This window comes from Triticum aestivum, chromosome 6B (genome assembly GCF_018294505.1).
Source record: "Triticum aestivum cultivar Chinese Spring chromosome 6B, IWGSC CS RefSeq v2.1, whole genome shotgun sequence".
Taxonomy (NCBI): domain Eukaryota; kingdom Viridiplantae; phylum Streptophyta; class Magnoliopsida; order Poales; family Poaceae; genus Triticum; species Triticum aestivum.
Window position 1 is genome coordinate 659,995,837 of NC_057810.1, and position 144,179 is coordinate 660,140,015.

A 144,179-nucleotide genomic window follows, 5' to 3' on the forward strand; every position below is an offset into this window, starting at 1 on the left:
CCGTGGGAAATGGAGTCCCATAGACACTGATGCTTCACAACCCGCTTCCGCCATCAACCACTAGAAACCATTTGTTGTACTCACAGGCCAGAATGGTCTTGTACTGCATATTTTGTATGTTGCTTGGAATTTCTGTATCAAGTTGGAGCCTCATCAGCTAACAGTAATCCTGGGGCTGATGAGCACGACGGTCTTTTCTGGAAATTTATTTCCCGGAAAAGCCGGTCGGGGCAGCCAGCCGAACACTGGGGGACAGAAAAAATTCCCACCAGAAGTCAAATCAGTGAATATGATTTACGCAACTCACATTCCAAAGAGAACGTGCAAACGCGCACTCCGAGACATATACGCTGTGGAGCCCGTCACCATCAAATTCAATTGCTGGTCGGCCTACCCGATCACCTTCGATCGCAGGGACCATCCGACTAGTATCCGGCATGGAGGCTCGGCTGCCTTGGTGCTCGACCAAATAATTGATGGATACCATCTCACTCGAGTCCTTATGGACGGCGGCAGTAGTTTAAACCTGATATATTAAGACACTGTCCGCAAAATGGGGCTAGACCCGTCAAGAATCAGCCTAAGCAACACTACCTTTAAAGGAGTGATACCAAGCATCGAGGCCTGCTATACAGGCTCTCTAGTACTAGAGGTTGTATTCGATTCTCCTGACAACTTCAGAAGTGAAGAACTAACCTTTGACATCGCTCCATTCTGAAGAGGCTATCACGCACTACTCGGAAGAACGGACTTTGCTCGTTTTAACGCAGTACCGCACTATGCCTACCTTAAACATAAGATGCCTGGTCCACGTGGTGTCATCGCAGTTAGCGGAAATACCGAGGGTTCCTTACGTGCAGAAGAATACGTGGCTGCTCTAGCAGCCGAGCACTGAACGGCCCCTCCTACAAGAATAAACGGTCGTCAAGACCACGAACACGGTTAGACGAGTCCGGCGCCCCACCAAATGTAACAGCCCAAACTGGGATATCCCCATAAATGGTGCTAGGGGCTGCTCGCAAAAAAAGAGAGGCCCATAGTTTGGCCCGACCTTATCAATACAATAACATATTGCATTTTCATGGTTCATTCAGATTAACGAACTCCTCGCACGAAGTCTTTCACCTTGGTTTTTCCTTTTTACAGATGATCATCGTGCTACCCCCTTCTAGGATACGGCACAACAGAGATAAAGGCGTAGACGTGCAGCAGGGCCCCGCTCAAAGGTTTCTTTTTAGATTAAGACCCTGCGTAAACCTTTTTAATGTCTCTTGTTGCTTCTTCCCCTCCGGTAACTTGATATAACTGGGAGGAATACTGGCATTTTCGGCATTTTTGTCACACCAGACTAATGTACGTACCTGGAAACTCAGGGCTTATTATTGAGGGCATTACTTAGCCCAGTATATGTTGTAAAGTCCAAATACCTTAGGGAGTGTTCAGCATCGCGAGTTTGGCCTTATATGCATCAGCTCCGAATCATGTCTTTGGTCAAATGTTGGGTTTGCCCGGCTCCCGTGTTTTGGTACCTTATGTTCCGCTCTATCGGCTAAGGCGGCACCGGGAAAACTACTGCGATTGTGCCCTGGTTCATCTGGGAGAGCACCTCAGTAGAGAAAGCCGAAAATTGACTGTCATGATACAGCGCGAGACTGGTCAACCACTCGATGACTCAGCGGAATCTTCACGATTCCTCCGCATTAACGAAGGACCGGTTTCCCGGTCATTTACGTACGTGCACCATCTTCGGATGAAAGCGGAAGTACTAGGGGCTATATAGTAGCCCCACCATCGAACTCCTATGGCTAAGTGAAAGTGTTAAAGCTATATAGTCCGATTGCCTGGTTCGCCGCGCTACCACCTCCTTAATGGACCAAGACATTGGATCAAGTGTGACTACACGTTTTCCCGAACACCCCCGCATTATATGCGTGGGGGTTGAAGCCGACGACTGCTAACTTTCTGGTTATATACATACATAAACGGCCGCATAGGAGGCACTACAATACTTTCGGGCAAAAGTATAAACACAGCCTTTATAATCAAAATAGCATTATCTTTACAATTGAGATGCATGTCACTCGAACATGGCACTCTTCGAGCACTGAGCCTCTATTAAATGGGAACCTTCTAAGACTTCTTCAAAATAGTGCTCGGCCAGGTCCTGGCCTTCCACCGCACCCCGGGTTGGAACAGCGGTGGTCTCCATTCCAGCCCAGTATGTTTTAACACGGGCAAGAGCCATCCACGCACCCTCTATGCACTCCGACCTCTTCACAGTGTCGATATGCGACACAGCATCAAGGAATTGTTGCACCAATCCAAAATAGTTGTCTGGCCTTGGTCCACGTGGCCAAAGATGATCCACGACAGACCTCATAGCAAGCCCGGACAACCTGTGGAGTTCGGCCCATGGAGCCATCCTTTCATTCAACGACAGCGGACGCGTCGGGGCACTGAACTGCGACTAGAATAACCTCTCTACCTGATGGTATTTTTGATCTTTGAAAAACTCAGTCGCATCAGCAGCACTCTTTGCCAGGTCCACATACGCGTCTACAGCACTCCACAACCGATCCAGAGGGGCATACTTCGGATCTCCAAACTTCATCCGCAACAAATAGGGCCTCCCAGCCATGATATCTCCGGCTTCCCGAAGCTCCTCCATTATCCCTCTCATTTCAGAGCGGGTTTCCTTGGCTGCATCCAGGGCCTTCTTCAGTTCGGCCACTCTCCCTTGGATGTCCCTTTCAAGGAGCTCATAGCGGTGGGCGGCATCTTTCAGCTCAACAGCCATCTCGGCTATCCTTTCCTTGCTCTGGCGATGAGCAGCCTGTTCGGCTCTCAACTCTTCGACCGCCTTCAGGGCGACCGCATCACCTATTCGAGCTTGTTCCTTGGCTCGGGCAAGCTCCGCCTGAAGGATCTCTACGGTAGCAGCTCCATCTGCAGTCATAATATATTATAAGATACTAGCATAATGCTCCTCTTACAATGTACGGACAAGCCGAACATACATACCCCTGGGCATCATCAAGCCGCTTGTTAACAAGTGCGATGTCGGCATCCGCCACGTACAGCTGCCGCTTCAGTTCGGCAAAATCAGCAGTCTAGTCAGCCGCCAGACAATCAGCCGCCTGCACATGCGTAGCAGCGCGATTATTACCTTGGATTACGATCCTCTGTTTGCCACCTCCGGGTGGCAACCAGAGTCTTAGGGGCTACTATCTATATAGAGCACATATTATTTTGCGTACCTCAAAGCCGCTCAGCAGACTTGTAAAGGCTTCATTCAATCCGCTTTTGGCGGATGAAATCCTCTCAATTACCGTACCCATTAAAGTACGATGTGTCTCTAAGATGGCCACTCGCCCTAGCAGACCCATCAGTGTGTCCGGCTGTATGACGAACATCCCCAGACTCTTTCTATTGTTCTCCTTGGGAGCCGAATAGTCCAAACTTCGGGCAGCCGAAGTGTCAACTTCTGGCCTCGGCGGATCGGGAGAAATCCTCCGTGACGACACCTCGGAGTCGTCCTCCCCATGTGACGGGGAGGCAGGGGGAGGCATTTCGCTCTCCATCATCTCCGGAGGAAGATCCCTCAAAGACGAACTCTATGGAGAAGGGCTACGAGTCGAACTGCAACAAATATGTTTCGGTTATTATCCTCAGAGACAAAATGGGATATATTTACCAAAGCACTTTTTACTTACGGCTCAGTGGAGGGCTGGCCCCCTTGCGGGCGTTGTGCGGCAAGAACGCCCTTTGGGGCAGAGCCCCTTGGCGAGGGTTTCTTCCCTCGTTTGGAAGCCTCCGTTTCCAAGTCTTTAGAGGCGGCCCTTTTCTTACCTTGAGGAGAGGGGATTTTAGGTTCCCCTCCCCGATTATCCTCCTTCGTGGAGGCACTTACTCCCCCAATTTGGATGTGTAAAATATGAGGCCCACCTGTGGCTTCTCTATTCCTCCCCTCGTCTTCTCCTGATGGCACTTCATACGGCACGCACTCAAGCATCCTGGTCAATAAAGCATCTGACGAGCCTTCGGGAAGAGGGGCCGAAGACCTAATCCTCTCCGCCTTCCTTAGCCAGTCCTGGCAGAGTTTTAGAATGATGTTATAATAAACATAAAGGATGGTGTGTTTGGTAGCGGAATTACTTACTTGGGTATCCGGACGGTTGCAGTTGAGACCCACGTCCTCGGTGGTGTCCGGACACTTTATTCGTGATCCGAAGAATAACCCATACATCTCTTTGAGCGTCATGACGAAGAATTGTTGAATGGTTCGCGGTCCTTCCGGGTTGAAATCCCACACACGGAGAGGACGATGTTGGCAGGGCAGAACTCGATGAACCAGCATTACCTGCATTATCTTGACAAGACTGACGTCCCTCTTAAGGAGGTATCTGATGCGGCTTTGCAATGTCGGCACATCGTTAATCGGCCCCCAATCCAGCCCCATGTTGACCCATGACGCCAATTGCGGCGGAGGGCCCGGGCGGAATGCTGGAGCGGCCGCCTGCTTTGTACCTCAGGGAGCTATGATGTAAAACCACTCCCATTGCCACAAGTCAGAAGTGTCTGTGAAGGAACCCTTTGGCCATGGGGCGTCGGCGCCTTTGCTTATTATAGCGCCTCCGCACTATGCGTGACGCCCGTCAATCACCTTCGGCCTCACCTTGAAGGTCTTGAGCCACAGGCCGAAGTGGGGAGTAACGCGGAGAAAGGCTTCACACACGATGATAAACGACGAGATGTGAAGGATGGAATCTGGAGCTAGATCATGGAAATCTAGCCCGTAATAGAACATGAGCCCCCTCACGAAGGGATCAAGACTCAAACCCAGCCCTTGGAGGAAGTGGGAAACAAATACGACACGCTCGTTGGGTTCGGGAGTGGGGATGATCTGCCCTGGAGTAGGCAGCCTGTGTGGGATTTGGGCGGTAAGATACCTTGCCTCCCTAAGCTTCTTGATGTGCTCCTCTGTGACAGAGGAGGCCATACACCGGCCTTGAAGGTTGGATCCGGACATGGTCGACGGTCCGAAGTGCTTAAGCTTGAGCCTTGGGTGTTGGAACTCGAGGTGTGGGAGGGGAAGATCGAGTGTGGGAAGAAAAGGACATGCCTTGGCCCCCCTTTTAAAGAGGACGAATATCAAGCGTCCCCCGCGTGACCGTTTGGGACTTGCCTAAAATTGAGGAGTCATTTTAAGCAGACACGGTTGGGTTACCCACGCCTATATTGATGAGAATCCCGTGATAAGGGGGACATGATCTCTGCTTCAACAAGACGTGCCAATAAAAGCGCCTCACAGCGCATGTAGTGGCTGGTTGTGAAAAACGGTTCAAATAATGACCGGACTGTGGCGTGATGTCATGCTATAAAAAGCTGACAGCAGATTAGATTTGTGGAATTTATTTTACAGAGCTGGACATGATTCTTGTGTTCAAAATCTTCTATGGAGTATTCGGAGAAGGAACCCGCCTTGCAATGCCGAAGACAATCTGCGCGTCGGACTCATTGTCATTGAAGCTTGGTTCAGGGGCTACTGAGAGAATCCTGGATTAAGGGGTCCTCGGACAGCCGGACTATATACTTTGGCCGGACTGTTGGACTATGAAGATACAAGATTGAAGACTTCGTCCCGTGTCCGGATGGGACTCTCCTTTGCATGGAAGGCAAGCTTGGCAATTCGGATATGTAGATCTCCTTCTCTGTAACCGACTCTGTGTAACCCTAGCCCCCTCTGGTGTCTATATAAACTGGAGGGTTTAGTCTGTAGGACAAGAACAATCATAATAATAGGCTAGCTTCTAGGGTTTAGCCTCTATGATCTCGTGGTAGATCAACTCTCGTAATACTCATATCATCAAGATCAATCAAGCAGGAAGTAGGGTATTACCTCCATCGAGAGGGCCCGAACCTGGGTAAAACATCGTGTCCCATGCCTCCTGTTACCATTAGCCTTAGACACACAGTTCGGGACCCCCTACCCGAGATCCGCCGGTTTTGACACCGTCAGTGGGTAACCCAACCGCGCCATCAATCGTGGCGCTTGGGGAATAAGCGAATTTACCGGGCAAGTGGGGAGGCGCACAGTTTCTACCGCCTTTATAAAGAGATAGGGATTCCCCGTTTTCACCCACGCCTTCTTCTTTCCTCGCTTCCATTCTCGTACGCTCGAGCTCCAGCACCCAAGTTCTCACCTTCTCTGTAGAGCCATTCCAACCATGTCCGGAGCGGGAGGCAAGTGGATGGTCTCCTCCGTTATGGAGGAGGACATCACGAAGCTCTAGGAGGCCCGATACCCAGCCGCAGACATTGCGCACTGGCTCCCGGATGCAGGGCAGATTGTTCCTACTATGGAACCCCACGAGAGGGTCGTATTCCTTGCCCACTTCGTCCGCGGACTGGGATTCCCTCTCCACCCATTTGTCCGCGGGCTCATGTTTTATTATGGGCTAGATTTCCATGATTTGGCCCCCAATTTCATCCTCAATATCTCGGCGTTCATCATCGTGTGCGAGGCTTTCCTCCGCATCAAGCCCTACTTTGGCCTGTGCGTAAAGACCTTCAACGTGAAGCTGACGATAGTGGTCGGCCCGCAAGCGGAGTGCGGAGGCGTCATGGTGGGCAAGATGCCCAACATCATATGGCTCGAAGGCTCCTATGTGGAGACCGTGAAGGGGTGGCAATTAGGGTGGTTCTACATCACGGAGCCGCGCGACGCCAACTGGGCGGCGGCCCCTGAATTTTGATCTGGCATCCCCATGTGGATCACCTCCTGGAAAAAGAAGGGCTTAGCCTGGGGTGCGCCGGTGGAGCTGACCGGACTCCAGAACTACGTCAAAATATGATAAGCAAGAAGATCAAGCTTGTCAATGTGGTCCAGGTCATGCTCTTCCGCCGGATCCTCCCGTGTCAAAGACAGGCATTCAATATGTGGGAGTTCGATTCGGCCAAGCACCAGACGCTGCGAGAGCTCTTTGACACGACGCACAAAGACATCTGGAAGGTGTTGTTCAAGGCCGCCGAATTGCCTCCTCCCACTATCGAGGATCGCAGACTCAGTGCAAAGCGCCCCACCAATCCGGTAAGCTCTCTATATTTCACAAGATGTGCCTTTCCCCCTGTATATTCGTGGGAGGAATCTATGCCTCCACGCCCATTTTAATAGGACTGGGTAGCGACAGCGGAGCGGATCAATTGTCTAGCTCCACTACCCAAAGATCCAGCAACGGCTCTCCTGACGGAGATGCTGTTTTCGGCGCCTTACGAGGTGCCGGAGAAGAAGGCCAAGAAGAAGGCCATGGGGACCAGGATAGGACTCCGACGCAAGGTTGTGTCGGACTCATCATTTGAAGACACCAAGGCGCACTCCTCCAAGGAAAACAAGGAGGAGGAAGAGGAAAACCCTCCCCCCCAAACCGAGGGGGAGAAGAAAAGGAAGGCCGCCCCGTCTGGGGAGGCCGAAGGGTCCAAGAAGGGAAGAACCCTCCCCCCTGACCACTCCACAACAGCTGCCTACAGCGACGAGGAGTGGTTGCCCAGGGACAAGCCCCGGGCGAAGTCGTAAGTATCCGGACACTATAATACTTCCGGTATGTTCTGCTTTATTGCTTCTTATCCCGTCAAATGTGATTGTGCAGTCCATCCAAAGCCCACATCAACATATCCTCCTCGGATGGGTGTTTGAGTCAGTCGGTGATGAACACCGATTCACTCCTGACGGCCTCCACCCCCCGGCCCGTGGACGACACCAAGGTGTTGTCTCAGAGGATACCGGACCAGGGGGTGGTGGTTCTGGAGACGCCCCAAGGCGAAATCCCAGACGTCGGGCTTATGGGGGGAAAGACCCCCATGGATTCTGATGACGGAGGCCGCAACAAGTCTGGCCCCCAACCAGATACTGCACCGGAACCTCCAATGGTTCTGGATTCAAGTAGGCAGCCCCTCGCTAAGGAGGGCGAGCCGCCTGTGCCGATGACCTCTGCCCATCTAGAGGTATCAGACAACTTGCTGGAAGCGCTTCGCGGCGATTCCATTGGCGAAGAGCACCGCACTATCATGTGTGCGGTGATCGAGAAGGTTCGGTCTGCCAAAAGCGGATTGACCGAAGCCTACGCCAGCCTCCTAACAAGCTTTGAGGTAAGTAATCAAATTGTCACAGTATAGACAGTAGCCCCTGACACTCTATTTGGTCTTCGGAAAGAAAGGCCGAATAGAGGATCAAATAACAACCATAGGAGTCTGACAGAATGTGTCTATGTGAATAAGCAGACATCGCTGCTGGCCGGTACTGCTCGTACTGCGGAGATCTCCGGACTGAAGCGGGATCTGGAGCGGAGCGAAGGAGAGCTCGACCTCATGAAGAGGCAGCTCGAGGAGAACAAAGGTACATAATACCCCGTCTGTATATTGATAAAGAAGGAATGGTTTTAGCTCATAGAAGCGTTATGAATTTTAATAGGGGCCACGACCGAAGTGGCGTCCCTGAAGAAGGCGCTGTCCGAGGCCGAAGACAAAGTGGCCAAGGAGCACATCAAGCGTGAAAAGCAAGAGGCCCGAGTCGACGAGGTCCAGCAAGAGCTCCAAGATTTCGTCAAAAAATACGAGTCCTTGGAGCGTGACTCAAAGACACAAGAGTCCGAGCTTGCGAAGGCCCTCCAGAGCGCACAAGATGCCAAGGCCGAAGCCCAAAAGGCCCTTCAGGAGATCCAGGCGGCCAAGAAGATAGCGGCGGGTAAGGCATTCATTATGCAAAGCAAGCATGTGAAGGAGACTTTCCTTTTACTTACCTGAATTCGGAGCTCTCCAGGAGCATTCGAAGATCTTCCGCACAGCATACCGGATGCCACAGAGTTCTACCAGGCCGAAGAAGGGAGCTCCACGGAGAAGTTGTTCTGGTCCCAGTATATTGGGGCTGAACACCCGATGCCCTTGAGCGACCAGCTGAAGCAACTGGTCGAGCTTCACAAGGCGGACGAACTGGCCATGAAGGATATGATAGTCCGGATGTGGCCTGGCGAGCTCCTACCCAGTAGCTACTTCGGCCTGGTAAAGCGGCTTTTGAATGATGGTCCGTGGCTTCAAGACATCAAGCGGTCAGTCTCTATTGAAGGTGCACCTAGGGCCTTCACCGGCGCAAAAGTGCACTGGTCCAAGATGGATGCCGAGATGCTGGTGACAGAGGGGCCACCAAAGGGCAAGGAGCACCGCCACCCCGAAAAGTACTATGACAGTGTCATGAAGGGTGCCCGCCTTGTGGTGGAAGAGTGTGCTAAGGATGTGATATTTGAATGAATGTACTCATGTCATCCTGTAATATGAAAATGAGTTCATGTGCGCTATATAATGCTTATTGATTTAAAATATTACCTTATGTGCGGCCATTTATAAGATCTGAGAGTTGGCTAGTCGTCGGCTTCTTCCCCCATGTAACTAGTACTGGGGTGTTTGGAATAAATCTAAACACTCTTTATCCAAATTTTTGGTCCTTTAAGGAGGTGTTTAGCGCAGCGAATGAGGCAATCGGACTATACAGCTTTATCACTCTCACTTAGCCATAGAAGTCTACAATTTTAAATTTTGGCGAAGCCCCTAGTATTCGGAAGGCCAAACTTGGGGCGCTATACATGCCTAAATCATACAAGGCCGATTCCTCGCCCGAAGCAGAAAAAATCTTAAAGGATTTGAGACCTCTCGAACAGCGACTAGCTCTCGCCGCATCATGACAGTCAGTTTTCGGCTTTCTCTATTGAGGTGCTCGTCCGGAAGAACCGGGAGACAATCGCAGTAGTTCACCCTATGCTACCTTAGCTGATATAGTGGAACATAAGGTACCAAAACATGGGAGCCGGGCAAACCCAACTATTGACCCAAGAAATGATTTGAAGCTGATGCATATAATGCTAGAAGTTCAGGGTGCCGCACTGTCGAAAGTGTTCGGACTTTTCTTGCTGTGTTATGGGGTACATTGAAGACCCTGGCGAACTGGACGTACCAAAGTGTACGGGTGCAATTTGTAATAAATAAGCAGTCAAGGGAAAAAAGATAAAGGAATGTAATAATAAGCTGATGTTGTATATTTTTCCATTGTTATTTAAATAATATGTCAAAGCATATGTATACAAGTAGTGCGATAAGCAAAGTAGGACTATTTGACATATCCTAGCCAAGGGTAAGCTGTGTGTGGGTATGTAAAACAGGTATAATGATCATTATTAGAGACCACCTGGGAATTCCCTTATACGTCAAAGCTTTTTGCCTCGTTGGTGTTTCCTTCCCATGATGGGTCCTATAATCAGGCTATCTGAAAGAGCTCTCCGAGAATAGGTTCCTGAAAGAAAGAAAATTATGAAGGTGTACGGGTCCTGAGGCGGTTGAGACGCATTGTGGACCGCGTCGTAGCCGTGCCTCCGCCTATGCCCATGGTATTTTAAGTGCGTAATTATGTACGCACGACACAAATTTCGCCACTTGACTGGGACTAGGTCGGAGGCCGAATTGCTAGTCGAGCTCTAGACGTGCCGGACGATCCTGTTGCAAGGTACTCCAGACTCGCTTGATGGTGTTCGGGGGCTTTATCACCGAGTTGGGGTCTGCCTAAGAAGGTTGTTTTGTACTTCTGCTGCGAGGGCTGTGGTGTGCTCCACCGTATGGAGTGAGCGTTCTGTGTTTCCATTGGTTGTTATAACCCCTCGAGGTCCTAGCATCTTGAGCTTGAGCTATGCATAATGCGGTACCGCATTGAATCTGGCAAATGCGGATCATCCGAGCAGTGCATGGTAGCCACTACGGAAAGGGACGATATCGAAGATTAATTCCTCGCTTCTGAAGTTGTCCGGAGATCCGAAGACTACTTCTAGTGTGATTGAGCCCGTGCAACAGGCCTCTACACCTGGTATGACACCTTTGAAGGTGGTTTTTGTGGGTTTGATCCTTGAGGGGTCGATGCCCATTTTGCACACTGTATCCTGATAAAGCAGGTTCAGGCTGCTGCCACCGTCCATAAGGACTCTGTGAGGTGGAATCCATCAATGATGGGGTCGAGGACCAATGCGGCCGAACAACCATGACGGATACTGGTAGGATGGTCCCTGCGATCGAAAGTGATCGGACAAGAAGACCATGGGTTGAATTTTGGGGCGACTGGCTCCATCGCATAGACGTCCCTTAGTCCACGCTTCCGTTCTCGCTTTGGAATGTGGGTTGCGTATATCATGTTCACTGTTTTCACCTGGGGAGGAAATTTCTTCTGCCCTCCTGTGTTCGGCGGCCAGGGCTCCTCGTCATCATTGCTATGCATCCCCTTTTCCTTCTTTTTGACATTCACCTTGCCGGCCTGTTTGAACACCCATCATTCTCTGTTGGTGTGGTTGGCTGGTTTATCGGGGGTGCCGTGTATTTGACACGAGCGATCGAGTATGCGGTCTAGACTGGACAGGCCCAGATTGTTTCTTTTGCATGGTTTTTTCCGCTGTCCGGACTTAGGGCCACTGAATCTGGCATTAATTGCCGTGTCTTCGGCGTTTTCGCCATTGTTGCTACGCTTGTGTCTGTTGCGTCGTGGCTTGCCATTGCTATCTCTGGTATCTGAAGTGCCCGAATTTCTTGATGTGCTGTTGCTATGAGCCAGCCAGCTGTCTTCGCCCGCACAAAAGAGGGTCATGAGTGTCGTGAGGGCTGCCATGTGAAAGTGCAACTATCCCTAGGTGGTTTTGGTAATTCCTAACAACATATAGCTCATTGAGCTAATGCTATTTCAAGATGAATATTTCAGGAAAGCTCAATGATTGGCATGGCATGGATGATAAAAGGGGATCCCTCAAAATGCTAAGGACAAAAGGATTGGCTCAAGCTAAAAGCTCAAGACTCTACATTTTATATTTTCGTGATCCAAGATCACATTGAGTCTATAGGAAAAGCCAATACTATCAAGGAGGGATGAGGTGTTGCTTAATGGCTTACTTGCTCAAAATGCCGAGTGATATGCTCCAAAGCCCTCAAATACTTTCTCACATCCACATATGACCTAAACCAAAAGTCAAACTCGGCCCCACCGATTCGTTCTATCCGGCGCCACCGAGTTCAGATGTCATAGCCACTGCCACAAACCCTAGGCAAATCGGTCTCACCGATAGGGATCTTGGTCTCACCGAGATGGGATTGTAATCTCTTTGTTTCCCTTCGTAACGTTTCGGTACCACCGAGATGAGCGGTCGGTCCCACGGAGATTGCAATGTAAACTCTCTATTTCCTTTTCGTCACATTTTGGTCTCACCGAAATGAGCGAACCGGTCCCACTGAGTTTACCTGACCAACTCTCTGGTTAGCTTATTACCAAAATTGGTCCCATCGAGTTTTTGTAATTGGTCTCACCGAGATTACGTTATGCCCAAAGCCTAACCATATCGGTCCTACCGAGTTGCATGTCGGTCCTATCAAAAATCCTAACGGTCACTAGATTTGCTGAATCGGTCCGACCGAGTTTCTCAATTCGGTCCCATCGAGATTGGCAAGTTGTGTGTAACGGTTAGATTTTGTGTGGAGGCTATATATACCCCTCCACCCACTCTTCATTCGTGGATAGAGACATCAGAACTAACCTACACTTCCAACTTACATTTTTTGAGAGAGAACCACCTACACTTGTGTTGAGGCCAAGATATTCCATTCCTACCATATGAATCTTGATCTCTAGCCTTCCCCAAGTTGCTTTCCACTCAAATCTTCTTTCCACCAAATCCAAATCCTGTGAGAGAGAGTTGAGTGTTGGGGACACTATCATTTGAAGCACAAGAGCAAGGTGTTCATCATCAACACACCATTTGTTACTTCTTGGAGAGTGGTGTCTCCTAGATTGGCTAGGTGTCACTTGGGAGCCTCCGACAAGATTGTGGAGTTGAACCAAGGAGTTTGTAAGGGCAAGGAGATCACCTACTTCGTGAAGATCTACTGCTAGTGAGGCAAGTTCTTCGTGGGCGACGGCCATGGTGGGATAGACAAGGTTGCTTCTTCGTGGACCCTTCTTGGGTGGAGCCCTCCGTGGACTCGCGCAGCTGTTACCCTTCGTGGGTTGAAGTCTCCATCAACGTGGATGTACAATAGCACCACCTATCGGAACCACAACAAAAACATCCGTGTCTCCAATTGCGTTTGAATTCTCCAAACCCTTCCCTTTACATTCTTGCAAGTTGCATGCTTTACTTTCCGCTGGTCATATACTCTTTGCATGCTTGCTTGGATTGTGTTGAGATTGCTTGACTTGTGCTAAGTTAGCTAAAATCTGTCAAAGACTAAAACTGGGAAAATGATAAGTTTTATTTGGTCAAGTAACTACAAAAAAAAGACACATCCGTGACATTTTGGGCCGAACGAAAAATTTTTTGTCATACATATGACACTTCTATGACGATAATTGTGACAAAACCCAGTATCATCATAGATGTGGTGGTCTCCTACTTCTATGACAAAAAATCATGACAGAAAATGGGATTTTCGTCCTGGGCGGGCCAGAGACGCAGCTGCATGACATTCTTTGGGCCGTCCATGAAGGAAAAAACCATGGTAGAAGCGAGGGGGAGGAAAATTTGGGGGAGTTGCCGGTTACGGTGGGAGGTCGGGGGCCAAGCGATGCATGTTTCTCTCATACACATACATGCGCGTGTGCGAGGCGTTGGCTCTAACTGAACACGAGCGAGGCATTGGGCTCTAACTGAACCCGAGCGATTGCACTGCAGGCTACGCGTTATTGAACCCGAGCGATCGATCGATGGCTGTTAACTGAACCCGATCGAGCGATTCCTTCGCTACTGCTGCTAACTGAAGCCGATCGATGCTGCCTCTAGGATGAACAGTGAGTGTTGCTGTGGGGGGGGGGTGGTGGATGAACAGTGAGCGGTGGCATTGCCTCTGGATGAACAGGACCCCGTGGTGTGGTGGAGGGCTGGATGAACAGTAGACGGTGGAGGGGTGCCCGTGGAGGGGTGGTTGAATAGGACCCCATGGTGTGGAGGGCTGGATGAACAGTAGACGGTGGAGGGGTGGTCGAATAGTAGACGATGGAGTAGCGCGCGGTGGAGGCTGGATGAACAGGAGCCCGGGGAGGCTGGAGGAGGTCGACGGTAGCTCGTGGAGGCTGGAGGAGGTCGACGGTGGAGGTGAATAGTATCCCGTCGAGTCCCGTTTTGCGGTACGCCACACCCCACATGATGAACAGGACCCTCGTTTCGACCGTAGGAGGTCCGTTTCGTTCGCTTTGCGGTACGCCACAACGCTCCCGATCAACAGGACCCCCATTTCGACCGTAGGAGGTCCGTTTCATCCATTTTGTGGTACGCCACACCCCTCCCGATCAACAGGACCCCCGTTTTGACCGTAGGAGGTCCGTTTCCTCCGTTCTGCGGTACGCCAGGCCTCGTTTCCATCGCATATTCCATGCAAGCCCTCCCGATGAACACGACGACACATTCCATTCCGACCCAGCCGGTTGGCTCCCATGCGTTCCGTTGCCTCCCGATGAACACGACGCATTCCGTTGCCTCCCGATGAACACGACGCATTCCGTTGCCTCCCCAAGAACACAACGCATTCCGTTGCCTTCCCATGAACACGACGCATTCCGTTGCCTCCCCATGAACATGACGACGACGCTATTTCTCCATTCTGTCCCAGCCATGTACGTATGCACGAGTAGGTGTTTGAGACCATGCCTGTATGTATGTACGTGGCCGTATTTTCTTTCTTGCACCTTGGCTGTTGTACGTACGTGTACATGCTACGTGCACGCCTCTACTACGACACGTGCGCGCCTCTACATCCACCAGTATATATGTACGTACACGTTCGTAACCAGAATGACAATGCTACATACACTTCGACCAGGTGGGTCCCGACTGTCAAGCACTTCCTTGCCTGCGAAGATGTAGCTGGTGGGTCCCAGCAGTCAGGGGGGCGAATCATTTTTTTTTGCCCGGACTCACTTCCTTGCGTGCGAAGATGTAGCTGGTGGGTCCCAGCAGTCAGGGGGAAACGTTTTTTTCGTGAAATACGGTGGCCCGTCAGGTGGGTCCCCGCTGTCAGCTGGAGGAATAATTATTTTCCGCGTAATAAGGAGGCACTACCTTGCTGCGGCCGTGGACCCAGCTGTCAGTCTCTCCACGTACAGTCCACGTCCGATGGAAGTCGTTCCTTGACAACGTTGACCATGCCGCGCCGAGAACACCCGGGCGGTGGACGAGGGCGAGGCCTAGGAAGGGGACGACGTGGAGCTAGGGAAGACGTGACAGTGGAAGCCCATGCGGAGAGGAGTACGAGGGTTCACTAGTTCGGCTGCGGTGTGACGTTGCCGTTGCCGCAGGGCCTAGCCAGCGGTGGGAATAGTAGGGGGCGGTGAGGCCTCCACGGTAGAACATCCGGCCACGGGAGGCAGGAGCATGCAGCACGACCGGCGCTGCTTTGGGCGGCTGGAGCAACAAGACCAGAGGTTGAAGAAGCACTACGGCCGTTGGATGGACATCGTACGGCCCTGGAGCTAGAATCGTTTATATTGACTAAGTTGACAAAGCCCTCCGTCCCCGTCAACTTAGTAGGCCCACAATTCAGCCTGCCACTATACTGGGTCCCAGCTAACAGGGGGAGTATTCACTTTTTTTGTGCGTAATAAGGAGGCACTTCCTTGCGTGCGAAGATATAGCTGGTGGGTCCGAGCTGTCAGCGGCGGTAACATTTTTTTCACGAAATACAGAGGCCCTTTCGGTGGGTCCCTGATGTCAGGTGGACGAATCATTATTTTGCGCGTAATAAGGAGGCATTTCCTTGCGTGCGGCCGTGGACCCAGCTGTCGGCCTCTACACGTACAGTCCACCTCAGATGCATGTCGGTCGTTGACCATGTTGACCAGGCCGCGCCGAGAGCACCAGGGCTGTGGACGATGGAGAGGCCTAGGAAGGGAACGACACGGAGGCAGGGAAGACTCGGCAGCTGTTTCCCACGCGGAGGGGAGTATGACTGTACGAGGGTTTACTGGTTCGTCTACCATCGCCGGAGAATTACAGCAGGTGTGGGTGAGTAGTGGGTTGGCTAGGCCAGTGATGGGAGTACGGTGGGGCGGTGAGGCCTGCGCGGCAGCATAGCCGGCCGCGGGGAGGAGGGAGCAGGCAGTCCCACAGGCGCTTGTTTGAGCGGCTGGAGCAGGAAGAGCAGAGAATGAAGAAGCACGACGGCCGTTGGATGGCCATCCAACATTAACTGCTTGTGCGTCAACCTTTTTTTTAGGAAAGGCTCAAATCTGTCGAAAACAACATACAACCCATATGCCATTATTTCTAATAATTTACAGCCCATTTGCTAATTCTTAAGGTTTTTTTGGAGCCCATATTCTTTTTGTTAGCATTACAACCCATATTGTGGCCACGGTTAAAAAATTATAGGAAATTTTGCATATTTCGGTGCGGTCCGAACAGTTTTTAATCCCGAAATTTCAACTCAGATTCAAACTAATTTTAAAAATAAATGTATATCAATATAAAATCCAACAAATTCTCCATGCATAAAGATTAATGTAATTTAAAATCTCGAAATGAAAAAAAAGATATTTGAAACTAATTGCCGGTTTGATGTGTTTTAAAAATGTACAACCCATTTCTCATTACTGATGGGCCATTTTCTCGGCCAGCCGAATGAAATCTCTCCTCGTCTTGAAAGATTTGCAGCCCAACAGGCCTGACAAAGTGACTTACTTGGGAAATCACAAAAAAACTAGGCTATGGTCGTGGACCCAGTTGTCAGCCTGTCCACGTACAGTACTCTTCCGATGGAATGTCGTTGACCACATTGACCACGCTGCGCCGAGAGCACCAAGGCGGTGGATGACGGCGAGGCCTAGGAAGGGGACGACGCGGAGCCAGGGAAGACGTGGCAGTGGATGCCCATGCGGAGAGGAGTACGAGGGTTCACTGGTTCGGTTGCAGTGTGAGGCTGCCATCGCCGCAGGGCCTGGCTAGCGGTGAGAGTTGTAGGGGGCGATGAGGCCTCAACGGCACCACAGCCGGCCACTGGAGGCAGGAGCGGGCGGTCTCCCCGGCACTGGTTTGGGCGGCTGGTGCAAGAAGAGCAGTGATTGAAGAAGCAGCAGGACCGTTTGATTCAAATCCAACAGTTACTGCTGCTAGAATCGTTTGTTGACTAAGTTGACAAGCCCTGCATACGCATCAACTTAGTAGGCCCACAGGTTAGCCTCCCAACCGGTGCGCCCCAGATGTCAGTGGGAGGAATCATTTTTTTCGCGTAATAAGGAGGCAGTTGATTGCGTGAGGACAGGCCAGCGGAGGGAGTAGGGTGGGCCGAGGAAGCCTTCGCGGCATCACAGCGGGTCACAAGAGGAGGGAGCAGGCAGTCCCGCCGGCGCTAGTTTAGGCGGATGGAGCAGGAAGATCAGAGATTGAAGAAGCACGTCGGCCGTTGGATGGACATCCAATAGTCACTGCTGCTAAAATCGTGTGTTCACTGACAAAGCCTTGCGTAAACAAGTCAGCCTCGAAATCTATGGCGTGTACAACCCATTTGCTATTATTTTTATAATTTTTACTCATTTTCTAATTCATATGGAATTTATTGCAGCCTGTTTTCCGTTTTTAGAATTGTTGGCCATTTTCTGGTCAGTACCAGTATCAAAAAATTAACTAAATATGTGGGAAATTTTGAAAATTCGCAATTTTTTGCTGGGGAACGAAATATTCTTAATCCAAAAATTAATAGCCATACTAAAACAAATTTAAAAATAAATTAGTACTATGTCATGTTAAATCCAATGAAATACGTATAAGATATCAGTGAAGAACAAAAACAAAAAAGAAACTAATATCCCATTTGCTATAATTTTTTTGGAATTTTCAACCCCTTTTTATATTACTTTTAACAGACATTGACCATACTCTTTGGCCAGGAAAGAATGCATCCCTCCTCGTCTTGAAAGATTTGCAGCCCATCAATTCGGAGAAAACAAATAGACCTAGCTTGGGTATTCTTCAAAAAGAAATACCGGGCTACCTATTTTCCCAAAGAACTGGTGCATGAGCATTTAGCTTTATTTATTTATTTACTTATTTATGTTTAGGGGACCATGAGCATGTACCTGGGCCGGATTCATGTAAGAGCCTCCCTTCCAGTTAATTATGAACTTCTCTATAGGGCCTTCATTAGTGGGCTGCATGTTATCAACAAGTGGAAAATGTGTTCCGTATGAAAAATAGTATGAGCTACGTACGGTACGGGGCACTAAAGGATCGAACCGTGCAACGACTTCCAAAACATTGTGTTTATCATTCTAACAACACATTTATTCAACCAACATACGAAATATACTACTGACTGTACATTGAAAATAGCAGCAGCAGCAACTAGGGCTGGGGGTGCAACAGAAGCGGTAAGCAGGCCAGAAGAGTGAAGACACAACTCTCTCTTCCAAACCAAACATCAGCCATCATTACAAAAGGGCTACCAAAAAAGAACAAGTGTATGCATCAAACTAAATAAAGATCCTACTGCACCAAGTATACGCATCTAACTAACTGGCTCAATTAGACGTTACTATTTATTAAGCTGTGGAGATTGGCTGACAGCTTGAACTAGATGGGTGCCTGACGGGGGAAACTCCAGCCAGCAGGTCAAAGTCTAATACTTGCGACCCTCTCTCCTACTTTGGGCTGCAGAGCATGGCGGCACATATCAGGGTATGGTGCATGCAGAGACGCATGGTACGCTATGTACACACAGTTTTGCCTGATGAACGAAATCGCGCTGCCATCATGATCCTTGTCGTCGGTTATCTCCTGGTTAATCGGATAATTCAGTCCGACAAACAGAGAGCGTGTACCAAGGCTACTTACCAGCCTCCAGTCAAAAATTCCTGAAGGCCTAGAGAAGTTGGGATCCTGCTCAAAGACCTTGCAGTGACTGTGATTATATTCCTCGAAACAACACGTCTAGTATGTGCGAACGATCATCAATCTTTCGCCGTCGTCTGATCGAGCCAGGAACCACCTGCAACTGCCATGCCACTTTTCTTTGAAAGGTTCTGGGATTAGGAAGGGTAGGGACACCAGGCGGCCTACAACATCATATCAATTTGGAGTCAGATAAAAAGGGCTCTTGATTTAGTCAATCTTAAGAACAACATCTTATGAGCATGGATATTTTTTCAGTAAATGTTGACAGTAATATAAGCAAGCCATCATGATATCATAGTAAAGTAACATACTGTTGTAACAGCCGTTTGTAGCGATGACTGGAGTAGGCCAGCAATATGTCCAGCCATAGAAGGAGTCGACAACATAAATGAAGCCCTTATGTTCAATGGCATCAGAGAACCATGGAGGATGTATGATCCTGCGATGGACGTGCAGATTTATCCACTTACCGCAGTGACCTGTCAGATAGGCGAGACCGCGGTTGAAGAACACAATTAGCCTGAAGTCTTTATAATTCGCAGATCTTGTGGGCACTTGGCAGATTACAACCTTGAGCAAATCAAACTTGGTATCATGTTGGCTACTGTAAGATTCTGAGTATTCTGGGCCGCGGTGCCAAAGCAGTGCAATATTAATCGAAGGAAGGGGGATCAATCGCCGAGTGTAGACCTCCATGAGCATCCAGCTACCGTGACCATCGACAAGGACCATCCAATATGTGTTCATGTCAACCCAGTACATACCGTTAATGTAGTTGAGGCAGACGGGTATCGGATCGCAGTCAAGGGGGTTGATGTTCACCACCCTACGATCATTATGCCGCGTGACACGCCGTTTCTGAAGATCAGGCGGCATGAGCAAGCAAGGAGCTGGCTTAAAAAGCTCCTGCCTGAGGGCTTTCAGTAAACGGTACAGCCCCGACGAGCACGCGGCGAGCGGCATGGTACTGAGATTGTCCACACGCGAAACAATTAGCTTGATTACCTCTATGGGGACCGAATTCCAGCCACTCTTTCGGTGGATGCTGCTCGGTTCTACCATTGTTAGTGATTGGGTTTCGGACGAGGGGGGGAGGCGCCTTAGCGGGGCTGAAGATTGGACGAGAATATGTGTGGACAAAGATGGAGAAGCGAATATGTGCCGCGGGAAGTGGACAGGTGATGATGACTATAGCACGCCGCTTGACTTACGAGACACATACCAGCAGCGTAGGGTGATGTAGATGCTAGACAACTTTCTTGAGTGATCACAGTACTGGTACTCCCTACAGTGCTATGCCCTAACTTGCTTGAGTAGAGTAGTAGAGTAGGACTCTGCTCTACTACTAGCACCGGAGGAGTAGTATATTATAATCTAAAATAGTTACAAACTTCAATGCCCGAGCATGGAACGACTATGAATCGTGCTCAAAGACTGTGTCTACGTGGTGTTTGAACTTATATGCAAAAAAATAGCAAGATACCCGTGCATTGCACGACACACCATCATCACCAACTCGTTTTTTCTCTACTCCTACTCCTATAAAAGACTCAGTTGGTGATGATGGAGGCGAGGAGGCGTGTTCAGCCGGGCGTGCAGCAGACGGTGCATCACTATTCGATTTGTTATAAAAACCAAAGAAGAGTAGTAGAGATAGAGACATAGGGAGGAGCACGAGGTTGTGGGAGATAAGGATGAACGAGGCAAGGCCTTATCTGTAAATGTGGAGAGAGGTGCGGGTATCTTTTGTAAAATTGTCATAGTTGGCTTTCTATCCGTCAGATATAGATCGGACGGTCTATATTACAAGATGGCAGGCATACCATCATCACCAGCTCGGTTTTCTATAAGAGTAGATATAGATAGATAGAGACTAGGGAGTACTAGTAAGGACACCATCTACTGCTTCGTGTACTACTCCTGCGCTCCATTCGGCGGCCGCAACGTCCCCTACAGCCACTCCCTCCTGTGCTACATTCGGCGGGCGCTGTTGAAATTTGGGGAGGGCACTCTTGCGACTGCTGGCAGCCACGACTTCACCGACGAAGACTTCTTCCCCGACCTCGGCAACCTCTTCCTCAACGACATGGGCGACAACCTCAACGCCAACGGTGCTTCTCCCGTTGCACCATATGTGTTTCTGTCCTTCCTGTTTGAAATCGTGGTAGAATTCATGTTTCTACTCTGTATCCTACTACTATGCTAGTCCGCATGATTAGTTTCATCTCTGTTGTAGCCGTCATGATTTATTTTGTGCTTATTTGGATTAAATCTCGTAGTAACTTGCTCATATATTCAACTGGTGCAACGTCCCCTACAGCCACTCCCGTTTCATGGGCGGCCTGGTCGATGCCTCCAAGGAGCCCTTCGTCCACTGCTATGAGTGACCGATGCCGTTTTGTGGCTCGCCGGCGTACATGGTGCATCACCTCACGGATGCGTGCAGCGGTCACTGCTGGCCCTTGGCAGAGAACATCAAGTACGAGACATGCTACCCGTTCACCATGTCGGAGTCGCTGGAGGATCACCGTCACCTGCTAGTCTTGGAGGAGGATGGCAGCGTCTTCCTCTTGATCGTGGGCACCGGCAAGGCCCGCGCAGGCCACCACCCCATCTCTGTAATGTGCGTCAGGGGCGACACCGCTGATGCTGACACTGACACGAGGCTGATATACGGGTGCGTGGTCAGTGTTACTACCCCTCCGTGTCGCGTGGGCGGTGACACCAGCCTCATCGGACGGACTTGGACTCTGGGGAGCCGGGACTATCCCGCCAATGTGGACTTGGAAAACCCATGTCAATCTTTACCCACCGACCGGTGCACGGGGACTCCAAGGAGGTTCACCTGGACATATGCATTATCAAGTTAAATATTGATCATTAGTCTTCGCTCAATGTAATCCACTGTCTAAGCATGTGGAGACTTCCATGCAGGATCTTGCTCTATTGGAGTATCGCACATGAATAAAAGTGTATCCGTTTATGGTTTAGTCTAGAATCTTCCATGTATGAATTTTTACTACAGTACTGGTGAAAGACTTACGATGAACCATTTCTTACATCTCCTATGCCCCCTTGCAAGTCATCCTGATTTAATCCCTCCGTCTAGGTGTATAAGGGCATGGTTAATATTACTTAATAGTATAGCCAACTGTTGACTATAAAAAAGTGCCATGTCATCTGTAGCCAACATGTATAATAATCGATACTCAAAAACTAATTCTTAAAGATCATTTCTTGCAAAGCACAGTAAGTGTTATTTCTTCACAAGTTTTGGATGTAGGTTGAACAGTTGAACGCTTTTGTTTGCAAAAGATACCTTTTTATCTATTTCACCCGGATGTTTGTGAGCTCTAGAGATGAAATAATATCCGAAGAAACCTATCGATACCCGTTACACATGAGATTACCCCCACATCCTTTGTCAAAATAAACAACTCCCCGATCAATGCATTTCACTCTTCGGTGCAACGCATGGGCACCTTACTACTATAGATTAGTACGACCAAAAATTAAACTAACATTATATAGAGTACGATAAATGTTGATGCATGTCACCTAAAATTATATCATTCAAAACTATGTTCAAATACGAATCCAACGATATAGTTTTTGTTGACATGCACTAACATTTTGTCAGTTAAATATTCAGTCAAATTCAATGGGGGACTAATAAACCACGACTGATGTAGTACAAGTGTAGTGGGCGGCGCCGCACGGGAGTCTTACCTCTAACCCCGCTCGTGGCGCGGCAGTAAAGCCGTCATATCACAAAACCCAACCACTCCCAGTAACAAGCGGCCTGGTAAAATAAACGGACAAGCAAACATCACATCCCTCTTTCTTTTTTGCATTTCATCTCTCTGCATTTACTTTCTCCGGTTCATCTCGCACACTCGATCTCTAGCTACTACTCCTAGGGCCAGTTCTTTTGGTGGCTTCCCCAACTTTTCCCACAAGACTAGTCACAGTGGAGAGTAACAATAAGGCGCCTCACTCATTTATTTGGGCTTCTAAACTACTACTCTGTCCTGGTTTATTCCTTGCCATTGTAATTTGTGCTAAATTTTGACCAAAGATTTAACAATCAAATGAGCATTTTTGCATTTGTTTTGCATTGAATCGTTTCACAAGCTTGACTAGTGCTGTTTTTCTACTTTTAAAAAAACCGCATCGTAATGTTAAAACGTGCATTTGCACGTACATAAGCAATAGTAGTACTCCCTCCGTCTAGGTGTACAAGTCTTCCCTCCTTCTTGGTCATCGTGCACAACCAAAGATGACTTATTGACCTGGACGGAGGGAGTAGCATAGTCTGCAAGCATATATCGAGAGAGACGTGTAGTCTGATAGTATATAGTAAAGTTTGTGCTCTATGCACGTACTTGAAAAATGCGTAATAATACACAACATTTCCAAACTATCCCTTTTACATACTTAATTAAGGACGGCAAAAATTCCTGAACGTTTGGGATTTATCATTTGCTTCCCAAAACTAATGAGATCGCCTTACGAAACAAAAATTATACTCCTCCTAAAAGCCACGACGCTTGCAGGAGCGCTTGCGGTGCGCCACGAGTGCCCTGGTGCACGGCCGTTTCCCAGTGCGCCAACACAACGCCTCTTCCTCAGCCTCGCAAGCGATCTCACCGGTGTGGTGATCCGGCGCCAACAAGTACTCCTTCTGGCTGGAAGCGTGCACCCGGTCCATGTACCGCCAAGCGTAGATGAGGCGCTTGGGCCCGACTGCACCGAAGGCATCGGCACGGGCGTCCTCCGCCACCCTCATGACCCTTGCATGAATCTTCTGCCAAAGAGCCAATTGCCTGACTCTCTCGGATGCGACATAGGCCTCCCAGGCAGCTTGTTGCGCGGTGCGCTTCTCTTCCTCGGCCTTATTCTCCGCCTCTATTTTGGCGCGCTCTGCTGGAGGCAAAGCCTCCCACAAGGCGACATCCATTTCTTTCCAAAGCTCCTCAAGACTGGGGGGGCTCGGCGGGCGGCGCAGCATTCTCCTTGTGCTGGCGAGATTGGGAATGCTGACGCGTCCACCTCGACGCATCGCGGCAAGGAGCGGAATACCGACGCATCCTCCTCGACTAGTGACGGCAAGGAACGGAACGGCGATGCATCGCATCGCGGCGAGGAGCGAAACACCGACGCATCCTCCTCGACTAGTGGCGGCGAGGAATGGAACGGTGACGCGTCGCGTAGCGGAGAGGAGCGGAACACCGACGCGTCCTTCTCGACTAGTGGCGGTGAGGAACGGAACAGCGACGCGTGACCATCCACGCGGTGCAGTGAGGGGCTCCTAGGGCTTGGGAGGGGCGATGCCATGGTGGTCGATGTGAGAGGGAGGGGGAGGAGATAGCGATGAACGTGAACGTGAGGGGGAGGAGATAGCGATGCCATGGGAGGCGCGGTATTTATAGCGAGCAATGACACACCTACATAAGGTATGGACTAAGCTGCACTGACTTAACTGCAGGTCCAGTTACGTCACTGACATGTGGGCCAGTCCCCTGTTGGGCCCATATGTCAGTGACCCAATGCACCTGAAGTTAAGTAAAAGCTACGTGGGTTGGAGTAAATTATGGGGGAGCGAAGGGGTGGAAATATTGCTGGTCACAACGGATTGGACGAGCGTGGGGGGAGGAGAGTCATGCATGCAGATTTTTTCACACGGGGTGGAGTGGTGGGACCGCTGGAGGCAGAAGGAGAGTTTGGCAGGCATATTGTTTCCACACATGGAGAGGAAAAGCTTTGGAGACGAACGGGCTTCCTGCAGGTATGGGGAACGGTGCATAATAAAGTCACCTTGCATGCCGGGCTAGGTATAGTCTCAAGTCATTAAAAACATACACGCCCCACACATGTTCATATTTCAAGGTGCACTAAATTATTGCATGTGATGATTAAGGCTGGCCATAATGGTGGTATCTTAGCTGGTATCATGCACACAGGAATAGCAAACATGCTCATGTGGCAAAGAATTAAAGAAGAGAGGGGGTTAATTAGAGTAACTAGTGTTCACACATGCATTGGTAAACACATTTTTTTTGAAGAACGACATCATTAGTTGAGTACTTTTGCAGACTTCAAAAACTATTCCACCGCCTCTACTATCTTGCTAAGAGTAGGTGAAATTTTTGAATCGAGCCCTTTAAACTAGAAGGGAGGTAGTGGTACTCTAATAGCTAGGTGTGTAAGTCATCTTACGAAAACCAAATAATCCCAAAACACGTAGGCGCGGTGCATTAACTTCTACCTCGTTTCTTGTTTCTTGACATATCAACCAATAAGAGATGAGGGTGTGCATGCTTTTAATGACCTGAGACTATCAAACAGGACATGCAGTGGTTAGTTCATTGCATGCAATACTATTTAATTAGCAAATAAACATTAATGTCTCTCGTTTCCCCCTCCTCCTTGCTCACGGTGCACAGCCTAAGAGCAAGTACAATTAATAGAGGTGAGTCAGCTGGCTATAAGAAATAAACTAGTACATTCTTGCTTAGTTGGAGGAAAGAGAAGAGGAGAGAGAAGATAAGCGGGCTCTTGGTGAAGAACCAGCTCTAGCATGTGCTCCTAGGCACTTTGTGAGAGTGAAAGGTGGGCCATATAATAAAAAAGTAATACACTCTTCTAATCAACTATTGTACATATTGGCTATAAGATGGGCTATAGATGACAAGGCAAAGGCTTATAGCCAGCAGTTGGCTATACTATTAACCATGCTCTAAGATGACTTACTCACCTAAACAGAGGGGGTATCAACATTCACGATGTCAAATCAATATTTTTACACTCATTATAGAACATAGTTCTTATACTCATTATAATCAATATTGTAGATATTGATATTTTTAGTATAAATTTGGTCGTGGGATTTCATTGATGCCTATCAAAGTGTGGAGGAAGCGGAGATTAGGGCTTGCATTGCCAGTCTCTACATAGGTATTTCTCTTCATAATCCTGTAATTTTAGAGACTGATTGCGCTTTTGTGGTAGCGTCTCTTGCATTGGGGGCTATGACAGGTCTGCTATGCGTGACCTGAAGATGAAAGCGTTGAGCATCTTGAAGTTGATCAACAATCTTCAATTGTCAAAGATTAGCCGTTCGGCCAATAAGGTGGCACACTTAATCGCTAAGTATAGCTTTGACAATACATTAGATGGTATTCTTGTAAATAACGTACCGCCCTGTGTGGTGAATATTGTATCGAATGAGTGTAGTGGTGTGGCTGGTTAATTGATATAAGGTGGTGTTCAAAAAAAAGTATAAATTTGGTCAAACACTTTGCAAATGGTTGACGGGAGTAAAAAGGACCCGAGGGAGTATCATGCATGCGGAGTAGGCAAAAAAATTGCTCATTTATAGCCGGTCGAAGTCTCAAAGGGCGCGACCGCGTGAGGGTGGCAAAGGTCGTGGGAGGCGCGACGGTTGACGGAATTAAGTGAAGTTACATCCATGTGCCGGCATGGCGTGCGAACAGGCAGAAGCTATACCGTTAGGCCTACGATATGGGTCTAGTAGACATGACATCTAGTGGGTCCCACATAGTTCTCGAGAACTCTTTGAGGGCTTGCAGCCGTTTATCCACCGGGCAAGCCAGCAACCCCACGTCATTCGCACGCCCTACTCGTCCCCGTCTTCTACCTCACAACAGTATGCTCCCGGTCGTCCCGTCCTTTCACATTAGTTCGCTCCCAGTTTTTCCTGGGTACAACAGTTCAACTTCTCCTAACCCTCCTCCAAAATCCATGGCCTCCCAAATCTCCATGGTCGCCATTGAGTACCAGGATAGAGCCATCACCGGCGATCAGTTCATCGTCATCTACACACGTGGATCCGGGACGGTGAAAGCATGGCTTGCTCACTTCCTAGGCATGTTCAACAGTTCAACGGATGAGTGGGTCGTTGGGCTAGATGTTGAGTACACCACAGTCCTGGGATGAGAGAAGGATCTAAAGGACAAAGAGAGGAAGAAGCCCGCCATGATCCAGGTTTGCGTACATAACGTTTGCTTGGTCTACCACATATGCCATGCCGACGTTGAGTGCCAGGATTTTAAGAACTTCCTCAAGGACAAAAGAGTGAAATTTGTTACTGTAGGCTTTAAGAACGACAGGGATTTCCTGCGTCGGATAGGTCTCGTTGTAGGCCAGCCCTTCGATCTCCAGAAGGCAAGCCTGGTGTCCTCCTCTCAACCTTCAATGCTGACCCTGGCAGCAGCCATGATTGATCCTTCGTATGCTAAACTGAAGAAACCTCATCACGAGTTTCATCATGCATGGGAGTCGAAGACATTAGATGAAGATCACATCCTGTACGGAGCAATGGATGCCTACCTTTGTTTGAATATATACAAGGGTTGGATGAAGAAGTAGAGCCCAGTGTCCGGTTCAAGCAAAGAAGCATCATCGAAGAGGAAGAGGAAGAGGGACGAGGACAAAGTCGAGGATGTGGACTCGGACTCCGAGTAGGTGGCAGTGCCGTCGATCATGCTGGTTCTACTGCAGTGTCAAGCGGACTAGTTGCTTAGTTTATTTTCAAGGGTGTGTTGTGCTGAGGCCCCAGCAGAACTATGTTTATGTTCTTTCTCGTTATTTGACTGTTTAGTACATCCAGTAGTACTAGTACTATGTCTTACTACTGTTCTTCTTGCAGTTGGTACTACTGCTCGTATCTTCGTGTTCCTTCTAGCCATCCATGTTGCATCAAACGGCTCACATGAGTCGACTGACCCAATTTGCTCCTCAAGATTGCAGGATCCACGTGGCATTCAAGGTATCGAAGGTAGATTCCTCTTCCGCACCCGGTTTGCGGGCTCGACGCACGCGCGACCGGCTTCCGCCGCGATAGCCACCATGCGCGCCTCCTCCACGCAGGCGGAGATGACAATGACACGCTAGTTCATCCTCGCCGGCGTCCTGGAGCACGCACTCGTCCTCCTCTTTGTACGCTGCATGCATAGACGCAACTCCACCAGCAGCTCGCGTGCTTGGCAGTGTGGTGGCATGGCGAGGAGGGAGTGCAGACGACGTGAGCGAGCCTTCGGCTTCATGGCATAGGGATGGTGGCGACATGGTGGTGATGGGCGAGAAATTGTTGGCGGGAGCAGGCGGGCGACGGCATGAGCAACGGCGGCGGCGGCATATTGATGAGTGCGCGTGTGGGAGCTTACTTTAGTTTTATATAAGGTTGGTCAAACTTAAAAGAAAACTGTACTAGTACACGTAAACATTAGACTTAGGCAGCGCTTTTATTAGTTTTTTTAAGTTAGTACCATAGCCACGATACAGAATCTTGTGCAAGCGCGTGAACCGCGGCCGCGCGGTCGATCGAACGGTGCGTCACCGTGTCGTGCTCGAAGGACATCCACCAAACCTTTTTGTGTGTGTGAAAACAATCCTCGAATATTACTCAACTTTTTTTCCTGGGAAAGTTCTTGACGCTGCAATATTTCCATATATTTGAATTTAGCTCCAGTTTGTGTTTATTTGGATTTGGACGTTTTAGGTGTGCCCTAGTTTTTTTAATACTTATTTTGTGTGTGTGACTGAGAGAGAACGTGTGTATGTGTCCATATGTGTGTTGTGGCGGAAGGGCAATGTGGAGTTGGTGTGCGTGTGATACAGACATAGAGAGGTGTGAATGTGCAAATGATCATGCATGAGTGAGACATAGACAGATGCCGATACGTTGTGTATACATGAGAGAACGGTCTTCTAGTTTACTTGTGTGTGTGTGAGAGAGAGAGAGAGACACAGAGAGAGACAGAGAGAGAGAGAGAGGAGCATCTGTAACACAACAACCATCTCTCTCGATTTGTCCGTCCCTCGCACGATCGCATGCAACACATGCATCAATGCACACATTTTGACACCCTCACTCGGCCCCTGCCCACCTCAAGGCCCGCACAATCTCTTCGTGAATACCCATTTCTCTCCTTAGGTTTGTTTTCGCTCAATATCTGACACACACACACACACACACACAAGCAGCACAACACACAGACACACACTCCCACGAGCACACAATTCATCCCCATCCAAGGTTATACGGCGACCACTCTCGCTTGTGCTTCTTTGCACCCCAACATGCACAACACCTCAATCTTCAAAGAGGGCATCAAGCAGATAGAAGACGGCGACCACACCGCGCTAGAGAATGCGGGGTCATTTGGAAGCAGGGTGATGTGACGACGGTAACTAACTCCTCCCCCCACCCTCTCTCTCTCTTGCACAAAATTACCAATCCCTCTCTCTCCCGCACAAAATTGTCAATCCCTCAACCCATGAGATCTTTCCCCTCTCGTCCATGTTTTTCCATCTCTCTCATCAAACATGTTGTCTCTTCTCCTTCCACGTATACAGAATCCGGATGCACACGCATCTCACGTACATTACATGTCTCCATCTTTCTCACAGACCTAACTTCTTCCTCTCTCTTCCTCTCTCTATCTCTCTCTCTCTCTGTGCGTGTGTGTCTTGTTAGGTTTGTCTCCTACTCTCTCATCCACATACATACAATCTTTCCCGCCCTATCTGCTCCATCTTCAAAAGCTCTCTCTGCATGTTTCATTCACACATTGGGATATGTCAAAATGTTGCTTCTCTAATGGCTGATGTAGAGTTTTGGTTGTTATTATTGCATCCTACAAAGTAATAACTATGAAATGCATTTAGATTGTCATTTGACTGGGATTATGTGAGTTTGAGCATGTTGTGAAGTACTATAGACCTTGTATACATCTTGGGCTTCGACAATGATTGTAACTATTGAATTGTATAGACCATTACATTCGAAGTCAATAGCCTAATATATTTATTTCACAATTTTAACAAATGATTAGTTCACTACAAACTAAGAAAACAAATGTGTACTCCCTTCATTTTTATTTAAGTCTGCGTATTAGCATTGGTCAAAGTCAAGTTTTGTAAACTCTCAGAAAGCTTATAACAAAAAATATTAACATATACAATAACAAATAAATACCATTAGATTCATTATTGAATGTACTCTCACATCATACAAATTTGTTATGGTAAATGTTTATATTTTTATATAAACTTGGTCAAACTTTAGGAAGTTTGACTTCGGTCAAACCTAATATGTAGAGTTTACTACTACTACTCGCTAGTTGCTTAGCCGAATCACTCAACACGCCACATGGGGAGTCCAGTGTCACAAAATTTTGAAGTCGGCGGGAAAATCTCCCGCGACCCTGATTCGAGCAGTGGGAAGTTACCATCATAGCCTTCGAAACAGGCCTACGGATGACGCTTGGTAGGGGGCTCTTTTCGTAACTTCAGGTTCACCCTACCCAGCCAACCCCACCCCGACACCCAGAGTAGTACACCTAAATACTCCCCATTTTCTATCCCCACCGCAAAATAGACTTCTCCATGGCACCGTAGCCTTCGTGCTCCTCCCCTTTACATCGGCGCACTCGTCCACCGCAGCGCATCTGCCTCGTCGACGACCTCGTACGCCGCACTGGAGCCGGTCCACCGTCGTCGTCGTACACGGAACCTCTTCCCCGGCATCGTCTTCCATGGTCTCGGAGCTGCTTCCCGGAAGTCGACGCCAAGCGCAGAAGTACCACCGTCATGGGCAATGAACAGACTCCCGTTGCTGACCATGACTCACAGAGGCTGCCGCGACCATTGTTCTCCTCCTCGATTGGTAATGTATGTATTGAATCACTTAGCAGTACATGTGTAGTTCCAATTTTGTTCATACCTACTGTTGGTGTCAAAACCGGTGGATCTCGGGTAGGGGGTCGCGAACTGTGCGTCTAGGCGGATGGTAACAGGAGACAAGGGACACGATGTTTTACCCAGGTTTGGGCCCTCTTGATGGAGGTAAAACCCTACGTCCTGCTTGATTGATATTGATATTGTGGATGTTTACAAGAGTGGATCTACCACGAGATCAAGGAGGCTAAACCCTAGAAGCTAGCCTATGGTATGATTGTAAGGTTGTTGTTGTCCTACGGACTAGAGCCATCCGGTTTATATAGACACCAGAGAGGGCTAGGGTTACATAGAGTCGGTTACAATGGTAGGAGATCTACATATCCGTATCGCCAAGCTTGCCTTCCACGCCAAGGAAAGTCCCATCCGGACACGGGACGAAGTCTTCAATCTTGTATCTTCATAGTCTTGGAGTCCGGTCGATGATGATAGTCCGGCCGATGATAGTTCGGCCGATGATGGTAGTCCGGCTATCCGGACACCCCCTAATTCGGGACTCCCTCAGTAGCCCCCGAACCAGGCTTCAATGACGATAAGTCCAGCATGTGTGTAGTCTTCGGCGTTGCAAGGCGGGTTCTCCTTCAAGTTCCACGTACCTGCCGAACAGTGTCCGGCTTCCTCATCAATGTTGCGCGTCTTGGCTTCCACGCCCAATAATGGCCTTCTTCCACGCGTCGCGCGAATGTGAAAAGCCAGGGTGTCTTTTATGTTTTACCCCCTAGTTGTGCGAATAATCTGCCTATAAGGGAGGCAAGAATCCAGATCCAAATCACCATCTTCCTCCCGCAAATACTCATCGGAGCGCTTTCGACCAAGAATCCATTCCATCATGGACCGTCAACGCGGCTCCTCTTCTCGCGCTCCCAGCCCTTTGCCAGGAGATTGGAGGAGATGCTCTGTTCCGCACAACGAGCTGGTGAAGCTCCAAGCGGGGGGATATCTCCCTCCGGCCTTCATGGTTCCGGTTCGAGCCGGGCTGGCCACCTACAAAGGTGGGAAGCAAGCGGAGGTTACCCCAAATCCCAACAAAGGGGAGCGGGTATGCTTCGTCCCCTATCTGATAAGGGGGCTCGGATTTCCTGTACATCCATTCCTCCGCGGGCTCCTGGAGTTCTACGGACTCCAGCTTCATCACCTCACGCCCGCCTCAATCCTGCATATTGCGGGTTACGTAGCTCTTTGCGAGCTATTCCTGGGCGTCGAGCCCCATTTCGCGCTGTGGAAGAGGTTGTTCTGCCTTGTACCCCGCTCTCACGAGGGGTCCATATATCAAGTGGGCGGCGCCGAAATATGGCGCATTGCCGGGACCGGATATCCATCCGGAACCCCTAAGAAGGCGTCCGAAGACTGGCCTTCGGAATGGTTTTATATAGAAGACGCTCCGCTGCCGGACCCTGTTCGGATCGGCCTCCCGGAGTTCAGCAATGCTCCTCTGAAGAAACGCCTTAGTTGGCGTCCGCGGAGCCCCCAACTGGAGGAAGACAAGAGCGTCCATTATTTGATGGGCCGAATAAGGTTACTGGCCCATGCCGGGTTGACCATGATTGGAGTCATGGCAACATGCATTATGCGGGGGGTGCAGCCACTACAATACAGGGGCCACCCCATGTGGGATTTCAACGGGGAGGACGATGCCACCCGTCATGGCCGCAAAGGGCCGGATTCGGTCGAAGATCTGGTGACGATCCTGTCCGGCCTGTATAAGGGGGAGAAGGAGGATTTCCTTCGGACGAACCCGTTAAATGGGTTCTCCATGAATAATCCCCGGCCTTGGGTAAGCGAACACTCTGCGTGCCCGACCCATGCTTTTTGAAACTTAAGTTTCTTATATTGTGTTCTTCTTTCGACGCAGGAGCTGCGCCGGATCGTGGAGGACATGCTAAGTCCAGCTCCGCAACCCGAGGATCCAGAGAGATCCCGGGATCCGGCCTCCGAAGAGGATCCGGACATAATGGTGGAGCTAATCGACGGGGTGTTCCACCAGCTCAGCATGGACAATGCTTTAGTCGCCATCACGGCCGACTATCCCGGACTATATCCGGCTTCCCAGGTGATTGCGACCGAAGTCCTGACACCGTCATTCCTTCCTTGCTTATTTCTGACCACCGTATACGATGGCGCTGTGCAGGAGGCGCCCCTAGGGCGAGAAGCCGAGCCCGCGGTGGCTGGCCAACAAAGGCCAGTCCGGACCAGTAGGCGGAAGAGGAGCGCGGCGCGGACTGAAACGTCGCCGCAAAGGTGTAGCTCACAATTCATTATTTAGAGCAACGTTCCTAGGAAGCGTTTGAGTGCTCATGACTTTTGTAGGGAAAAAAGCGTCCGCCGGACTGCGGGCATGGAGGTTGCCAATCCAACCTCTACCAGCCAGGCTCCAGCACCTGGTCTGGAGGGGGAGGCGAGCGCAAGGCGCGAGCCGGACGTTCCTCCGACGGAGGATGCCGACAGACTGTCCGCCACCAAGTCTGAGGTGGAGAGTGCCCTGAATCACAGGCGCCGCCGGACAGTATTTCGTGACGCGTGCTTCTCCCCCGAGGCGTTGAATGCCTTTAACGCGGGGGACGCGCACCTTCGTGCTGCTCAAGATGGTTTTACCAGAGCCACGGAGCAGTATGTAAAAGACATACGGGTAAGAGAATTTAATAGTTGTATATGCCAGTAGCCCCCGAGACTTAAAGTAGTTATATTAACTGATTTAAGGATCATATGAAACGTAGGATCTTACCGAGAAGAATACCCAACTGTCTCAGGAGCTGCAAGAGTGCAAGGCCCAACTTGAGGCCGCACTCTCTGGCGCAGGAGGAAACACAGGGACCTCTCCTGGTAACGCATTATTTTAGAAAGATAAGTAGCGTTTGGCCTTTGCGCAAGTCTAAAAAATGACGTTGCAGGTGCTGCCGGACAAGATCCGGACAGGCAAGAACTTCTGCGCCAACTAAAGGCCGGCGAGAGGGTGCTGCATAAGGTGCAGCATGAAAGGAACAAGCTCCAGGATGCCCATGCCCAGCTTGGAGAAGAGCTGAAAGGCGTTCGGGCCGAGCTGTCGGGCTCCGTTAAGGAGAATCAGCGGCTTCGTCGCGGCATCTATAGTAAGTGCTTGAGCGAACTCCTTTGAAAAGAAGAGTTCGGCGAGGAAGTCAATTTGACAGAATATGTCTGCAGGTATGCTCACAGGTCGCCCTGCGGAGGAGATGCCCGTATCAACGGGTGATCAACTTCCCGAATTGTTGCAACTGATCGAACGAGTTCGGCAGGCAATGAGCGGCGTCATCCAGGCTTTATGGCCAGCCTTCTCCTTACCCGAGGGTCTTGGGGAGCTTGCGGAGAAGCTTCAGGGAGTGCGGCAGCGCTTCCATTTATGGAAGATTTCGGCCTGCCGCCAAGGTGCCAGGGAGGCCTGGGCCATGGTAAAGACGCGGTACAAGAAGGCGGATCCCAACCACATGGCCGAAGTCGGACCTGTGGGGCCCGATGGGAAGGAGATCCCTGTGAGTTTAGTATACGGCCAAGTAGAGTTGGCCGCTAAATTTTCCCAACAGGACTGTAAATTAGACAACCTGTTAGACGGGATTGAGGAAGAATACAATCAGTCGATTTGACAATGTATTATAAAATGACATGTAAAATGCCTTCTAGCCGGATTGTAGATCGTTTGTCTTTGCCGACCTTTTCGCTTCGACCTCGGGACCCTAGAGTCCGGAGTGTGTCCGAATACCTTCTCGGTTATGAAACAACCGGGGTATGCATGGAGACCAGGCGTAGGGGTCATTAGTGCTTTATCAGACAAGTGCCCAACTAGTTATGTTATATTACATGGGTAGTAAGAAACATCTTCCAGGGAGAATAGTTCCGTTAAGGGTTCCTTTCCTCTGGGGTGGCATGCCTAAATAAGTGGGTAAAAATCGTCTTTTAAGTCACCGACCGAATATTCCCTTAAGAACGCTAGCTTTCGGCTTCACCCAGTCTGAGGTACACATCCGGCTGACCCGGCAGTAACAATCGCAGAGGTGCTCCCTTTACCTCCTAGCCGAACAATCGGGAACATAGGGGTAAGCACAGGAGCCAGGCAACCCAGCTTGGCCAAAACTTAAGTCATATCGATGCATATAATGGTGAATAAAAGGTACATGTGGAGGCTTGACACATGTGCTGGGCATGAAGCCCTTATAATTAAGCTTTTGGTAAAGAAGCCCCTAGGTATAATGAGTGCGGATAGCACATCAATTGCACGCGAACGATGCACAAGTAGGCCTTTTAAGGCTTTGATGAATAGGGCTGAGAAGAAAAAGATAAACAAAAGGCAGCTGAAGTAAAAAAAAATTGACGAGGGGAAAGGGACGAACTCTTAGTCCGGCGCTAGGCATAGAATCTTCGGAGGCGGGCTGCGTTCCATGGGTTCGGCTCGAGTCGGTTATCCGATGCATTTCGTAGACGGTACGCTCCGCCGGTCAGGACTTGATCGATGATGAAGGGGCCTTCCCATTTGGGCTTGAGCTTGTCCTTTTTCTTGTCCGGCAGGCGTAGAACCAGTTCGCCAACGTTGTAAGTCTTGGCCCGTACTTCTCTGCTTTGGTATCTTCGAGCCTGCTGCTGATAGAATGCGGAACGAGCCTTGGCGACGTCGCGTTCTTCCTCCAATGCGTCCAAGCTGTCCTGCCGATCCAACTCGGCTTCTCTTTCTTCGTACATGCGCACTCGAGGTGAGTCATGAATTATGTCGCAGGGCAAAACTGCTTCTGCGCCGTATACCATAAAAAATGGTGTGAATCCGGTAGTACGGTTAGGCGTTGTCCGCAGCCCCCAGAGTACGGAGTCGAGCTCCTCTACCCAGTGCGTGTCAGATTTCGTAAGGGACCGCACTAGTCTGGGTTTGATGCCGCTCATTATTAGACCATTTGCTCGTTCCACTTGACCGTTGGTTTGAGGATGATAGACTGAAGCGTAATCGAGCTTGATGCCCATATTTTTGCACCATGATTTAACCTCATCGGCCGTGAAGTTCGTGCCGTTATCGGTGATGATGCTGTGGGGGACACCATAACGGTGTACTACCCCGGATATAAAGTCTATCACTGGTCCGGACTCTGCCGTTTTAACTGGCTTGGCCTCTATCCATTTGGTGAATTTATCCACCATGACCAATAGGTACCTTTGCTTGTGGGTTCCCCCTTTAAGTGGTCCAACCATGTCAAGCCCCCAGACCGCGAACGGCCAGGTAATGGGTATAGTTTTGAGGGCGGTGGGTGGCATGTGGCTCTGATTAGCAAAGAGCTGACAACCGACGCATCTTTGGACTAAGTCCTGAGCATCTGCCCGGGCCGTCGGCCAATAAAATCTTGTACAGAATGCCTTTCCTACAAGGGCCCGGGCTGCAGCGTGGTGTCCGCCTAGTCCGGCGTGAATTTCAGCCAGAAGGTCTCACCCTTCCTCTTCGGAGATACACCTTTGAAGGACTCCGGTTGTGCTTTTCTTATAGAGTTCTCCCTCATGGACCTTGTAGGCTTTAGATCGCCGGACTACGCAGCGGGCCTCATTATGGTCTTCGGGGAGTTCCTGCCTAAGCAAGTAGGCTAGGAACGGCTCTATCCATGGGGCGATTACTGCCATTATGTCGTGAGCTGAGGGTGTTGTTTCGTCGGCTGGATCGCCGGTTATGTCAGATTGCTCTGCGGCTGCCTCCGGTTTGTTATTTCCGGACTCCTCTTCCCATAGTATGGATGGCTTGAACAGCCGTTCCAGGAAGACATTTGGAGGGACAGCTTCACGTTTTGCGTCGATGCGTCCCAATACGTCAGCCGCTTGGTTATTATCTCTGGCTACGTGGTGGAATTCAAGTCCTTCGAACCGAGCTGACATTTTAAGGACGGCGTTGCGATAGGCTGCCATTTTTGGATCCTTGGCGTCAAAGTCTCCATTTACTTGGGATATTGCGAGGTTTGAGTCCACGCGCACCTCTAGGCGTTGGATGCACATGGAGATTGCCATCCGGAGGCCATGTAAGAGGGCATCGTATTCGGCTGCATTGTTGGAGTCCGTGTACATTATCTGAAGTACGTATTGGACTCTGTCCCCGGTTGGGGACGTTAGTACGATGCCAGCCCCCAATCCGGCCAACATTTTGGAGCCGTCGAAATGCATAATCCAATTGGAGTATGCGCCATACTCTTTAGGGAGTTCGGCTTCAGTCCACTTTGCGACAAAGTCAGCCAAAACTTGCGACTTTATAGCTCGCCGGGGTTTGTAAGTTATGTCGAATGGTAAGAGCTCAATGGCCCATTTTGCAATCCTGCCCGTTGCGTCGCGGTTATTTATAATGTCATTTAGGGGTACTTCGGAGGCCACTGTTATCGAACACTCTTGAAAGTAGTGTCGGAGCTTCCGGGATGCCATGAACACCGCATACGCTATCTTTCGATAGTGCGGGTAACGGGACTTGCAGCGGGTTAAAACGGTGGATACATAGTACACTGGTTTTTGAAGAGGGAATTTATGCCCTTCTGTCTCTCGTTCTACAACGAGCACCGCGCTTACTACTTGATGTGTTGCCGCGATGTATAACAACATATGTTCGCCCAGGTTGGGCGCAGCCAGGACCGGATTCGTTGCCAATATGGCCTTTATTTCTTCGAGTCCGGCAGTGGCAGCATCCATCCACTCGAAGTGTTCGGTGTGCCTGAGGAGGCGATAGAGGGGCAATGCCTTTTCTCCTAGGCGGGAGATAAAGCGGCTGAGAGCCACCACACAACCAGTCAATTTCTGGATGTGTTTGAGGTTTTTTGGAATATCCAACTGTGATAGGGCTCGGATTTTGGCCGGATTTGCTTCAATTCCTCTACTGGATACAATGAAGCCCAAGAGCTTTCCGGCTGGTACGCCGAAAACGCATTTTTCCGGATTCAGCTTGATGTCATATGCTCTGAGGTTGTCGAATGTGAGCCTCAAGTCGTCTACTAGAGTTTCGACGTGTTTAGTTTTGACGACTACGTCGTCTACGTATGCCTCTACTGTTTTGCCGATCTGGGTAGCTAGACATGTCTGAATCATGCGCTGATATGTTGCACCGGCATTTTTAAGTCCGAAGGGCATCTTGTTGAAGCAGAATGGTCCACATGGAGTAATGAATGCCGTTGCGGCTTGATCCGCTTCTGCCATCTTGATTTGATGATAGCCGGAGTATGCGTCCAGGAAGCACAATGAATCGTGCCCTGCAGTGGCATCGATGATTTGGTCGATGCGGGGGAGGGGAAGGGATCCTTTGGGCAGGCTTTATTTAGGTCTTTGAAATCGACACATAGGCGCCAGGATTTGTCCTTCTTTGGTACCATTACCAGGTTTGCTAGCCAATCCGGATGTTTGATGTCTCTGATGAATCCGGCTTCCAATAGTTTGGCTAGTTCTTCTCCCATTGCCTGTCTTTTGGGTTCGGAAAATCGTCGAAGAGCCTGTTTGACTGGCTTGAACCCTTTTAGGATGTTTAGGCTATGCTCTGCCAGCCTGCGAGGGATTCCTGGCATATCTGAAGGATGCCAGGCGAAAATGCCCCAATTTTCCCGAAGGAATTCTTGCAGCGCGGCGTCTACATCAGGGTTCAACTGTGCCCCGATGGAGGCCGTCTTTGTCGGGTCCATTGGGTGGACCTGGAATTTTATAATTTTGTCCGCTGGTTTAAAGGAGGTGGACTTGGATCTATTATCGAGTATCACGTCTTCTCTATGCACCGTAGCGCGCAGCGCGGTGAGTTCCTCTGCCGCTAGGGCTTCGGATAGTGCCTCCAGTGCTAATGCGGCAGTTTTGTTTTCGGCGCGGCGTGCTATGTCCGGATCACTAACGAGAGTTATTATCCCGCCGGGCCCAGGCATTTTGAGCTTCATGTACCCGTAATGGGGTACGGCTTGGAAAATTGTGAACGCCTAGTCGTCCTAATATAGCATGGTATCCGCTGCTGAGCGGGGCCACTTGGAACGTAATTTCTTCGGACCTGTAATTGTCCGGCGAGCCGAACACCACATCGAGTGTGATTTTTCTGGTGCAGCGTGCTTCCCGTCTAGGGATTATTCCTCTGAAGGTTGTGCTGCTTCGCTCAATGCGGCTCCAGTCTATTTCCATTTTTTGAAGAGTTTCCTCGTAAATGAGGTTCAATCCGCTGCCGCCATCCATGAGTACCTTGGTAAGTCGAAAGCCGTCCACTATTGGACTGAGGACCAATGCGGCTGGTGCTCGGGCTGTTCGGAATTTAGGTTCGTCGCTAGCATTGAAGGTGATGGCCGCGTCGCTCCAAGGATTTGTTGTTGCTACTTGGTAGACTTCGGCAAGGCTGTGGATCGTTCGTTTCCGCATATTGTTTGATGCGAAAGTCTCGAAGACTGTTGATACCGTACCGATGTTGTTGGAGTGGTTTTCCGGGGCTAGAAGCTCCTCTCCACTTTTGGCCACCTACCATAATATCCAACATGCTCGAAGGCTATGTGTTGGGACGGAGCCTTCTGTACTATGAATTTTACAGGGTCCGCTGAGCCATCCCTCTAGTGCGGTTCCGTGCCCTTTATGGGGTTTTTGCTTTGTGGTTTTTGTATCTGGTGCCTGAGTGTAATGCACCCTTTTGTTGCGGACTAGGGTTGTATTCGGAGCCGGATTGTCCCAAAACTTATTTTCGGTTGTCTGGAAACTCTCCAACGCACAGTACTTTCATACTATGGACGCCAGGTCAGCGAAGCGTGTAATTTCACGACGGCTGACAGCGTTGAAGATTCCCTCGTCCGTGCAATTATTGCAAAAAATTGAGATTGCGTTTTCCTCTCGGCAGTCCTTTATCCTGTCCATAACCAGGAGGAATCTGGCCCAGTAGTGATGTACTGTCTGAGCGGGCTCTTGCCGGATTAGAGAGAGATTGCATATGTCTGGGCGGGTGGGTGGAATTAAGTCCGGAACCCCACCCATCTCAAGGCTCGAGGGCCGAGAAGTTTCCAAATTTGGAAGCTTGGATTGCTGGACGTTGTCCAACGAGTCTGGTGTGATGCCTAACTTTAAGTTCAGTGCTTGATCGAAGTCCGTCCCTCCACGGGAATCCGGCATGGGGGGTTCGGGAGCCCGGACATGACTAGTTTTCAATACAGGAGAAGAGTCGCCGCATTGTTCCTCTACCACTGCAATGTGGTGGGTGACCTGGGGAGAGTTAATCTCTCTCAGATCGGTTTTAAGCCCAATCTGATTGTAGTCTGTAGCGACTCCCAGGGCGGCGATGCGATCAAAGAGCTCGTTTACGGACGAGAGCTCTATTGGATCCAGCCGCTCGGCGAATTCCGAGTTGACGCGAAGATTGCCTTTGACGACTTGAGAGGTCATTGTCGAAGCCGTGGCCAGACAGGCGGTCATAAGAAAACCACCTAGCCGGATAGTTTGGCCGGCGGCCAAGGCTCCTTTGGCGAAAATACTGTCCTTGAAGACGGGAGGAGGCATCCTTCCTATCGGTGACGGCACAGAGGAACTCTCAATGAAAGCACCAATGTCGGTGTCAAAACCGGCGGATCTCGAGTAGGGGGTCCCGAACTGTGCGTCTAGGCGGATGGTAACAGGAGACAAGGGACACGATGTTTTACCTAGGTTCGGGCCCTCTTGATGGAGGTAAAACCCTACGTCCTGCTTGATTGATATTGATATTGTGGATGTTTACAAGAGTGGATCTACCACGAGATCAAGGAGGCTAAACCCTAGAAGCTAGCCTATGGTATGATTGTTATTGTTATGTCCTACGGACTAGAGCCATCTGGTTTATATAGACACCAGAGAGGGCTAGGGTTACATAGAGTCGGTTACAATGGTAGGAGATCTACATATCCGTATCGCCAAGCTTGCCTTCCATGCCAAGGAAAGTCCCATCCGGACACGGGACGAAGTCTTCAATCTTGTATCTTCATAGTCTTGGAGTCCGGTCGATGATGATAGTCCGGCCGATGATAGTTCGGCCGATGATGGTAGTCCGGCTATCTGGACACCCCCTAATCCGGGACTCCCTCACCTACCCTTCAAATTTCCTGGGTGCTATTGTTCCCATAATAGTAATTGGTTATAGCCTCCATTGTCCAATAGAATATCAGCTTATAATTATGCGTCGCTCCTGTATCACGCTGTGCTTGGGTAGGTTTTTCATCTGCAACCAGTAGTGTGGCAAATGATGGAAAGGTTTTTAGCACTAGCAAGATGCCCATGCGTTGCATGAATCAAGATGCATTTGTATGAGTAGTTTATCTTGGGGGAGAAAAGGATGAACAAGGGAAGGCCTTATTTGCAAATCTGGAGAGCGGTATGGGTATCTTTTTACAAAATTCCCATTTGTTTCCTTCCTATCTGTCAGATATAAATTGGACGACCTATATTGCAAGAAAAAAAAGTATAGAGAAAAAAAAGTAGACAGTAAAGGAAGTAGAGATAATTATTAAATATTAAATATTAAATAAATATAGCCATAGAGAAGAGAGTAGAGATAGCAGAGACGTCGGGAAAGGATCGCGCGCGCGGGAAAAAGCGACCGGGCTTGCGCTAGTTTTGGCGCACGGCGTCCGGCGCGCTTTATAAAATCCAACGCCCTCCCACCGCTCTGTGCCTTGCCACCGCTCTGTGCCTCGCCACCGCTCTCTCCCCGCTCTTTTTCGCCACGCCGCCGCGTCACCGGGAAACTTGGGGATACCGCGGCGTCCGTGCGTGCCCCTCTAGCGACTTCTCCGCCGAGATCCGGTTCCACGGGATGCGCCTCGGCCTCGGCAATTTTGACACCGCCAACGAGGCTGCCCGCGCGTACGACGCGGCGGCGTGGCGCCTCCGGTGGCCTCATAGAACCTTGAACTTCATCAACATGCCGACGCGGGAGTGGGCGCAGGAGCTCGCGCCTATGCCGCGGCTTAGCACCGACGAGGATCGTCGCGACAACCAGAGGCGGGAGAACCGTCTCGGCATCATCGAGATGGACGAGGAAGCCATGGCGCTGTGGCGCCAACACTTCCCGGAGGACATCATCAATGAGCGCGAGTTCTACGCGCAAAGGAGGGTGGAGAGGGATAAGAGGATGGCGGAGCGAGCCGCCTATCACGAGGACAAGCGTAGGTGAAAAGCAGACGCTCAATTTAACATGAGGCTAGGAGCAGCGTCGCCCTAGGAATCCGATGACGATCGGTATCTTCATGCCTACAGTGAGACGTCGGAGGAGGACATCACCGAGGAGGAGTCGGACAATGAGGAGTAGTTGAATTATCTATTTTTTATCTATCTATGCTGAGAACTATCCTCTACTCTCTAGTATCTACTTATCAATCTCAGCACTGTAAACGCTTTTTTAAAGCGCCGCGCATTGCGATTCTGTTGGAGATGCTCTAACATAGCAGACAAGTGCTTTAATGTTGCCCACAAGATGCGCGAGTATTACTAGTAGTATTTTTCTTGCCATGTTGAGATTTTAAAACCATGAGTGTGAACATGCAGAGGAGCAATGAAGACCAAACACAGGATATTCAGGACATCTTCAAGGAGCGTGGCAAGTTAAAGAGGAGCTGCACCGAACCTGTAAAACAAGCTTTAGTAAGTAAAACCCTTTCAATTACTTTCGTTTAGCCTCGTGTTCTTCGATGTGTATATGTTGTAGTTTCTGTTTCTCTTAAGCATGGTGTTCTTCGATGTGTAATAAGAAGAGTCTTAATCGTCCTAATGCTTCTGTTTTTAGCTTGATGTAGGAAGTGGCTGTTCTCACTTGTAGTTTGTTTTTATATTTCTTTTCCTTTTAAATTCACTTCTCCGAGTTCTGTTTATCTGGCTTCTACAAAATGGATCTAGGTTTCTCTGAGTATTGATCTAAAAAAGAAGTAACTTCATGTCAGGATCCAGTTCCTGCAAGGAGGGAAGTATGGTCAACCTCGAGATCATGTTTCCAAAATGAGGCTGGATTACACACAAGGTGTCAGTTCCCTAATGATGATGGATTAGATACAAGGTGCAAATTCCCAGAGGATGCTGGATTACACACAAGCCAGGTGGAGTCGTCAGCTGTTCGTGTCCTCGTGGCATTAGTAAAGGCTGAAAGAAAGCGTGCACCAGCCCTTGAGAATGTAACTGAGTTCCTAAAGAAGTGAAAAGAGCAATCAGATGCTCTCTTCACCCAAGCCAAAGAAGAGATGGAAGAAGCCAGAAATAAGCTAGCAGAGGCAGAGCAGGCTAGGCGTCTCCTACTCTCTAAAACTGTTGTCAATACAAAATTTCCTTCATAATAGCTAGGTTCAAATGTTTATCCAGTCATCATGCATGTTGTGATGTTTGTGCATCTACTGATGTGGCACAAAATGTTTTTTCGGGTCATGTAATAACAACAATTACTTTCCAAACAATAACAGATGAAGCATTGGACATGGTATAGTTCACGCGCAAGCCCGACATTCCAAGTTCAACTTCCACATCAAACTCATGTTCACAGATATCTGCACATTCATACATACTGTCCACAACCATGATTCGCTTCAAAGCCAAAAAAATGTGAGGAGAGTTATAAATAAAGAAAAAACCTCTACTAGTTCCTGCTACCAGTGCGAGCACAACAAGTCAAGACCATGCGTAAATTAATTATATTTTAGTCATTTTTTGTGTTCTAAAATGCCTGCCGGCTTGCGGAAGGACGTGTTGCTGGCACACGCATGGATTCAATGAAGGCAGGCGGGGCAGTCTTAAGTTGGTTGCACGCGGCGAGGAGGCGTGCTCAGCCGGGCCTGCAGCGAGTGCGGCCCTCTTGGCCGGCGCGCAGGTTCAATGCATGCGCTATGAGAGGTCACGTCTGTGTCAGAGCAATCACTCCCTCCAGTCCTTCTCTGTTTGGGTATAACAAAATCTCTTTTTCCATTCACATTTTACAAGTAAAATTCATGGACAAACTTTGACCCAAAGTACGATGGGGACTTGTAAACCAGAATGGAGGTAGTAGTTTTTTAATCAAAGAAGGGTTTCCCCGTCCAATTACTGAAAACCAACATCTAAATCTAAACCATAGTATTTGCCCTAGAACTACCAGGTTCAACATCTCGCAACATAAACCCATACAACCATATGCCAAGGAGGTACGTAGTACTATGAATTCCATTTTCGCTCCATACCAATTGTTCTAAAAACTACTTACTAGTTATAGCGTGCCATTGAAAATCGGAACTCTTAACCCCGCTAAAAAATGATATTTTAAAGGTGGCTACTCGGTCTGTGGCAATTGGCGAGACACCGCGCTCCAAGTCGTTCACCTGTGGTCCCGACCATCAACTCCTATGGATCAAATTATCACGCGACCTGACTATTCCTACAAAGGTGCTCCACCACGTACCCGGTACCCGCGAATGCAGCAATCGTGCACCTAGGGTTTTAGGGTTTATTTGTTAACGTCGCCTTTACATAACACTCATGTGTGTGAGACAGCGAGAGGCCGACTGCGTGCGTGCGGCTCTTCTCTTCGTATATGTACTCCACCGTTTGTCTGGTGTCCAAAAAATTATAATAACTACTAGCAATGTGCCAATGCGTTGCCACATGATCAAACTAGATTAATACATATTCACCGATTTGATAGAAAAAAGTCTAGTTTTGAAATACGTATATCACTAAAAATATGTTATGTGTCACTCAAAATATATTCCTTTGGCGGTTTTGATGAGATAAGGGAGGAATGTTGTTGGTTTCAATATTTGAGAAGTGGTATATGTCTAATTTCTACTCTTACTAGCAAGATGCCCGTGCATTGCACGGAACATCAAGATCTTGTGGGAGAAAAGGATGAACGAGGGAAGGCCTTATCTGCAAATGTGGTGAAGAGTGCGGGTAAATTGCCATATTTTCCTTCCTATCCGTCAGATATAAATCGGACGACCTACATTGCAGGATAGCAGGCCCACCATCATCACCAACTCTATTTTTTATCCCTACTATTATGAAAAGCATTGTCGGTGATGATCGTGTGCCTGCCATCCTGCAATATAGGTCGTCCGATATATATCTGACGGATAGGAAGGAAACTATGGCAATTTTGCAAAAAGATACCCACACCCCTCTCGACATTTGCAAATAAGGCCTTCCCTCGTTCATCCTTTTCCCCTACAAGATAAACTACTCATACAAATGCATCTTGATGTTCCGTGCAACGCATGGGCATCTTGCTAGTTGTTGCAAAAAGCCCATTGTGTGTGAGAGAGAGGGAGAGTGGAGGAGGACGGAGTGCATGTGTGACAAAGACACAAGGAGTGTGTGTGCAATAGGTATCAGCTTAAAATGAGGTGGTAGTGTGTGTGCATGATTGAGATGGAGTGTCTCAAGAAGGGAAGAAAAAGCTACATAGATACAAGGAGCGTGAGAGAGACATGTATGCGATGGTGGAAGCACGAGTGTGCAGGTGTATAAACCTATCTAGAGGCTGGCTAGTCGATAAATGTTTGTGAGAGAAATATGAGTCGTGGTGCGAAAGCAAGAGTTTTGTGTGTGTGTGAGAGAGAGAAGTAGTTTTGTGTGTCTGTGTGAGAGAGAGAGGAGACGGTAGTTGGGGTTGTCTGATCGGTAAACAAATGAATAATGTCAGTCAGGGATGGAGACGAAAAGGAGACCGCAACAAATGTTGTGTCTACAGGAGAGAGGGAGAGAGTAATTTTAGTGGTATGAGTCATATGTAGAGACATATAGGGTGTGTGAGAGAATCCCATAGAGAAAAAGACAAAGTGAAAGACGAGTGGAGACTGTGTGTGTGGCGGTGAAAAAGAAAGCTTAGGTACCGAGTGATACCAGAGAACAGTAGAGACGTGAGAGATAATGAAAACCGTGTAATGTATAATGATTGGGAGAGTGTGACACTTCTCAAGGGAGACATCGAGAGACCATGTTTGTGAGGATAGGAGAAAGTTGAAGTGAGCATGCGGGTGAGCTGGAGAAAAGAGAGTGATAGCTACCTGAAGGAGCATGCATGCGAGAGAGATGGGCGTGAAAGGAGTGAACAAAAAAGGGATTCAAATATTTGAATTCGAGATGATGATACATGTAATGCATACTCGAACCAAAATTGATCTATCAAACATGCATACTCATATGAATTCACGCACATCTATGTTATTTAATATGTAGATATTACTGATCCATACATTTTAGTAGAACATAATTTGGTTAAAAAAATTTGAATTCAACCTTAAGATTTTAAGATCATTGTATTTCTAAATCATATTATACATATAAAGGAGCAGAATTCTTTGTTGTGCTTTTGAAAGTATATATAAAAAAATGATGTATATAGAATGTAATTCCAATTGAAAATGGATCCTGCCCGAAAAAGTTAGAATACAAATGGGATTTGAATTGAGTTGGAATGGAAAATGTGCACTCTGCAAAATTTGAACGAAGCGGGGAAAGTCGCAGTAACCGCCCGAAACCAAAATCTACGAGATGGAAATCACTACTGCCTATCCCTGCCACGCAAAGCCTATCTGCTAGATTTCTATAGGTTTCGATAGGGGTAGGTTTGTAATTTCACCCAAACATGACGTAACCGCCTCTCACCCGGATTCATACACGATGGGCGCCAAAACACAGTGTGTCCTCGGCAGAAATCGACTCCCTCCCCGATTCATATTCATACACGGTGGGTGCCAAAAAAAACTCTCGTCGGCAAATATTTGGTGTATGCAAGATTACCATCCTATCCCCAACCGACTAATGTTGCTGTGATGAAGTAGAAATTTGAAATAGGGGCTAAGTTTGTAAATTTCCTCACATTTGAGACAAGCGCGCCCTGAATACATGGTCCCCCCCTTCCTCTCTACCTCCCTTTCCCCATTCGTACTCCGTGGGTGCCAAAACACCCTCTCCAACCCACCCTCCTCCGTCCGCCGCCATCCGCCAACCCATCCACTGTCCTCCTCCTCCACCATGTCGGAGCTGATACCCCGACGCCACCGTCCATTACAAGAGATCGACCTCTCTCATCCACCCCTTCGGACCGGGATCCTTGCATCCTGTCCTCTCGCTTCATCCCCGCCGTCATTCGCCTTGCCGGCGCCGCTCCTACGACCATCTCATCCACCGCGCCCCGCCGCCACCATCTACCCTCCTAGATCTGCTTCCACACAGCCGACAGCCATCGCTACCGCAGCACCGTCAAATTCTCAGCAGATGCGTACACGGCGCCGCACGAGAGGCGGTACTCTTTCGTATCTGCTCAACTTATTTATCGCAGCAAGAAAATAGATCGCCACTGCTTTACTCTGATTTCTTGTCTTGGTTGCGAAGTTGCCTTTGTCTTGGTTGCGAAGTTGCCTTCAGATCCGCCATGGCACACTCAACACTATAATCCCAATGCTTATGGTTTTCCCCTTTTATATTCCACACTAGTTAAATCACAGTAGACTAAATTTCAAAATTGGGTCAGTCGATTTTTCAAAGCTCGCCGGAGTTCACCGGTGTGATCGAAGGGGCTCGGGTGGTTGTGGGGCCTCGCCGAACAAAGAGAACTCAACACGGGTGGGGGTTGGGGCGGGGGTGGGGGAGGGGTGGGGGTGGCAGAGGAACACAGGCGGTGGGGCCCGGTGGTCCGGCTGGCGGCCCGTGCGGGGTTCTGTATGGGAAGAATCAGAGACGAGGAAGAAGAAGGGTTAGGAGACATAGGATCTTCATCCAACCGCCTGAAATGATCGAGAGACAGCTGGGAGTTGCATTCTTAATGCACTCCGGTTCATCATGTGTGGGCACTGTGCAACCAACATTTTATTATCCAAAATCTGCTTGCTCTTCTTTACCATGTTCCTCTTCCGTTCTTCTTTAATATGTACTCTCTTCGTTCCTAAATACAAGTCTTTGTATAGATTCCACCATGGACTACATATGTAGCAAAATGAGTGAATCTACACTCTAAAATGTATCTGGATACATCTGTATGTGATCCATAGTGGAAATCTCTACCAAGACTTATATTTTGGAACAGAGGGAGTATGATAGTAGTACAATATGTTCCTTGTACTGAAGATGAGCAGGGACATTTGCAGTGTAGAGGTCTATACGGTCGGTTGTGATGGACACTTTGAGCCTCTTTGATTCGTAGGATCTTGTAAACATAGGAATAGGATTTGTAGTGGCCTGCCCACTTGAATCCTATAAGAATAGCAAGGAAATGCAGGGAGCTGTGTCGCCTTTGAGAGTTATACTGATATTAACAGTACCGCACCTTCACTTGAAGAGAGCTGGTATCCGAAGTCTTTCTAGCCTTACCGGCAATACTAGCACATATATTCCAGCAAGTTCCACTTTGCTGATTTTACTCTGATGCTTAAGGTTTTCCCGTTATACCTACACTATGATCTGTGTAGCTGCTTTGTGTCGCACTAGCAGCAGTCCACTCTTGAAGCTAAACACTGCAATGACTTACAAAATTGGCACCAAGGCATTGAGTGCCATTCTGGATGCAATGAAACTCATACGCTCCCCACCTGTTGACTCTTGTTCAGAATATGATCCTAATGACTATTCTAACCTCGAGGAGTCAAAAGGTAGATGGCTTGTCCTGTTCACCCATCAAGGTGCATGTTCTAATTTGTCAATGTTTTATTGATTGCAAGTATCTTGCATATGTTGTCTTGCATTTCTTCTACTTTGTTGCACCGCCATCTTCTTAGTTTACTCACCATATATGTCGAGATGCCATGCCCATCCATTATCAATACATATTCCATCTGTCATCATACCATGTTTTTTCACTCAAATGCTATTCTTGTGCATCAGACATCAAAAAGGAAGAGGGTGATTTCCGAACTGAAGGAGCACCAGCAAAGTCCTTGAAAAACGTGGTGGTGCCGGAGAAATCAGACAGCACCGCACTTATATTGGTTGTACAACCAGTGACACAAAACGTAGGACCGACTCCAGCAGACTGTACCCATACTTCACTGGCCACACCACTAGCCCCAGCATAGAGGACCTGCACTCCAGCAAAAGGTATACCGATTTCATTTGCCATAGCACCAGCTGTACCACAGAAAAATCCCACTCCAGCAAAAAGTACAGCAAGTCCATCAGCCGAAGACCTATCCCAATTGCAGAGACGGCCAATTCCCGCATATTGGAACCCCATTCCATTTATTCCTAGTTTAAAAGACAATGCTTTCAATGTTGTTATGGACTACGTGCATATATTCCCATCATGGGAAGATTATTGTGAAGAACAAACACCATTTTCACATCTTCCTGTCCAACTTACGTGTAAGTGCTATTATTCATGGTCATTATTTTCCTATTTTGTGCTGATTGAACACATCAATGATTTACATTACATTGTTGTGACTAGGCGAGGGTCAATCTGGATAGTCATGATGAGCAAAGCTTGCTTGTGCTTTTCAAGGAAGCATTGCAGCAGTATTGGTGTTACCTGAGGAAATCACACTTTGATGGCAAGTCTATAAACGAATTTCCGGTGAAGTATCCCGTGCTAAATTTAGAAGACATTGAATGGAAAAACCTTGTTATGCACTGGTCTCGTTCCCAGGATGAGGTATTGTCTATGAAATCACATGACAATTTGAACTTCTACTTTTCCGCATGTGCCATATGGATCTTTTTTGCAGGAAATCTGCTCAAAGAAGAATACGGTTTGAAAAGAACGACATGATATCGCAAATATGCTGCCGGCTGCTTTGCTCTTGTTAGTCCATGTTGTCCTGTATCATTGTACTTGCATACATACCTGGTTCATTATGTGACAGCAGTATGCATGATAGCCTGCTTATCAATTGTTCGCTCCAAATTATCTGATCTGTATGAATGGTTACCTTAGTGTAGAATATATCCAATGCCAATGTTTTTTTAGCTCTGCATTATTCTTGTAAGTACATGCTGTCCTTTATCAGTGTACTTATAATGAGAGGTAGTTGTTCATGCACCACCACTCTGCAGCTTATTTTCCTTTGCCCTCCATTTTCTACACATCAGATCTATATTTACTCTTACCATAAGGTTGGTACTGAAGAAGTTTAGTTGTGCATTGCTAGTGGCTGTACCTTTTTCCTGTATCGCTGCACTTACATTTATAGCTACTTGGTTATGTAGCATCACTCTTCATCTTATCTTAAATATTCTCTATTTTTTGTATATTATCACATCTATATTTACTCTTAACAAAATGTAGAATAAAGGCAATGCTTATGAAGAAGATTCTGTGGTAAATTTCTTGAATTGCCCCCCCCCCCATCGGCATGGACAAGGCCTTTATAGATCATGTCTTCACCAATAATGTAAGTTTGTCCATCTCAAGCCTTCAAACTTTGTTGTATATATTTGATTAGGCATGACTGCAACAGTTGTTTATTTTTGGTGTTTGCATCAAATTGCATGTTTAAAGTTTATTATGTAATTCATAAACAAAAGTTTGTCCTTTCTCAATTTAAGTTTTCAGTTGTACAACAAAGTTCCTTCTTCATACCATGTAAATTAAACTATACAGAGCAAGTGATCTTCTTTTGCACTGCATGTATGCTTCTGTTCTTCATCCGTAATCCAGTGGTGTGGTGAACCTACCCACTACAGCACAATGTCATATTCTGCAATGTCTTAACTATGAACAATGTCATATCATTCTACTACTCCCTCCGTCCGAAAATACTTGTCATTGAAATGGATGTATCTAGATGTATTTTAGTTCTAGACACATCCATTTTGATGACAAGTAATTCCGTACGGAGGGAGTATTATTTAAACCGTCTCTTTATTTTCCAATCTGAAATGGGATAAATTGACAGCACACTAACCATTGATACTTATGAGTTCTTGATCTGTAATCCAGTGGTGTCGTGAAGCTGCCAACTCCTTCACAATGTCATTTACTGCCATGTCTTGACCTGAACAATACCATATTGTGTTAATGCAATTTTAAACTGTGTGACTTTATTTGTCAGTAAGAAAAGTGATGAATTGTCAGCACTGATACTTTTATGTGCAAAACCTGTCATCTGTCTGCTTGTTTATCTTTCGGAGTGAGGAAGATATAAGTGTTGAACAAGCGCAGTCTCATCATCTTGCTCAGCTGCTTGCGCTGCAGCTCCCCAGCATGGCTAACCTTTCTTGAACTCTATTGAAGTGCTATCGGTTTTGTATATTATTTTGTCGGCGTGTTTATTTGCACTGGTGGCGATCTTTGATGCCCAGTGTATGTAATCTGCTGTCTGCTTGTGCTTTATTATCATAGTGGCGAACTTTGATGCCCAGTGGATGTAATATGCTGTAATTTCTTTATTGTATAGTCTAGGTATTTTCTTATTCACAATGCTACAGTTATTTTACTGTATATATATATATCATGTCTTCGCAGTAAACCGGCCAAACCGTAAAATTACGGTACATAATCGGGCCGTCATGCAACCACGATGTAGGTTGGGCCTGAAACGTGCCGAACAGCTAACGGGCCGGCAGCAGCCTGAAATGAACCCCGGCCCATGATTGTGCGAATCAAATCACGGGCTTTTAACAGGCCAAAATTTTCTCGGTCCTTGTTTGGCCCAATCAGATATCGGCTGCGAGCAGGCCCGATGCAAACCGGGCCGTAGTTAGGCCCAACTATATGACGGGCTTTTAACAGGACGGAATTAATATATGGCCGAAAAGTTAATCGGGCCCTTAACAGGCCAAAACTAATATCAGGCAGAATTACTAAGTGGGCCTTTAGCAAGTGGGACCAAAATCATAGTGTCTAGTTGATGGGCCGAATCTGATATGGGCCATAATTGAGCCCAAAGCCTCTTAAAGGGCTGGACCTGCTCTGGGCCGTAATTTGGCCCAGAACATGGTAGGGTTTTAACGGGTCGGATCTCATATGGGCCACTATTAGGCCCGGAACATGGCAGGCCATTAATGGACCAGATCAAATATGGGCAGGCATTTGGCCCAAAACATGGCAGCCAGTTAATGGGCCGGCCTACTAGGGTCCTCAAAATCTTGTTGGCCTACAGCTGGGTCGGTCCATTAATGTCGGCGAAATCTCGTGGGCCTTTAGCCGGGCCGGCCCATTATGATCCGCAAGAGTCTTGTGGGCCTTTACCTGGGCTGGCCCATTATGGCACACAAAAATCTTGTGGGCCTTTACCTGGGCCGGCCCATTATGGCCCGCAAAATCTTGTGGGCCTTTAGTTGGGCCAGCCCATTATGGTCCGCAAAATCACGTGGGCCTTTAGCTGGGCCGGCCCATTATGGTCCACAAAATCTTGTGGGCCTTTAGTTGGGCCGGCCCATTTAAACTTGATGGGTCGGTCCACGTGTCAACATATCATAGGCGCATCTCGCCCATTGGATGAGTGATACCTGTGCCAGTGTGGACCTAACACGTGTCTCCTCCAGCCAATGATGATTTTACATGTGCCAGTGTGGATTTAACGGGTTATCGGATCCAAAACCCGACCCGATAGCTTAACGGCATTCCGTTATGGTGGATGCCATGTGTCGGTCACCCTTGACGAAAGCACTTCTGTGACGCGCGATTTATTGTCATGGAAGTGGACACTTCCGTGATGATAATTTTGGTAATGTCATGGAACACTTCTACGACAGCACAGGTATGACTATCTTGATTTTGTCATAAATTTGTCATGGATGTACATGCATGACAAAAAACGCGACCTACTGTGACAAACACGTATCACCACGGAAGTGTATTTTTTTGTAGTGAGTAGTCTAATCACCCCCCCCCCCTCTAGACATACTTTCGATCCTACAACTGGTATCAAAGCTTTGGTCTCCATTTTCTTGGATTTCCATAGCTTTTGGTAGTCGTAGCCTTGGTTTCACAACCTAGGAGAGTATGGCGTCTAGCGAGGGAAACTATCACCGTAGAGATCCTTACTTTGATGGTACTAATTTTGCTAGTTGGAAGCATAAGATGAAAATGCATATTCTTGGACATAACCCAGCCGTTTGGGCTATTGTGTGTATTGGCTTGCAAGGTGAATTATTTGATGAGAGAGAACGAACCGTGAAGCTAGCGCGGATGAGTTGAAGATGCTGCAATACAATGCTCAAGCTTGTGATATCCTCTTCAACGGATTGTGCCCCGAAGAATTCAACAAAATCAGCCGTCTTGAGAATGCAAAGGAAATTTGGGATACTTCGATTGATATGCACGAAGGTACCGACTCCATCAAGGAATCCAAGTTGGATGTGCTTCAAAGTCAACTTGACAAGTTCAAGATGAAGGATGGTGAAGGCGTCACTGAAATGTACTCTAGGCTTGCTCTTATCACAAATGAGATTGCCGGCTTAGGAAGTGAAGAGATGACCGACAAATTCATCATCAAGAAGATCCTAAGAGCTTTGGATGGGAAAATATGATACCGTGTGCACATTGATCCAAATGATGCCCAATTACAAGAATCTCAAGCCAACAGAAGTCATTGGAAGAATTGTTGCTCATGCGATGTCACTCAAGGATAAGGAGGATCTCCACAGCAAGTCAAGTGGTGCTTACAAAGCCTCATGTGAAGCTCCCACATCATCAAGTGAGAAACAAACCTTCAATGAAGAATTGAGCCTAATGGTGAAGAACTTCAACAAGTTCTACAAGAGTAGAAGCAAGGAAGAAGCTCCAAGTCAAGGTCCTACAATGACAAAAGATCTTCTAGTCGAGAGCGTAATTGCTATATTTGTGGAAGACCCGGACACTATTCCAATGAGTGTACGACTCCCTACAAGAGAAGAGAAGAATCACCTAAGAGAAGAAGTAGAAGAGAAGAATCACCACCAAGAGAGAGAAGGAGTAGAGATGATCGTTATGAACGAAGAACATCCCGGAGAAGTAAGGATTCGGAAAGGAAGGACAAGTCATCAAGGAGCTACACAAAATGAAGACATCAAGCTCATGTTGGTGAATGGGTATCCGGCTCCGACTCCGACAATCACTCTGAGAGAAGCTATCACTCCGACTCTGAACATACTCAAGATGAAGGTGTTGCCGGTCTAGCACTTGTGTCAACCAACTCCTACGACATATTTGATTCACCAAATGAAGGACTTGGAAGATGCTTCATGGCTAAAGGCCCAAAGGTAACACACCCCGAGTATGTTGATTTCAATAGTGATGAAGATGACTTGTTAGGTGATGATGATTTACTTATTGACAACTCTAGTGATGAATACTATGATGAAACGTCAATTAATCATGCTAATCAAGATAAAAAGAATGACAATGATAAAGAGAAGACTGAGCTTTTAACTAAAGAACTAAACACTCTTAAGTTAGCTCATGAAACTATCTTAGGAGATCATCGAGAACTTTTAAGGACTCATGAGAAGTTACGCTTTGAAAAGCTCAACCTTGAGCAAGAGCATGAGTTCTTAAAGGCAATCAATGATGATCTTCGCAAGAAAAGTTCTTCTTACATTGCCAAGCGTTTACTCTTATCTACTTACATGCCTCAAGTCAAGTCTAGTAACAAGAACAAGAAGGATTCTTCCTCTAGTAGTAACAATAATCATGCTAAATCCAATGTTGTTGCTTCTAGTAGTTCTCTTGATTCCACTAATGATTCTCTTAGCCAAGTTACACTTGAGCAAGAAAATAGCTTATTGAAGGGAATTATAGAGAAAGGTGTTTACAAGAGCCTTGCCGGGAGTAAGCAATTCGAGGAAATTGTACGCAAGCAAGGAAGGCACCGGAAGAACCAAGGTGTTGGTTTTGAACGAAAGTTCAATGCCAATGGAGTTGAGTGGGAAGAAGATCAATACCCCAAGACGAAGTTTGTTCCTCAACAAGAGAAGTATGATCCTACTTCCTTCAAAGGGACACAAGCTCAAGATGATCTTCCACCACAAGACCACAAGCAAAAAGGCAAGCATTAGCTTCAAGAGGAGATTGATGCATTTGAAGAAGCTCCCAAGGCCTTGGTCAAGTGGGTTCCCAAGTCTACATCAAGTTCTACTTCATCAAGTACGACTACAACTCCAAGGATTCCCATCAAGATGATGTGGATCCCGAAGAAGAAGAACTAGAGAGTTCTTGAGGGTGACTCCGCCAACATACTTCACTCTTATCATTTTGGCAAGGACAAGTGCAATCAACTTCCACATCTTGCACTAGTTCATGGAGTCACAAGCCCTCTTGTTGGTAAGACAAGGGACAAGGTAACCTAATGCTTTCATAGACATCATTTTGTGTGTGCATCACTCTATGTCTATGCATATCCTTGTTTGTTCCTTGTGGGACTAACCTATGTAGGTATTGAAAGCGTAACTCACTCCAAAGGATTGCTCCAAATGATCTACATCAACATTGCGCATCCACATCTTCAACACCTACATGAGGTCATCATTGACAAAACCCAAGGTTAGTTCATCCCTCTTAGGGGTACCTCACATCTAGGGGGAGCTTTACTCTAAGAATTGAGTCAAAGAAACTCTAATGGTGTGAACACAACAATGCATTATGTAAAAGTGGCAACCCCACTTGAGCTTAAACGATGAGTATGACCTATGATCAAATGTTCTCATTTGAGTCCTAAGTCAATATACTCATATATAGATGATCAATGGTTGTGCATGCTTTTCCACATATTCCATTTGTCATTTTATTGTGTGAGCATGTTGGTTGCATATTTTACTCATTTGAGGACATCCACTTGTTGCTTTGATTGATTGGTCTCTTTTCTTTTGCCAAGTGGATGGACAAGAATGCCTAAGAACCTTCTCTAGCTGTCTATGCTTTTCTTGTCTCAAACTCTATTCATGCTACATCACAAAGTTTGATCAAGTCAGATTCGAATCACTCTGTGGGAGGAGCACTCGGAGTCTCCGATTCATCATAGACTTACACTTCCAAAACTTCTTTGTGCGTTTTGGTCTGACCGATTCTTCCATTTCGGTCATACCGAGATCACTAAGTCGATCTAGGTCTTCAATCTCGGTGCAACAATTTGAAATTTTCGGTCACACCGAGTTGCTGTAACTGCTAGCAGTTATGCATCTCGGTGCCACCGAGTTGTTCCATTCGGCCACACCGACAGGGACAGGCTATATATATCCATGGGTCAAATTTTGGAAATTTCTCCGAACTCTTTCGCCTGCGCTCAGCCTGCTCTGCCTCCCTGGGTCTCCGGATCGTCCTCCTCGTCGCTAGCTGCCTCCAGCCGCCGGTCTCCACCGCTGTCAATGGTATTCGTCTCTGTCGTTGCCGCCATAGCAAGTCCATCGCTGAACTAGGGTATGGTCTTGACCTTTGTGCTATTCCACTCCGAATTCCTAGCACATTGTTTTGCCCTTAATCTTGCCACGGTTGAGATCATCTTATCCACCGAAAACACTTCGTAGTTTAGATGTGAATTGAAAATTTAGGGTTAAGTTTCCGCCGAAACCATCTCGGGCCAACCGAGTTGTAGAACTCGGTTCCACCGATTCGGCTAAGGCCATTGCACATGTGATTCTCGGTCTAACCGAGAATTGCAAATTGGTGTGACCGAGTTCAGGACTTTGTGAAACCCTAGCAGTCTCGGTGCCGCCGAACTGTGACTCGGTCTGACCGAGTTCACTAGTTTAGGTTCCAAAAGCCGCTTTGGTATCACCGAGTTTACAAATCGGTAGATCCGAAATGCTTTCTGTGGAAAACTAAAACTAAGTTTTTGACTCATTCTTTTGCAAAAACCTCTATAATTTTGTGATGCTCATCTACTCTACCTCATCTATATCTATTCACAGGGTCTGCTGTCAGTGTTTGCAACATGTCTGATCAAAGTGACAGTCAAAACAAGTCTAAGGAGCAGGTTCAGTTGAATGAGGGCACTAGTCCCTCCAGCAGCTATGATGATGGAAGCAGGAGCACACCCAGCAACTTACCCAAGGCAGCCACCAGGGCAAGAAAGAAGAGAACCTCAGATTCTGAGGATGAATACTATGTGGCTGTTAAGGATGAGGCCACTTCCAAGAAGAAGGTGCTCAAGAAGGAATATGGCACAGCTGCTGTCACTAAGCCTGGTATGAAGACCAAAGCACATGCAAAGAGAATTCCCATGTCTAAGGCCAGAGCCTCTACTCAAGTACCTTTGGAATCTGAGCCCAAAGAGGCTGCTGCAGAAGGGAAGAAGAGGAAGGAAAGGGTCAAGAAGACCATGGACAAGGTTGTTGGAAAGGCTTCCATGATGGAAGAGGAAGAAGAAGAAGAGGTTGCTGCACCAGCACCTAAAGCTCTGAAGCTCATGGGTGATGCCATCAGGTCAGGGGCTGCTTCATCAAAGCCCAAAGAAGCTCCTAAGGCAGCTGCTCCAAAGCCCAAATCTGCACCCAAGAGGAATACAAGGAATATTCCTGCTGGAGAGAAGAACAAGGCCCCAGTGCCTGAACCTGTTGTTGAAGAAGAAGATGACGAGGAACTTGTCTTGAGAAAATTGAAGCCCAAAATTCCAGATCACAATAATGTTCATCCTGTAGCTGAGGATATGAAGCTGAGAAAGGATGCAGGTCTCAGCCAGTGGAGGTTGACTGATCCCTATGCAGTCAGGAGGAGAACTGCTATGGACTACATGTTCCATACAAAGGAAACATCAGGACTTCTATGAGACTGTGCTTCTTGACAAGAAGCCAATTGTTTGTGATATGAGATGGGTAGACTGGGAGTACATCAGGAAGAATGAAGAGCATTATCCAGGGGTGTATGACAGTTTCAATGCTTGTGGGGTGGATGACTTTGTTGGGCAGAAGTTCACAAAGTGGAATGATGAGCTTATTATGCAGTTCTACTCCACAGCCCACTTTTACCCAGATAGAAGGATTGTCTGGATGTCTAAAGGTACAAGGTACCAATCATCAGTTGAAGAATGGGAAAAGTTGATCAATGCACCTAAGGAAAAAGAGGATGACTTGGATGTCTATGCCAAGAAGAAGAAGGATCACAACTCCATGTCACACATGTACAGAGAGATCCCAGATGCCGCTATTGAGACACACAAGTTTGGATCAGTAGATTACCTTCTGTCAGGATTGCCAACAATCAACTAGATCCTCAGGCACACTCTTTTGCCTAAGTCTGGAGATCACAAGATGATTAGAGGCCATGCCATCAACCTATACTTCACATATTTGATGTGCCTCAAAAGTTCAAGGTCATGAGGCTCATAGTAGAAACTATCAAGAGGACTGCCGCAGATCAGAAGAGAAGTTGTGGATATGCCCACAGATCCAGGAGCTAATCAACTTCAAGATGGGCACAGGCACATACCTCTTGGACAAGGAACACATGCCCATCTATCCAGATTTTGAGGACAACACAGTGGTAATGGATGAAGTTGAACCATCTTTTGTGCAAGCACAAGCAAAGAAGGAGAAGGCAAGGACTAAAAAGGATGCAAAGATGCCAACCATTGATGAGGCATCTCAGTACTTCTTGAAGAGCAAGCAAGATCAGCTTGGCTACTTGATTGCCTCCACTCTGAGGATTGAGAAGGGATTGGCCACCCTGACTCAAAACCAGGAGAGCCTGGAGAGGATCGTGGAGCAGAAGTTCTATGACTTGGATGTGAAGGTCACTGAGATACAGTCAGTTGTTGAGCAACTTCAGGATGACATGCAGGAGAGGAAGGGCAAGCCTACTACTGATGCTTTTACCAGAGTGCCCAGGAGCCAGAGATTAGCTGCAGTGCCTATTCCAGACACCAGAGCCACTTCATCTGCACTAGCTACAGCTTCAATGCCACCAGCTCTAGCACCTACTCCACCAGCTCCATCTACATCAACTGATGCCTTCGTCCTTGGAGTCTTATCTACACCACCACCTGAAGACCAAGCCTGAGAGTCGATTTAGTACTATGCATTTTCTATGAACTTTTTGGTAACTTGTTGCCAAAGGGGGAGAAAAATGTATAGATCATAGGCTTCGAGAGAGAGTGTTGCTTTTGTTCTCTCTTGTTTTGGTGGTTGAACTTTATTTGCTTGTTTGAGATACTTATGCTTTGTGAGATACTTGGATGATCATGTGTTTGATCATATGCTACCTTAATGCTTGTTGGATGACATTATCCTTTTATCTCTATATGATCATTCACTTTGCTTGGTGATGAGTGCATGTATTTAATTATTATCATTTTGAGCGCTCCACCAAGATGTATGTGACATGGAAGAGTAACTCATGATCCTAACTCATTGTGCATTTGCAGTCCAAAGCAAATCTTAAACTATGCACAAATTTAGGGGGAGCTCTTACATTTCACATACTTCTCAAAGCGACAATGTTTTTCAATCTTATTATCATTTGTCGAAGCTTTGATCTATATGTTGTCATCAATTACCAAAAAGGGGGAGATTGAAAGTGCAACTATCCCTAGGTGGTTTTGGTAATTCCTAACAACATATAGCTCATTGAGCTAATGCTATTTCAAGATGAATATTTCAGGAAAGCTCAATGATTGGCATGGCATGGATGAGAAAAGTGGACCCCTCAAAATGCTAAGGACAAAAGGATTGGCTCAAGCTCAAAGCTCAAGACTCTACATTTTATATTTTAGTGATCCAAGATCACATTGAGTCTATAGGAAAAGCCAATACTATCAAGGAGGGATGAGGTGTTGCTTAATGGCTTACTTGCTCAAAATGCTTAGTGATATGCTCCAAAGCCCTCAACTACTTTCTCACATCCACATATGACCTAAACCAAAAGTCAAACTCGGCCCCACCGATTCTTTCTATCCGGCGCCACCGAGTTCAGATGTCATAGCCACTGCCACAAACCCTAGGCAAATCGGTCTCACCGATAGGGATCTCGGTCTCACCGAGATGGGATTGTAATCTCTCTGTTTCCCTTCGTAACGTTTCGGTACCACCGAGATGAGCGATCGGTCCCACCGAGATTGCAATGTAAACTCTCTGCTTCCTTTTTGTAACATTTCAGTCTCACCGAAATGAGCGAACCGGTCCCACCGAGTTTACCTGACCAACTCTCTGGTTAGCTTATTACCAAAATCGGTCGCACCGAGTTTGTGTAATCGGTCTCACCGAGATTACGTTATGCCCTAACCCTAACCATATCGGTCCTACCGAGTTGCATGTCGGTCCCACCGAAAATCCTAACGGTCACTAGATTTGCTGAATCGGTCCGACCGAGTTTCTCAATTCGGTCCCACCGAGATTGGCAAGTTGTGTGTAACGGTTAGTTTTTGTGTGGAGGCTATATATACCCATCCACCTCCTCTTCATTTGTGGAGAGAGCCATCAGAATGAACCTACACTTCCAACTTACATTTTTTGAGAGAGAACCACCTACACTTGTGTTGAGGCCAAGATATTCCATTCCTACCATATGAATCTTGATCTCTAGCCTTCCCCAAGTTGCTTTCCACTCAAATCTTCTTTCCACCAAATCCAAATCCTGTGAGAGAGAGTTGAGTGTTGGGGAGACTATCATTTGAAGCACAAGAGCAAGGAGTTCCTCATCAACACACCATTTGTTACTTCTTGGAGAGTGGTGTCTCCTAGATTGGCTAGGTGTCACTTGGGAGCCTCCGACAAGATTGTGGAGTTGAACCAAGGAGTTTGTAAGGGCAAGGAGATCGCCTACTTCATGAAGATCTACCGCTAGTGAGGCAAGTCCTTCATGGGCGACGGCCATGGTGGGATAGACAAGGTTGCTTCTTCGTGGACCCTTCTTGGGTGGAGCCCTCCATGGACTCGTGCAGCCGTTACCCTTCGTGGGTTGAAGTCTCCGTCAACATGGATGTACGATAGCACCACCTATCGGAACCACAACAAAAACAACCGTGTCTCCAATTGCGTTTGAATTCTCCAAACCCTTCCCTTTACATTCTTGCAAGTTACATGCCTTACTTTCCGCTGCTCATATACTCTTTGCATGCTTTCTTGAATTGTGTTGAGATTTCTTGACTTGTGCTAAGTTAGCTAAAATCTGCCAAAGACTAAAACTGGGAAAAGGATAAGTTTTATTTGGTCAAGTACTCTAATCACACCCCCTCTAGACATACTTTCGATCCTACACCATGGAATTCGGCTTCTCTTGGCCGAGATGTCGGGTGAGCCACTCATCGCGGATGCTGTGCTTAAAGGCCGCTAGGGCTTCGGCATCCGGACGGTAGATGATTTGGTTCTTTTTAGTTAGGAACCGAGTCCATAATTTCCTTGTTGGAACTCCGGGCTGTTGGATTATGTGACTTAAGTCATCAGCGTCCGATGGTCGCACATAAGTTCCTTGGAAGTTGTCAAGGAATGCATATTCCAGGTTCTCACAACTGCCAGTGGAGTTTGCCGGCAGGCTATTCAGCCAATGCCGAGCCGGTCCTTTGAGATTAAGTGGGAGGTATTTGATGGCATGTAGATCATCGTCGCGGGCCATGTGAATGTGGAGAAGAAAATCTTCGATCCAAACCGTGGGGTCTGTTGTACCATCATATGATTCAATGTTCACAGATTTAAACCCTTCTAGGAATTCATGATCCATTACTTCATCAGTGAAGCATAGGGGGTGTGCGGCGCCTCTATGCCGGGCTATATCACGACGCAGTTCAAACGAATCTGGTCTGTTGTATTCGGCCCGGCCGGACTTGTTTTTAGTGTATCCGATGTGAAGGTCATCATCATGCATTGTGGCCCACCCCCGTGATCCGTAGATCGATCTTGACTGTCCTGCTTTGTTTTCCAATACGTCTCGCAGGTCCTGTGTGAAGCCCCGCGCCTTAGTGTTTTTGTTTGATTGGCGGTGGGGTGCGGGCTGGTGTTCGGGCTGATATGCCACTTTGTGTCGGCCACGAGGTGGTCGGTCAGCCACATCGTGTGCTGGTAGTTTGGGTTTTAATGCCTCCTCCTCGAGCTGAGGCAGCAACCTGCGCTTTGGGTAACTTTTAGTTGGGCGCTCGAGTCTGTATTCCTCGGCTGCCAGGACCTCAGTCCATTTATCAGTTAGCAGATCTTGATCAGCTTGAAGCTGCTGTTGTTTCTTCTTCAGGCTTTTTGCAATGGCTATAAATTGTCGCTTGAAGCGCTCCTACTCTACAGGGTCCTCAGGCATGATGAATCCTTTGTCACCAAGGCTCACTTCGTCTTTGGAGAGGGGCATGTAATTGTCATCCTCTGATTTTCCATCTATTGCTTGTTCCTTAGGGCTAGCTTGCCCATCCTCCCGCTCGGCCTGCTCGAAGCCTGGCTGGGCGGGATTGTTTTCGTCTTCGACACCATCCGGATTGCTATCATCTCTTGTGCCGGTGTTGCTATTTTGCTATGGCGGGGCTTAGAGCGGCGCCGATGACGCCCATGCTTAGATTGCTTCTCCAAGGGATTATCCTCCGTTGCCTCATCGACATTGCTTTCTTTGGGGGTGTCCACCATATATATATATCATATGATGAGGTGGCTGTCCAGCGCCCTCTGGGCGGTGGTTCCTGTTCTTCTCCTGCATCCTCGTCCATACCGTCGATGTCTTCGGAGTCGAAGTCAAGCACGTCGGTTAAGTCATCGACAGTGGCTATTAAGTGGGTGGTAGGTGGGGAACAAATTTCTTCGTCGTCCGCTTCCCACTCAAGCTGGACATAGATTGGCCAAGTGTCTCCCGATAGAGAGAGAGACCTCAATGAATTTAGCACGTTGCCCAAGGGTGAGTGCTAAAAGATATCCGTGGAGGTAAACTCCATGATCGGTGCCCAATCAGATTTGATAGGCACGGACGCACGCGGTTCGAAACCTATGGCCGGAGACGAGTCCGAGGGTCCGATGACATAGATCTCTTTGGAGGTGAAGTCTGTGTTCGGCTCCAACACCGATGAATGTGCGGCCTCCGTGGCGGGATCCATCCACCCATCCTCGGATGGCGTGATCTGCTCCAGATTAAGGGCCAGGGTAGCCACAGGTGCGATCTCCCGAACATCGTCTGATGGCAGATCTAAGTCATGTCCATCGTGACTGTTCGCCGCTCCTGTCCTGGGCTCGAATCCGTCGAAGATCAGGTCTCTGCGGATGTTGGCAGTGTAGTTCAAATTTCCAAACCTCACCTGATGGCCAGGGGCGTAGTCGTCGATCTGCTCCAGATGGCCAAGCAAGTTGGCCCGCAATACGAAGCCGCCAAATATGAAGATCTGTCCGTGGAGGAAAACCTCACCCTGGACTGCATCGTTGCAGAAGACTGAAGGAGCCATCAAGCCTTATCATGACGACACAGTGGAACTCTCAATGAAAGCACCAATGTCGGTGTCAAAAATAATGGGAGAAAAGTCATCTCGGGTAGGGGGTCCCGAACTGTGCGTCTAAGGCTAATGATAATAGGAGGCGGGGGACACAAGGTTTACCCAGGTTCGGGCCCTCTCGATGGAGGTAATACCCTACTTCCTGCTTGATTGATTTTGATGATATGAGTATTACACGAGTAGATCTACCACGAGATCGTAGAGGCTGAACCCTAGAAGCTAGCCTATGATTATGATTGTTGTCGTCCTACGGACTAAACCCTCTGCTTTATATAGACACCGGAGGAGGCTAGGGTTACACAGAGTCGGTTACAAAGTAGGAAATCTACATATCTGAATTGCCAAGCTTGCCTTCCACGCAAAGGAGAGTCCCACCCGGACACGGGACAAAGTCTTCAATCTTGTATCTTCATAGTCCAACAGTCCGGCCAAAGTATATAGTCTGGTTGTCCGAGGACCCCCTAATCATGGACTCCCTCACCCTCCATAAGCTTTGGAGTGACATTTCCATAGGATTTGTTCCTGTTCATGCTCAGGTACACATCATCTAATAATAGCATTTACTCCTTATTCATAATGATGTGGGTCATCCCACAAGTAATGTCTTCAATCATAGAAGAATTTTTTTCTTTTGTTGGTATGTGAAACTAGGTGGTATATATTTAGCAACAATATAAATATCATAGTCAGCATACCAAGGAGTATTATGAGAAACATTTATTGCAGCTAGTTTTTCATCAGGAAACCTATCATCAATAGGTAGTGGGTCATCAAGGATATTCTCTAACCTAGACAAGTTATCAGCTACTAGGTTCTCAGCTCCTTCCCTATCAGTGATATGTAAATCAAATTCTTGCAATAAGAGAACCCACCTAATGAGTCTAGGTTTAGCATCTTTATTTTCCATAAGATATTTTATAGTAGCACGATCAGTGTGTACAATTACTTTGGAATCAATAATGTAAGTCCTGAAATTATTACAAGCAAACATAACTGCTAAAAATTTGTTTTTAGTAGTAGCAAAATTTCTTTGGGCACTATCTAGAGTTTTGCTAGCATAATGAATAACATTTAATTTCTTACAAACTCTTTGTTCTAGAACAACACCAACATCATAATCACTAGCATCACACATAATTTCAAAAGGCAAGTTCCAATCAGGTGGTTGAACAATAGGTGCAGAAGTTAAGGCTTTTTTAAGTGCTTCAAAGGCTTCTACACAGTCATCATAAAAAAAATGGGACATCCTTTTGTAAAAGATTAGTAAGAGGCCTAGAAATTTTAGAGAAGTCTTTAATAAACCTCATATAGAAATCATCACGACCAAGGAAACTACAAATACCTTTGATATCTCGAGGAGATGGCAATTTCTCAATTGCATCAACCTTAGCTTTATCCACCTCAATACCTCATTCAGAAATTTTATGACCCAAGACAATACCTTCATTAACCATAAAGTGGCACTTCTCCCAATTCAAGACAAGACTAGTCTGCTCACATCTCTGCAAAACTCGATCAAGGTTGCTTAAGCAATCATCAAAAGAAGTTCCATAAACAAAAAAATCATCCATGAAAACCTCAACAATTTTTTCACAAAAATCAGAGAATATAGCAGTCGTACATCTTTCAAAACTAGCTAGTGCATTGCATAATCCAAAAGGCATACGTCTATAAGCATAAGTTCCAAAAGGGCAAGTAAAAGTGGTTTTCTCTTCATCAGGTTGGGAAATAGGTATTTGAGAAAAAACATAATATCCATCGAGGAAGCAAAAGTGTGTGTGCTTAGACAATCTTTCCAACATTTGATCAATAAAAGGCAAAGGGTAATGATCTTTTCTAGTGGCTTTATTTAAGTTTCTAAAATCAATTACCATTCTATAGTCATTAACAATTATTTGTGGGATAAGTTCATTTTTATCATTGGGAACAATAGTAATGCCTCCTTTATTAGGACACAATGAACGAGACTTACCCATCTACTATAAGCTATGGGATAGATTATACCTGCTTCCAGAAGATTTAGTATTTTAGTTCTTACCAGTTCTTTCATTTTGGGATTCAATCATCATTGATGATCAACAACGGGTTTAGCATCAGGTTCCATATTAATCTTGTGCTGACAGAGAGTGGGACTAATGCCCTTAAGATCATCAAGAGTATATCCAATAGCAGCACAGCGCTTCTTTAGAATTTTCAATTATATTTCTTCTTCCTATCGTGAAAGGTTAGCACTAATAATAACGGGATATATCTTTTTCTCATCAAGATAAGCATATTTCAAAGTGTCTGGAATTGTTTCAATTCAAACACAGGATCACCCTTATGTGGAGGAGGGCTGAGGGAGTCCTGGATTAGGGGGTATCCGGATAGCCGGACTACCATCATTAGCCGAACTATCATCGGCCGGACTATCATCATCGACCGGACTCCAAGACTATGAAGATACAAGATTGAAGACTTCGTCCCGTGTCCAGATGGGACTTTCCTTGGCGTGGAAGGCAAGCTTGGCGATACGGAATCATAGATCTCCTACCATTGTAACCGACTCTATGTAACCCTAGCCCTCTCCGGTGTCTATATAAACCGGATGGCTCTAGTCCGTAGGACACAACAACAACCATTACAATCATACCATAGGCTAGCTTCTAGGGTTTAGCCTCCTTGATCTCGTGGTAGATCCACTCTTGTAAACATCCACAATAGCAATATCAATCAAGCAGGACGTAGGGTTTTACCTCCATCAAGAGGGCCCGAACCTGGGTAAAACATCGTGTCCCTTGTCTCCTGTTACCATCCGCCTAGACGCACAGTTCGGGACCCCCTACCAGAGATCCGCCGGTTTTGACACCGACATTGGTGCTTTCATTAAGAGTTTCTCTGTGTCGTCACCGATAGGCTTGATGGCCTCTTCAATCGACAAAGACGCAGTCCTGGGTGAGACTTTTCTCCCCGAACAGATCTTCGTATTCGGTGGCTTCGCACTGCGGGCCAACTCACTTGGCCATCTGGAGCAGATCGAAAGCTACGCCCCTGGCCGTCAGGTCAGGTTTGGAAGCCTAAACTTCACGGCCGATATCCGCGGGGACTTGATCTTCGATGGATCTGAGCCACAGCCGAGCGTGCCGTGCTGTCACGATGGGCACGACCTAACTCTGCCGCCGGACAGCACCTTGGAGGCTGCACACGAATCCGCTCCGACCCATAGTCCGGAGCCGATCGCTCAGATTGAGGACGGATGGCTGGACACCGCCTCGGGAGCTGCAACTTCTACGGCGATGGAGCCGAACACTTACCTTGTCCCGCATAAAGCTCATGACTCCGAGGTGCCAGACTCTCTGTCGGACTACGAACCTCCTGTGCCCCCGCTAGTCGAATCCGATTGGGCGCCGATCAAGGAATTCACCGCTGCAGACATATTTCAGCACTCACCCTTCGGCGATATCTTAAATTCGCTGAAGCATCTCTCGCTATCCGGAGAGCCCTGGCCGAACTACGGCCAGGATGGTTGGGACGCGGACGACGAAGAAATTCAGTGCCCACCCACCACCCACTTCGTAGCCACCGTCGATGATCTAACCGACGTACTCTACTACGACTCCGAAGACATCGACGGTATGGACGACGTTGCCGGAGACTATCAAGAACTACTGCCTACAGGACACTAGAAGACCACCTCGTCATACGACATATACATGGTGGACACCCCAAAAGATGGGGACAGCGAAGAAGCAACGGAGGCCGATTCCTTAAAGAAACAGCCCAAGCGGTGCCGCTCTAAATCCCGCCACAGCAAGAATGGAGATTCCGGCACAGGAGATAATAACACCCCAGAAAGTGTCGAAGACAACCCCCTCCAGCACGATCCAGCGCAGGAGGAGGCAGAAGCAAGCCCTCACGAGAGGGCGGCAGACGAAGAGGTCGAGGATGATAATTACTTACCTCCCTCCGGAGACGAGGCAAGCCTCGACGACGACGAATTCGTCGTGCCTGAGGATCCCGTCGAACAAGAGCGTTTCAGACGCAGGCTAATGGCCACGGCAAACAGCCTAAAGAAAAAGCAGCAACAACTTCAAGCTGATCAAGACCTACTGGCCGATAGATGGACCGAGGTCCTCGCGGCTGAAGAGTATGAACTCGAACGCCCCTCCAAAAGTTACTCAAAATGCAAGTTGCTCCCCCGACTAGAGGAGGAAGCGTACAAACCTGCATCACCAGCGCACAATATGGCAGACCGACCACCTCGTGGCCGCGACAGAGAGGCGTGCAAGCCCTCCACCAAAATCGTACCCCGGCATCGCTCAAAAAGCATGAAGCCACGGGGGAACGTGCCGGACTTGCAGGATATATTGGAGGACAAGGCAAGACAATCCAGATCTATCTATGGATCACGTGGGCGCCCCAAGACCCACGACGAATACCGTCGCGCCGGATACAACTACTCCGGCCGGGCCGAACACAGCAGACAACGCTCTCTCGAGCTACGTCGTGATATTGCTCAATACAGAGGCGCCGCGCACCCACTATGCTTCACTGACAAAGTAATGGATCATCAAATCCCTGAAGGGTTTAAACCCGTTAATATCGAATCCTACGATGGCACAACAGACCCCGCGGTTTGGATTGAGGATTATCTCCTCCATATACATATGGCCCGCGGCGATGATCTTCACGCCATCAAATATCTCCCGCTCAAGCTTAAAGGACCAGCTCGGCATTGGCTTAACAGCCTACCCACAGAGTCAATTGGATGCTGGGAAGACCTGGAAGCCGCATTCCTCGACAATTTCCAGGGCACGTATGTGCGACCACCGGACGCAGATGACCTAAGCCACATAATCCAGCAGCCAGACGAATCGGCCAGGCAATTCTGGACACGATTCTTAACAAAGAAAAATCTAATCATCGACTGTCCGGATGCAGAGGCCCTCGCTGCCTTCAAACATAACATCCGCGACGAGTGGCTGGCCCGACACCTAGGACAGGAAAAGCCGAAATCCATGGGCATAGACCCTTCAAGGATTAAACCTACAAAGACAACCTTCAAAGGTGTCATACCAGGTGTCGAGGCCAGTTGTACAGGCTCAGTTACACTGGAAGTGGTCTTCGGATCCCCGAATAATTTCCGAAGCGAGGAGTTAATCTTCGACATAGTCCCATTCCGCAGTGGCTATCACGCTCTGCTCGGACGAACCGCGTTCGCAAAATTCAACGCGGTGCCGCATTATGCATAACTTAAGCTCAAGATGCCAGGCCCTCGTGGAGTCATCACGGTCAATGGAAACACGGAACGCTCCCTCTGAACGGAGGAACATACAGCGGCTCTCGCGGCAGAAGTACAGAGCAACCTTTTAAGGCAATTTTCGAGTCCGGCCGTTAAACGACCAGACAGGGCCAAACGCGCCCGGAGCAACATCAACCAAGACCACCTGGCACGTTCCGAGCACGCATAGCAATGCGGCCTCAACCCCAGCCCTTGCACAATTGTAAGACAAACTCTCCACGTACATAATTACGTCCTGGAGATACCATGGGCATAGGGGGAGAGGCACAACCACAACAGACCCAGAGTGCGGTTCGACCACACCAGGGGCTCCCAAGTGTGTCGCTCTTTTTATCTTTTATTTCTCTCTTTTTTATACAGAATTCTGTCCGGCGGCGAACCTGCCGAACTCATGATGCAACAGCCAGGAGGGACAAAGGCTGCGACGAACACTCAGGTGGTCTCCATTACGAGCATTAAATTTGTTAAATACACCATTCCGCGGCCTACCCCTGGAGGGTGACGCCTTTAATTCGTCCAATCCCTTGCTTTCCGCACTATTTGTATCATTCCGCACTCATAGCATATCTTCTCGAATAAAATGCAGCACTTTTTGCCCATAATTGCATTACCTTATATATATATGTTCATTTACGACATGTTGCATCCGTACATTTTGGTACGGCCAAATACACCAGGGGCTTATGTTCCCCGCATTATGGTGTGATAAAGTCCGAACACTTTCACAAGTGCGGCACCCCGAACTTATAGCATTATATGAATCGGCTCCGAATCATGTCTTGGGTCAATAGTTGGGTTTGCCCGGCTCCCAAGTTTGGCACCTTACGTTCCGTTCTATCGCTAAGGTAGCACTGGGAGAACCACTGCGATTGCGCCCCGGTTGAGCCGGGTTAACGCCTCAGTGGAGAAAGCTAAAACTGACTGTCATGATAAGGCGAGAGACTGGTCGCTATTCGAGAGGTCTTTTCGGGTCCTTAAAGACCTACGCCGCTTCGAGCGAAGTACCGGATAATGTCCGACGAAGGCGTGGATAGCACCCTGAATTCGCTCTTTCGAATACTAGGGGCTTCGCCGAAATTTAAAATTATAGAATTCTATGGCTAAGTGAGAGTGTTCAAGCACTATAAGTCCGGTTGCCTTGTTCGTTGTGTTGAGCGCCTCCCTAGATGGATCCAAAAATGGGAACAAGAGTGCTCAAGTTTATCCCGAACACCCCAGCACTCGTGGCATGGGGGCCGAAGCCGACGACTTGCCATCTCTCAGATTTAATAAACGGCCGCACAGAAGGTAATATTTTAAATTAACAAGCGTTGCTTAGCGCATATGAACAAAGTTTTCAGCGCACAGGATAACACATTGCGAATTTACTCAATAATTACATCCCTGGGGCACTCGCCCGCAATCTTGCGGGCACCCTTTAGGACAGTCTTATAGTACATCTCGGGCGTACGATATTCCTTGCCCGCTGGTGGCACGTTAGTGATTAGCTTCTCCGCATCCAGCTTGCCCCAATGCACCTTTGCGCGGGCAAGGGCCCGACGAGCACCTTCAATACAGGCGGAGCGCTTGATAACCTCCACCCAGGGGCACGCATCCACCAACCGTCGCACGAGGCCGAAATAGCTCCCAGGCATGGCCTCTCCAGGCCATAGCCGGACTATGAGGCCCTTCATGGCCTGCTCCGCCACCTTGTGGAGCTCGACCAGCTGCTTCAGCTGGTCGCTAGGGGGCACCGGATGGCCGGCCTCAGCATACTGAGACCAGAAGACCTTCTCCGTTGAGCTCCCCTCCTCGGCTCGGTAGAATGCGGCGGCATCAGACACGCTGCAAGGCAGATCTGCAAACGCCCCTGGAGAGCTCGAATTCGGGTAAGTAACACGTAATTTACATTCACATGCTTGCTTTGCATGAAAAATGCCTTACCCGCCGCTATCTTCCTCACCAACTCAATCTCCTGAAGGGACTTATGGGCATCGGCCTTGGCAGTTTTGGCACTTTCGAGAGCCGAGGCAAGCTCGGACTCTCGAGTCTTTGAGTCACGCTCCAAACTCTCATGCTTTTCCATGAGAGCCTGGAGCTCTTGCCGAACCACCGCCACCCGCGCCTCCTGCTTTTCTCGCTCTGCCCGTTCTGCGGCCGCATTGCGTTCGGCCGCGGACACGGCCTCCTTCAGGGTCGCCACCTCGTTCGTGGCCCCTGCAGTACCCATGTTATCCTTGTTATTTTTTGTTGCAACCTAAATCCTTTTCTGTAAGGTACAAGTTCAAAGTGGTGTTACTCACCTTCTTTGTCCTGGAGCTACTTCTTGGCGCGGCCGAGCTCTTGCTCGGACCGCTCGAGCTCCTGCTTCAAAGCACCGACCTCCGCAGTCAGTGCGGCAGAGGTCAGCAGCGCAGCCTGCAACCCATATTGACATAATTTTTTAGCAACCCTGCGTATATCTTCCTTTTTTCAGATCCTCAGTCCGACTTTTCTTTCCGAACAACGAACCGAGCATCAGGGGCTACTGTCTATGCGGTATTACATTGCATATTTTTAACTTCTTACCTCAAAGCCTGATAGAAGGCTACTGCAGGCTTCGGTCAGCCCGCTCTTGGCAAGCTGTACCTTCTGAATCACCGCACTCATAATAGTGCGGTGTTCTTCCTCGATGGAAGCGCTCTGCACTGCCTCCAACAAATTGTCCGGCGCCTCCGGTTGGACAGAAGCTGCCGGCGTCACGGTCTTGCCCTTCGTGCGAAGGGGCCGCCGGCCGGACTCTGGAACCACTGCGGGTTCTGATGTGGAGTCCGGCGCAAAGTCCGGGAGGCCGCCTTGTGGCACCTCCGGAGCCTCCCCCTGATGGGTCCCTTCTTGGGATCCCACCTCGGCGTCCTCGGTGTCGCGAGGGGTGGAGGCGGTCGGGATGGAGTCTACATCCGACGGAGCCAACGACCCGCTCGATGAAGCAGGGAGATCATCATTGGCCGGACTACAGGCAGCATGCGGCATCAGAATGACACTATGTGACGCAGAAAAAGAAATTATAAATCATTCAGGAATCTGGATACTTACGATCTCGCCGGAGGCCTGGCCCTTGAAGGCCATTCTTCCTCGCCAACGTTGATGTTGGCGGAGCTGTCCGGGGGAATAGTCCTTCCCCTCTTGGACCCTTCGGCCTCCCCTATTGGGGAAGCCTTCCTCTTCCTCTCTCCCTCCTCTGGGAGAGAGTCCTCTTTCTCCTCCTCGTTTTCGGGGGAGGAGTCCGCCCTGGAGTCGTCGGACACCTGAAAACAGGAACTCTTTCGAGCACCCGTGGCCTCCTTCTCTGGCACCACGTGCGGTGCCAGAACTAGCAGCCTCGTTAGATGGGCGTCTACTGGGTTTTCTGGCATAGGAGCCGGGCAGATAATCTGCTCCGCCTTCCTCATCCAGTCATGTCAAAGGAAAAGGGGAAATTAAAACCTGCATAGAGTCAAACTATGAAAAGCAATTGTCCCGTAAAGGGGTAGAATCACTTACCTCGTCTGCTTGGCGCTGCGAGCGAAATCCGCGATCTTCAATTACGGATGCGGGGGCTTCGGCGCCCTTGAACAGCACCTTCCAGGCGCCTTCGTACGTCGTGTCAAAGAGCCCGCTCAGCGCCTGGTGCTGTTCCGGATTGAAGTCCCACAGATTGAATGCCCGCTCTTGGCATGGGAGAATCCGGCGGACGAGCATGACTTGGACCACGTTAACCAGCCTGAGCTTCTTCACCAGCTTCTGGATACAGGCTTGGAGTCCCGTCAGCTCCTCCGAACTACCCCACATCAAGCCCTTCTCTTTCCAGGAGGTGAGCTGCGTGGGGATACCAGATCTGAACTCGGGGGCCGCCGACCACGTAGGGTCACGCGGCTCGGTGATATAGAACCACCCCAATTGCCACCCCTTGACGGATTCCACGAAGGTCCCTTCGAACCAAAGGACGTTGGGCATCTTTCCCAACATGGCGCCTCCGCACTCCGCTTGAGTGCCCTTCACTACCTTCGGCTTGACATTGAAGGTCTTGAGCCACAAGCCAAAGTGGGGCCGGATGCAGAGGAAGGCCTCGCACACGACGATAAACGCCGAGATGTTGAGGATGAAGTTCGGCGCCAGATCATGGAAATCCAGGCCGTAGTAGAACATGAGCCCCCGTACAAAGGGGTGAAGTGGAAAGCCCAGTCCGCGGAGGAAGTGGGGAAGAAAAACGACCCTCTCATGGGGCCTGGGGGTGCGGATGAGCTGCCCCTCGTCGGGCAGCCGGTGCGCGATGTCGCCGGACAGGTAGCCGGCGCTGCGCAGTCTTTCGATGTGCTCCTCCGTAACGGAGGAGGTCATCCACTTGCCTCCCGCTCCAGACATGACTGGGGAAGGTTGAGACGAGATGTGCGGGCTTGTGCGCTGGAGCTCGAGTGCGCGGAGATGGATAAGCAAAGGAGGAAGAAGGCGTAGGTGAAAAGGTGAATCCTTATCCCTTATATGGGCGGGCCGGCCTGGTAAAACTCGCTTATCCCCCAAGCGTCACCATCAATGGCGCGGTTGGGTTACCCACGTCCGTATTGATGAGAATCCCGGATTAAGGGGGAACACGATCTCTGCTTCGACAAGACGTGCCAAGGAAACCGCTTCGCTAAATGCGCTGAGGTGGTAGAGTAAAAAACGATTCAAGTAATGGCTTGGTAGTGGCATGACGTCATGCCGCAAAAAACGTCAGCATATTGAACTTGTGTATATATTATTCTCTCTACGGTGGAATGTGGAATTTATTTTGCAGAGCCGGACACTATCCTGGTGTTCACAATCTTCTATCATTCGGAGGAGGAACCCGCCTTGCAATGCCAAGCAATATACGCGTCGGACTTATCGTCATTGAAGCCTGGTTCAGGGGCTACTGAGGGAGTCCTGGATTAGGGGGTGTCCGGATAGCCGGACTACCATCATCAGCCGAACTATCATCGGCCGGACTATCATCATCAACCGGACTCCAAGACTATGATGATACAAGATTGAAGACTTCGTCCCGTGTCCGGATGGGACTTTCCTTGGTGTGGAAGGCAAGCTTGGCGATACGGATACGTAGATCTCCTACCATTGTAACCGACTCTATGTAACCCTAGCCCTCTCCGGTGTCTATATAAACCGGATGGCTCTAGTCCGTAGGACACAACAACAACCATTACAATCATACCATAGGCTAGCTTCTAGGGTTTAGCCTCCTTGATCTCGTGGTAGATCCACTCTTGTAAACATCCACAATATCAATATCAATCAAGCAGGATGTAGGGTTTTACCTCCATCAAGAGGGCCCAAACCTGGGTAAAACATCGTGTCCCTTGTCTCCTGTTACCATCCGCCTAGACGCACAGTTCGGGACCCCCTACCCAAGATCTGCCGGTTTTGACACCGACAAGGGCCTCCAAGAGTTTCAATAGGCAAATTGTGCTTGAGCAGAGGTCGTTGTTCAAAGAAAATTTTATCTATTTCATTTCTTTCATGCATATGCATATCATTTTCATGGTCTGGCAAATATTGTTCTAGTGGATCAGTAGGAGGCATGGCAATAGAAGCAAGACCAATTATTTCATCCTTACTAGGTAATTATTTCTTATGAGGTTGTCTATTAAACTTGGAGAAATTGATTCATGAGACTCATCACCAAAGCGAACACTCACGGTTTGTTTATGGCAATCTATAGTAGCATTGACAGTGTTCAAGAAAGGTCTGCCAAAAATAATGGGACAAAAGTCATCTTGTGGGGAACCAAGAACAAGAAAATCAGTAGGGTATTTTATTTTCCCACACAAGACTTCAACATCTCTAACAATCCCAAGTGGTGTGATGGTGTTTCTATTAGCAAGTTTAATAGTAACATCTATGTCTTCTATTTCAACGGGTGCTATGTCTTTCATAATTTCTTGGTATAAGGTAAAAGGAATAGCACTCACGCTAGCACCTAAATCACATAAACCATGATAACAATGATCTCCTATTTTAACTGAGAAAACAGGCATGCCAACTACAGGTTTATGTTTATCTTTTTCATGAGGCTTGGCAATTCTAGCAGCTTCATCGCAGAAGTAAATAACATGCCCATCAATATTTTTTACCAGGAGATCTTTAACCATAGCAACACTAGGTTCCACCTTAATTTTCTTAGGAGGTTTAGGTGCTTTAATATGACTTTTATGAACCATAGTTGAAACCTTAGCATGCTCTTTTATCTTGCTCGGGTAAGGTGGCTTTCAATGTAAGCAGTAGGCACAACTGGGTCAACATTATAGATAATAGTTTCATATTTAGCTATGTCCGGTTCTTTAATTTCCTATTTAATAGCTAGGTGATATTTAAAACACTTCTCCTTAGGGAGATCAACATGAGTAGCAAATGATTCATAGAAAGATGCTACTATCTCAGAGTCAAGTCCATATTTAGTGCCAAACTTTTGAAAAGCTTCGGTATTCATAAAAGATTTAACACAATCAAACTTAAGCTTAATACCTGACTCTTTACATTTGTCTAGTTCCCAATCTTTAGAATTGTGTTTAATTCTTTCTAAGAGGTCCCACCTGAATTCAATAGTCTTCTTCATAAAAGAACCAGTACAAGAAGTATCGAGCATAGGTTGATCATCACGAGAAAGCCTAGCATAAAAGTTTTGAATAATAATTTATCTTGAAAGCTCATGATTGGGGCATGAATATAACATTGACTGAAGCCTCCCCCAAACTAGAGCGATACTTTCTCAGGCGAAAAGTTATATATATATATAATTCCAATCACGATGAACTAGATGCATATGAGAATTTTTTTGGTGAAACTCCAATTTCAATCGATTCCAGTTCCAAGATCCAATATCATCGAATAACCTATACCATGTCAATACTTTTTCCCTTCAAAGATAAGGGGAAAACCTTCTTCTTAGCTTCATCTCCAGATAAACCTGCAAGCTTAGTTTATCCACAAATTTCATCCACATATATCAAGTGCATATCAGGATGTTCAGCTCCATCTCCTGCATAAGGATTAGCTAGTAGTTGTTCTATCATACCCGAAGGAATTTCACAACCAATATATTTAATAGGTGCATTAGATAGAGGGGCAACTAATTGTGGTTTTATTCGAGGTGAAGATACCCTGAACAAACCCCTCAAAGGATGATTCTCCAGAGTAACAAGTAACAATAAATTTTAGCACATAGTAATAGTTTTTCCTTACCAATTTCCACTTACCAAGAGCACTTCACTGCCCGGCAGCGGCACCAGAAAAGAGCCTTGATGACCCACAAGTATAGGGGATCAATCGTAGTCCTTTCGATAAGTAAGAGTGTCGAACCCAACGAGGAGCAGAAGGAAATCACAAGTGGTTTTCAGCAAGGTAATGTCTACAAGCACTGAAATTGTCGGTAACAAGCTGTTTGATAGCAACATAATTCGTAACAAGCAAGTAACAGTAGCGGTAAATAAAGTGCTGCTAGGTAGCCCAATCCTTTTAAGGCAAAGGGCAGGCAAAACGGTCTATTATAATAATCAAGTATTCTTGAGCGTACACGGGAATTTCATCATATCACATGACGCTTAATTCGTGTTTTCCACTTTGATAATTTGATATGTGGGTGGTTCGATGCTTAGGTGTTGTTCTTACTTGAACAAATCTCCTACTTATGATTAACCCTCTCGCAAGCATCCACAATTATGAGAGAAGTATTAAGATAAAATATAACCATAGCTGTCGTGGAATTAACACGTCAGGTGTCCTCATGAAAGGACTTAGTCATGGAGCCATCGCGACGGGTTAGCTTGAAGGGGTTAAACCGGACAAGGGACATGAGAGTTTTTATACTAGTTCGTCCCCTTCGATGAATGTAAAAGCCCACGTCTAGTTGTGATGGAATTGATTGGGTTTCGATGACCAGGGAGCAAATACGCTTTGCCTGGGTCACAAGTTGTTGTTTCTTGTCCTTGAACCGCCGCCGGGTCGTCCCTTTATATACATAGGTTGACGCCCGACCGGTCTACAGAGTCCCGAGGCCAGCTCATACAAGTGTCCGGCTCGGTCTCCCTTTTCCTATCTTACAACACAAGTTACATGATCATGGCGGTTTACAACTTATGGGCCCTAATCTATCTTGGGCTCTGGCCCTCTAAGCTTCATCCGTAAATCGCCATCTTCTGGGTCTTTATGGGCTTCAATATAGTTGAGGGTGAACCGGCCCCTCCTAGGCGGTTTACCCTTAGTAGTTATATCCCCAACATTAGGCCCCAGGTTGATTTGAACCAGTTCATGTCAATCTCCAATACTTAGAAAAATCTTGTGAACATCCTCTTACATTTCTCGTAAACCGCCATGATGTCTTCTCCTGTAAACTTTTGTTAAACCGTCGTGACGTCATCCTCTGGATACAGCAACGGATTGTCATGACGTCATTTCTGTATAAAAACATAAAAAAGATTCCTTTAATTAATTGCTCCCGAAGATCGAGGCGATAGCTACGCCCTCTTTTGTCGCTTCAGGCTCCTTGATTCCCGCGCTTGCTGAGGGAGTCCTGGATTAGGGGGTGTCCGGATAGCCGAACTATCACCGTTGGCCGGACTCCTAGGCTATGAAGATACAAGATTGAAGACTTCGTCCTGTGTCCGGATGGGACTTTCCTTGGCGTGGAAGACAAGCTTGGTGATACGGATATGTAGATCTCCTACCATTGTAACCGACTCTGTGTAACCCTAACCCTCTCCGGTGTCTATATAAACCGGAGGGTTTTAGTCCGTAGGACGAACAACAATCATACCATAGGCTAGCTTCTAGGGTTTAGCCTCTGTGATCTCGTGGTAGATCTACTCTTGTACTACCCATATCATCAATATTAATCAAGCAGGAGTAGGGTTTTACCTCCATCGAGAGGGCCCGAACCTAGGTAAAAACATCGTGTCCCTTGTATCCTGTTACCATTCGCGTAGACGCACAGTTCGGGACCCCCTACCCGAGATCCGCCAGTTTCGACACCGACATTGGTGCTTTCATTGAGAGTTCCTCTGTGTCGTCATCTTTAGGCCCGATGGCTCCTTCGATCATCAACAACGACGTGGTCCAGGGCGAGACTTTTCTACCCGGACAGATCTTCGTATTTGGCGGCTTTGCACTACGGGCCGATTCACTCAGCCATCTGGAGCAGATCGAAAGCTACAGCCCTGGCCATCAGGTCAGATTTGGGAGTTTGAACTACACGGCTGACATCCGCGGAGACTTGATCTTCGACGGATTCGAGCCACAGCCAAGCGCGCCGCACTTTCTCGATGGGTATGATCTAGCTCTGCCACCGAACAGTGCCCTAGAGGCCGCACCAGCGTCCGCCCCGACCCTTAGCTCAGAGCCGACTTCGCCGATCAAGGACGAGTGGCTGGACACCGCCTCGGGGGCTACGATCTCTATGGTGATTGAGCCGAACACCATCCCTGTCCTTTGCAAAGCCCGTGACTCCGAGGTGATGGACTCTTCTCCGGACTCCGAACCTCCCGCGCCTCTGCCAATCAAATCCGATTGGGCGGCGGTTCTGGAGTTCACTGCCGCAGACATCTTTCAGCACTCGCCCTTTGGCGACATCCTAAATTTACTAAAGTCTCTATCGGTGTTAAAACCGGCGGATTTCGGGTAGGGGGTCCCGAACTGTGCGTCTAGGCGGATGGTAACAGGAGACAAGGGACACGATGTTTTTACCCAGGTTCGGGCCCTCTCGGTGGAGGTAAAACCCTACTCCTGCTTGATTAATATTGATGGTATGGGTATTACAAGAGTTGATCTACCGCGAGATCAGAGAGGCTAAACCCTAGAAGCTAGCCTATGGTATGATTGTTGTTCGTCCTACGGACTAAAACTCTCCAGTTTATATAGACACCGGAGAGGGCTAGGGTTACACAGAGTCGGTTACAATGGGAGGAGATCTTCATATCGTATCGCCAAGCTTGCCTTCCACGCCAAGGAAAGTCCCTATCCGGACATGGGACGAAGTCTTCAATCTTGTATCTTCATAGTCCGGGAGTCCGGCCAAAGGTCATAGTCCGGCCATCCGGACACCCCCTAATCCAGGACTCCCTCAGTAGCCCCTGAACCAGGCTTCAATGACGACGAGTCCGGTGCACAAATTGTCTCCGGCATTGCAAGGCGGGTTCTTCTCCAGCTCCATATACTTGTAGAATAGTGTCCGGCTTCTGATAAATGTTGCGCTCCTTGGCTTCTACACTCAATAAAGGCCATTTTCCACGTGTCGAACGAATGCGAAAAGCCAGGGTATTTTTACATTTCCCCCCTAGCTGCGCAAATGAGCCGCCTATAAAGAGAGACGAGGATCTAGATCTGAATCATACCATCCTCCTTCCGCGAGTATTCATCGGAGCGCCTCTAACAAAGATCCATTCCATCATGGACAGTCGACACGGCTCCTCCTCTCGCGCTCCCAGCCCTCAGCCTGGAGATTGGGAGGGATGCTCAGTCCCGCACAGCGAGCTAGTGGCGCTCCAAACCAAGGGATTTCTTCCCCCAGCCTTCATGGTTCCGGTTCGAGCCGGACTCGCCACCTACAAGGGCAGAAAACAGGCGGAGAGCATCCCCAATCCCTCCAAAGGAGAGCGGGTATGTTTCGTCCCTTATCTAATAAGAGGACTCGGATTTCCAATACATCCGTTTCTCCAGGGGCTCCTGGAGTTCTACGGCCTCTAGCTGCACCACCTTACACCTGCCTCCATTCTGCACATCGCGGGCTTCGTGGCCCTTTGCGAGCTGTTCTTGGGCGACGAGGATCATTTTGCGCTGTGGAAAAGATTATTCTGCCTTGTACCCCGTTCTCATGAGGGGTCAATATATCAAGTGGGCGGATCCGAACTATTGCGCATCGCCGGGACCGGATATCTATCCGGAACCCCGAAGAAGGCGTCCGAAGACTGGCCTTCGGAATGGTTTTATATAGAAGACGCCCCGCTACCGGATCCAGTTCGGATCGGCCTCCCGGAGTTCAGTAATGCTCCCCTGAAGAAACGCCTAAGTTGGCGTCCGCGGAGCCCTCAACGGGAGAACGACAGGGACGTCCTGTACCTGATGGGCCAAATAAGATTATTGGCTCATTCCGGATTGACCATGATTGGGTTCATGGCCACATGCATTATGTGGGGGGTGCAGCCGCTCCAATATAGGGGCCACCCCATGTGGGATTTCAACGGGGAAGATGATGCCACCCGTCATGGCCTTAAGGGGCCGGGATCGGTCGCTGATGTGGTGGAGATCTTGTCCGGCCTGTACAAAGGGGAAAGGGAGGATTTTCTCCGTGTTAGTCCATTGAACGGATTTTCTATGAACAATCCTCGAAGCTGGGTAAGCGGACAACTTTACTCATCTACCCACTTTCGAAATTCCCATGATTGAGTATTCAGTCTGGTGAAATTAACGCACGAGTTACGCCAGACGGTGAAGGAGATCAACAGCTCTCCCCCATAGCCCGAGGACCCGGAACGGTCCCTCGATCCGGATTCCCAAGAGGATCTGGACTTATGTGTGGAGTTAATTGATGGGGTGTTTCATCAATTGAGTAAGGACAACACCTTAGTGGCCATTACAGCCGATTACCCCGGATTACTTCCAGCCTCAAAGGTAGCCGAGACCGAAGTCCTGGTACTTTGAAGAAGATCCATCCATGCCTTATTTTGAATGCTGTGGACCAATAGTGTTTCGTTTTGCAGGGGAAATCCTTGAGGCGGAGTGCCGGGCCCGTGGTGGGCAGCCAACAAGGGCCGCTAAAGACCGGCGGGCAAAAAAGAATTGCGGACCAGATCGAGACTCTGGTGCAACGGTACGGCGTGCGAATTTCACGCCTAGGGTCTATGCCCTCAAGTCATTCTAACGCCCATGTTCTTCTTAGGAAGAAGAGAGCCCGCCGGACTATATCCACCGGCCAAACTTCAAGGCCGGGTCCGGAAGCGGAGGCGGACACTGGACGCGCGTCGGGCGTTCCTTCGACAAAGGATGCAGACGGGCTATCTGCCACCAATTCAGAGGTGGAGAGCGCCATGAACCACCGGCAGCGCCGGACTGTTCTTCAGGACGCACATTTTTCCCCAGAGGCGTTGAACGCCTTTAATACAGGAGATGTGTACCTCCGTGCCGCTCGAAATGGTCTAGCCAGGGCCACTGAGCAGTATGTAAAAGACATACGGGTGAGTAAATCTGATAGTTATATATGTCAGTAGCCCCCGAGACTTGAAATATTTAAGATAACTGTTTTAAGCATCATGTGTTATGCAGGGTCTTACAGAGAAGAACACGCAACTGCCTCAGGAGTTGGCGGAGTGCAAGGCCCAACTCGAGGCCACACTGGCCGCTTCAGCAATTGGAAAGGAGACCCCCTCAGGTAATGTATGTTCCAAAAATAATTCCATTGCAAAGTGCGGCATGTGTGCGATGCTGACGGTGACAATGCAGATGAAGCCGGAGTAAATCCGGACAAGCAACAACTCCTACGCCAGCTAAAGGCTGGCGAGAGCGTGCTGACAAGGGTGAGGCAAGAGAAGAACAAACTTCAAGACGCCAATACCCAGCTGGGCAAGGAACTAAAGGATGTTCGTATCCAGCTGTCTGCTTCCGTAAAGGAGAATCAGCGACTTCGACACGGCATTTTTAGTAAGTGCTTGAATGAATTTTCGAAAAAAAAATTGGCGAGGAAGTCAATTGACAGAGCTATGTCTGTAGGTCTGCTGATAGGTCGTCCTGCAGAGAAAATGCCCGGTTCAACGGGGGACCTTCTTCCCGAGCTGTTGCAACTGCACGAACGAGTTCGGCAGGCAATGCAGGGCGTCGTCCCGGCTATGTGGCCATCCCTCTCCGTGCCCGAAGGCCTTGGGGAGCTTTCCAAGAAGCTTGAGGGAGTGCGGCAACGCTTCCGGTTGTGGAAGATATCGGCCTATCATCAAGGTGCCAGGGAGGCCTGTGCCATGGTGAAGACTCAGTACACGAAGGCGGACCCGAACCACATGGCCGAGGTCGGCCCTATGGGTCCGGACGGAAAGGAGATCCCTATCAGTTTAGTATATGGCCAGGTAGAGATGGCTGCAAAGTATTCTCAACAGGACTATAAATTAGACTGCCTGTTGGATGGTATTGAAGAATAATATTCCGAGTCGGATTGACTCTGTAATTTAAAATGACATGAAAAATGCCTTCTAGCCGGATTGTAGATCGTTTGTCATTGCGGACCTTTTCGCTTCGACCTCTGGACCCTATAGTCCGGAGTGTGTCTGAATACCCTCTCGATTATGTAAGAACCGGGGTATGCATGGAGACAAGGCGTAGGTGTCATAATTGCTTTAGCAGACAAGTGCCCGACTAGTTATGTTATATTACATGGTTAGTAAGAAACATCTTCCAGGGAGAATAGTTCCGTTAGGGGTTCCTTTCCCTGGGAGGCATGCCTAAAGTGCATGTCCGAACTGCTAAAAAAGAGCAGAAAAACGTCTGGGGGCAGATAAATAAACAAGAAAAATCATCTTTTAGTTCACCGACCGAATATTCCCTTAAGAACGCTAGCTTTCGGCTTCACCCAGTCTGAGGTACACATCCGGCTGACCCGGCAGTAACAATCGCAGAGGTGCTCCCTTTACCACCTAGCCGAATGAACGGGAACGTAGGGGTAAGCACAGGAGCCAGGCAACCCAGCTTGGCCAAAACTTAAGTCATATCGATGCTTATAATGGTGTATAAAAGGTTCATGCGGAAGTGTAACGCATGTTTTGGGCATGAGGCCCGTTTATGTAAACTTCTGATAAAGAAGCCCCCAGGTATGATGAGCGCGGGTGGCGTGTCAAGTATGTGCGGACGATGCGCAAGCAAGCCACTAAGGGCTTGGGAGAAGAAAAAAGGAAAAGGGAGGAAGAAGGAGAGAAATGCCAGACAGCTTAATGTGAAAAAATAAAAAAGGGAACAGAGGAAGGAGACGAACGCGGAGTCCGGCGCTAGGCGTAGAATCTTTGTAGACGTGCTGCGTTCCATGGGTTCGGCTCGAGTCGGTTGTCCGATGCGTTTCGCAGACGGTACGCTCCGCCAGTCAGTACTTGGTCGATTATGAAGGGACCCTCCCATTTGGGCTTTAGTTTGTCCTTTTTCTTGTCTGGCACACATAGAACTAGTTCGCCAACGTTGTAAGTTTTGGCCCGTACTTCTCTGCTTTGATATCTTCGAGCATGTTGTTGATAGAATGCGGAACGAGCTTTTGCCATGTCACGCTCCTCCTCCAATGCGTCCAAGCTGTCCTGCCGATCGAGCTCGGCTTCTCTTTCTTCGTACATGCGCATTCGAGGTGAGTCATGTATTATGTCGCAGGGCAGAACTGCCTCTGCGCCGTATACCATAAAAATGAGTGTGAATCCGGTAGTGCGATTCTGTGTGGTTCACAGCCCCTAGAGTATGGAGTCAAGCTCTTCTACCCAGTGCGTGTTTGATTCCTTGACGGATCGCACTAGTCTGGGTTTGATGCCGCTCATAATAAGACCGTTGGCTCGTTCGACTTGACCGTTAGTTTGTGGGTGATAGACTGAAGCGTAGTCGAGCTTGATGCCCATGTTTTTGCACCAGAGTTTAACTTCGTCGGCCATAAAGTTTGTGCCGTTGTCAGTCATGATGCTGTGGGGGACGCCGTAACGGTGTACAACCCCGGATATGAAGTCTATCAGCGGTGCGGATTCGGCCGTTTTTACAGGCTTGGCCTCTATCCGTTTGGTGAATTTGTCCACCATAACCAGTAGGTATTTTTTCTTGTGGGTTCCTCCTTTAAGGGTTCCAACCATGTCAAGCCCCCAGACCGCAAAAGGCCAGGTGATGGGGATGGTTTGTAGGGCGGTAGGTGGCATGTGGCTTTGATTAGTGAATAATTGGCAACCGACGCATCGCTGTACTAAGTCCTGAGCGTCTGCCCGGGCCGTCGGCCAATAAAATCCAGTATGGAAGGCCTTGCTTACAAGGGCCCGGGGTGCGGCGTGGTGCACGCCTAGTCGAGCATGAATTTTAGCTAGAAGATTCCGCCCTTCTTCTTCGGAGATACACCTTTGTAGGACTCCGGTTGTGCTCTTCTTATAAAGCTCTCCCTCGTGGACTTTGCAGGCTTAGATCGCCGCACTATGCAGCGGGCCTCGTTTTGGTCCTCGGGAAGTTCCTGCCTAGTTAGGTAGGCTAGGAATGGTTCTGTCCATGGGGCAATGACTGCCATTATTGTGTGGGCGGATGGTGTTGTTTCGTTGGCAGAGTCACCAACTGTGTCAGAATGTACGGTGAGGGGTAGTGTGACTGTGTCCGAGCTGTTGTTTCCGGACTCTCCCTCCCATGTTACGGATGGCTTGAAAATCCTCTCTAGGAAGATGTTGGGAGGGACGGCATCGCGCTTTGCGCCGATGCGTGCCAACACGTCTGCTGCCTGGTTGTTCTCCTGGGCTATATGGTGAAATTCGAGCCCCTCAAACCGGGCTGACATCTTTAAGACAGCGTTGTGATAAGCTGCCATTTTCGGATCTTTGGCGTCAAAGTCTCCATTTATTTGGGATATCGCGAGGTTTGAATCCCCACGGACCTCTAGGCGCTGAATGCCCATGGAGACTGCCATCCGTAGACCATGTAGAAGGGCCTCATATTCGGCTGCGTTGTTGGAGTCCGTGTACATTATCTGGAGTACGTATTGGACTGTATCTCCTGTAGGGGACGTCAGAACAACGCCAGCCCCCAGGCCAGCCAGCATTTTCGAGCCATCGAAGTGCATGATCCAGTTGGAATATGCACCATACTCTTTAGGGAGCTTGGCTTCGGTCCATTAGGCGATGAAGTCAGACAAAACCTGCAATTTGATAGCTCGCCATGGCTTGTAAATTATGTCGAACAGAAGGAGCTCAATGGCCCATTTGGCAATCCGGCCCGTTGCGTCGCGGTTGTTTATAATATCATTAAGAGGTACTTCGGATGCCACTGTTGTTGAACACTCTTGGAAATAGTGTCGCAGCTTCCGGGATGCCATAAACACCGCGTATGCTATCTTTTGATAATGCGGGTACCAGGACTTGCATGGGGTTAAGACAGTGGACACGTAGGAAACCGGTTTTTGGAGAGGAAACTTGTGTCCGTCCATTTCTCGTTCGACGACGAGCATCGCGCTTACAACTTGATGGGTTGCCGCGATGTATAATAGCATAGGTTCGCCCGTGTTGGGCGCGGCCAGGATCGGATTTGTTGCCAGTATGGCTTTGATTTCTTCGAGTCCGGTCGTGGCGGCATCCATCCACTCAAAGTGTTCGGTGTGCCGCAGGAGGCGATAAAGGGGCGGCGCCGGCTTTTCTCCTAAGTGGGAGATAAAGCGGCTTAGAGCCGCCACACATCCGGTCAATTTTTGTATTTGCTTGAGGTCTTTTGGGATATCCAATTGTGACAGAGCTCGGATCTTGGCCGGGTTTGCTTCGATTCCTCTACCAGAGACAATGAAGCCCAAGGGCTTTCTGGCTGGCACGCCAAAAACGCATTTTTTGGGTTGAGCTTAATGTCATATGCGCGGAGATTGTCGAACGTGAGCCTCAAGTCATCTACTAAAGTTTCGACATGTTTGGATTTGATGACCACATCATCTACGTATGCTTCAACTGTTTTGCCAATCTGGTTGGCTAGACATGTCTGAATCATGCGCTGATATGTTGCACCGGCGTTTTTGAGCCCGAAGGGCATCGTGCTGAAGCAGAATGGGTCGTACGGGGTGATGAATGCCGTTGCAGCTTGGTCTGATTCTGCCATCTTGATTTGGTGGTAGCCAGAGTATGCATCGAGGAAACACAATGAATCGTGTCCTGCAGTGGCGTCGATGATTTGATCAATTCGGGGGAGCGGGAAAGGATCCTTTGGGCAGGCCTTATTTAGGTCTTTGAAATTGACACCATCACTAGGTTTGCTAGCCAGTCCGGATGTTTTATATCTCTAATGAATCTGGCTTCCAGTAGTTTTGCTAGCTCTTCTCCCATGGCTTGTCTCTTGGGCTCGGAGAAACGCCGTAGAGTCTGCTTAACGGGTTTAAACCCCTTTAGGATGTTCAGGCTGTGCTCAGCTAGCCTACGTGGGATGCCTGGCATGTCTGAAGGGTGCCAGGCAAAAATGTCCCAATTTTCTTGCAGGAATTCTTTAAGTGCGGCATCTACATCGGGTTTTAGTTGTGCCCCGATGGATGTCGTTTTTGTGGGGTCTGTTGGATGGACTTCGAATTTGACTATTTCGTCCGCTGGTTTGAAGGAGGTGGACTTGGATCTCTTATCTAGTATCACATCGTCCCTGTCCACCATGGAGCGCAACGTAGTTAGTTCCTCGGCCGCTACGGCTTTGGATAATGCATCGAGGGCCAGTGCGGCTGTCTTATTTTCGGCGCGGAGCGCTGTGTCCGGATCACTTGTAAGAGTGATGATTCCATTGGGTCCGGGCATTTTGAGCTTCATGTACCCATAATGGGGTATGGCTTGGAAAATTGTAAATGCTTCTCGCCCTAGCAGAGCGTGGTATCTGCTGCTGAACGGGGCCACTTGAAATGTGACCTCCTCGGATCTGTAATTATCCGGCATGCCGAACACCACATCCAGTGTGATTTTTCCTGAACAGCACGCTTCCTGGCTTGGTATTATTCCTTTGAAGGTTGTGTTGCTTCGCTCAATGCGACTCCAGTCTATTTCCATTTTTTGCAGGGTTTCCTCGTAGATGAGGTTATGTCCGCTACCGCCATCCATGAGTACCTTTGTAAGTCGAAAGTCGTCCACTATTGGACTGAGGACCAATGCGGCTGGTGCTCGGGCTGTCCGGAATTTAGGTTCGTCACTGGCATTAAAAGTAATAGCTGTGTCACTCCATGGGTTTATTGTTGCTACTTGGTAGACTTCGGCAAGGTTGCGGAGGGTTCGTTTCCTCGCGTTGTTTGATGCGAAGGTCTCGAAGACTGTCGACACCGTATTGGCGTTTCTGGGGTGGTGTTCTTCGGATTCTGGAGTTAGAATCTCCTCACCACTTCTGGCCACCTGCCGGAGTATCCAACATGCTCTAAGGCTGTGAGTTGGTGTGACTTCCCCTGAACTATGAATTTTACAAGGTCCATTGAGCCATCCCTCCAGTACGGTCCCATACTCTATAGAGGGTTTTTGTTTTTTGATGTTTGGCTCAGGTGCCTGGCGATAATGCGCCCTTTTGTTTCTGACTCGTGTTAAATTCAGGGCCGGATTGTCCCAGAATTTATTTCCGGTTTTCCGAACGCTTTATGTCGCACAGTACTTTCGTACTATGGATGTCAAGTCGGCAAAGCGTGTAATTTCGCGGCGACTTATGGCGTTGAGGATTCCGATGTCCGTGCAGTTGTTGCATAAGAATGAAACTACTTCTTCCTCATGGCAGTCCCTTATCCTATTCATGACCAGGAGGAATCTGGCCCAATAGTGGTGTACTGTTTCCCCGGGCGCTTGACGTATTTGAGATAAATCCCTTATAGTTGGGTGGGCGGGTGGATTTAAATCCGGAGCCATGCCTGATAAAAGATTCAGGGGCCAAGAGGTTTCCGAATTCGGAGGCTTGCTTTCTTGGACATTATGCAATGAATCAGGCCTGCTGCCTGACTTTAGGTTCGGGACTTGGGAAACATCCTCCCCTCCGCGGGTATCCGGCTTGGAGGGGTCGGGAATCCGGACACATCTGGTCCTTAGAGCGGGCGAAGATGCGCCGCATTGTTCTTCCACCACTTCAACATGGTGGGTGACCTGGGGAGAGTCGATCTCTCTCTGGTCGGGTTTAAGCCCGATCTGGCCGTAATCTGTGGCGACTCCCAGGGCGGCAATGCGATCCAGGAGCTCATTCAAGGGAGAGAGCTCAGTCGGATCTAACTGCTCGGCGAGTTCCGAGGTCATCGTCGGCGCGACGGCCGAACAGGCGGTCATCAAGAACCTGCCTAGCCGAAGAGTTTGACCGACAGCCAAGGCTCCTTTAGCGACAGCGCCGTCTTTAAAGATGGGGTGCGGCATCCCTCCTGAAGGTGATGGCATAGAGGAACTCTCAATGAAAGCACCAATGTCGGTGTCAAAACCAGCGGATCTCGGGTAGGGGTTCCCGAACTATGCGTCTAGGCGGATGGTAATAGGAGACAAGGGACACGATGTTTTTACCCAGGTTCGGGCCCTCTCGGTGAAGGTAAAACCCTACTCCTGCTTGATTAATATTGATGGTATGGGTATTACAAGAGTTGATCTACCGCGAGATCAGAGAGGCTAAACCCTAGAAGCTAGCCTATGGTATGATTGTTGTTCGTCCTACGGACTAAAACTCTCCGGTTTATATAGACACCGGAGAGGGCTAGGGTTACACAGAGTCGATTACAATGGGAGGAGATCTTCATATCATATCTCCAAGCTTTCCTTCCACGCCAAGGAAAGTCCCTATCCGAACACGGGACGAAGTCTTCCATCTTGTATCTTCATAGTCCGGGAGTCGGGCCAAAGGTCATAGTCCGGCCATCCGGACACCCCCTAATCCAGGACTCCCTCAGTCTCTCTCTTTATCAGGAGAGCCCTGGCTGGACTATGGTCAGGAAGGTGGGGATGCGAACGAAGAAGAAATTCAACTCCCAACCACCACCCACTTCATAGCCACTATCGAAAGTTTAAACGACGTGCTTAATTTTGATTCCGAAGACATCGACGGTATGGACGACGATGTAGGAGATAACCATGAACCAGCACCTACAAGGTACTGGACAGCCACCCCATCGCACGATGTATACATGGTGGATGCACCTAAAGGAAGCGACAACAAGGAACAATCGACGCTACGAAGGATAAATCCCTCTCCAAGCAATCAAGACGGCGACGAAAGCGCCACACAAAGTCCCGCCTCGACAAAGACGGCGGCCATACAGACCCAGCCATAGAGCAGGTCGAACCGGTGGACGATGAACACACCATTGAGCAATCGTCCGAACAGGACAACTTGGGTAAACAACCCGTCCCCGGCGAAGATACCAATCCGGACGATCTCACACCGGACAAGTTGTTGGAGCAGAAGAACCTCCACAAAAGGCTCGTCGCCACTGCACGTAGCATGAAAAAGTAGAAGCGGAAGCTCAAAACAACGGAAGATGCACTCAGAATCAAATGGAGCAAAGTACCCAACACCGCAGACAAATACGGCGACAGTCGCCAAACAAAGAGCTACCCGAAGCACAAACTACTGCCCGAATTCGATGAGGAGGCCTTAGAGCCCCCGCAATCAAAGAACAAAGAGGCCGTCCGGTCGGATGGACGACCAAATGGCAAGCATAGAGCGGCAAGCGGCGCCGCACACAAACCGGCACACGATCCGCATAAGGATTCGCATCAAAAGGATGGCCCAGTTCAGTCCATCTACGGGCCAAGAAAGCAAGCTCTACAAAGCAATGCAACACGCCAAATATCCGGACATAATGGCACACCCAAATATAGGGGAGCCGCACACCCCCTATGTTTCACCGATGAGGTGCTGGATCATGAATTCCCAACGGGATTTAAACCCGTAAACATAGAGGCATACGACGGAACAACAGACCCAAGAGTTTGGATAGAGGATTACATCCTCCATATACACATGGCTAGAGGAGATGATCTCCACGCCATAAAATACTTACCCCTCAAGCTCAAAGGGCCAGCACGGCACTGGCTTAAAAGCCTCCCTGAAAATACCATTGGAAGTTGGGAAGAGCTCGAGGATGCTTTTCGGGCAAATTTTCAAGGGACTTATGTCTGCCCTCCGGATGCAGATGATTTAAGTCACATAACTCTACAACCCGGACAGTCAGCCCGCAAATTCTGGAACAGGTTCCTCACCAAAAAGAACCAAATAGTCGACTGTCCGGACGCCGAAGCCCTAGCAGCTTTCAAACACAATGTCCGAGACGAATGGATCGCCGGGAACCTTGGCCAGGAAAAGCCAAGAACAATGGCCGCACTAACAAGCCTCATGACCCACTTTTGTGCGGGAGAGGACAGTTGGCTGGCAAGATGTAGTACCAGCGACCCAAGTACATCCGAAGTCATAGATGGAAACGGGAAATCACGATACATCAAGGACCAGCGTCGGACAAGGGGAAATAGTCCGAAGAGCATGGTAGTCAACGTCGGATTCAAAAGCTCTCGGTAGAATCATAAAAAACTGCCCCTCAAGGATAACAGCCACGAGCTATCCAACTTAAACAAAATCTTGGGCAAAATATGCCAAATCCACAGTACCCCCGGGAAGCCTGCAAACCATACCCACAGAGATTGTTGGGTCTTCAAGCAGTCTGGCAAACTCAATGCCGAACACAAAGGGCTCGACACACCAAGCGAAGATGAAGACGAACCCCACAAGCAGAGCACCGGAAAACAAAAGAATTTCCCACAAGAAGTCAAAACAGTAAACTCACTTCAAGTGACAAAAGGGAAAATCAGAATGGTGCCCATACAAATACGCGCCGCAAGGCCTATCCCACCGGAGTCCCGACATTGGTTGTCAAAACCAATCACTTTTGATCATCAGGATTACTCCGGACATATCCGGAACGCAGAATGGACTGCCCTGATATTAGATCCTATAATCGACGGACTCCAATTCACAGAAGTCCTAATGGACGGCGGTAGTGATCTAAACCTGCTATATCAGGACACAATCCGCAAAATGGGGATAGACCCAACCAAAATTTGCCACAGCAACACCTCCTTCAAGGGGGTAATGCCAGGCCTATATGCCCATTGCACGGGCTCCTTACCGTTAGAAGTTGTGTTCGGCTCATCCGACAACTTCCGCCGCGAAAAGTTAACCTTCCATATCGGCCCATTCAAAAGTAGTTATCAAGCACTATTGGGACGTGAAGCTTTCGCCCGCTTTAATGCAGTACCGCATTATGCATCTCTTACACATAAAATGCCCGGTCCACACGGCATCATCTCATTAAAGGGAAATATCACGTGTTACTCGAGCACGGAAGAACGTGAGACTGCTTGGACAGTCACACACTAATCCGGCTCTGCTAAACCAAGCACCCGAACAGGTCATTCGGACCCCGGAAACGGCTAGACGAGTCCGGCATGAACATATGAAGACCTACTAGCCGCACACCCCCGTACAAGGGGCTGAATGCATGTACAACAAGAGACAATAAAGCTCAATTTTATTCACTTTTCGGATCATACTCTTTTTATTTAATATAAAGTACATTTTTTTGCACGATCTTTCTTCAACTAAGTTCTTCTCTTTTACAAATGAACACCGTGCTACACCCGTCCAGGATACGGCACAACGGAGACACAGGCGCATACGTGCAGTAGGGACCCGTTGCAAGGATTCTTTTCAGATTAAGACCCCGCATAAACCTTTTTTACTGTCTCTTGTTGATGCGCATCCCCCGGTTTCTTGCTATAACCGAGGAGGAGGCTGACGTTTTGGCATTGGCCGCGTCAAAAAATTTTGCGCGTACCTGGACACTAGGGGCTTAGGGAATCGTTTTGCCCGTTTTCATAAAGTCTGAATACCCTAGGGAGTGTTTGGCGTCTCGAGTTAGGCCTTATATGCATCAGCTCCGAATCATGTATTTGGTCAAATGTTGGGTTTGCTCGGCTCCTGTGTTTTGCTGCCTTACATTCCGTTCTATCGGCTAATGCGGCATCAGGAGAACTACTGCGATTGTGCCCCGGTTCGGCCTAGCAAGCACCTCAGTAGAGAAAGCCGAAAACTGACTGTCATGATATAGCGTGAGACTGGTCAACCACTCGATGACCCACCGGAATGTTTAGAATTCCTCCGCATTAACAAAGGACCGTTTCCCGGTCAGGCACATACGTGCCCCAAATTTGGGAGAGAGCGGTGCCCCTAGGGGCTATATAGTAGCCCCACCATCAAACTCCTATGGGTAAGTGAAAGTGATAAAGCATTATAGTCTGGTTGCCTAGTTTGCTATGCTATCACCTCCTTTACAGGACCAAGACGTTGGATTAAGTGTGAAAATGCGCCTTTTGCAAACACCCACGCACTATGTGCGTGGGGGCTGAAGCCAAGGACTGCCATCTTTCATGTTATATACACATATACATTAACGGCCGCACATGAGGCACTTTAATACTTGAATGCACAAGTATAAAAAGCCCTTATATTATATTGAAACATTGTTTCATAAATCATACATGTCATTTGAACATAATATCCTTCGAGCACTGCGTCTCTATTAAACGAGCGCCCTGCAGGACTTCCTCAAAATAATGCTCGGCAGGTACTCGGCTTCTGTCCGAATCCTGGGATGCAACGTCGGTGGCCTTCATCTCTGCCCAGTATGTCTTGACACGGGCGAGAGCCATCCGCACACCCTCTATGCATGCTGACCGCTTCATTGCACTAATATGCGGCACCGCACCAAGGAACTGCTGCACCAAGCCAAAATAACTCTTCGGCTCGGGCCTCTTCGGCCACAAATGAGTCACGACAGACTTCATGGCAAGTCCGGACAACCTATTCAGCTCAGCCCATTTGGCCAAACGATCGGTCAATGGAAGCGGACAAAAAATCTCTTCCATTATGTGATCCTTTTGGCCTCGGAAGTGTTCGGCCGCGTCCACGGCACTCGCCGCCAAATCCAGATAAGCATCCTCCGCACCCCACAGCTGGCCCAACTGAGCATACTTGGGATCTGTGAATTTTCTCCGTAGAAGAAAAGGCTTTCCAACCGCAATATCTTCGGCCTGACGTAGCTCCTCTTTCATAGCTCTCATTGCAGAGCGAGCATCCTTGGCCTCAGCAGCGGCCTTTTTCAGGTCCTCTTGTTCCGCTCGACTTTCTTTTTCAAGAAGCTCGCAACAGTCAGTAGCACTCTTCAACTTTACGGCCATCTCGGCCATTTCTTTCTTGCTTCGGCAGTGAGCAGCCTGTTCGGCTTTTAGCTCTTCGGTCGCTTTTAAGGCAGCCGCATCACTTTTTCTGGCTTGCTCCTTGGCTCGGGCGAGTTCCGCCCGAAGGTTCTCCATGGCAGCGGCACCATCTGCGTCAAGCATACAAGTTGTAAGGCACAGACATTAAGCTACCTTACCGGGTGTCCACAGAGAAGCTGCATACCTTGTGACTCGTCAAGCCGGTTATTGATAAGCGCGATGTCAGAATCCGCCATGTCAAGCTGCCGCTTTAGTTCGGCAAATTCATCAGTCCGGCTTGCCACCGGACGCTTCGCCATCTACATAGGAAGAGCGCATATTATACCTGGGATTATGATCCTTGGCGCGCTATCATTTTTGACAACGCACCGAGTCTAAGGGGCTACTATCTATATAGGAAGCATTCTATATGCCAAACTGTCAGAAGGTACATCATTTTGCGTACCTCGAAACCCGTTAGTAAACTTATGACGGCTTTATGCAATCCGCTTTCAGCGGATGAAATCCTTTCAATCACCGTACCCATTAGTGCACGGTGATCTTCCGAGATAGACGCTCGCCCGAGCAGATCTTTCAGCTCCTCCGACCGTACACCAGTCGGTGCCGGACTCGTCCGAGGGCCTTTTTCGAAGGCCGGACGTGGAGGGCTTCCAGGGGACATACGACTGCCTTCGAGCCCCGCCAGATCCGGAGAAACCCTCCGTGACGACACCTCAGGGTCGTCCGCCTCGCATGACGGTACAACAGGCAGAGGCGTTTCACTCTCCATCATCTTCGGATCAAGATCCCTTGAAGACGAGCTCTGCTGAGAAGGGCTGAGATCCGAACTACAAGAAAAAAATTCAGTTATCTTCAGGAATAAAATAGGGTTGCCTCTCATTTTAAGAAGACGCCCCTCTTTACTTACGGCTCGCTGGAGGGCCGATCTCTTTGGGGAAATAGTACAGCCGGGGCAACTCCCGGCGCAGGACCCTCTGGCGAGGATTTCTTCCCCCGCTTTGAGGCCTTGGTCTCCGGACCTTCAGAAGCAGTCCTCTTCTCCCCTTGGAGGGAGGGATTCTCGGTCCCTCCCTTCTTGATAAACTCCTTCGCGGAGGCTGTAGCTCCCTTGTTCCCCCCTTCGCCTTCTTCAAAAGGCGCCGCCTCTAGCATCCTGGTTAACACGGGATCCGGTGTGGTCTCAGGGAGGGGGGGCGGACACCGGATCAGTTTTGCTTTCGCTATCCACTCCTGTTCAAAGGACAGCTCTTTTAGAGGCAAGTTTATTATAGATATACGGATAGCATGTCCGGGTACATGACCACTTACTTGAGTGTCCGGACGATTGCAGCTTAGACCTGCGTCCTCGGACAATTCCGGACACATTCCTCGTGATCCGAAGAACAGTTGGTACATCTCCACGGGCGTTACGCCCATAAAATGTTGGAGAGCTCGTGGTCCCTCCGGATTGAACTCCCACAGGCGGAGGGGTGACGTTTGGAGGGAAGGGTGCGACGAATCAGCATGACCTGCACTACTACGACCAGATTGATCTCCCTCTCTAGGAGGTCTCGAATACGGCCCTGCAACAAGGGCACGTCCTTGGACGGCCCCCAGTCGAGCCCTTTGTTGACCCATGACGCCAGCCGCGGTGGAGGACCCGAGCGAAACGTAGGTGGCGCCACCCATCTGGTGCCCCTGGGAGCGGTGATATAAAACCACTCTTGTTGCCATGGTCTGAGCTCCTCTTGAAAAGATCCCTTGGGCCATGGAGCATCAATATTCTTGCTTATAACAGCCCCTCCGCACTCCGCCAGCTGTCCCCTGATCATCTTCGGTTCCACTTTGATGGTTTTGAGCCACAACCCGAAGTGAGGGGTAATGTGTAGGAAGGCTTCACATACAACAATAAACGATGAGATGAGGAGGATGGACTCCGGATCCAAGTCATGAAATTCCAGCCCATAATAAAACATGAGCCCCCTCACGAAGGGGTCCATCGGGAAGCCTAACCCCCGAAGGAAGTGAGGCATGAACACCACGCTCTCGCCAGGCTTGGGAGTGGGAATAACCTGCCCTTGGGCAGGCAGCCTGTGCAAAATTTCGTCGGTCAGATACCGACCGTCTCTCAGCTTTAGCACGTCTTCCTCCGTGACAGAGGAAGGCATCCACCGGCCTTGCAGGTCAGAGCCGGACATCCTCAGAGGTCCGAAGTGCCTGAATCTAGAGCTTTGGGTGTTGGAACTCGAGGCGAGGGGTGGATTCAATTGAGATTGAAAGAAAGGAGCGGGCCTTGGTCTTGTTATAAAGAGGTTGAATACCAAGAGCCCTCCCCGTGACCGTTCGGGACCCGCCTTCGATAGAGGGGGCGCGCCAACGGGCACGACTGGGTTACCCACGCCTGTGTTGGAAATATGCCCTAGAGGCAATAATAAATTGGTTATTATTATTATATTTCCTTGTTCATGATAATCGTTTATTATCCATGCTATAATTGTATTGATAGGAAACTCAGATACATGTGTGGGTACATAGACAACACCATGTCCCTAGTAAGCCTCTAATTGACTAGCTCGTTGATCAATAGATGGTTACGATTTCCTAACCATGGACATTGGATGTCGTTGATAACGGGATCACATCATTATGAGAATGATGTGATGGACAAGACCCAATCCTAAGCCTAGCACAAAGATCGTAGGTCATATGCTAAAGCTTTTCTAATGTCAAGTATCATTTCCTTAGACCATGAGATTGTGCAACTCCCGGATACCGTAGGAATGCTTTGGGTGTACCAAACGTCACAACGTAACTGGGTGGCTATAAAGGTGCACTACAGGTATCTCCGAAAGTGTCTGTTGGGTTGGCACGAATCGAGACTGGGATTTGTCACTCCGTGTAAACGGAGAGGTATCTCTGGGCCCACGCGGTAGGACATCATCATAATGTGCACAATGTGACCAAGGGGTTGATCACGGGATGATGTGTTACGGAACGAGTAAAGAGACTTGCCGGTAACGAGATTGAACAAGGTATCAGTATATCGACGATCGAATCTCGGGCAAGTACTATACCGCTAGACAAAGGGAATTGTATGCGGGATCGATTGAGTCCTTGACATCGTGGTTCATCCGATGAGATCATCATGGAACATGTGGGAGCCAACATGAGTATCCAGATCCCGCTGTTGGTTATTGACCGGAGAACGTCTCTGTCATGTCTGCATGGTTCCCGAACCCGTAGGGTCTACACACTTAAGGTTCGATGACGCTAGGGTTATAAAGGAAGTTTGTATGTGGTTACCGAATGTTGTTCAGAGTCCCGGATGAGATCCCGGACGTCACGAGGAGTTCCTGAATGGTCCGGAGGTAAAGATTTATATATGGGAAGTCCTGTTTTGGTCACCGGAAAAGTTTCGGGTTTTTTCCGGTAACGTACCGGGACCACCGGGAGGGTCCCGGGGGTCCACCAAGTGGGGCCACCAACCCCGGAGGGCTGCATGGGCCAAGTGTGGGAGGGGACCAGCCCCAGGTGGGCTGGTGCGCCCCCCCCCCCACAGGGCCCAAGGCACAGGGAAGTGGGGAAGGGGGCAAACCCTAGGGCAGATGGGCCCTAAGGCCCACCCTAGGTGCGCCTCCCCCCTCTCCCCCTTCTGGCCGCCACCCAGATGGGATCTGGGGGCTGCCGCCACCCCTGGGGAGGGAACCCTAGAGGGGGTTCAGCCCCCTCCCCTTCCCCTATAAATAGTGGGGGTTTTGGGGATGCCAGGGACATGAGAAACTCTCCCTCTTGGCGCAGCCCTACCTCTCTTACTCCTCCTCTCCCGCGGTGCTTGGTGAAGCCCCGCAGGATTGCCATGCTCCTCCACCACCACCACGCCGTTGTGCTGCTACTGGATGGAGCTTCCTCAACCTCTCCCTCTCTCCTTGCTGGATCAAGGCATGGGAGACGTCACCGGGCTGTACGTGTGTTGAACGCGGAGGTGCCGTCCGTTCGGCACTAGGATCTCCGGTGATTTGGATCACGACGAGTACGACTCCTTCAACCCCGTTCTCTTGAACGCTTCCGCTTAGCGATCTACAAGGGTATGTAGATGCACTCTCCTTCCCCTCGTTGCTGGTTTCTCCATCGATAGATCTTGGTGACACGTAGGAAAATTTTGAATTTCTGCTACGTTCCCCAAAAGTGGTATCAGAGCTAGGTCTATTGCGTAGATTCTTTGCACGAGTAGAACACAAAGTAGTTGTGGGCGTTGATTTTGTTCAATATGCTTACCGTTACTAGTCCAATCTTGTTTCGACGGTATTGTGGGATGAAGCGGCCCGGACCGACCTTACACGTACACTTACGTGAGACAGGTTCCACCGACTGACATGCACTTGGTGCATAAGGTGGCTAGCGGGTGCCAGTCTCTCCCACTTTAGTCGGAACGGATTCGATGAAAAGGGTCCTTATGAAGGGTAAATAGCAATTGACATATCACGTTGTGGTTTTGCGTAGGTAAGAAACGTTCTTGCTAGAAACCCATAGCAGCCACGTAAAACATGCAAACAACAATTAGAGGACGTCTAACTTGTTTTTGCAGGGTATGCTATGTGATGTGATATGGCCAAGAAGAATGTGATGAATGATATGTGATGTATGAGATTGATCATGTTCTTGTAATAGGAATCACGACTTGCATGTCGATGAGTATGACAACCGGCAGGAGCCATAGGAGTTGTCTTTATTTATTGTATGACCTGCGTGTCATTGAACAACGCCATGTAATTACTTTACTTTATTGCTAACCGGTAGCCATAGTAGTAGAAGTAATAAGTTGGCGAGACAACTTCATGGAGACACGATGATGGAGATCATGATGATGGAGATCATGGTGTCATGCCGGTGACGATGATGATCATGGAGCCCCGAAGATGGAGATCAAAAGGAGCAAAATGATATTGGCCATATCATGTCACTATTTGATTGCATGTGATGTTTATCATGTTTATACATCTTATTTGCTTAGAACGACGGTAGTAAATAAGATGATCCCTCATTAAAATTTCAAGAAAGTGTTCCCCCTAACTGTGCACCGTTGCGAAAGTTCGTCGTTTCGAAGCACCACGTGATGATCGGGTGTGATAGATTCTTACGTTCACATACAACGGGTGTAAGACAGATTTACACACGCGAAACACTTAGGTTAATTTGATGAGCCTAGCATGTACAGACATGGCCTCGGCACACAAGAGACCGAAAGGTCGAGCATGAGTTGTATGGTAGATACGATCAACATGAAGATGTTCACCGATGATGACTAGTCCGTCTCACGTGATGATCGGACACGACCTAGTTGACTCGGATCATGTAATCACTTAGATGACTAGAGGGATGTCTATCTGAGTGGGATTTCATGAGATGAACTTAATTATCCTGAACATAGTCAAAAGATCTTTGCAAATTATGTCGTAAGCTCGCGCTTTAGTTCCACTGTTTAGATATGTTCCTAGAGAAAATATAGTTGAAAGTTGACAGTAGCGATTATGCGGACAGTAGATAGCTTATGTCCTTAATGCACCGCTCAGTGTGCTGAACCCCAAACATAATCTGTGGATGTTGCGAACATCGGACATGCACGTTTTGATAACTACGTGATAGTTCAGTTAAACGGTTTAGAGTTGAGGCACCAAAGACGTTTTCGAAATGTCGCAAAACATATGAGATGTTTCGAGGGCTGAAATTGGGTTTTCAGGCTCGTGCCCACGTCAAGAGGTATAAGACCTCCGAAGATTTTCTTAGCCTGCAAACTAAGGGAGAAAAGCTCAATCATTGAGCTTGTGCTCAGATTGTCTGAGTGCAACAATCACTTGAATCGAGTGGGAGTTGATCTTTTAGATGAGATAGTGATGTTTCTCCAAAGTCATTGCCACCAAGCTGCTAGAGCTTTGTGATGAACTATAACAAATCAGGGATAGATATGATGATCCTTGAGATATTCACGATGTTTGACACCGCGAAAGTAGAAATCAAGGAGCATCAATTGTTGATGGTTAGTGAAACCACAAGTTTCAAGAAGGGCAAGGGCAAGAAGGGGCACTTCATGAAACGGCAAATCAGTTGCTGCTCCAGTGAAGAAACCCAAGGTTGAACCCAAACCCGAAACTAAGTGCTTGTGTAATAAGGGGAACAGCCACTGGGGCAGAATTACCCTAGATATTTGGTAGATAAGAAGGCTGGCAAGGTCGATAGAAGTATATTGGATATACATTATGTTAATGTGTACTTTACTAGTACTCCTAGTAGCACCAGGGTATTAGATACCGGTTCGGTTACTAAGTGTTAGTAACTCGAAATAAAAGCTACGGAATAAACGGAGACTAGCTAAAGGTGAGCTGACGATATGTGTTGGAAGTGTTTCCAAGTTTGATGTGATCAACCATCGCACGCTCCCTCTACCATCAAGATTAGTATTAAACCTGATTAATTGTCATTTGGTGTTTGCGTTGAGCATAGACATGATTGGATTACGTCTATCGCAATACGGTTATTCATTTAAGGAGAATAATGGTTACTCTATTTATTTGAATAATACCTTCAATGGTCTTGCACCTAAAGGAATGGTTTATTGAATCTCGATCGTAGTGATACACATTTTCATGCCAAAAGATATAAGATAGTAATGATAGTACCACTTACTTGTGGCACTGCCATGTAAGTCATATTGGTATAAAACGCATGAAGAAGCTCCATGTTGATGGATCTTTGGACTCACTCGTTTTTGAAAAGTTTGAGACATGCGAACCATGTCTATTGGTGTATACGCATGAAGAAACTCCATGCAGATGGATCATTTGGACTCACTTGATTCTGAATCACTTGAGACATGCAAATCATACCACATGGGCAAGATGACTGAAAAGCCTCGTTTTCAGTAAGATGGAACAAGATAGCAACTTGTTGGAAGTAACACATTTTGATGTGTGCAGTCCAATGAGTGCTGAGGCATGCAGTGAATATCGTTATGTTCTTACTTCACGGATGATTTAAGTAGATACTGAGTATATTTACTTGATGAAACACAAGTCTGAATTATTGAATGGTTCAAGTAATTTCAGAGTGAAGTTGAAGATCATCGTGACAAGAGGATAAAATGTCTATGATATGATCATAGAGATGAGTATCTGAGTTATGAGCTTTGGCACGCAATTAAGACATTGTGGAAATTGTTTCATAATTAATACCGCCTGGAACACCATAGTGTGATGGTGTGTCCGAACATCATAGTTGCACCCTATTGGATATGGTGCGTACCATGATGTCTCTTATCGAATTACCACTATCGTTCATGGGTTAGGCATTAGAGACAACCGCACTCACTTTAATAGGGCACCACGTAATTTCGTTGAGACGACACCGTTTGAACTATGGTTTGGAGAAACCTAAGTTGTCGTTTCTTAAAAGTTTGGGGCCGCGACGCTTATGTGAAAAGGTTTCAGGTTGATAAGCTCGAACCCAAAACGGATAAATACATCTTCATAGGATACCCAAAATGGTTGGGTATACCTCCTATCTCAGATGCGAAAGCAAAAGTAATTGTTTCTAGAAATGGGTCCTTTCTCGAGGAAAATTTTCTCTCGAAAGAATTGAGTGGGAGGATGGTGGAGACTTGATGAGGTTATTGAACCGTCACTTCAACTAGTGTGTAGGAGGGCACAGGAAGTTGTTCCCGTGGTGCCTACACCAATTGAAGTAGAAGCTTATGATAGTGATCATGAAGTTTCGGATCAAGTCACTACCGAACCTCGTAGGACGACAAGGACACGTACTGCTTCGGAGTGGTACGGTAATCCTGTCTTGGAGGTCATGTTGCCAGACAACAATGAACCTACGAGCTATGGAGAAGCGATGGTGGGCCCGGATTCTGACGAATGGCTCAAGGCCATAAATCCGAGAAAGGATCCATGACTTTGGAAGAAATAGTTGATGGTCGTAAGGCCATTGGGTACAGATGGATTTTAAAAGGAAGACAGACAATGATGGTAAGAATCACCATTAAGAAAGCTCGACTTGTCGTTAAGATGTTTTCCGACAAGTTCAAGGAGTTGACTACGGTGAGGCTTTCTCACTCGTAGCGATGCTAAGAGTCTGTTGGAATTGGATTAGCAGTTACTGCATTATTTATGAAATCTTGCATATAGGATGTCAAGACATTGTTTCCTTGACAGTTTTCTTAAGGAAAGGTTGTATGTGATACAACCAGAAGGTCTTTGACAATCCTGAAAGACGCTAACAAATATGCAAAGCTCCAGCAATCCTTCTAAGGACTGGAGTAAGCATCTCGGAGTTGGAATGTATGCTTTGATGAGATGATCAACGATTTTGGGTTTATAAAAAGTTTGTGAGAAACTTGTATTTCCAAAGAAGTGAGTGGGAGCACTATGGAATTTCTGATGAGTATATGTTGTTGACATATTGTTGATCAGAAATGATGTAGAATTTCTAGAAAGCATATAGGATTATTTGAAAAGTGTTTTTCAATGGAAAACCTGGATTAGGCTACTTGAACAATAAGCATCAAGATCTATAAGATAGATCAAAATGCTTAATAATACTTTCAAATGAGCACATACCTTGACATGATCTTGAAGGTGTTCAAGATGGATCAGTCAAAGAAGGAGTTCTTGCCTGAGTTGTAAGGTATGAAGTTAAGAGTTAAAGCTCGACCACAGCAGAAGAGAGACAAAGGACGAAGGTCGTCCCCTACGCTTCAGACATAGGCTCTATAGTATGCTATGCTGTGTACCGCACCGGAAGTGTGCCTTGCCATGCGTCAGTCAAGGGGTACAAGAATGATCCAGGAATGGATCATTGGACAGCGGTGAAAATTATCCTTAGAAGAATAAGGAAATATTTCTCGATTATGGAGGTGATAAAGAGTTCGGCGTAAAGGGTTACGTCGATGCAAGCTTTAACACCTATCTGAATGACTCGGAGTAGCAAACCGGATACGTATAGTGGAGCAACCATTTGGAATAGCTTCAAGTGGAACGTGGAAGTAGCATTTACAATATGACATAGAGAATTGTGAAGTACATACAGATCTGAATACTGCAGACCCGTTGACTAAAACTTCTCTCACAAGGAAAACATGATCAAACCCCAGAACTCATTGAGTCTTAATCACATGGTGATGTGAACTAGTTTAGTGACACTAGTAAACTCTTTGGATGTTGGTCACATGGCGATGTGACCTATTAGTGTTAATCACATAGCGATGTGAACTAGATTATTAACTCTAGTGCAAGTGGGAGACTGTTGGAAATATGCCCTAGAGGCAATAATAAATTGGTTATTATTATTATATTTCCTTGTTCATGATAATCGTTTATTATCCATGCTATAATTGTATTGATAGGAAACTCAGATACATGTGTGGGTACATAGACAACACCATGTCCCTAGTAAGCCTCTAATTGACTAGCTCGTTGATCAATAGATGGTTACGGTTTCCTGACCATGGACATTGGATGTCGTTGATAACGGGATCACATCATTAGGAGAATGATGTGATGGACAAGACCCAATCCTAAGCCTAGCACAAAGATCGTAGTTCATATGCTAAAGCTTTTCTAATGTCAAGTATCATTTCCTTAGACCATGAGATTGTGCAACTCCCGGATACCGTAGGAATGCTTTGGGTGTACCAAACGTCACAACGTAACTGGGTGGCTATAAAGGTGCACTACAGGTATCTCCGAAAGTGTCTGTTGGGTTGGCACGAATCGAGACTGGGATTTGTCACTCCGTGTAAACGGAGAGGTATCTCTGGGCCCACTCGGTAGGACATCATCATAATGTGCACAATGTGACCAAGGGGTTGATCACGGGATGATGTGTTACGGAACGAGTAAAGAGACTTGCCGGTAACGAGATTGAACAAGGTATCGGTATACCGACGATCGAATCTCGGGCAAGTACTATACCGCTAGACAAAGGGAATTGTATGCGGGATCGATTGAGTCCTTGACATCGTGGTTCATCCGATGAGATCATCATGGAACATGTGGGAGCCAACATGAGTATCCAGATCCCGCTGTTGGTTATTGACCGGAGAACGTCTCTGTCATGTCTGCATGGTTCCCGAACCCGTAGGGTCTACACACTTAAGGTTCGATGACGCTAGGGTTATAAAGGAAGTTTGTATGTGGTTACCGAATGTTGTTCAGAGTCCCGGATGAGATCCCGGACGTCACGAGGAGTTCCTTAATGGTCCGAAGGTAAAGATTTATATATGGGAAGTCCTGTTTTGGTCACCGGAAAAGTTTTAGGTTTTTCCGGTAACGTACCGGGACCACCGGGAGGGTCCCGGGGGTCCACCAAGTGGGGCCACCAACCCTGGAGGGCTGCATGGGCCAAGTGTGGGAGGGGACCAGCCCCAGGTGGGCTGGTGCGCCCCCCCCCCCCACAGGGCCCAAGGCACAGGGAAGTGGGGAAGGGGGCAAACCCTAGGGCAGATGGGCCCTAAGGCCCACCCTAGGTGCGCCTCCCCCCTCTCCCCCTTCTGGCCGCCACCAGATGGCATCTGGGGGCTGCCGCCACTCCTGGGGAGGGAACCCTAGAGGGGGTTCAGCCCCCTCCCCTTCCCCTATAAATAGTGGGGGTTTTGGGGATGCCAGGGACATGAGAAACTCTCCCTCTTGGCGCAGCCCTACCTCTCTTACTCCTCCTCTCCCGCGGTGCTTGGCGAAGCCCTGCAGGATTGCCACGCTCCTCCACCACCACCACGCCGTTGTGCTGCTGCTGGATGGAGCTTCCTCAACCTCTCCCTCTCTCCTTGCTGGATCAAGGCATGGGAGACGTCACCGGGCTGTACGTGTGTTGAACGCGGAGGTGCCGTCCGTTCGGCACTAGGATCTCCGGTGATTTGGATCACGATGAGTACGACTCCTTCAACCCCGTTCTCTTGAACGCTTCCGCTTAGCGATCTACAAGGGTATGTAGATGCACTCTCCTTCCCCTCGTTGCTGGTTTCTCCATAGATAGATCTTGGTGACACGTAGGAAAATTTTGAATTTCTGCTACGTTCCCCAACAGCCTGTATTAATGAGAATCCCAGAATAAGGGGACACGATCTCTGCTTTGACAAGACGTGCCAAGGAAACCGCCTCGCTAAACGCGCTGAGGTGGGACAGTAAAAATTCCAATAAAGGTTTGGCCATGGTGTGACGTCACGCCACAGAATACGTCAGCAGATTGAATTTGTGTAAAGTTTATTCTCTCTACGGTGGTATGTGGAACTTATTTTGCAGAGCCGGACACTATCCTTGTGTTCAAAATCTTCTATGAAGTATTCGGAGGAGGAACCCGCCTTGCAATGCCGAAGACAATATGCGCGCCAAACTCGTTGTCATTGAAGCCTGGTTCAAGGGCTACTGAGGGAGTCCTGGATTAGGGGGTGTCCGGATAGCCGAACTATCACCGTTGGCCGGACTCCTAGACTATGAAGATACAAGATTGAAGACTTCGTCCCGTGTCCGGATGGGACTTTCCTTGGCGTGGAAGACAAGCTTGGCGATACGGATATGTAGATCTCCTACCATTGTAGCCGACTCTGTGTAACCCTAACCCTCCCTGGTGTCTATATAAACCGAAGGGTTTTAGTCCGTAGGACGAACAACAATCATACCATAGGCTAGCTTCTAGGGTTTAGCCTCTCTGATCTTGTGGTAGATCTACTCTTGTACTACCGATATCATCAATATTAATCAAGCAGGAGTAGGGTTTTACCTCCATCGAGAGGGCCCGAACCTGGGTAAAAACATCGTGTCCCTTGTCTCCTGTTACCATCCGTCTAGACGCACAGTTCGGGACCCCCTACCCGAGATCTGCCGGTTTTGACACCGACACTTGCCTTATCCATTTGCCTTATAAATAGGCTCAGGGGTCCTTTCTTTCTTCCCCTTCCGTGCCTCTTCTTCCTCCTCCTAACGCTCAAGCTCTGAAGCTCCACCGCCGCCCTCAACCTTCAAGCACTGTATCGACAAAGGCCGCTGCATCAACCTGATCGTACCAGAAACCTGCGGTTCTTCTTCGCTATTCCTGTGCATCTTGTAAGCCTCCTCCCTTCAACCCTAGATCTATATTTAGGGTTTCTATGTTCATCCGTGTTCATCAGTGTTCATCTTTGCTCGCAGCCTTTTTGCTTACTGTTGAATCTAGATGAACTTGTCATCCTCCTCATGCGGCCAAAGTTGTAACTTTAGTTTACCTCAACATAGCATCTCCTCCTGCCTTGATAGATCCCATCTAGACTTATGGTTTTCTGTCGTTGCCATTTTAGGGCTCAGAAAAATTTCCTTACTGAACCACGGTAGATCCAATATATTATACTGTCATGTTGTGAAACCTGTTTCTGTAAACACTTCATAGATTTTCAGCTCTGCCTCTTCTGTTTAAGGGCGGTTTAACTTTTTAGTAGTTGATAATCCGCCATATGCCATTATCCCTCACTTAAATCGCCATCTTGATTTGAGTAGTAATTTCCGCGTTATCTTGCATATATGCTTTGATCAAATTCCCTCTTTTAACACCGATTAGCGCACCTCAACCGTCAATCGTAAACCGACCTTCGTTTTACCTTTATAGTTTGCTTTCCAAGATGACCAAGCAATTTTCCGCTTGCAACTAGGTTCCGTCCCAGATCACGGAAACGCAAATCAATGGAGATGTTACAACTGGCGCTTTAGCCTCAAAAAATGTCCTTCATTGGTGAGTCCCTGGCCCTGAGTGCCCTCCTGAGCCTCAAGATGGAGAAGTGATTGTTTTTATGCAGCACTTAGACCGGGGGTTCAGCCCTCCCGGATCAAAAAAATTCCGGGATGTCCTTGCTAGCTTTCAACTCCATCCACGGGATATTGGACCAAATTCTGTATCCAACATATGCAATTTTCAAGTATTCTGTGAAGTTTACCTTCAAGAGGAACCATATGTTGAGCTCTTCCGGGACTTTTCCCATTTAAACTGCCGAACTGAGTTCTCTGATGGTCCCAACACGGAACTCGGTGGGGTATCAATCCAAAACAGGAAGGAAGTTGATTTCCCTCATGCAAAACACCATAGTCATCCGAAAGACTGGAACCAAACATGGTTTTATTGTCAGAACACTGCCCCTGCTGGAGAAAATCCTTTGTCGGGTTACCGTGCTCACCGGCTCAGCAACGGCCATCCACTGCCTCTGCGGCTTACTGCTAGACAACGTCAAGCCTATGCTCCTCAACTTGCTAAACTCCAGGCTTTCCTTGCAAACGGTTTGACCGGCATTGATCTCGTCCGCTGTTGGGTTTCTTGGGGTATCCTACCCTTAAGTCGTCGCCTCGGTTTAATGCATGAATATACTGGCAACATTAAGGATCCTCAATGATATCATCAAATAGAAATGACCGACGATGAAGTTACTGAATCTGTGAAAAAGATGCTTGACGAACCGATCACTGCATGCAGCCAAATTGGGTTGCGACCTTTCCACGCCTCCAACAAACCGCCAGCGGTAAAAAAAGTTTAACTTTATGCTTATTGATCCGCCTCCGCTTTAACAATCTACTAATACTCCTTTGTTTAATTTCACAGGCCAATAGCTCCTTCTGGAAGAGGAAGACTCAAGATAAACTGGTAAGGGCTCCTCGTGTGAAGAGCAAAGTCACAAAGAGAGCAACCAACAAGAAAACCGCCGAGTCTTCTGATCCGCCAGACAACGTTGATGAATCAGATCAAGAGGTAGAACTAGACTCCCTTGGTTCCTTTTTCATACACCTTATTGACAATGACTATTCCCAGGATGATGCAGAGGCCAGCCGTGTGGACCATGTAGAGGTAATCTCTCTTTCCTCCGATTCAGATCTTGTGCCGGTTCAAAAGTTTCGCCGTGCAGTTCGGAAAGTAAAATACTCTCACCCTCTTGCTTATTTGGATCCGCAATTTTCTTTGAAGACACAGCAAGCTGAAGGTCGTCGCACAACCTGGCACAGTGGCCAGCAAGTCACCTCTTCCAGTTTACCAGATACACCAACCCGAAAGCGTCGTCCAGAGGTTTCTTGTTCTCCCGAAAAACTTTATCCTTTGAAGGGTTTCTTCCGAAACCCACTCAATCCGTCTGATCCAAATTACCTGGTGTCTTCCAATTCTTCATATGGCGGTTCATCAACCACTCAAATGCCTCCCCTCAAAACTGTCCTTGGGTAAGTATACCGCTTTAACTTTGTCATCTTGCGCTGGTTTACCAACTGACCTTTTGGTTTAATATTGCAGCACCAAAGCCCGGCTGAGTAAGAAGGCGAGAATCAATGTTCCTACTGAAGAGGTTGAACCAGACAGAACTTCTGAAGGTGCTAATAGGGGTGCTGACATCGCCATTGATGACCCTATACCACAGGGTCAAAATACTGATGTTCATCCATCAGAGGCTAACCTGGCTAGTCCACATGCTGATCCTCCAAGCCTGGCCAGGAATGAGGACCTTCCAAGCCCGGCTAGAGATACTATTCCTCCTTCAGGCCTAGTCAAGGATACTGCTAATCCGCCAAGCCTAGTCCGGGTCACTGTTAATCCGCCAACTTCATCAAAAGGTGATGATGACGATGTTGTTATTACGGGTATGGGTCACACTAGTCCTGGTAATCCGGTTGTCTTGTCAAAACATACTGCCAAGGAGGAATTTGCTGCTATGGGCAAGGGGAAAGGGAAGACTGATTTATCCAACTTCGTTAACCTTAGCGTCGAGGAGCTTCATTCCGGATTTTTAAACCGCCTTTACACAAGCCATGACTTTGAGGCTGGTTTAGTGAATTTGATGAAGGAATGTTATGAGGTAATTTTCAAAAATGCTTTAAATTTGCTTTGCTCTTTATATCTCTTCCATTGTAGCCCCCAAGGGCTGGGTTATCTCTTAAAGATAAATCGGCACTTCGATATAAAGAACACTTCAACGGAGTAGCCCCCAAGGGCCGGTTTGTCTGTTGAAGACAAACCGGGATTGTCTATCCTTAATAATTGTCTTCACTTATAACTGATCAATTGTGCATTAGCCCCCAAGTGCCAAGCTTAATTCCTAGATTGAGCCTTGGGACTTGAAATTACTTACTTTAAAAAGCAATACACATTAGCCCCCAAGTGCCAAGTGTATAGCTTGTTATGTGCTTGGGACTTTAACAACTTCATCCTCTGACTTTTGCAGACCGATAAAAATATCAAAGAATCTCAAATCGTCGATCTTCAAGAAAATATCAAGTCCCAGCAAGAAGAGACCTCTAAAGCCAAATAGGAGCTAAAGGGTGCTTGGACGGCCATGGAGCAATTGAAGGATGGTTTCAAAAATGAACGCACAAACTGGGAAACTGAGAAGGCTGCTTTGTTGAAGCGGGCTGAAGACGCCGAAGCAGCTCTTAAACCGATGGCGGAAGAGCTGACAGGGCTAAAACATCAAGTGGATGCCATGACCTCTGCAATCTTTGGTAAGTGCTTTGTCATAGCCGGTTCGAAAATATCTTGAACTCTTCCAGTTTAACATTAAATTCTTAAACCGTTGCAGGTAATCGCATTGCCCAGCTAGGCACAGATATGTGGATGAAATTGAAGGCAGCGTAAACTTTGATTGAGCAATTATACACCGGGGCACAACGAGTCATCTATGCAGCTTCGTACAACAAACCACCACCAACTTTAATCAAGGATACTTTGGCAAGCTCTCAATGACTCCGGCTCAAATAGAAGAGTTGAAACGGTCTGGTGCCAGGGTTGGTGCGTTGTTAGCACTGACTGTGACAGAAGTGCAGAATCTTATTCCGCCCATTCGTAAGCACACTTACGCCCCTGACGTTGAACCGTCGAATCTCATACATGAAGAGGCCATCTTTCAAGCACTAACCCGGATTGACTAGACCACTATTAACTTCCAGCCACTGGGTGGGGAGGAGGAGGTTGAACCGGCGCCTGAAGATCCATCAACTTCACGTCGTCCTGGCAATGAGTCTTAATCCGGCAATCTGGTTATCTTGACAGACTTTGTTCTTTGTAAGGACAATCATTATTTTGGGCCTCAAAGCGCCTTGTAATAGGCTAGGTTAAAATACTTTTATCTGCAGCACTGATACATGACTGTGTTTGATCCGCCATGATACTTGTTGTGCTTGACTATATACTTTGATAATTTCATGCAATCCTGCAGTCTGCATAAAAAGAATTGTCCGAGCGGTTTACCGCCAGACGGGTCACAAGGCCCAATACAAAGCCTGGTTAATGACCAAAGCTGAATCAAAATATGAAATAAATCATACCTGTGATATTAAATCACTTAGTTGGTTTACCAACTTGTATTTGTAGTAAGGGTGAAAAACCCAAATTTGAAGCATTGATAACTCCCACCATGCAGTGCGGGTGTATACGTTTAAACCATATCGGGTTGTGATGAACACCATATGATCATGCTGTTAATATGTAATCAAAGCCAGTCTGGGTCATGAAACACCGATTTGATAAGAAATATGGTCTGACAACTTATAGTTGAAAGCCAAGCCGGGTTAACAAACACTGGGTTAATATGAATATGATCTGACAACTTGTAGTTGAAAGCCAAGACGGGTTAACAAACACCGGGTTAACATGATATTACCAAAAAGCAAAAACTTGGCAAAAATCAAACAAAAACCATGTAGTCGAGGCTTTTCAAGGGCTGCCAGGCCTAAATTCGAGGCTTTTCATGGGCTGCCAGGCCGCTGAGTTAAACCATTTTGCAAAGCCTTTTAAGATGGGCCTCCAACTAACCAATCGTTGTTTTAACTTTGACAAGTTCAGGGTCTGTAAAAGATTGACTTGTCGAACGTTCGGTGGGTTATGCCAGGATTACCTAGATAGGAGTGGCTTACTTGATGATGGCAGGTTAACCCGGGGTTTTAGATGAATACACCAAGCTTCCAAGCCGTGCTTGATAGCATATTACAAGGGTCCTTTCAAACTCTTTGTTGCAGTGCACAAAGAGCCCCCAAGTAACTTTGTGAGCTGTGCTCAATGGGTGCCTATGTTTGAGCTGTGCATAGCATCCAGACTCTCTTTGGCCCCTTGGGTGTGAAGCTCCCAAGCTGTATTGTGGCATGATAGCCGATTTAACAGGTAGTACTCCACTTTGGTAGCTGAAGCCCCCATGTAAACAAAGAGATTTGAAGAAAAAACGGCAGAGACCCTGCTTATAGCAAGGATGCCAGTTTATTATATTGATCATAGTATATACATTGTTGAAATATGTACATAAAAGGAGCCTATAGCTCAGGTATAGTAAGGCCGAAGGAGAGCTATGTTCCACGGTCGCCGGGTCTCCTCTTCAGAACTGCGTGAGTCTTCTCAAATGTCAATGAGGTAGTATGATCAGTAGTTCAGATTTTTGCTGACCACAAAGGGTCCTTCCCAAGGTGGGATAACTTGTGCATATCGGTCTGATCCTGGATGAGCCGGAGCACTAAGTCGCCTTCTTGAAAGATTCTTGTCTTAACCCAGCGGCTGTGATAACACCGTAGGTCTTGTTGATAAACCGCCGAACGAGCCGAAGCCATGTCCCGTTTCTCATCTAATAGGTCCAGCGCCTCTTGGCGTGCTTGCTCATTGTCCGCTTCAACATAATTGGCAACCTGGGGTGAGTCATGACGAATATCACTTGGGAGGACGGCCTCAGCCCCGTAAACCATGAAGAAAGGTGTATAACCCGTAGATCGGTTTTGTGTGGTGTTTATACTCCATAACACAGATGTTAATTCTTCCACCCAACAACCCGGTGTCCGCTTCAAAGGAACCATAAGCCAGGGCTTGATACCCTTCAAGATTTCTTGATTAGCTCGCTCCACTTGACCATTACACTGTGGGTGAGCCACGGACACTACATCAAGCCTGATGTGCTCTCGTTGACAAAATTCCACCATCTCACCTTTAGAAAGGTTCGTGCCATTATATGTGATGATGTTGTGTGGAAAACCAAAACGGAAAATGATCATTTTGTGAAATTGAACCGTCGTGGCTGCATCACACTTGCTGACGGGCTCCGCTTCAACCCATTTAGTGAACTTGTCAACCACCACCAACAGGTGGGTCTTCTTATCCTTGGAGCGCTTAAAAGGTCCCACCATATCAAGCCCCCAAGTAGCAAACGGCCAAGTGATAGGAATCATCCGTAGCCCTTGAGCCGGAACATGAGCCCGACGTGAAAACTTTTGACAAGCGTCACACCACTTTACCAGATCCTCCGCATCAGCATGAGCTATCAACCAATAAAACCCATGACGAAAAGCTTTAGCCACCAGGATTTTGAACCGGCATGGTGACCACAATCCCCTTCATGGATTTCACGTAGAATCTCTTGTCCTTCTTCAGGAGAAACACAACATTGGAATATGCCTGAAACACTGCAACGGTGTAACTCGCCATTGTGGATAACCATGGACTTGGATCGCCGGATTATTTGTCTGGCGAATACCTCATCATCTGGTAGCTTGCCCCGGTTCATATACGCCAAATATGGAACCGTCCAATCCGGAATGATATGCAAAGCGGCTACCAATTGGGCCTCCGGATCAGGAACAGCTAAATCCTCCTCTGTAGGCAACTTAACAGACGAGTTATGCAAGATATCTAAAAAGGTATTGGGTGGTACCGGTTTACGCTAAGATCACATCCGGCTTAAAGCATTTGTTGCTTCATTTTTGCGCCGGTCAATGTGCTCAACCTGATAACCCTTAAAGTGACCTGCCACAATATCCACCTCGCGTCTGTAAGCCGTCATGAGTGGATCCTTAGAATCCCAAGTACCAGAAACTTGCTGAGCCACCAGATCAGAATCTCCAAAACAGCGAACCTGGCTTCAGTTCATTTCCTTAGCCACGCGGAGATCGTGGAGTAAGGCCTCTTACTCAACTGCATTGTTAGTACAAGGAAACATTAAGCAGAGAACATAACAAATTTTATCACCTCGGGGGGAAGTAAGGACAACTCCAGCCCCCGAGCCTTCCAATTGCCTGGATCCATCAAAGTGAATAGTACAGTATGTATTATCTGGTTTGTCCTCTGGTGCCTGTAACTTGGTCCAATCATTAATGAAGTCAACAAGCGCCTGAGATTTGATGGCCGTTCGAGGCATATACTTCAACCCATGTGGACCAAGCTCAATTGCCCACTTTGCAACCCGGCCAGTTGCTTCCCTGTTCTGAATTATATCGCCCAAAGGAGCAGAACTAACCACTGTGATGGGATGGCCTAGAAAGTATTGCTTGAGCTTCCGACTTGCCATAAAAACTCCATACACCAGCTTCTGCCAATGCGGATATCGTTGTTTTGACTCGATCAACACTTCGCTGATATAGTAAACTGGGCGTTGAACCGGATATTCCTTCCCAGCCTCCTTACGCTCAACCACAATTGCCACATTGACCGCACGGGCATTGGCAGCCACGTACAATAACAAGGGCTCTTTATCAACCGGAGCAGCAAGGACCGGGGGTTCAGCCAACTACCGCTTCAAGTCCTCAAATGCCGCATTAGCTGCGTCACTCCAAACGGAATCGTCTGTCTTCTTCAACATCTGATACAAAGGAATCGCCTTCTCTCCCAAATGGCTGATAAACCGGCTGAGGGCTGCCATTCGACCCGCCAGATGTTGAACATCATTGATGCACTTCGGTTTAGCCAAGGATGTGATCGCTTTGATCTTTTCCGGATTGGCCTCAATACCTCTATTAGACACGAGAAAGCCCAAGAGCTTGCCTGCCGGAACAATAAAAACACACTTGTCCGGATTGAGCATCATTTTATAAACCCGAAGATTGTCAAACGTCTCCTTAAGGTCATCTATCAAGGTTTCCTTCTTCCTGGATTTTACCACAATGTCATCCACATAGGCATGAACATTACGCCCAATCTGCGTGTGAAGACAATTTTGCACACAACGCTGATAGGTTGCCTGGGCACTCTTGAGCCCAAAGGGCATAGAAACATAGCAGAAGGCTCCAAAGGGAGTGATGAAGGCTGTCTTCTCCTGGTCCTTAACTGCCATTTTAATCTGATGATAACCTGAATAAGCATCCAAGAAACCCAGGCGCTCACAACCCGCCATCGCATCAATGATCTAATCAATATGCGGGAGAGCAAAAGGATCCACCGGACAAGCCTTTTTCAAATCCGTGTAGTCCACACACATGCGCCAAGTGTCGTTTTTCTTAAGAACGAGCACCGGATTAGCCAACCACTCAGGGTGAAATACTTCAACGATAAAACCGGTAGCCAACAGCCAGGCTACCTCCTCACCAATGGCCTTGCGTCTTTCCTCGTTAAAGTAGCAAAGAAACTGCTTGACCGGTTTAAACATGGGATCAATATTGAGAGTGTGCTTAGCGAGTTCCCTCGGTACACCTAGCATGTCAGAAGGCTTCCATGCAAAAATGTCCCGGTTCTCACGGATGAACTCGATGAGTGCGCTTTCCTATTTTGGATCCAGATTTGGGCTGATGCTAAACTGTTTGGATGAATCGCTAGGAACAAAATCAACAAGTTTAGTCTCATTGCTACCTCTTGAGCACTGCGTTGGATTTCCCCTAAGAGGAGAGGATGATGCAGTAAAGTAGCATAAGTATTTCTCTCAGTTTTTGAGAACCAAGGTATCAATCCAGTAGGAGACCACGCACAAGTCCCTCGTACCTACACAAAACGATAGCTACTCGCAACCAACGCGATTAGGGGTTGTCAATCCCTTCACGGTCACTTACGAGGGTGAGATCTGATAGAGATGATAAATAATATTTTTGGTATTTTTTATAGATAGATGCAAAGTGAAAAGTAAAAGGCAAAGTAAAAAACAAAGCAAATAATAAAGTGATAGAGATTGATATGATGAGAATAGACCTGGGGGTCATAGGTTTTACTAGTGGCTTCTCTCAAGAGCATAAGTATTCTACGTGGGTGAACAAATTACTGTTGAGCAATTGACAGAATTGAGCATAGTTATGAGTATATCTAGGCAATGATCATGTATATAGGCATCACGTCCGAGACAAGTAGATCGAAAGGATTCTGCATCTACTACTATTACTCCACTCATCGACCGCTATCCAGCATGCATCTAGAGTATTAAGTTAAAAACAGAGTAACGCCTTAAGCAAGATGACATGATGTAGAGGGATAAATTCATGCAATATGATAAAAAAAACATCTTGTTATCCTCGATGGCAACAATACAATACGTGCCTTGCAACCCTTTCTATCACTGGGTAAGGACACCGCAAGATTGAACCCAAAGCTAAGCACTTCTCCCATTGCAAGAACAACCAATCTAGTAACTAAAAGGATAATTCGAAGAGACTTGCAAAGATAACTCAATCATACATAAAAGAATTCAGAGAAGATTTGAATATTTCCATAGATAATGCTGGATCATAAACCTACAATTCATCGGTCTCAACAAACACACCGCAAAAAGAAGATTACATCAAATAGATCTCCACAAGAGAGGGGGAGAACATTGTATTGAGATCCGAAAAGAGAGAAGAAGCCATCTAGCTACTAGCTATGGACCCTAAGGTCTGAAGTAAACTACTGACACTTCATCGGAGAGGCTATGGTGTTGAAGTAGAAGCCCTTCGTGGTAGATGCCCCCTCCGGCGGAGCTCCGGAACAGGACCCAAGATGGGATCTCGTGGATACAGAAAGTTGCGGTAGTGGAATTAGGTTTTTGGCTCCTGTTCTGATCTGTCAAGGGTACGTAGGTATATATAGGAGGAAGAAGTACGTCGGTGGAGCAGCAGAGGGCCCACGAGGTAGGTGGCGCACCCAGGGGGCGCACCCTCCACCCTCATGACCGCCTCTGGCACTTCTTCGAGTAGGGTCCAAGTCTCCTGGATCACGTTCGGTGAGAAAATCACGTTCCTGGAGGTTTTATTCCATTTGGGCTCCGTTTGATATTTCGTTTCTTCGAAACACTGAAATAGGCAAAAAAACAGCAATTCTGGGTTGGGCCTCCGGTTAATAGGTTAGTCCCAAAAATAATATAAAAGTGGAAAATAAAGCCCAATATAGTCCAAAACAGTAGATAAAGTAGCATGGAGCAATAGAAAATTATAGATACGTTGGAGACATATCAGGCATCCCCAAGCTTAATTACTGCTCGTCCTCGAGTAGGTAAATGATAAAAAAGAATTTTTGATGCGGAGTGATACTTTGGCATAATTTCAATGTAAATCTTCTTAATTGTGGCATGAATATTCAGATCCGAAAGATTCAAGACAAAAGTTCATATTGACATAAAAGTAATAATACTTTAAGCATACTAATCAAAGCAATTATGTCTTCTCAAAATAACATGGCTAAAGAAAGTTATCCCTACAAAATCATATAGTCTGGCTGTTGCTCTATCTTCATCACACAAAGTATTTAATCATGCACAACCCCGATGACAAGCCAAGCAATTGTTTCATACTTTAGTAATCTCAAAACTCTTTCAACTTTCACGCAATACATGAGCGTGAGCCATGGACATAGCACTATAGGTGGAATAGAATGGTGGTTATGGAGAAGACAAAAAAGGAGAAGATAGTCTCACATCAACTAGGCGTATTAACGGGCTATGGAGATGCCCATCAAGAGATATCAATGTGAGTGAGTAGGGATTTCCATGCAACGGATGCACTAGAGCTACAAGTATATGAAAGCTCAACAAAGGAAACTAAGTGGGTGTGCATCCAACTTGCTTGCTCACGAAGACCTAGGGCATTTTTGAGGAAGCCCATCATTGGAATATACAAGCCAAGTTCTATAATGAAAAATTCCCGCTAGTATATGAAAGTGACAACATATGAGACTCCCTTATTATGAAGATCATGGTGCTACTTTGAAGCACAAGTGTGGTAAAAGGATAGTAGCATTGTCCCTTCTCTCTTTTTCTCTCATTTTTTTATTTTTTTTTGTTTGGGCCTTTTCTATTTTTTTATGGCCTCTTTTTTTCGTCCGGAGTCTCATCCCGACTTATGGGGGAATCATAGTCTCCATCATTCTTTCCTCACTGGGACAATGCTCTAATAATGATGATCATCACACTTTTATTTTTCTTACAACTCAACAATTACAACTCCATACTTAGAACAAATCATGACTCTATATGAATGCCTCCGGCGGTGTACCGGGATATGCAATGAATCAAGAGCGACATGTATGAAAATTATGAAGGTGGCCTTGCCACAAATACAATGTCAACTACATGTTCATGCAAAAAGCAATATGACAATGATGGAGCGTGTCATAATAAACGGAACGGTGGAAAGTTGCATGGAAATATATCTCGGAATGGCTATGGAAATGCCATAATAGGTAGGTATGGTGGCTGTTTTGAGGAAGGTATATGGTGGGTGTATGATACCGGCGAAAAGTGTGCGGTATTAGAGAGGGTAGCAAAGGCGGAAAGGTGAGAGTGCGTATAATCCATGGACTCAACATTAATCATAAGAACTCATGCACTTGTTGCAAAATTTAGAAGTCATCAAAAACCAAAGCACTACACGCATGCTCCTAGGGGGGATACATTGGTAGGAAAAGACCATCGCTCGTCCCCGACCGCCACTCATAAGGAAGACAATCAATAAATAAAATTGTGCTCCAGCTTCATCACAAAGCGGTTCACCATACGTGCATGCTACGGGAATCACAAACTTCAACACAAGCATTCTTTAAATTCATAATCACCCAACTAGCATCACTTTGATCTTATCACCTCCATATCTCAAAACAATTATCAAGCATCAAACTTATCTTAGTATTCAGCGCTCTCAAAAGAAAGTTTCACATATCTTGAATACCAAGTATATTATCATTAAGCAAATTACCATGCTAATAACGACTCTCAAAAATAATATTAAGTGAAGCATGAGAGATCAATAGTTTCTTTAAAACAAATCCACCACCATGCTCTAAAAGATCTAAGTGAAGTACTAGAGCAAAAATTATCACGCTCAAAAGATATAAGTGAAGCACTATGAGCAAAACTATCAAGCTCAAAAGATATAAGTGAAGCACATAGAGTATTCTAGCAAATTCTAATTCATGTATGGCTCTCTCAAAAGGTGTGTATAGCAAGTATGATTGTGGTAAACTAACAAGCAAAGACACAAATAATACAAGATGCTCCAAGCAAAACACATAACATGTGGTGAATAAAAATATAACTCCAAGTAAATTACCGATGGAAGTAGAAGAAAGAGGGGATGCCTTCCGGGGCATCCCCAAGCTTTGACTTTTTGGTGTCCTTGGATTGTCTTAGGGGTGCCATGGGCAACCCAAAGCTTAGGCTCTTGCCACTCCTTGCTCCATAATCCATCAAAAGAATTCACCCAAAACTTGAAAACTTCACAACACAAAACTCAATAGAAATCTCGTGAGCTCCGTTAGTGAAAGAAAACAAAAGACTACTTCAGGGTACTATAATTAACTCATTATTTATTTATATTGGTGTTGAAACTAATTTATTCCAACTTCTCTATGGATTATAAACTATTTTACTAGCCATAGATTCATCAAAATAAGCAAACAACACACGCAAAATAGAATCTGTCAAAAACAGAACAGTCTGTAGCAATCCGTAACTAACGCAAACTTCTGGAACTCTAAAAATTTAACCCAAGTAGGAAGTCCTGGAAAATTTGTTTATTGAACAGCAGCAAAAAGAATCAGCGCAAAATCACGTTCCTGTGATTTAAAACAATTATATTAGTGCATGCAAAGTTTCTGTTTTTCAGCAGAATCAAATCAACTATCATCGTAGGTTATCCTATAGGTTCTACTTGGCACAAACACTAATTAAAACATAAAACCACATCCAAACAGAGGATATATGTATTATTTATTCCTAAACAGAAACAAAAACAAAAAACAAAAATAAAATTGGGTTGCCTCCCAACCAGCGCTGTCGTTTAACGCCCCTAGCTAGGCATAAAAGCAAGGATAGATCTAGGTTTTGTCATCTTTGGTAGGCAATCCATAAGTGGCTCTCATGATAGATTCATATGGTAATTTTATTTTCGTTCTAGGTAAGTGTTCCATTTCCTTCTTTAAGGGAAATTGGAATCTAATATTCCCTTCCTTCATATCAATAATTGCACCAATCGTTCTAACGAAGGGTCTACCAAGAATAATAGGACATGAAGGATTGCAATCTATATCAAGAACGATAAAATCTATGGGCACATAATTCCTATTTGCAACAATAAGAACATCATTAATTCTTCCCATAGGCTTTTTAATAGTAGAATCCGCTAGATGCAATTATAGAGAGAAATCATCAAAGTCACGAAAATCTAGCAAATCACACAAAGTTTTGGGAATAGTGGAAACACTAGCACCCGAATCACACAAAGCATGAAACTCATAATCTTTAATTTTAATTTTAATAGTAGGTTCACACTCATCATAGAGTTTTCTAGGGATAGATACTTTCAACTCAAGTTTTTCTTCATAAGATTGCATCAAGGCATCAACAATGTGTACGGTAAAGGCCTTATTTTGACTATAAGCATGAGGAGAATCTAGCACGGATTGCAACAAGGAAATACAACCAATCAAAGAGCAATTTTCATAATTAAATTCCTTGAGATACAAAATAGTGGGTTTAGCAACATCTAGGTTTTTATTTCTTTCAATCCCAGTTTCATCAATTTCATCATCAAGATCTATAAACTCTGAATTCTTAGTATGCCTTATAGGTAAAGGAAGATCATATTCAGTTTCATCAAGATTCATATTGCAAAACAAAGATTTAATAGGGGACACATCAATAACTTTTAGATCTCCATCTTGATTTTCATAGGAATTGGAAGAACACACTTTAATAAAGGCATCTTTGGAAGCACGCATCCTAGCGGTTCTTTCCTTGCACTCATCAATGGAAATTCTCATGGCTTTGAGGGACTCATTGATATCGTGCTTAGGAGGAACAGATCTAAACTTTAAGGAATCAATTTCAAGAGAAATTCTATCAACGTTCCTAGCCAAATCACCAACTTTAAGCAATTTTTCTTCAAGCAAAGCATTAAAATTCTTTTGTGAATTCATAAACTCTTTAACACTACTCTCAAATTTAGAGGGCATCTTATTAAAATTTCCATAAGAGTTGTTGTAGGAATTTCCATAATTATTAGAAGGATTACTAGGATAAGGCCTAGGATTAAAATTCCCTCTATACGCGTTGTTTCCAAAACTATTCCTACCAACAAAATTCACATCCATAGATTCATTATTAATCTCAATCAAAGTAGACAAAGGCATATCATTGGGATCAAGAGAAGTATTTTTAGTGGCAAACATCTTCATAAATTCATCCATCTTTTCACTCAAAACATTGATTTCTTCTATAGCATGCACTTTTTTACTAGAAGATCTTTCGGTGTGCCATTGAGAATAGTTAGCCATAATATTATCGAGCAATTTTGTAGCATCTCCTAACGTAATTTCCATAAACGTGCCTCCCGCGGCCGAATCTAAAAGATTTCTAGAAGAAAAATTCAATCCGGCATAAAAATTTTGTATGATCATCCATAAATTCAAACCATGAGTAGGGCAATTGCGAAGCATCAATTTCATTCTTTCCAAAGATTGGGCAACATGCTCATGATCAAGTTGTTTAAAATTCATGATATCGTTCCTAAGAGTGATAATCTTAGCGGGAGGAAAATACTTAGAGATAAAAGCATCTTTGCACTTGTTCCAAGAATCAATACTATTTTTAGGCAAAGACGAAGACCAAACTTTAGCACGAACTCTAAGTGAAAATGGAAATAACTTCAATTTGACAATATTGTTATCCGTATCTTTCTTCTTTTGCGTATCACACAAATCATCAAAATTGTTTAGATGAGTGTCACACCCTAGCTAGTCATGCATTAGAGTGTTGCATCATGTTTACTCTTTCATCAGAAACTTGAAATGGGGATCTGTGAAACCCTCAGAATCATTTTGAAAATGATCCAAATAAAAATTTCTCCAAAAGGGTCCAAGAAAATGCTCATGTTGCTCTCTGAAAATATTGGACAGAGATAAAAATCAAACCAATATTTTTAGTGGCTCATGGACATTTATTTTGGGCATTTGGAATTAAGGCATAAATATTTGCATTGGAAATATATTTCTATATATATGAAATATGGTCCAAATATTATGCCATCTCTAAAGGAGCTCTGGAATATTATATCTAGCCCCTGCAAAAACTGGCATAATTTAAATAAATGATTTAATATTTTATTTAAAGCAAAACAAATGGCAGAAATTAGAAAACAGAAAAGAAATAAAAGGGAGAAGCTTACCTGGGCTCCTCCCTGTGCAGCCCATCCAGCTGGCCGGCCCAGCCAGCAGGCGGCCCAGCCCGCCTCCCTCCTCTGTCGTCTTCGTCCCGACAGAGGGAGGGGAGTGTGGCCGGCGCGCGCGCCCGCCACCGCGCCACGCCACCTCTCTCCCTGCTTGCCTGCCCTCCCCTCCTCGCTTGTTGCCCTGGACGACGCCACGCCTCCCCCCCTGCTCTCTTTCACTCTCCCCCGGCTCTCCCCTCCTCTCCCTCGCTCTCTCTCTCTCACACGGCCGAACACCACCGTCACCGCCGTTCGCCATAGCAGCCGACTCCGGCCACCCCTCGCTCCCCCGACTAGCTCAGGAGCTCCGCCTCGACCTCCTCTTCCTCCCCACCGCTCCACGGGTCTCCGGAAGCTCTGCATCGCCGTCATGCCGCCGTTCCCCTCTTCGGGCTCCGACCACCGTCGCCGACGAATTCACCGTCTCCAGCGTGTCCCCGAGCCCGCTTCGACGCCCACTGCAACCGCGGTGAGCCCCCGAGTCGTTTCCCCCTTCTTCCCGGGTCTCTTTCGACCTCTAGGCCTTAGCCCCACCTTGGCCGAGAGCTCCACGCCGCCGGCGATGTCGCCGTCGTGGCCACGGTCACCGTAGCGCCCAACCGAGCACACTATCGTGCTCCACGCCTCACTAGGAGCACGCAGCACGCACCAACACCTCCCCAAACCCCCTGCAACGCCGACTCCGACCGCACCCGAACTCCGGCCGCCGCTCACGAGCTCGCCGTCGACGACTCCGGCCACCTCAGGCCCGGCCACCACCACCATTCGACGCGCGGGAGCAAGGGCTCTCCAACGAGCCCAAGCACAGCCTCGCCCGTGCCCTGTAGCGCGATCCCGCATCGCGCCGCCGTCTCGGGCCTCGCCGGCGTCACGTCGCCGGTGGGTTTGACCCACTTTGACCACGGCAGGACCCCCCCTGAGTCCCTGACAGGTGGGCCCAGCCCTGTAGCTAATTAGGATTAGCGCTAACCACTGTTAGCTAACCCCCTGACACTGACCAGTGGGCCCCAGCGCCCCTAATTAGTAATTAGAATTAATTTAACTCTGTTTAACCCCCCTGTCACTGACGTGTGGGCCCCACACGTCAGGTTTGACCTCAGCCAGCCGCAGTTGACCACTGACGTCATGCTGACATCATGCTGGCGCAATAACTATAATTTCTGGATTTAATTTAAATCAGGAAATTCCAGAATATTATTTAAACTTCAAAAATTCATAACTTTTATTCTGTAACTCCAAATTGGACAAATTATATATGAAAAATGATCAGAAAAATCCAATCTATCCATCTGTACTATTTTCATGCATGATCAAACAAGTTAAATTGAAGTTTTAAGCAGAACAAGGAAAAGCACTTTAAAAGGCCATATCTGAATTTGAAATTTGAATCCTTGATTCAAATTTGCTCAAACCCTTCTGGTTTTAGTTGCATTAGCCCAACACACTCATATTGCCATGTTTCATGCATGCATCATATTGTTGCACACTGTTTGGTAATGTTTGTGTATCGGTGCTCTCTGCGGCAGGTTCTGTCTCCGAGGAATACCGTGATTACCCTAACGAAGAACCGTATCAGTGCATCGAGCCATCAGGCAAGCAACCAACCATTTGATCATATCGATACAATCCCATGTTCTCGCTCCTGCTCTCTTTTACTGCATTAAGACAACGCGTTTCAAACTGCTGTGTGCTACGGTAGTTGAACCCATTTCCTCTGCATGACCTGTCATTGCCACAGTAACTAGATGAAACCCACTAGCATGTGTAGGAGTTGTCTGAGCCATATGTATGTGTTGTTCCTACCTTGCTATGCCTGCTATGCTTAGAGTCGTGTCAGGTCTGGTTCATCGGGGTGATGGGCTAGAGTGAAATGATTATGTCGGTAATGAGAGTAGTGTGGTGAACACAATTTGGTAAAGGTATCGATGAGAGGCCATGTAGGAGTACATGGTGGGTTGTTTCATTGAAGCCGACCTTAAGCACTGAGATCTGTATGCGTGATTTAAGATACAGCTACTACCATGCATTGGGCCCTGAAATATGACCCCGCTCGACTTCTTATTCACCCTAGCTCTCTGTCCAGGAGTTGCAAGTAGTTTCTGGTGTTTGTAGCCTACTGGAGGCCGTGGACAGCGCTGACCGTAGGGGTGGGCTGTGATGCGGTAGGTACGTGGCCGGGTGTACCGAATACCCGTTAGGTATCTCGGGAACCCTGTTCACATCGTTCGGGGCCGTATGGGAAACCCCGGCCGGACTCCCTGCGGATGGAACCTGAATAGGCGATAAACCTGGACTAGAGGCTTAAGTGTTTAGGTAGGTCGTGGTCTACACCCACGTCGGCTTTCGCTTGAAGTCTGCCGAGCACATGTCGTGTGCAGACGCTAAGTGGTGGAAACATGTATGAAGAAGTACACCCCTGCAGGGTTATCATAATCTATTCGAATAGCCGCGTCCGCGGTAAAGGACTACTTGGTTGCCTATACAGTTCATAGACAAGTAAATGGAAACTGTTAAAAGCCTCAAGATAAGTGTGAGTGCCGAGGATGGCTCTTCCGTAGGAAGACGGAGGTGGATCCTCGGTAGTGTATTGAAGTGGTGAGTAGTGGACTCGTGTGCGCAAAACCATTTCAAGTTGGAGTATCGTAGGATAGTTTAGCCAAGAGTCAAAGCTGGCTTGCTGCAATAACTCCACCAACCCTTCTTGATAACATGCATGTATGTAGGATCTGATGTAAGTCTTGCTGAGTACCTTTGTACTCATGTTGCTATAATTTACATTTTTACAGAAGACGCTGCAACCCCTTCTGATGGGTTCTTTGTAGACGTTGACATCAACGAGTAGGCTAAAGACCAGGTGGTGACCCTGAGCTTGTGAAGGACCACGTAGTATAGTTAGGCTTTCCAAGCCTCTTTTATTTTACTAGTTGTCTGTACTCAGACAAGTTACTTCCGCTGCTGGTTTGTATGACTGTATGACTTGTATGTTGGGTCGTGAGACCCGTACCTTTGTGTATGTTATGTATGGCTCCCTGAGCCTTAAATAAAGTACTTGTGTCGTAGAGTCATGTTGTGATGCTTCGTTGTATTTGCACATATCGAGCATATTGTGTGTATGATTGAAATGCTTGGTATGTGTGGGATCTGACTATCTAGTTGTTTATCTTTAGTAGCCTCTCTTACCGGGAAATGTCTCCTAGTGTTACCGCTGAGCCATGGTAGCTTGCTACTGCTCTGGAACACTTAGGCTGGCCGGCATGTGTCCTTCTTCGTTCCTGTGTCTGTCCCTTCTGGGAAATGTCACGCTTTGAGTACCGGAGTCCTGTTAGCCCGCTACAGCCCGGTTTACCGGAGTCCTGCTAGCCCAGTGCTACAGCCCGGACCCACTTGCTGATGACCGACACGTTCAAAGCTGGGTCATGGATGCCTGTCCCTGTAAGTCTGTGCCACTTTGGGTTTACGACTAGTCATGTCAGCCCGGGCTCTTTATCATATGGATGCTAGCGACACTATCATATACGTGAGCCAAAAGGCGCAAACGGTCCCAGGCAAAGGTAAGGCGACACCCGTGGGGATACCGTGCGTGAGGCCGCAAAGTGATATGAGGTGTTATCGGCTAGATCGATGTGACATCGAGTCGGGGTCCTGACAGCGTTGGCATCAGAGCCGGACTGCCTGTAGGTTCTCCAAGCCAAACTGGTCGATGTTGAGTCTAGAAATTCTTTAGTTATATGTAGGGGAATTGTTTGTGGGTTGGAACGTAAGGCTCTTTTTACTTCTTTACCTTATGACATTCTGATCTGAGTCAGTCCATTCTTCTACCGGGGGATAAGGAAGTAGGATCTGTTCTCTCTATCAGGATCACGTGTTACTGATCAGTAGTACCTTATAAGTTTGATGGATACAAGCCTAGTTCAGTTCTACTACCATATTATGTTGCTAGAATGGATTCAGAACTTTGATATGATGATGTTGAGTGTGTATGAAATCCTTTGTCAAATGTCTCAAAATCCCTCTTGAGCATTTACAGCTGTTATGCTGCCGAAATTTCGCTAGAATTCTAATGCCCTTGCATTATGATTGTGCTTTCAGATGGCCACTCGCGACCTCAATCAAGTGGTTTGCCTGACTCGATGCCTAGATGTACCCGGCCATACTGCCAAGTTGGTCAGGGTAATGACTGAGGCTGGATACCGCTGGTATCCTGAGTACACGGTCGAAGAGCAATTCCGAGATTTTAATCAAAGCCAGTATCTCTGCACCGTCAGGATATTTCCATCTTATCCTGGATCCACCGAGCCTCTTCACTGCTCCTATGGACTCGGGGTTACTATTGAGATGGCTGTGCAGGACGCCGCCTACTCTATGATGACCATTATGCGAGTCAGATCTGGTATATTTCGGGACTCTGATTTCCGGTATATGCCAGGATCACTTCCGGGAGCACAAGGGTATCTCCAGGCTATCTATGCTGACCCCACTCAGGAGGATTCACGGACTCGCACCACTGCTGAGATGCTCGAGGATAAGGACCGTGAAAATCGGGCCTTGAGGTTAGAGCTCTTCAATACCCGTGCTGACCACTGGGCCACTTTGACTCGGTTTGCACCGGCGGTGCAAGCTGGATTCTCAGATATGCGCGATCTCTATCCTGTGAGATCTGCTCTGCCAGACGTGATGGTTTGGCGTGATGTAGGAGGCATCACCCCACCTCGCGGTCCCCGCAGGCCACCGTCTGTTGGTCCAAGGCCTCATCCTAGCCCCTATGGTCCACAAGCTCCGCGAGATCGTCTGTTTCCGGATGATCATGTTGAGCTCCCAGGCTATGGAGGTGACTTCTACGAGGACTACTACGGATCGGTGTGAGTTAGTGGTAGTATCACTAGTTCGCACTAGCTGTGTCGTCTATCGTCCCGCGTGACTCGTGGGATATGACCTAGTTTGTACTCCTTCCGGAGGTGTAGAAAAATAATGATCTAGAGCTTGCAGCCGTAGTCTATGCACTTAAGACCTGGCGACATTACCTCCTCGGTAATCGTTGCGAAATATTCCCTGATCACCAAAGTCTGAAGTACATCTTCACCCAACCGGATTTGAATCTCAGGCAAAGACGTTGGGTCGAGTTGATCACAGATTTCGACTTAGGAATAACCTACACCCCAGGGAAAGCCAACGTCATGGCTGATGCGCTAAGTCGTAAATCTTATTGTAACAATCTGATGTTACAACAAAGTCAACCGCTTCTCCATGAGGAATTTCGGAAGCTTAACCTCCACATTGTTCCTCAAGGATTTCTTTCCACCTTGGTGGCGAAACCTACTCTTACGGATCAAATCATTGCTGCCCAGAAGCGAGATAAGGGAATAGCTAAGATCAAGGAGAACATTGCTAGCGGAGGTGCTAGTTGTTTCTCCACAAATGATCATGGTGTTGTGTACTTTGAGAACCGTCTAGTGGTTCCCAAGAACCAGCATCTACGGCAGTTGATCCTTAAGGAGGCTCATGAATCTCCTCTCACTATTCATCCCGGTGGTACTAAGATGTATCAGGACCTACACCAGAGGTTCTGGTGGACTAGGATGAAGAGAGAAATTGCTCAGTATATTGCTAATTGCGACGTCTGTCGTCGTGTAAAAGCAGAGCATCAACGGCCTGCTGGCACCCTTCAACCCCTAGCTATTCCTGAATGGAAATGGGATAAAATTGGTATGGATTTCATTACCGGTTTTCCCAGGACCAAGAGAGGGAATAATGCTATCTTTGTCGTTGTCGATCGTCTTTCCAAAGTAGCCCATTTCTTACCTGTTCGTGAGTGTATAACCGCTAGTCAGCTGGCAGACTTATACATGTCCCGAATAGTGTCTCTCCATGGTGTTCCTTTGGAAATTAACTCGGATCGAGGAAGTCTCTTCACCTCTCGATTTTGGGAAAGTTTCCAAAATGCTATGGGAACCCGTCTCTCCTTTAACACCGCTTTCCACCCTCAGTCGAGTGGTCAAGTGGAACGCGTCAACCAGATTCTAGAGGACATGCTTCGAGCCTCTGTTATCTCATTCGGGATGGACTGGGAGAAGTGCCTTCCATTTGCCGAATTCGCTTACAACAACAGTTATCAATCTAGCTTGGGTAAAGCCCCTTTTGAAGTTCTCTATGGACGACGGTGTCGAACACCTCTTAACTGGTCAGAGACCGGGGAAAGACAATTCTTTGGCCCGGATATGATTCAGGAAGCAGAAGAACAAGTTCGCATCGTTCGTAAAAAGTTGAAAACAGCCCAATCTCGTCAAAAGAGTCAATATGACCGAAAACATAAGGCTATGACTTTCGAGGTTGACGAGAAGGCTTATCTTCGGGTTACCCCTCTGAAGGGAACCCATCGTTTCGGTATCAAAGGCAAATTGGCTCCTCGTTACATTGGACCTTTTCGCATTCTTGCCAAACGAGGAGAAGTTGCCTACCAGTTGGAACTACCTCCGCACCTCTCCAGAGTCCACGATGTCTTCCACGTTTCTCAACTCAGGCGTTGCTTCTCGGATCCTATCCGTGGAGTGGACCACGAGACGCTTGATCTCCAAGATAATCTTACATATCGAGAGTACCCCATTCGTATCCTCGATCAGGCCGAGTGTATCACCCGACGTCAGAACATCAAGTTCCTCAAAGTACAATGGTCGCACCATTCTGAGGATGAAGCAACTTGGGAAAGGGAGGATCGTCTTCGACTTGAGTATCCCTCCTTCTTCCCGGAGGAAACCAAATCTCGGGACGAGATTCTTTTGAGTGGGGGTGAGTTGTCACACCCTAGCTAGTCATGCATTAGAGTGTTGCATCATGTTTACTCTTTCATCAGAAACTTGAAATGGGGATCTGTGAAACCCTCAGAATCATTTTGAAAATGATCCAAATAAAAATTTCTCCAAAAGGGTCCAAGAAAATGCTCATGTTGCTCTCTGAAAATATTGGACAGAGATAAAAATCAAACCAATATTTTTAGTGGCTCATGGACATTTATTTTGGGCATTTGGAATTAAGGCATAAATATTTGCATTGGAAATATATTTCTATATATATGAAATATGGTCCAAATATTATGCCATCTCTAAAGGAGCTCTGGAATATTATATCTAGCCCCTGCAAAAATTGGCATAATTTAAATAAATGATTTAATATTTTATTTAAAGCAAAACAAATGGCAGAAATTAGAAAACAGAAAAGAAATAAAAGGGAGAAGCTTACCTGGGCTCCTCCCTGTGCAGCCCATCCAGCTGGCCGGCCCAGCCAGCAGGCGGCCCAGCCCGCCTCCCTCCTCTGTCGTCTTCGTCCCGACAGAGGGAGGGGAGTGTGGCCGGCGCGCGCGCCCGCCACCGCGCCACGCCACCTCTCTCCCTGCTTGCCTGCCCTCCCCTCCTCGCTCGTTGCCCTGGACGACGCCACGCCTCCCCCCCTGCTCTCTTTCACTCTCCCCCGGCTCTCCCCTCCTCTCCCTCGCTCTCTCTCTCACACGGCCGAACACCACCGTCACCGCCGTTCGCCATAGCAGCCGACTCCGGCCACCCCTCGCTCCCCCGACTAGCTCAGGAGCTCCGCCTCGACCTCCTCTTCCTCCCCACCGCTCCACGGGTCTCCGGAAGCTCTGCATCGCCGTCACGCCGCCGTTCCCCTCTTCGGGCTCCGACCACCGTCGCCGACGAATTCGCCGTCTCCAGCGCGTCCCCGAGCCCGCTTCGACGCCCACTGCAACCGCGGTGAGCCCCCGAGTCGTTTCCCCCTTCTTCCCGGGTCTCTTTCGACCTCTAGGCCTTAGCCCCACCTTGGCCGAGAGCTCCACGCCGCCGGCGATGTCGCCGTCGTGGCCACGGTCACCGTAGCGCCCAACCGAGCACACTATCGTGCTCCACGCCTCACTAGGAGCACGCAGCACGCACCAACACCTCCCCAAACCCCCTGCAACGCCGACTCCGACCGCACCCGAACTCCGGCCGCCGCTCACGAGCTCGCCGTCGACGACTCCGGCCACCTCAGGCCCGGCCACCACCACCGTTCGACGCGCGGGAGCAAGGGCTCTCCAACGAGCCCAAGCACAGCCTCGCCCGTGCCCTGTAGCGCGATCCCGCATCGCGCCGCCGTCTCGGGCCTCGCCGGCGTCACGTCGCCGGTGGGTTTGACCCACTTTGACCACGGCAGGACCCCCCCTGAGTCCCTGACAGGTGGGCCCAGCCCTGTAGCTAATTAGGATTAGCGCTAACCACTGTTAGCTAACCCCCTGACACTGACCAGTGGGCCCCAGCGCCCCTAATTAGTAATTAGAATTAATTTAACTCTGTTTAACCCCCCTGTCACTGACGTGTGGGCCCCACACGTCAGGTTTGACCTCAGCCAGCCGCAGTTGACCACTGACGTCATGCTGACGTCATGCTGGCGCAATAACTATAATTTCTGGATTTAATTTAAATCAGGAAATTCCAGAATATTATTTAAACTTCAAAAATTCATAACTTTTATTCTGTAACTCCAAATTGGACAAATTATATATGAAAAATGATCAGAAAAATCCAATCTATCCATCTGTACTATTTTCATGCATGATCAAACAAGTTAAATTGAAGTTTTAAGCAGAACAAGGAAAAGCACTTTAAAAGGCCATATCTGAATTTGAAATTTGAATCCTTGATTCAAATTTGCTCAAACCCTTCTGGTTTTAGTTGCATTAGCCCAACACACTCATATTGCCATGTTTCATGCATGCATCATATTGTTGCACACTGTTTGGTAATGTTTGTGTATCGGTGCTCTCTGCGGCAGGTTCTGTCTCCGAGGAATACCGTGATTACCCTAACGAAGAACCGTATCAGTGCATCGAGCCATCAGGCAAGCAACCAACCATTTGATCATATCGATACAATCCCATGTTCTCGCTCCTGCTCTCTTTTACTGCATTAAGACAACGCGTTTCAAACTGCTGTGTGCTACGGTAGTTGAACCCATTTCCTCTGCATGACCTGTCATTGCCACAGTAACTAGATGAAACCCACTAGCATGTGTAGGAGTTGTCTGAGCCATATGTATGTGTTGTTCCTACCTTGCTATGCCTGCTATGCTTAGAGTCGTGTCAGGTCTGGTTCATCGGGGTGATGGGCTAGAGTGAAATGATTATGTCGGTAATGAGAGTAGTGTGGTGAACACAATTTGGTAAAGGTATCGATGAGAGGCCATGTAGGAGTACATGGTGGGTTGTTTCATTGAAGCCGACCTTAAGCACTGAGATCTGTATGCGTGATTTAAGATACAGCTACTACCATGCATTGGGCCCTGAAATATGACCCCGCTCGACTTCTTATTCACCCTAGCTCTCTGTCCAGGAGTTGCAAGTAGTTTCTGGTGTTTGTAGCCTACTGGAGGCCGTGGACAGCGCTGACCGTAGGGGTGGGCTGTGATGCGGTAGGTACGTGGCCGGGTGTACCGAATACCCGTTAGGTATCTCGGGAACCCTGTTCACATCGTTCGGGGCCGTATGGGAAACCCCGGCCGGACTCCCTGCGGATGGAACCTGAATAGGCGATAAACCTGGACTAGAGGCTTAAGTGTTTAGGTAGGTCGTGGTCTACACCCACGTCGGCTTTCGCTTGAAGTCTGCCGAGCACATGTCGTGTGCAGACGCTAAGTGGTGGAAACATGTATGAAGAAGTACACCCCTGCAGGGTTATCATAATCTATTCGAATAGCCGCGTCCGCGGTAAAGGACTACTTGGTTGCCTATACAGTTCATAGACAAGTAAATGGAAACTGTTAAAAGCCTCAAGATAAGTGTGAGTGCCGAGGATGGCTCTTCCGTAGGAAGACGGAGGTGGATCCTCGGTAGTGTATTGAAGTGGTGAGTAGTGGACTCGTGTGCGCAAAACCATTTCAAGTTGGAGTATCGTAGGATAGTTTAGCCAAGAGTCAAAGCTGGCTTGCTGCAATAACTCCACCAACCCTTCTTGATAACATGCATGTATGTAGGATCTGATGTAAGTCTTGCTGAGTACCTTTGTACTCATGTTGCTATAATTTACATTTTTACAGAAGACGCTGCAACCCCTTCTGATGGGTTCTTTGTAGACGTTGACATCAACGAGTAGGCTAAAGACCAGGTGGTGACCCTGAGCTTGTGAAGGACCACGTAGTATAGTTAGGCTTTCCAAGCCTCTTTTATTTTACTAGTTGTCTGTACTCAGACAAGTTACTTCCGCTGCTGGTTTGTATGACTGTATGACTTGTATGTTGGGTCGTGAGACCCGTACCTTTGTGTACGTTATGTATGGCTCCCTGAGCCTTAAATAAAGTACTTGTGTCGTAGAGTCATGTTGTGATGCTTCGTTGTATTTGCACATATCGAGCATATTGTGTGTATGATTGAAATGCTTGGTATGTGTGGGATCTGACTATCTAGTTGTTTATCTTTAGTAGCCTCTCTTACCGGGAAATGTCTCCTAGTGTTACCGCTGAGCCATGGTAGCTTGCTACTGCTCTGGAACACTTAGGCTGGCCGGCATGTGTCCTTCTTCGTTCCTGTGTCTGTCCCTTCTGGGAAATGTCACGCTTTGAGTACCGGAGTCCTGTTAGCCCGCTACAGCCCGGTTTACCGGAGTCCTGCTAGCCCAGTGCTACAGCCCGGACCCACTTGCTGATGACCGACACGTTCGAAGCTGGGTCATGGATGCCTATCCCTGTAAGTCTGTGCCACTTTGGGTTTACGACTAGTCATGTCAGCCCGGGCTCTTTATCATATGGATGCTAGCGACACTATCATATACGTGAGCCAAAAGGCGCAAACGGTCCCGGGCAAAGGTAAGGCGACACCCGTGGGGATACCGTGCGTGAGGCCGCAAAGTGATATGAGGTGTTATCGGCTAGATCGATGTGACATCGAGTCGGGGTCCTGACAATGAGTAGCGGCATATTCACTAGGAAGGCCGGCGAATTGATCTTTCATAACAAGATTCAACAAAGCGGTATCGATTTCACAAGACTCATCATAATTAAGAGGAGCAATCGGAGTACTAATGAAATCATTATTATTGGTATTCGAGAAATCACACAATTTGGTATTATCTTGTGCCATGGCAACAAGTAATCTAACACGCAAGCAAACAAAAGGGCAAAGGGAAAGAGGCAAACGGGAAAGAGAGGAGGAGATTGGGAAAGAGAGGGCGAATAAAACGGCAAGGGTGAAGTGGGGGAGAGGAAAACGAGAGGCAAATAATGTAATGCGAGAGATAGGGATTGTGATGGGTACTTGGTATGGTTGACTTGCTTGCGTGAGCCTCCCCGGCAACGGCGCCAGAAATTCTTCTTGCTACCTCTTGAGCACTGCGTTGGATTTCCCCGAAGAGGAGAGGATGATGCAGTAAAGTAGCATAAGTATTTCCCTCAGTTTTTGAGAACCAAGGTATCAATCCAGTAGGAGACCACGCACAAGTCCCTCGTACCTACACAAAACGATAGCTACTCGCAACCAACGCGATTAGGGGTTGTCAATCCCTTCACGGTCACTTACGAGGGTGAGATCTGATAGAGATGATAAATAATATTTTTGGTATTTTTGATAGATAGATACAAAGTGAAAAGTAAAAGGCAAAGTAAAAACAAAGCAAATAATAAAGTGATAGAGATTGATATGATGAGAATAGACCCGGGGGCCATAGGTTTCACTAGTGGCTTCTCTCAAGAGCATAAGTATTCTACGGTGGGTGAACAAATTACTGTTGAGAAATTGACAGAATTGAGCATAGTTATGAGTATATCTAGGCTGATCATGTACATAGGCATCACGTCCGAGATAAGTAGATCGAAACGATTCTGCATTTACTACTATTACTCCACTCATCGACCACTATCCAGCATGCATCTAGAGTATTAAGTTAAAAAAGAGTAACGCCTTAAGCAAGATGACATGATGTAGAGGGATAAATTCATGCAATATGATAAAACCCCATCTTGTTATCCTCGATGGCAACAATACAATACGTGCCTTGCAACCCTTTCTGTCACTAGGTAAGGACACCGCAAGATTGAACCCAAAGCTAAGCACTTCTCCCATTGCAAGAACTACCAATCTAGTTGGCCAAACCAAAAGGATAATTCGAAGAGACTTGCAAAGATAACTCAATCATACATAAAAGAATTCAGAGAAGATTCAAATATTTTCCATAGATAATACTGGATCATAAACCCACAATTCATCGGTCTCAACAAACACACCGCAAAAACAAGATTACATCGAATAGATCTCCACAAGTGTGGGGAAGAACATTGTATTGAGATCCAAAAGGAGAGAAGAAGCCATCTAGCTACTAGCTATGGACCCGAAGGTCTGAAGTAAACTACTCACACTTCATCGGAGAGGCTATGGTGTTGATGTAGAAGCCCTCCGTTGTAGATGCCCCCTCCGACGGAGCTCCGGAACAGGCCCCAAGATAGGATCTCGTGGATACAGAAAGTTGCGGCGGTGGAATTAGGTTTTTGGCTCCTGTTCTGGTCTGTCAGGGGTACGTAGGTATATATAGGAGGAAGGAGTATGTCGGTCGAGCAGCAGAGGGGCCACGAGGTAGGGGGGCGCACCCTCCACCCTCGTGACCGCGTTTGGCACTTCTGGGAGTAGGGTCCAAGTCTCTTGGATCACGTTCGGTGAGAAAATCACGTTCCCGAAGGTTTTATTCCGTTTGGACTCCGTTTGATATTATGTTTCTTCAAAACACTGAAATAGGCAAAAAACAGCAATTCTGGGCAGGGCCTCCGGTTAATAGGTTAGTCCCAAAAATAATATAAAAGTGAAAAATAAAGCCCAATATAGTCCAAAACAGTAGATAAAGTAGCATGGAGCAATTAAAAATTATAGATACGTTGGAGACGTATCAGGCATCCCTAAGCTTAATTCCTGCTCGTCCTCGAGTAGGTAAATGATAAAAAAGAATTTTTGATGCGGAGTGATACTTTGGCATAATTTCAATGTAAATCTTCTTAATTGTAGCTTGAATATTCAGATCCGAAAGATTCAAGACAAAAGTTCATACTGACATAAAAGTAATAATACTTCAAGCATACTAATCAAAGCACTTATGTCTTCTCAAAATAAGATGGCTAAAGAAAGTTATCCCTACAAAATCATATAGTCTGGCTGTTGCTCTATCTTCATCACACAAAGTATTTAATCATGCACAACCCCGATGACAAGCCAGGCAATTCTTTCATACTTTAGTAATCTCAAAACTCTTTCAACTTTCACGCAATACATGAGCGTCAGCCATGGACATAGCACTATAGGTGGAATAGAATGGTGGTTGTGGAGAAGACAAAAAAGGAGAAGATAGTCTCCCATCAACTAGGCGTATTAACAGGCTATGGAGATGCCCATGAATAGATATCAATGTGAGTGAGTAGGGATTGCCATGCAACGGATGCACTAGAGCTATAAGTATATGAAAGCTCAACAAAGGAAACTAAGTGGGTGTGCATCCAACTTGCTTGCTCACGAAGACCTAGGGCATTTTTGAGGAAGCCCATCATTGGAATATACAAGCCAAGTTCTATAATGAAAAATTCCCACTAGTATATGAAAGTGACAACATATGAGACTCCCTTATTATGAAGATCATGGTGCTACTTTGAAGCACAAGTGTGGTAAAAGGATAGTAGCATTGTCCCTTCTCTCTTTTTCTCTCATTTTTTTATTTTTTTTGTTGGGCCTTTTCTCTTTTTTTATGGCCTCTTTTTTTCGTCCGGAGTCTCATCCCGACTTATGGGGGAATCATAGTCTCCATCATCCTTTCCTCACTGGGACAATGCTCTAATAATGATGATCATCACACTTTTATTTTTCTTACAACTCAACAATTACAACTCGATACTTAGAACAAATCATGACTCTATATGAATGCCTCCGGCGGTGTACCGGGATATGCAATGAATCAAGAGCAACATGTATGAAAATTATGAAGGTGGCCTTGCCACAAATACAATGTCAACTACATGTTCATGCAAAAAGCAATATGACAATGATGGAGCGTGTCATAATAAACGGAACGGTGGAAAGTTGCATGGAAATATATCTCGGAATGGCTATGGAAATGCCATAATAGGTAGGTATGGTGGCTGTTTTGAGGAAGGTATATGGTGGGTGTATGATACCGGCGAAAAGTGTGCGGTATTAGAGAGGGTAGCAAAGGCGGAAAGGTGAGAGTGCGTATAATCCATGGACTCAACATTAATCATAAGAACTCATGCACTTGCTGCAAAAATTTAGAAGTCATCAAAAACCAAAGCACTACACGCATGCTCCTAGGGGGATACATTGGTAGGAAAAGATCATCGCTCGTCCCCGACCGCCACTCATAAGGAAGACAATCAATAAATAAAATTGTGCTCCAGCTTCATCACAAAGCGGTTCACCATACGTGCATGCTACGGGAATCACAAACTTCAACACAAGCATTCTTTAAATTCATAATCACCCAACTAGCATCACTTTGATCTTATCACCTCCATATCTCAAAACAATTATCAAGCATCAAACATATCTTAGTATTCAGCGCACTCAAAAGAAAGTTTCACATATCTTGAATACCAAGTATATTATCATTAAGCAAATTACCATGCTAATAACGACTCTCAAAAATAATATTAAGTGAAGCATGAGAGATCAATAGTTTCTTTAAAACAAATCCACCACCATGCTCTAAAAGATCTAAGTGAAGTACTAGAGCAAAAATTATCACGCTCAAAAGATATAAGTGAAGCACTATGAGCAAAACTATCAAGCTCAAAAGATATAAGTGAAGCACATAGAGTATTCTAGCAAATTCTAATTCATGTATGGCTCTCTCAAAAGGTGTGTACAGAAAGGATGATTGTGGTAAACTAACAAGCAAAGACACAAATAATACAAGACGCTCCAAGCAAAACACATAACATGTGGTGAATAAAAATATAGCTCCAAGTAAATTACCGATGGAAGTAGAAGAAAGAGGGGATGCCTTCTGGGGCATCCCCAAGCTTTGACTTTTTTGTGTCCTTGGATTATCTTGTGGGTGCCATGGGCATCCCCAAGCTTAGGCTCTTGCCACTCCTTGTTCCATAATCCATCAAAATAATTCACCCAAAACTTGAAAATTTCACAACACAAAACTCAATAGAAATCTCGTGAGCTCCGTTAGTGAAAGAAAACAAAATACTACTTCAAGGTACTATAATGAACTCATTCTTTATTTATATTGGTGTTAAACCTACTGTATTCCAACTTCTCTATGGATTATAAACTATTTTACTAGCCATAGATTCATCAAAATAAGGAAATAACACACGCAAAACAGAATCTGTCAAACACAGAACAATCTGTAGCAATCTGTAACTAAGGCAAACTTCTGGAACTCTAAACATTCTACCAAAATAGGAAGTCTAGGACAATTTGTTTATTGAACATCATAAAAAAGAATCAATGCAAAAGCACGTTCCTGTGATTTAACAAAATTATATTCGTGCATGCAAAGTTTCTGTTTTTCAGCAGAATCAAATCAACTATCATCGTAGGTTATCCTATAGGTTCTACTTGGCACAAACACTAATTAAAACATAAAACCACATCCAAACAGAGGCTAGATGGATTTTTTTATTCCTAAACTTAAACAAAAACAAAAAACAAAAATAAAATTGGGTTTCCTTCCAACAAGCGCTATCATTTAACGCCCCTAGCTAGGCATAAAAGCAAGGATAGATCTAGGTTTTGCTATCTTTGGTAGGCAATCCATAAGTGGCTCTCATGATAGATTCATATGGTAATTTTATTTTCTTTCTAAGGAAGTGTTCCATGCCCTTCTTTAAGGGAAATTGGAATCTAATATTCCCTTCCTTCATATCAATAATTGCACCAATCGTTCTAAGGAAGGGTCTACCAAGAATAATAGGACATGAAGGATTGCAATCTATATCAAGAACGATAAAATCTATGGGCACATAATTCCTATTTTCAACAATAAGAACGTCATTAATTCTTCCCATAGGCTTTTTAGAGAGCAATCATCAAAGTCACGAAAATCTAGCAAATCACACAAAGTTTTGGGAATAGTGGAAACACTAGCACCCAATTCACACAAAGCATGAAACTCATAATCTTTAATTTTAATTTTAATAGTAGGTTCCCACTCATCATAGAGTTTTCTAGGGATAGAAACTTTCAACTCAAGTTTTTCTTCATAAGATTGCATCAAGGCATCAACAATGTGTTCGGTAAAGGCCTTATTTTGACTATAAGCATGAGGAGAATCTAGCATGGATTGCAACAAGGAAATACAACCAATCAAAGAACCATTTTCATAATTAAATTCCTTGAGATCCAAAATAGTGGGTTTAGCAACATCTAGGTTTTTATTTCTTTCAATCCCACTTTCATCAATTTCATCATCAAGATCTAGAAACTCAGAATTCTTAGTACGCCTTCTAGGTAAAGGAAGATCATATTCAGTTTCATCAAGATTCATATTGCAAAACAAAGATTTAATAGGGGACACATCAATAACTTTTAGATCTTCTTCTTGATTTTCATAGGAATTGGAAGAACACGCTTTAATAAAGGCATCTTTGGAAGCACGCATCCTAGCGGTTCTTTCCTTGCACTGATCAATGGAAATTCTCATGGCTGTGAGGGACTCATTGATATCGTGCTTAGGAGGAATAGATCTAAGCTTTAAGGAATCAATTTCAAGAGAAATTCTATCAACATTCCTAGCCAAATCATCAACTTTAAGCAATTTCTCTTCAAGAAAAGCATTAAAATTCTTTTGTGAATTCATAAACTCTTGAACACTACTCTCAAATTCAAAGGGCATCTTATTAAAATTTCCATAAGAGTTGTTGTAGGAATTTCCATAATTATTAGAAGGATACTAGGATAAGGCCTAGGATTAAAATTCCCTCTATACGCGTTGTTTCCAAAACTATTCCTACCAACAAAATTCACATCCATAGATTCATTATTATTCTCAATCAAAGTAGACAAAGGCATATCATTGGGATCAAGATAAGTATTTTTAGTGGCAAACATCTTCATAAGTTCATCCATCTTTTCACTCAAAACATTGATTTCTTCTATAGATGCACTTTTTTACTAGAAGATCTTTCGGTGTGCCATTGAGAATAATTAGCCATAATATTATCAAGCAATTTTGTAGCATCTCCTAACGTAATTTCCATAAACGTGCCTCCCGCGGCCGAATCTAAATGATTTCTAGAAGCAAAATTCAATCCGGCATAAAAATTTTGTATGATCATCCATAAATTCAAACCATGAGTAGGGCAATTGCGAAGCATCAATTTCATTCTTTCCCAAGATTGGGAAGCATGCTCATGATCAAGTTGTTTAAAATTCATGATATCGTTCCTAAGAGTGATAATCTTAGTGGGAGGAAAATACTTAGAGATAAAAGCATCTTGCACTTGTTCCAAGAATCAATACTATTTTTAGGCAAAGATGAAGACCAAACTTTAGCACGATCTCTAAGTGAAAACGGAAATAACTTCAATTTGACAATATTGTTATCCGTATCTTTCTTCTTTTGCATATCACACAAATCAAGAAAATTGTTTAGATGAGTAGCGGCGTCTTCACTAGGAAGGCCGGCGAATTGATCTTTCATAACAAGATTCAACAAAGCGGTATCGATTTCACAAGACTCGTCATTATTAAGAGGAGCAATCAGAGTACTAAGGAAATCATTATTATTGGTATTCGAGAAATCACACAATTTGGTAGTATCTTGTGCCATGGCAACAAGTAATCCAACACACAAGCAAACAAAAGGGCAAAGGGAAAGAGGCAAACAGGAAATAAAGGAGGAGATTGGGAAAGAGAGGGCGAATAAAACGGCAAGGGTGAAGTGGGGGAGAGGAAGACGAGAGGCAAATAATGTAATGCGAGAGATAGGGATTGTGATGGGTACTTGGTATGGTTGACTTGCTTGTGTGAGCCTCCCCGGCAACGGCGCCAGAAATTCTTCTTGCTACCTCTTGAGCACTGTGTTGGATTTCCCCGAAGAGGAGAGGATGATGCAGTAAAGTAGCATAAGTATTTCCCTCAGTTTTTGAGAACCAAGGTATCAATCCAGTAGGAGACCATGCACAAGTCCCTCGTACCTACACAAAATGATAGCTACTCGCAACCAACGCGATTAGGGGTTGTCAATCCCTTCAAGGTCACTTACGAGGGTGAGATCTGATAGAGATGATAAATAATAGTTTTGGTATTTTTGATAGATAGATGCAAAGTGAAAAGTAAAAGGCAAAGTAAAAACAAAGCAAATAATAAAGTGATAGAGATTGATATGATGAGAATAGACCCGGGGGCCATAGGTTTCACTAGTGGCTTCTCTCAAGAGCATAAGTATTCTACGGTGGGTGAACAAATTACTGTTGAGCAATTGATAGAATTGAGCATAGTTATGAGTATATCTAGGCAATGATCATGTATATAGGCACCACGCCCGAGACAAGTAGATCGAAACGATTTTGCATCTACTACTATTACTCCACTCATCGACCGCTATCCAGCATGCATCTAGAGTATTAAGTTAAAAACAGAGTAACGCCTTAAACAAGATGACATGATCTAGATGGATAAATTCATGCAATATGATAAAAAAACCATCTTGTTATCCTCGATGGCAACAATACAATACGTGCCTTGCAACCCTTTCTGTCACTGGGTAAGGACACCGCAAGATTGAACCCAAAGCTAAGCACTTCTCCCATTGCAAGAACTACCAATCTAGTTGGCCAAACCAAAAGGATAATTAGAAGAGACTTGCAAAGATAACTCAATCATACAAAAAAGAATTCAGAGAAGATTCGAATATTTTCCATAGATAATACTGGATCATAAACCCACAATTCATCGGTCTCAACAAACACACCGCAAAAGAGGATTACATTGAATAGATCTCCACAAGAGAGGGGGAGAACATTGTATTGAGATCCAAAAAGAGAGAAGAAGCCATCTAGCTACTAGCTATGGACCCGAAGGTCTGAAGTAAACTACTCACACTTCATCGGAGAGGCTATGGTGTTGATGTAGAAGCCCTCCGTGGTAGATGCCCCCTCCGGCGGAGCTCCGGAACAGGCCCCAAGATGGGATCTCGTGGATACAGAAAGTTGCGACGGTGGAATTAGGTTTTTGGCTCCTGTTCTGATCGATCGGGAGTACGTAGGTATATATAGGAGGAAGGAGTACGTCGGTGGAGCAGCAGAGGGCCCACGAGGTAGGGGGCGCGCCCTCCACCCTCGTGACCGCCTCTGGCACTTCTTGGAGTAGGGTCCAAGTCTCCTGGATCACGTTCGGTGATAAAATCACGTTCCCGAAGGTTTTATTCCGTTTGGACTCCATTTGATATTCCATTTCTTCGAAACACTGAAAATGGGTAAAAACAGCAATTCTGGGCTAGCCTCCGGTTAATAGGTTAGTCCCAAAAATAATATAAAAGTGGAAAATAAAGCCCAATATAGTCCAAAACAGTAGATAGTAGCATGGAGCAATCAAAAATTATAGATACGTTGGAGACGTATCACTCATCAGCCGGTTTGAACTTCAGGGTCGGGTCATGCTCGGTGGTGGGCTTCTTCAGAGGGGTCATGTCTGCCGGATCAACATTGTCTTTATAAAGCTTCAGATCCTCTATAGCACAAACCGATTCAGCATAGGCTGCATCACCCTCCTCGCAATCCAAAGCGATCTTTTGACTTCCGTGTACTGTGATGGTCCCCTTATGACCCCGCATTTTGAGCTAGAAATAGATATAGCAGGGCCTTGCCATGAATTTTGTGTAAGCCGTCTGTCCAAACAGTGCATGATATGGGATCTGGATTTTCACCACTTCAAAGGTCAATGTTTCAGACCTGGAATCATGTTCATCTCCAAACACAACCTCCAAAGCGATCTTGCCAACAGGATATGCCGATTTACCTGGTACTACACCATGAAAAACAATGTTTGACGGTTTAAGACTCTTGTCTGTCAACCCCATGCGACGGAAGGTCTCATAGTACATGATGTTGATACTGCTCCCTCCATCCATCAGAACTTTGGTAAATTTATAACCTCCCACCTGAGGTGCCACCACCAAAGCTAGATGACCCGGATTGTCAACCCGGGGCGGATGATCCTCTCTGCTCCACACAATGGGCTGCTCGGACCACCGCAAATAACGTGGCACTGCCAGTTCAACAGCATTAACCGCCCTTTTGTGAAGCTTCTGATCGCGCTTGCACAGACTAGTAGTGAACACATGATACTGCCCACCATTCAACTGCTTGGGGTGACTTTGATAACCTGACTGCTGTTGATTCCCTTGATAATTCTGTTGGTTATTACCACCTTGATTGTTCTGGTTGCCTTGATTATTCTGAAATCCAGAGTTTGAACCGCCACCACCATGAAAACCTGGACCTGAACCACCTGACGGACCCTGATCATACCAGAATAGGTTAGAGTTTTTGAACTCCTTCATAATATAAAAATCTTTCCAAAGATGTGTGGCAGGGGCCTCCTTCGTCCCGTGCTTTGGGCAGGGCTGGTTTAACAGACGCTCCAGATTCATACCTCCATCACGCTGGGGCGGTTTACCTTTCCGACGCTGCATATTGGTGTTAGCCACAAGATCTGAATTATCTTCTTTGCGCTTACCATTATTCCCATGGCCCCCTTGGTTGTGATGTTGTTCCTTCGCACCACCGTTCTTCATTCCCTTCTCCGGTTTCTCCTCATCAGAATCGGGATCCTTGGTATTTTCAGAATCGGCATATTTAACCAAGGCTGCCATAAGTGTTCCCATGTCATTGTAGCGGCGCTTAAGCCGTCCCAACTTCATCTTCAGTGACTTAAACCGGCAATTACGCTCCAGCATTATGATTGCTTGGCCAGCATTAATCCGGTCTTACGAATGCAAAACTTCTGAAACCCGGCACACCCAATGAGTTGTTGACTCATTCTGCCCTTGAACGCAGGCATCCAGATCCACAATGGACATAGGCTGTCTGCACGTATCTTTGAAATTGGCTATAAACCGGGCCTTCAACTGGTCCCATGACTTGACAGAGTTGGCTGGTAGGTTTTTCAACCAAGTACGGGTTGTCCCTTCCAACATCATCGTGAAGTACTTTGCACAGGCCGCTAAATCCACATCCATCATCTCCATTGCCATCTCATAACTTTCCACCCACGCCTCAGGTGGCTGATCAGCGGTGTAATTAGGCACCTTACATGGACCCTTGAAATCCTTAGGCAGTCGCACATTATGGAGAGCCGGGATGAGACACGACACTCCCCAAGAACTGAAAGCAAGCCCGGTGCCTCGGTCTACCGACACCGATGGCTGAACTGGGGCGGGTTGATAACGACCCGCATATTGTGCTGCTAAAGCGGCCTCCCTTCATGCTCTGCCATTATCCACCACGTCCTGAGCATTTGCCTCGCTGTGCGCCGGATTGGATCTGAGGGAGTCCTGGATTAGGGGGTGTCCGGATAGCCAAACTATCACTGTTGGCCGGACTCCTGGACTATGAAGATACAAGATTGAAGACTTCGTCCCATGTCCGGATGGGACTTTCCTTGGCGTGGAAGGCAAGCTTGGCAATACGAATATGTAGATCTCCTACCATTGTAACCGACTCTATGTAACCCTAACCCTCTCTGGTGTCTATATAAACCGGAGGGTTTTAGTCCGTAGGACGAACAACAATCATACCATAGGCTAGCTTCTAGGGTTTAGCCTCTTTGATCTCGTGGTAGATCTACTCTTGTACTACCCATATCATCAATATTAATCAAGCAGGAGTAGGGTTTTACCTCCACCGAGAGGGCCCGAACCTGGGTAAAAACATCGTGTCCCTTGTCTCCTGTTACCATCCGCCTAGACGCACAGTTCGGGAACCCCTACCCGAGATCCGCCGGTTTTGACACCGACATTGGTGCTTTCATTGAGAGTTCCTCTGCGCCGTCGCCATCAGGAAGGATGCCTCATACCGTCTTTAAAAACGCCACCGTCGCCAAAGGAGCCTTGGCCACCGGCCAAACTCTCCGGCTAGGGGGTTTTCTTATCACCGCCTGTTTGGCCGCCACGCTGACGATGACTTCTCGGATCATCAAAAGCAATCTTCACGTCAACTCGGAACTCGCCGAGCTGTTAGATCTGATGGAGCTCTCCTCCTTGAACGAGCTCTTGGATCGCATCGCCGCCCTAGGAGTCGCTACAGATTACAACCAGATTGGGCCTAAAACCGATCTGAGAGAGATTAACTCTCCCCAGGCTACCCACCATGTTGTTGTGGTAGAGGAACAATACGGCGACCCTTCTTCTATCCTAAGGACTAGCTATGTCCGGATTCCTGACCCCTCCATGCTGGATTCCCGCGGAGGGGAGAACACAAGTCAAGCCCTGAACTTAATGTCAGGCAGCAGGCCAGATTCATCGGACAACATCCAAGAACCCAAGCTTCCAAGTTCAGAAGCTTCTTGGCCCCTGAGTCTTAGATCGGACGGAGTTCGGAATTTAACTCCACCCGCCCACCCAAACATAAGCGATCTATCCCAAATCCGGAAAGAGCCCACTGAAACAATACATCATTACTAGGCCAGATTCCTTCTGGTCATGAACAGGATAAAGGACTACCGTGAAGAGGACGCAATTTCATTCTTCTGCATCAATTGCACGGATGAAGGAATCCTCAACGTCGTAAGTCGTCGTGAAATTACACGCTTTGCCTACTTGGCGTTCATAGTACGAAAGTACTGTGCGATGGAGAGCGCCTGGAAAACCGAAATCAAATTTTGGGATAATCCGGCCTTGAACACAACCCTAGTCCAAAGTAAAAGGGTGCATCATTACCAGGCACCTGGGTTAAATACCAAAAAGCAAAAACCCTTTAAAGGGCATGGAACCATACTGGAGGGATGGCTCAATGGACCCTGCAAAATTCATAGTACAGAGGGTGCCACGCAAACTCATAGCCTTAGAGCATGTTGGATACTACGGCAGGTGGCCAAAAGTGGCAAAGAGCTTCTAGCTCCAGAGAACCAACCCAGCAATACTAGTACGGTATTAATAGTCTTTGAAACTTTTGCATCAAATAATATGCAGAAACGAACACTCCGCGGCCTCGCCGAAGTCCACCAGGTAGCAACAATAAATCCATGGAGTGACACGGCTATTACCTTTAACGCCAGTGACGAACCTAAATTCCGAACAGCCCGAGCACCAGCCGCATTTGTCCTCAGTCCAATAGTGGATGGCTTCCGCCTTACCAAGGTACTCATGGATGGCGGCAGCAGATTAATCCTCATTTACAAGGAAACCCTTCGAAAAATTGAAATAGACTGGAGCCGCATTAAGCGAAGTAGCGTAACCTTTAGAGGAATAATCCCTAGTAGGGAGGCATGCTGTACAGGAAAAATCACACTGGATGTGGTGTTCGGCACGCCGGATAATTACAGGTCCGAGGAGGTCACATTCGAAGTGGCCCCATTCAGCAGCGGATACCACGCCCTATTAGGGCGAGAGGCATTCACAATTTTTCAAGCTATACTCCATTACGGGTACATAAAGCGCAAAATGCCCGGACCCAACGGAATCATCACTCTTGCTAGTGACCCGGACATAGCACTCCGCGCCAAAAATAAAACAGCCGCACTTGCCCTTGAGGCACTATCCGAAGCCCTAGCGGCCGAGGAACTCACTGCACTGCGCTCCACGGTTAACAGGGATGATGTGACACTCGACAAGAGATCCAAGTCCACCTCTTTTAAACCGGCGGACGAAATAGTCAAATTCCAAGTCCATCCAACGGACCATACAAGAACAGCCTCCATCGGGGCACAATTAAACCCTGATGCAGACGCTGCACTACAAGAATTCCTACGCGAAAATTGGGACATCTTTGCCTGGCACCCTTCAGACATGCCAGGAATCCCACGCCAGCTGGCCGAGCACAACCTAAATATCCTAAAAGGATTCAAGCCAGTCAAACAAGCTCTTCGGCACTTCTCCGAACCCAAGAGACAGGCCATGGGAGAAGAACTAGCCAAACTATTGGAGGCCGGATTCATTAGATATATAAAACATCCGGACTGGCTAGAAACCTGGTAATGGTACCAAAGAAGGACAAATCCTGGCGCCTGTGTGTCGATTTCAAGGACCTTAACAAGGCTTGCCCAAAGGATCCCTTCCCCCTTCCCCACATCGATCAAATTATCGACGCCACCACAGGACACAATTCATTGTGCTTCCTTGACGCATACTCCGGCTACCACCAAATTAAGATGGCAGATCCAGACCAAGCCGCAACAGCATTCATCACTCCATACGGCCCATTCTGCTTCAACACAATGCCCTTTGGGCTCAAAAACGCCAGTGCAACATATCAGCGCATGATTCAGACATGTCTGGCAAACCAGATCGGCAAAACAGTGGAGGCATATGTAGATGATGTGGTCGTGAAATCCAAGCACGTTGAAACTCTGGTAGACGACTTGAAGCTCACATTCGACAATCTCCGAGCATATGACATTAAGCTCAACCCGGAAAAATGCATTTTCAGCGTACCAGCCGGAAAGCTCTTGGGTTTCATCGTATCCGGTAGAGGAATTGAAGCAAACCCAGCCAAGATCCGAGCTCTGTCAC